The 135,194-nt window shown below is 58.3% G+C and overlaps 1 protein-coding gene and 1 long non-coding RNA gene across 6 annotated transcripts; one reads left to right on the top strand and one right to left on the bottom strand.

The window, feature by feature from the left end:
• Positions 1–16,835: 16,835 nt before the first annotated feature.
• On the bottom strand, positions 16,836–18,899 carry LOC132684047 (uncharacterized). The gene is made up of 2 exons (XR_009612546.3): positions 18,806–18,899; positions 16,836–17,656 (listed from the first exon to the last, which is right to left on the bottom strand). It is a non-coding gene; the product is annotated as an uncharacterized LOC132684047 (long non-coding RNA).
• Positions 18,900–51,875: 32,976 nt separating this feature from the next.
• On the top strand, positions 51,876–133,064 carry AGPAT3 (1-acylglycerol-3-phosphate O-acyltransferase 3). Of its 5 annotated transcripts, none has more exons than XM_078452706.1 (9): positions 51,876–52,031; positions 112,722–112,948; positions 120,278–120,447; positions 122,873–123,034; positions 124,143–124,296; positions 124,872–124,974; positions 127,522–127,597; positions 132,119–132,317; positions 132,924–133,064. In XM_078452706.1, the coding sequence occupies exons 2-9, from the start codon at positions 112,771–112,773 to the stop codon at positions 133,010–133,012; spliced, it is 1,131 nt and encodes a 376-aa protein (XP_078308832.1). In that variant the 5' UTR covers positions 51,876–52,031; positions 112,722–112,770; the 3' UTR covers positions 133,013–133,064. The 5 variants fall into 5 exon arrangements, with proteins under 5 accessions (XP_078308832.1, XP_078308834.1, XP_078308835.1 ...); XM_078452708.1 differs by lacking the exon at positions 51,876–52,031 and adding an exon at positions 88,129–88,246; XM_078452709.2 differs by lacking the exon at positions 51,876–52,031 and adding an exon at positions 94,613–94,875.
• The last annotated feature ends 2,130 nt before the right edge of the window (positions 133,065–135,194 follow it).

The following is a 135,194-nucleotide window of genomic DNA, read 5'->3' as shown; positions in this document are numbered from 1 at the left end:
AGGGGGCAGGGCAGGGAAGGGCTGGTGGCCGCAAGTGGGAGGACGAGCAGAGCTGAGTCCCCCAAAGCCAGACCTGTCTCACGGGGTCCTGGCTTCTGTGTGGAAATGCAGGCCTCGGGCAGAGGGGAGGGCGCCCGTTTGCCAAAACCAGTAGCAAGAACAAAAGACGGGAGGGGGGTGGGGCAGAGCCGCCCGGGGGCCCGCCCTGCTCCCTGGGGCCTCGGGCCTGGGTGGGGGGGGTGCATGAGTGTCTGGTCTGGCCTTCCTCTCCCACCCCTGCCCCACTGGCCTTTTGGAAGCGGGCTGCCCACCTGTGCCCCCATGTTCCCTCTCCCCCTCCCGTCTCCAGGATGAGCTAGCCACCCTTCCGGAGGACACCTCGCTCCCCAGGGGCAACCTCTAAGCTCAGGCTTTTCCTTTTGTGCCTTCCTGGCCAGCACGAGCCCGACCTCCGCCTCCTGCGGGTGGGCAAATCCCGAGTCTCCTCCTCCTCGGGGCCCATGCAAGATGGTGTCCCCGAGGGCCATCCTGCGTACCTCTCCAAAGGCCCCTCCGGGGGTCGGGACCCCCACAGTCCGACTCAGACTCTGGCTTCCTCCCACCTTGCTGCCTCCTGGCCCTCCCCCGTCGGGAGTCCTCAGAAGCTCCTCTCAGGAGCCCCCTCATCCCTGCCAGGAGAGACCACTCGAGTTTGGCGTCCTTGTGTCTGTGGTGACTCCACTGACCCTGGCGCATCCTACAAGTGACTTAAGGGTGAGGCAGAGCTCAGGCCCAAGCGGGGGAGCTGCCGGAGCGGCCAGGCCCCTGAGGAGCTTTGCCACGTGGTCATGCGGGGTGGGGGTAGGGGGGGCTGGCCTGGGGGGTCCGGGGAGCCGGGCCGTCTCCCCTCCTGCCGCACAGGGATGGGCAGCGGCACCCGCCTCAGGTTGTTTGAGGATTCGATACATTAATATGAGCAAAGTGGCGAGAAGCGTGTGGGCGCAGAGCAGCTGTGGGCAGCATGATGTTGGTGGGTTGTTCCGGCCTGCTGGTGCCGAATGGAGGCCGATCTGTCCAGGCTTGGGGGGGATGTCGGCGGGTGGGCACGGAGTCAGCGAGGTCGGAGCCGAGGGGAAGGTCGGGAAAGCTTTCTAGAGCCGTGGGAGAGGGACGGCCCGCCTCCCCTGGCCACCGGTTGGCAGGGAGGAGGGTCGCGCCCGCCCTTCGGGAAATGCAGCGGAGCAGTTTATTTAAAGGAAGGTACATTTTTGGGAGAGGCCTTGAGAGCACACTCATCACTTAAGAGAAAGGAGGCAGTTTCATTGCAAACCCGCGAGAGACACGAAGCCCATTAGCAAACGTTTCAGCCCGTTGTATCCTTTAGCCTCCTGAACTTAACGGCGGTATTACAATAGTGATCTGTGTCTCTTAAATAGTCTGCTATAAATAGTGCGGCAGACTGAGCTGGAAGCAGCAAGGAGCAGTGACGGTGCCTGGAATGGCAATCAACTGGCACGGTCAGTCCCGGCAGAGGATTGATTGCCGAAAGGGACAGGAAGGGGCAGAGCCCTTCTGTCCCGAGGTCGTCCAGCCTCCCGGCTGCAGTGGCCAAACCAGTGTAGGTGGTTCCACGGGCCCCCTGTGCTCTCTAAACCCTCCCTGGCCTTGGGCCATTTCAGGGGGCCTAGTTCTGACCCCAGCCGCCCGGCCCTCCCCGCTGCCCAAGGAGCCACGTGGCTGGCATGTGGCCCTCGTCCAGCCCTGTGCCAGGGCACAGCCACCCTACGGCGTGGGAGCTTCCCGGAGACACCCCGAATGTCGTTCGCACACTGCAGCCGTGGGCAGTGTCAGGGTGTGGAGGGCTGCGCCCGTGGAGGTGACAGTCCAGGTCGGGGAGGAGACACTGTCTCTCTCTCTCTCTCTCACACACACACACACACACACACACACGGAGGTGGAGCCCCCGTGGGATCAGCGCTGTCCAGAGCAGAGGCCTGGCGTTGGGGGCGTCTCGTCGACTCCACCCCACCTGGGACTCTGGCTTCTGCCAGTTCCTGCCCCCGTGGCTTTGACCTGGATTCAGAAATCCGCTGTGGCCGAGTGAGGGCCTCTCCCCGTGCTGCCGTGCGCTGTGACGGCAAGCGGGGAGCTCCCAGGAAGCTGCTGCTGGGTGCACCCGCGTGCGTGTGTGCACGTGTCGGGGGATGTCCGCAGCAAATGGCCGTAAGTATCCAGGGAAAGGCCCTGCCACACGGGTGACAGGAGGGCCTCACCCGCTGCAGAGGTGGGGGGGCCCTGGCCCATCCTCCACCCTTGCTCCGGGGATCAAGCTGCTGTTCACCTTGAAAACAAAACTGTCCAGTCTTACAACGATGGGTTTCTTTGGGAATAGTAGGGGATCACAACCCAGAACGAGCAGGTCATGGCAAAACCCTAGTCCGGTCGGAGAACAAGGCCAAGGAGGCTCTTCTGCAGAGGAAAGTGGGGCCGTGAGGGCTGTTGTCAACGCAAAGTCCCCTGGAGAAAACTGGGGGCCGGAAGCAGAGTGGCCTCTCACTGGCTGTGTTGGGACAGTCTCTCACTGGCTTGGCTACGACTATCTCTCACTGGCTGGGCTGTGAGTGTCCCTCATTGGCTGGGCTGTGACTGCCTCTCACTGGCTGGGCTGCTGCTAGGGGAAGAGAAAACCTTCCCTCTTTCTTAAAAAAAATTTTTTTTAAATGTTTATTTATTTTTGAGAGAGAGAGAGAGAGAGAGAGAGAGAGGCAGAACATGAGCCAGGGAGGGGCAGAGAGAGAGGGAGACACAGAACAAGAAGCAGGCTCCAGGCTCCGAGCTGTCAGCACAGGGCCCGACGCGGGCTCGAACTCACAGACTGCGAGATCACGACCTGAGCCGAAGCCACATGCTCAACCGACTGAGCCACCCAGGCGCCCCCCAAACCTTCCCTCTTTCTGCTGGGGTGATGCAGTAGCTAAAACAGTAGCTGCCTTTGTCGTCAGGTGCGCCGATAAAGAGAGCGGTGGGATGTGCGAGCACCCCCGTGGCCCCCAGACTCCATTCGAAATGCGGTTTCCCCATATTGATGGTGATGGTGCCCAGGACAAGGACCAGGGTGGGGCGAGTGAGAAGAGACAGCCAGGCCAGTGCCTTTATTTAAAATTTTGTTATTTTTGTTTATCGTTTTTTTTGACATCTATTCGATTCACTAAAGTATCGAAATAAAGTTATTATTCATCTAAACCGCTGAGTTTTTGGCACCACCTTAAATTTTTCGTTCAAGTGAGAAAGGCCCTCCCGCACAGCCGTGCCCTGCCTGCAGGGTTCCCCCGGGTTCCCCAGGCCAGCCCGCCCTGGATACGGCAGGGCCCGTGGGCTTTGGGGGGGTGGGAGAGGCAGAAGAGGGGGCCCTCCAGCGGGACCCCAGCCCTGCGGGCATGGGGAGCAGCCTGGACAGGCAGGCAGGGGAGGCCTGCAGTCACCCCAGCCCCAGGGAGCGGCCTAGAGCCTGCCCTCAGATACCTGTCCCGGCGTTTGAAGAAATCATAGCCGTGCCTCTTTCGCACACCCCAAAATCCTAGCAGCTGCAGAGACGACCCACGAAATCTTTTGTGTTCAACCCTTTCCTCCCTTTGGTTTGCCAGTGTTTTGTGTTGGCTTCAACTGGACTTTGAGCATGTTTGCAAAGGGGGGGGGGGGCACGTGGCTCTGAGACGATAGCAGGACGGGGGAGTGGTGCTGGAGGGGAGCACGTCCCCTTCCTGACCTTGGCCGTGGACCTGGTGTCCCGCTACCTGGCTTGCGTCGGGGGCTGCTCTCTGGGCCCCCTCCTGTGTCCTCACCTGCAGCCCCGTGGTGTCCGGCAAATACCATCAGAGCAACCACGCGTCTCCTGGTTTATGTGTCACTTTATGGACTCAGCATCGGAGCAGACCGTCCCAAGTGCAGATCAAGTTCCAGAGTAATATGCTCTGCATTTTCATTTTGGAATTAGCTGATGTGAGAAAGGCGTGGAGCCAGAGGCTCATGGGGGTCCACGTGCAGCAGGTGCAGGGCACGGGGGGTCACCGGGGTCCACGCACAGCAGGTGCAGGGCTTGGGGGGGGTCACCGGGGTCCACGCACAGCAGGTGCAGGGCATGGGGGGGTCACCAGGGTCTACGCACAGCAGGTGCAGGGCATGGGGGGGTCACCGGGGTCTACGCACAGCAGGTGCAGGGCATGGGGGGGTCACCGGGGTCTACGCACAGCAGGTGCAGGGCATGGGGGGGTCACCAGGGTCTACGCACAGCAGGTGCAGGGCTCGGGGGGTCACCGGGGTCCACACACAGCAGGTGCAGGGCTCGGGGTGGTCACTGGGGACCACACACGGCAGGTGCAAGGCACCAGGGGTCACCGGGACCATGCACAGCAGGTGCAGAGCACAGAGAGTTTTAGCCATGGTGTTGGCAGAATGAAAGAAATACCAACAAAGCAAATCCCCTCATCTGATTTCTCCTGGTGGCTCATGGCTTAATGTGTTCATTTCTCCCCATTTATTTTCTTCTATTTATAAGTTGCTAGCGCTGTGTAATTTTATCTGGTTGCAGTCACAGAGAAGAAATGAGAATTTGATTTTAGGACCATCAGTAGAACGAGAATTGCTGTCATCTGACCTGTCTCCTCCCTGAGTGTGGGGCTGAGCTCATGGGGCAGGAACCTTCTCTGCACTCATGGAGGCCTTCCATGCCGCAAGAAGCCCTACTTAACCCCACAAGGCTCCCTGTTTTGTTTCAGCTCTGTGTGTGTGTATCTTGGGGAGGAAAGGGTTACAAAGGGTGAAGAATATAGGTTTTAGAATCAAAAGTCCAGGGGCACCTGGGTGGCTCAGTCGAGTGTCCACTCTTGATTTTAATTCAGGTCATAATTCCAAGGTTGTGGGATAGAGCCCCAAGTCGGGCTCTGCTCTGAGTGTGGAGTCGGCTTGGGATTCTTTCTCTCCCTTTCCCACTCTCTCCTGCTTGTGCTCGCTCTCAAAAAACCAAACAAGTCGAATGCGTGGCTCTAGAACTTACCTGCTGTTTAAACTTGGGCCTCCCAAACTCAGGGTCACATCATGTCACAAAATGGCTACTCGAGCTCCAGCAATCACAACCATATTCTAGTCAGGAACAAGGAGGATGAAGGGGGGAAGAGAGGAAAATAACTCATTTCTCAGCGGAGGCAGCCCTCTTGAAGGAACTTTCCTAGAAGTCCCAGCCCATCATTTATATTTCATTGGCAAACTCCTGCTGCAAGAGGGAGCTGACGAACATTTTTAGGGCTGCACAGCCAATACTGCGGTTGTGTTAAAAGGGAGGGGAGGGAGAGTGGGTGTTGAACAGGTGGTTAGTGGTCTTCCTCGGGCACCTGCTGAAGGAGGCTCCCCTGCTCGGTCTGCTTATCTCAGCCCCTCTTTATATGTCCATGGCACTAACCACAGTTTGTAACTCTGGGTTTTGTCTGTGTCCCGATGAGAATACAAGCTCCGTGAGTGTAGGGGCTGGGCTGATCCATCGCCCCCTCCCCGCCCCCCTTGCCCCCGGCCACTGGTCCACAGAGGAGCACAGCGTGGGTGTTTGCTGGAGGGGGTCTGAGCCCTGCCTCTCTGGGCAGGTGAATGAACCCCACCGGCTTCAAGTCCATACATGCTCCCTCCAACTGGGGTCTCATTCATTCATTCATTCATTCATTCATTTTTTAACGTTTATTTATTTTTGAGACAGATCCAGAGCATGAACGGGGGAAGGTCAGAGAGAGGGGGAGACACAGAACCTGAAACAGGCTCCAGGCTCCAAGCTGTCAGCACAGAGCCCGACACAGGGCTCGATTTCACAAACCACGAGATCATGACCTGAGCCTAAGTCGGACGTTTAACCGACGGGGCCACCCAGGCACCCCTATTTATTTTTCGAGAGAGCGTCCGTGAGTACAAGGGGGAGAGGGGCAGAGAGACAGGGAGACAGAATCCCAAGCAGGCTCACATGGTCAGTGGACTCCCCCCACCCCATGGGGACCTTTCTGTTCTTTGGTTGTTTTGGGGGAATGAACTCTTGTTTTCTGGAAAGCAGACCCTTGCTGTCCTAACTGTATGGGTTTAAGCTGTTAGGACCCCAGAGGGAGGTCCAGGGCCTCAGCCTCCAACCCGAAGCATCAGGTGTGACCGCCCCTGACCCAGGACCTTGGTCTCAGACAGCGTGTTGCTGTCGGTCTCTCAGAATCCTCCCAAGTTCCTGTTTCTGACGTCTTTCGTGCAGGTGAGGAAGTAGCCCAGAGAGATGTGCCCAACCGTCCGAGGTCACTCAGGTCACCGGGGACAGGCCAGTCCCCTCCCTCCCGCAGCTGTTGGGGGGGCGGGTGTTCCCCATTGACACCAGCCGGATCTGCCACCCACAAGGGGCCCCAGTGGGTCCACTGCCCCCTGGGGACTCCTGACTCTGTGTCTATCCCCAGGTGACCTTGGCCCCCTGCTTCACCTTGGGTGACATGCTGGCATCGGCTGGGAGGCCTTCAGAGAGTCCTGCAAGGGGTGCATCCCCGCCTGAGCCCCGCAGAGCCCTCAAAAATGCCATCCTTCGCCATAAGGGACCCTTTCCCAATCCTGTCCTGAGACTCGGGACAAAACTGGCTCCAAGTGGCTGAGTGGAAGGCACTGGCTCAGGACTGCACCCCTTCTCCCTGCAGCACCCCCCCCCCCCCAGGATCCCCACCATCCCTACGGCTCCCTCCCCACCCTTCCTGAGCCTCAGGCCCTGAGGGTTTTTCCTCTCCATCCGTGGTGCGCTTTGCAAAGGAGCCCAGAATATCTGTTTCTGGAAGTGTTGGCCTTCAAGAGCTGCAGATGACTCACGTCTCAGCCGGTGTCTCCCTCCGTGGCGCCCACACCGCTGGGCCTGTTTCTAGCCAGCTGGGTGGCAAGCGGTGTTCGAACACCCGCGTAAGCCGCCGTCACCTTCTTAACGGCGGTCCATCTCCCCGTTTGTTGGTCCTGAGTCCAAAGTGGGCTGGGTGCAGCCCTGTCCCTGACAGCCGATGTGCCTTCTGGGTGATCGAGATTCTCAGGTGATTGGAGTTTGGAGGTAATAACAGCAACGTGTCACGTTCGGGCACTGTTTCCGGGTGTGCGCGCTTTGTCTCTGGCACCTTCACAGGGAGACCACGGTGGCTGTCGTCGTCCCTGCCCCAAAGATGAGGACACTGAGGGTCCGAGTGGTCACCTGGCTTAGAGAGTAGGGGTCTCCCAGCTCTTCCGTTCAGAGGGCTCCAATTTTCTCAGCCGCGAGGCAAAGAGGATGACACCTGCAAGAAATATAGCTTATCTCTGGGGATTGTTTTGAAGGGGTTATTGTGAAGGTAACTCCTTGAGCACACACAGCAGGGTGGCCCTCCTTGCACCTGTGGGTGTCTCCAGGGCGCCCTCCCTGCTGTTCCCTCTGCTGGGACTGTGGCTCCACTGCTCTGGCCGCTGGGGCCCCGGAACGTCCCTCGGGGCCCAGCTCCTCCCGGCTCGGTGGCGGGGCGAGTGCCCTCAGTATCTGAGCGCCGTAAACTAGCTAAGGGTCTGTTAACGAGACCTGCTCTGTCCTCCCACCTGACACATTTCTGCCGAGACCCAGCCAGGTCAGACCTTGGAAACTGGCGCTCTGAGGTGGTTCTGGAAGGTGGTGATGTGGGGAGCACTGACCCTGTTCCCTGCTGCCCCTCCTCCTGGCCTCCTCACCCCTCAGCAAGCAGCCCCTTGGGCCGGGGGTGGCCCTCCCTCGTAGGATGTGGACCCCAGAGGCGGGCTGGGGGGTCGCCGGGCAAGAGATCCAGGTCCTGGAGAGCTGGGATGGGGCCTGGAAGGCCAGGGTGGGATCCAGTTACCCCCCCCCACCCCCCTTGGCCCTGCAGATGCCTTGCCCTCTGGGGTGGGGCTCAGCCTCTAACTGGAGGGGCCTCCCTGCCCGGTCTGGGGGGTCGTGACCTCATGTGCCCTTTCAGAGACTCTTGGCTTTGCTGTCTCTGGACCTTTGTCCACTCTCTCCCTGCCCTCCGGTGGCCACACAGAGACTGGCTCTGCACCAGCAGCCCCCCTGCCTGTCCCTCCGCTCCAGAGGCCAAGGAGGGGGTCCCAGAGGCCTCCAGAGCACGTGGCCCAGGGGTCAGGGCAGAACTTTATCATCTGGAGGTGGCAGTCAGAGGTCACAGACCCCGCCCAGGGGCCCCGGTCAGCCTCCTGGTGCAGGGGCTGCAGGCTCAGGCTCAGGGGGGTGCAGTGTGGGGTCACTAAGAACCCACTACATTCTATAGTGTCCCCACCCACGGTGAGCGCTCTGTCCTTAGCGTCCGCGGCTGCTGCGACCCACGGCCCGCTGTATCACAGAATTGATGGCACGAGACCACGCATCCGAACACTGGTGTCCCAGGCCCTTCAGGGCAGAGGGCCTTATGGTGGGAGGACGCGCTCAGGAAACTGCCCACGTGTGAAGGTCTGTGCTCGGGAAGACCCAGGGCTGGCAGTGGGGGCACCGAGGCCCTGCCTCCGGGGGTGCCTGACGGCCCAGAGGGAAGGAAAGCTGGCGCATGGAATACGGTGGCCCAAGACGATTACTGAGCAACGATGGGGGGATTCAGTGGGGACCCCAGAGGGCACAGACCTGTGCACCTGGTTAACCCTCCCCAGAGGACGGGGAGGGCGGGGAGGGTGGAGGGGGGTGCTGGGCCCGAGTGGGGAGTCTGTGGGAGGGGTGGCCTCCGTGAGCTCTGCCTCCCAGTGGTCCCTCTGGGGCCCTGGTCCCGTGAGAACAGACTAGATGGATGAGACCTGACCGTTCATGAGGTGCGGTCGGGTCGGGTGTGTGGTCTGCAGAGCCTTGTTCACTAAGCGGAAAGGAGTCGGGGGCAGGGATAGCAGAGCGGCGGCGTGTGGGGGGGCCGCCCCCTTTTCTTCTGGGCCTGTGGCTGCCAGCTCTTTGGTCAAACGGCGCTGGCCGTCCTAACAGCGGGCTCTGTGGTCGTGCTATCCGGTGGTAACTTTTCTGTCCCCCGGGGTTCTGTTGCCCTTAGGCGGGTGCCGCATCCTCCCTGCGATCTCGTTCAGGTCCCTCACTTGTGGAGCATGGAACCGGCCAGCAGGGCCACCAGCCTGCCCGCCCGTGGCTCACAGTGGGCCCTCCCCGGCCATCTGCCTCGTGCCCCTTCCCAGCCTCACCCCCGGCTTGGCGCTGCCCTGGACAGAGGCCAGAGGAGCGGGTAGCCCTGTTGGAGGGGCTCCCAGGGCTGTGGGCGCACCTGGCCCTCCCCGATGCACTTGGCCATCAGGATGCCAGGGGCTGTGAGGAGTGGGGATTAAGGAGGGAGCCGGTGCAGGTAAAGGAAGTGCCCTGCCTGCAGGACGCCTTGCCCTTCCCCTGCACCCCCCACCCGCACCTGGTCACCCTCACTAGGCCACAGTGCCCTTGCGTGGCCGGCCCCAGGGCCGGGCTTCCTGGATTCTGGAGGAAGCAGACAGCCTTGCCTCTGTAGAATGTCGTGACCCGATTTCAAAACCTAATGCCCTTGTTGTCGGCCCGGGGTGTGCGGCCTGGGTCGGGACTGGCCTTGGGTGACCCACCCCCTCTGGGTGTTTTTGCGACTCGAGGAGACTCCCCTGCCCTCAGGGGCTGAGCGCATCCTCTCCCTACACCCGAAATGCACGCTTACCTGCATGTTCCTCTGCCTGCTCCCCACAGCCAAGCCCCCCGAACGGTCCTGATCACGCCCACCAGAAGGGGTTCTGCTTACAGAAAGGAAATGCACACTCTGATCTGCCCCTTGGGCCTCCTAAGACTTCTGAGCCTGCTGGACACTGGCTGAGGGGCTCCGGGAGGTCCCCCCCACGATGGGCCACCTTGGAAGGTGCTCTGTCCCTGGGCAGGATGGTCCCTCCTAGCCTGTCTTGTCACCTGGCACAGTGCTGTCCTGGTCCTGTGGTTCCAGGGGTGGCCGGCCCTTCCAGACAGCACTGCCCCTTTCTTTCTTTAGATGAAGACACCAGCCTTTGTCCCCATCACGGCCCTGTCAGTGAGCTGTTGTTCGTGGGTGCTGTGGCAGGTGCCGAGTGGGAAGGCCATCCGCCCCTTTCGGGTCATAAAACACATTTCATGTGAAAAAAGTGAAAACTCAAGGGCGCCTGGGGGGCTCAGTCAGTTAAGTGTCCGACTTTGGCTCAGGTCATGATCTCACAGTTCGTGAGTTCAAGCCCCGCATCGGGCTCTGTGCTGACAGCTCAGAGCCTACTTCAGATCCTCAGTTTCCCTCTCTCTCTGCCCCGCCCCCCCAAATAAACTTAAATCATTCTTGAAAAAAAAAAAAAACACAGAAAGCCATTTTCGCTGTAGCATTTAAACCATTCGGGCAATTTATATCCATTAAAATTGTTTTCTGACTGAATCTCCCCGTGGCTCTGTTCATCTTCTGGTGAATGAGGGGCAGCACAGAGGCCAGTGGGGCTGACCAGGCACCAGAAAGTCAGAAAATCTAGTAAGACAGACCAGTGCCACCAACACCTGACTCTTTAATGTTTATTATTTATTTTTGAGACAGACAGGGCACAAGCGGAGAAGGGACAGAGAGAGACAGAGAGGACAGAGAGAACCTGAAGCAGGCTCCAGGCTCCGAGCTGTCAGCACAGAGCCTGATGTGGGGCTCGAACCCACGAACCGTGAGATCGCGACCTGAGCTGAAGCCAGCTGCCTAACCGACTGACTGAGCCACCCAGGTGCCCCAACACCTCACTCTTTAAAAACCAGTCAAGAACAAAAATGACAATCCTTCAGCAAGAATGACCAAGGGAAAAAGCCCCCAAGTTTTGAACAAACGATATGAACCAAAAAAGGGATCTACTTAGAGGGCAAACCTCACAGGAGAACTTCACGAATGACTTCATACCCATATATTAAAAAACGCGGACAAAAGACCCATTCCTAAAAAACCCAAACCAGTTTTTTGCTAGAATTGGTACAAAAGGAAGAACTCTGGAAACACAGAGAACCATCGAGAGAGGCCTCCGTGGTTTACGAGCGAGTGAGCGAGGCATCATGAGAGCGGTAAGCAGACGGGGAGGCAAGGGGGCGCCTGGCCCAGGCTCAGCTGGCTCCACAGGCGGGCCTGTCCCACTTCGGGGCGGGGACAGGTGCACACACGGGAGGGGGGGGCAGCTCTGAGTGTAACGGGGGCCGAAGTCAGGAGCGGTCACGTAGTGGTGTTGACTGTTGCACAGCAGTGAAAAGACACGAGGCAGATTCACGGGTGTCAGTGTGGATACCGAGGCGGGGCACGCGGGACAGGACTGCATCGCAATTCAAAGCTTATTTTTTATTTTTTTATTTTTTTAAAAAAGTGTATTTACTTTGAGAGAGAACGAGAGCAGGGGAGGCAGAGGGAGAGGGAGTCAGAGTATCTCGAGCAGGCTCCACACCAGCGTGTAGCCAGGTACAGGGTGTGACATGACCTGAGCAGAGACCAAGAGTCCGGCGCTCCACCGACTGAGCCACCCAGGCGCCCCTAAAGCATAGTTTTGAAAAGAAAAGAACGGGAAGGAAATCACCGGATTGGCAGTGTGTCCGAGTTCCAGTCTCCCCTGAATGGCCCTGAGCTGGAAGGAATAGGGATCACCACACTTTGTATGCAGTGGGCGCTTGATGTCGGCTCACTGGAATTCTCAAAGGAATTAAATTTGGAACAGTGAGTGGAAGTTTGTGGCAAACACGACCTCGCGGGCACGAGGCCGCGTTGAGCTCCTTCGAGGGGGCCGCGGGCACCGTGTGTCCCATCCTTTCTCCTCCTCCCGGGGGAAGCGGGCAGGGGTGCCCGTCTGGATGGACACTCGGGAGGAAGTGTCATCTACGCGGCCCCCGCCAGCACGCCGCGCGGGCCTGCTGCGCAAGGAAACCTGCAGGTGAGCTCGTGGGCAACTTTGTAAAGACGTCTGGTTCTTGTCCGATCCAGCATGCGGTGGAGCGAACCTTTCTCTTAAATTTGTGGCTGGGGCGCCTGGCTGGCTCCGTGGGTTGAGTGGCCGCCTCCGGATTTCAGCTCAAGCCAGGAGCTTCCAGTTGGTGAGAGCGAGCCCTGTGTCGGGCTCTGCACTGTCAGTGGGCTTCTCTCTCCCTCTCTCCCTGCCCCTCCCCTGCTCTCACACTCGTTCTCAAAATAAGTAAGCATTTAAAAAATAACGACTTTATGGCTGGTTTTAAACATCCAGCACCACCCCCCCTCCCCAGCTTCAGCTTCGTCCCCAGGCTTGTCCAGGGAGCGGCTTCCCGCAGCTATACCAAGTCCGCTCGGACCGTCCTGGGCCAGCAGTCTGTGTGCACGCTCTGCAGGGTTGGGGAAGCTGGTTGACTGACTGAAAAATCTGTTAATATGGTGGACGCTTGAAGAAAGTGGTGTTTGTGTAAGAGATTTTCCTGTTGAGAAACTTTTATGAGAGCCCTTGATGTGCAGACGAGAGCGGAAAGTAACCGTTACTTTCCTGTGGCTCCTGTAATGACTGACCGCACATTTGTCCTCACGGTTCTGGACGTCGGGAGTCCTGACTTGAAGGCTTTGACGAGGCAGGTGTCCTGGTGGCTCCACAGGAAGTCACTTCCTCGCCCCTTCCCCGTGCCAGCAGGTCACCGGCACACCTCCGTCCCTCTGCCCTCGGCCCCTGCCACCACACCACACGTCCTCCTCCTCCTCCCTCTCGCAAGGACCTTGCGGTCACACCCAGTCCACACAGCCTGCCCAGGACATCTCCCCACCTTCAACCTAATCCCGCCTCCAGAGTGCCCTTTGCCCTATAAAGTGACAGATTCCCAGGTTCCGGGGAGTACTGTGTGGGGGTCGCTGCTCTCTACCATGGGAACCACCAAAAGGTGAAGTGACACCCTCAGGCCGAGCTCTTCCAGGGTGAGGTCAATGCCGAGAGACTCCAGCTGGTGGGATTCTTTGGATACCAAGATAAAAGGCTCGTTTTTCATAACCTGTTATTCATTAAACCACATTTCCGACTTAGACACGCTTGTTCACCTTATTACATTTTCTCAGCCAAATGAAAAAAACACTTGAAAACGAAAAAGCAATTTGTTCTCAAACCTGGCCCTCAGTGAAGTGTTCTTGAGTCGCTCCAAATATAGGACAGACCCGGCTCATGGCCCAGAAACTTGTCTTTGTGGGCACTGCTGCTCCCCTGAGTGGGTGTCCGCATCAGCCGCCTTGATAGAAAAGCACAGCTACTCGCCACACGAGACACGTGGAAGGACCCCACGAAAGTCAGTCATGTGCCTGTTTTCTTCCCAAATGGGAAGAATTTTTTTTCCTGAACTGGAAAAAAAAAATCACGCAGATTTTGTTTTCCCACTACAGAAACGAAGAGTACATGCTAATTCCTCTTGGAAAATATGGGCCACTTAGCATATGATAAGATGTATCCTACTGGAAGGACTCTAAATTGGTTTAATTCTTTCAGAAGAGCATTTTGGCAGCGTGAATTCAGAGCCTTAAAGAAATTCCTGTTCTGGGAAATGATCCTGCGGAAATTTACTCCAGATACGAAAAACGCATCATGCAGAACTCTGGTCTTCATGGCACTTCTGTGAGAGTAAAAAGCTCACCAGAAAGAGAGAGGGGTTGAGAAAACAATAGTGAATATATTGGATGGAATATCATGCAGGGAATCAAACTGGTGTTTCCAAAGAATTATGGTAAGGGGATGGGGGAATGTGTCTCAGCGTGGGTTCCCGCCAAACCCAACTCAAGGCACGGAGGTGATGGATCCCCTTGGGGTGCGAGATGGAGAGGGAGAGAGGGAGAAGAGTGAGCAGGGAGCCAGGTGGGAACCCAGAGAGGCTGTGAGCAGCCCAGGGAAACTCTCCCACAAAGGAGCCAGGCAGCCGAGCTCTGTGGTTGACGGTCGCTCCTGTGACACGAACTCCCCAGTGCTTCTGGAAGCTCCATGTGTCACCCACGTGGGCCCCACGGCCGGAGCCCCCCCTTGGGCCGAGATGCAAGAAACAGGTGTTGGAATCACCTTTGGAGAGGACTGAGGGCACATGGGCCAGGCACCACGTTTGGTACAACATGCTCAAGTCATAAACGTGAAGGTACGCAATTTTATACACACCGTCAGCATAGCTCTGTAAAACACAAGAACTATGCATGAAAAAGGGGCCGGAAGAAAGTGCACCGAGGTGTCAGCAGTGATGCTCCCTGAGTGGTGGGGGACGCTGTGGAGTTCTTTTTCCTTTTCTGCTTATTATATCTACTTTTCTCCATTTTCCAGCTTTTTGCAATAACGTTTTATTATTTTAGTAATGAATAAGCCACACACGTTAAAAAAAAAAATGACATGGCGAGGTAAATTAACGAAGACCCGAATAATTGGAGGGGTATACCATATTCAGTGTTTTGGAAGACTCAGGATTACCAAAAAAATCAACTCTTCCCAAATCAGTCTAGTGATTTAAGGAAAAATCCCAGCCATAATCCCAGCAAACTTTTGTTGGAGAGATTGACAAACTGGCTGTAAAATTTGTATGGGAATTCAAAGGACCTAGAATGTCCAAAGCTGCTTGACAAAGAACAGTTGGAAGACACACTGGCAGATTTCAAGTATCACTATACAACTACAGTATAGGGGCGCCTGGGTGGCTCAGTCCGTTGAGCGTCCGACTCCGGCTCAGGTTACGATCTCGCAGTTTGTGAGTTGGAGCCCCGCGTCGGGCTCTGTGCTGACAGCTCAGAGCCTGGAGCCTGCTTCAGATTCTGTGTCCCCCTCTCTCTCTGCCCCTTCCCCACTCATGCTCTGTCTCTGTCTCTCAAAAATGAACCGTTAAAAAAATTTTTTAAACTACAGTATACACAGTATAATATTGGCAAAGAAAGTCAAATGCATCGATAGTTGGGCAGAATAGAGAGTCCAAAAATAGTCCCCTATTCATGCTATCATTCGCTTCAACAAAGACACTAAAGCTATCTAATGGGGGAAAGAAAGTCTTTTCAATAAATAGTTTGGAAGCTAGATATTCACATGGAAAGTAATGAACCTTGATCCCTACCTCACACTATACTCACGAATTAAACTGAGTTGGGTCCCAGACCTGAATGTAAAAGCTGACGCGAGAAACCTTTTAGAAGTATACATAGGGAATGTCTTTCTGACTTGAGGGTTGGCAAAGACGACTTAGAAAGCACACAGTATTGGATTTCATCAAAATTAGAAGGCTCTGTTCATCAAAAGACATCATTAAGAAATAGGACAGCCATAGGGGCACCTGGGTGGCTCAGTCGGTTAAGCGGCCGACTTCGGCTCAGGTCACGATCTCGCGGTCTGTGAGTTCGAGCCCCGCGTCGGGCTCTGGGCTGATGGCTCAGAGCCTGGAGCCTGCTTCCGATTCTGTGTCTCCCTCTCTCTCTGCCCCTCCCCTGCTCATGCTGTGTCTCTCTTTGTCTCAAAAATAAATAAACGTTTAAAAAAAAAAAAAAAGAAATAGGACAGCCACAGACTGGGAGAAAATATTTGTAAAACACATATCTGTCAAAGGACTAGAGTCTAGTGTATGTAAAGAACTCCTACAGCTCAACGATAAGACAAACAGCTCATTTAAGAAACAGGCAGGGGCGCCTGGGTGGTGCAGTCGGTTGGGCGTCCGACTTCAGCCAGGTCACGATCTCGCGGTCCGTGAGTTCGAGCCCCGCGTCAGGCTCTGGGCTGATGGCTCAGAGCCTGGAGCCTGTTTCCGATTCTGTGTCTCCCTCTCTCTGCCCCTCCCCCGTTCATGCTCTGTCTGTCTCTCTCTGTCCCCAAAAAAATAAATAAAAAAAAAAAAAAAAAAAAAAGAAACAGGCAAATGATTTGGGCAGACACCTCACAAAAGAAGACCTGCAAATGGCCGATAAGCACATGAAGAAGTGTTCCACGTTGTTAGACACCAGAGAACTGAAAGTAGGAACCACGGTGAGCTCCCACTGTGACACTCGTCAGAATGGCTAAGATTAAGGAGATGGTGTGTTGGGGGTGGGGTGGGGGGGGCGCCCGGGTGGCTCAGGCGGTCAGGTGTCCGACTTTGGCTCAGGTCATGGTCTCGCGGTTTATGAGTTCGAGCCCCGTGTCGGGCTCTGTGCTGACAGCTCGGAGCCTGGAGCCTGCTTCGGATTCTGTGTCTCCCTCTCTCTCTGCCCCTCCCCAACTTGCGCTCTCTCTGAAAAATAAATATTAAAAAAAAAAAAAAGAAGAAGAAGATGGTGTGTTTAGCACTGACATGAGGCCACCAGAAGTCCTAGCACTGCTGAGGGGCGTGTGAAATGGCACAACCCTTTGGAGACAGATCTGGTAGTTTTGTTTGTTGTTGTTTTTGATTTTCTAGAGATAACACGCACCAGCAGGGGAGAGGGGCAGAGAGGGGGAGAGAGAGAGTCCCAGGCAAGCTCCGTGCTCAGCACGGAGCCCAACGCAGGGCTTGATCCCACGGCCCTGGAATCCTGACCTGAGCGGAAGTCTAGAGTCGGATGCTCACCTGACCGAGCCCCCAGTCTCCCCACTGCAAAGAGACGTTTACAAGAATCTGTGTAGCCACTTGTCTGGGCTCGGGCTGCTGTCGCCAAGCACCGCAGGCCGGCTGGCGGATCAATACTGCTGTTTACTTCTCTCTGCTCTGGAGTCTGGGAGTCCGAGCTCGGCCGGGGGCCGTGAGGGCTTCTTCCCGGCTGCCAGCTTCTCGCCGCGCACTCACCTCCAGGACAGAGAGCCAGCGAGCTCTCCGGCCTCTTCCAACAAACTCATTTCACATTAGCATACATAACACATTCTCATGAAAAACGGACAACAGCAACAAGGACCCCAACAAACTCTGTATGTTCCCGAAGACAGAAAATTGAACAAGAAGCACTTTCTTGGCTTATGATTTTTGCAGATGTCTTTAACTTCTGGCCTAATTGCGGACAGCCGGATCCTCGGCCTGCCTTTGTGATCTACTTGTTGTCACACGTGGTGGCACAGAATCCGCCTCCCACGGATACGGAGTCGGAAAAACGAGTGTCTTGAAAACTTCTGGCATACTGGTGGCAGTGGCTAACACTGGCCGTGTCGGATCTGTGTGTTTCTTCAAGGAGATTCACAGTAATTGTGCATTAATTACAATAATGCAAGATCCAGGCCCGCCTCAGGCGTCCCTGCTGTGCTCGTGGGTCATGTGGGGGTGTGTGGTCGGGGCCCGTGGCCCCCGTGGAAGACAGTTTGGGGTCGCAGGCTCATGCGGAAGGCCCACGGTTTGGGTTTGGGGGGTTGATTCCTCAGAGGACACCCCCTGCCGCCATCCTCCGTCTCCAGCGCTGCCTGCAAGTGGAAAGTTCCATGTAAAGCACGGGGGCCAGACATTAGGAGTCACAGCGTGGCTGACTTCGGACAAACATCTGGCACCTCTTTGTGGGATGTGCTCTGAGCAGGAAACTGTAGCCGCACCGCTGTGCCCGTGACTGTGACGCGCGGTGTGAGATCACAGATCTGTGCGTGTCACCGCAGGGCTGTTGCTGATATCCCGGGTGTCACTCCTGCTTCTCAAGACGAATAACCGCCACTGTGCCCTGTCTGAATCACCCGCGTCATCAGAGGTCCCGAGCTGACTGCTTTCCCACATTTCTTAGCCGTTCCCCATCACCTGGAAAAGCGCGAGAGAAAGGATGACTGTTCCCTTTAAGTGCCAGTCTGCGGGGTGAGGAATCCACATGTCACCTCCCGGTGACAGGTGACGCTTGCCTCCCTCTCTCCCCCCCACCCCCCATGCCAACCCCACGCCCCCTGCGAGTTTCCTCGCTCTCTGGCCTGACCAGGGGCCCCAGGCCCACCTGGTCTCTGCCTGCCCCTGGCCTAGAACCGGCCTCTTCTCTGAGGAGAGGGCGCCCAGCCCCCTCTCTCCTGCCCAGACACTAGCCCCTCTCTAGTTCAGCGGATCCCCATGTCCCCTTGTGCCGGGCTGGGCATATATTGGTGACATTCCCCCGCTGGGGTCCCACACTGTGCTCTGTGCTGCCACTCTGCCACCCTCCTCCCTCTCGCCAGTCCTTCCAGGCACAGAATCTTCTGGGCTCTCAGGGGTCATGTGCTTTTTGTTTTTGAGGTTTTTTTTTTTTTACAACTGTGTCATAGGACGTGGCTCCTGGGGCGCCTGAAGCTGAGCCAAGGGTTTCCAACGTGGTGTGATCTTTTGGACTTTTGGAACTGCGCTAGATTTTGCCTTCGGTATTTGTGCTGAAACACCAGGTTCCTCTCTTCTCCTCGCCCTCTGCCCCCACACATTGGCGTGTCGTGCTAGCCCCTTCTGGGAGGAAGACACTTCCGGAAATGTCCCGTGGAGGCGGGCCACTGTGAGTGCCCCGGGGCAGAGCAGGGCCACAGATAGTCCCTAGTGTAGCTGGGCCCCCTGAGGCCACTCCAGGCCATGCCGCCACTCTGGGAGAGCAGGCCTGGAGGGCGCCTCCTTCCTACTTCACTGGCCTGCGTGCCTCCTTTGGTGTCTCCGTGGCACCCACCTCCCCCAGCCCCCCAACACTGGCCTGGCTGAGTGTCTCCCCTGCTCCAGAACGCAGTGTGCCTGCCTCCTCCACACAGACCTCTGCCTCCATGCTGCAGACGAACAAACAGCGGTAACCCCAAAAGCAGCCGCCAAGAGGTCCAGGGAGCGATCCACATGTGGGAGGGTCCTTGCTCAGGGAACAACTCTCCTGAGAACCCCTGCACGTGGCAGTGCAGTGATGAGGTGCCTCGCAGCGCCCCCCATGCTCTGGTGGACACCTGGGGGCACACCTACCTCACCAGTGGGAATGCATGCGGGTAACCTCGCCTCCAGGGTCAGCTCTCAGGAAGGTAGGTTGCGTTCTGTAGAAAGATCTCTCCCCGTGCAGGGCCTTCTGTTTACAAATCCGCTGACCTCGTTCAGCAACCCTTTCCGTGCCGTGTTTCCCCTTCTGTCACTGTGCCGCATGTGACAGCTGTGTCGGGACCTCATTCCTTTCGTGGGGAGCGATGGTCCGCTGTACGATACGCAAGATTTTGTTGATCTGTTCGTCAGCTGGTGGGCATTGTCTGTTTTGGCTACTATGTCTGTTACGAATAATGCTGCTAAGAACATTCATGCACGGTATTTTGTGCATTTGTTTCCGCGTCATTTGGGTATCTACCCACGAGTGGAACTGGGTCACATGGGAACTCTAAGCTTGATCTGTGAAATTGTCAATCTGTTTTCCAAAGTGGTTGTACCGTTTTACATTCCCAGCAGCAATGAAGGAGACTTCCAATTTTTCTCCATCCTTGCCAGCACTTGTTAGTATCTGTCTTTTTTATTACAGCCACCCTAGTGGATGTGGCTCGTTGTCAAATGATACCTTGGCTTTTGTCAGATGATACCTCGTTGCGGTTTTGATTTGCATTTCCCTTTGACTAGTGACGTTGAACATATTTTCATGGGATTCTTGGCCATTTGTGTGTCTTCTTTGGAGAAATGTATATTTCTATTCTTTGCCCATTTTTTATGGGGTTGTTACTTTATTATTGACTTGTGCATTCTGGATACAAGTCCTTTATGAGATCTATGACCTGAAAATACTTTTTCCTCATTCTGTAGGTTTTGGGTTTTTTTTTACTTTTTTGGATGGTGTCCTTTGAAGGACAAGTTTTTAATAAAGTCCAATTAATTTTTGTATTTGATTGCTTGTGCTTTTGATGTCCTATCTAAAAAAAATTACATACTTCAAGTTATAAAGATTTGCACCTATGTTTCCTTCTTATAGTTTACTTATAGTTTAAAATTTTTTAAATGTTTATTTATTTTTGACACAGAGAGAGAGAGACAGAGTGCAAGCAGGGGAGGGCAGAGAGATCCTTCTTACAGTTTTATACTTTTAGCTCTTACAGTTAGGTCTTTGGTCCCTATTGAGTAAAGTTTTGTATATAGTATGGGGTAGGGATCTAACTTTATCCTTTTGCATGTGGATATTAAGTTGTCTCAGCACCATTTATTGAAAAGACTATTCTAATTGGATGGACTTGGAACCCTTTTTGAAAATCAACTGACTGTAAATGTGTTTATTTCTGTACTTTCAATTCTATTCTGTTGGTTTATCTGTCTATCCTTATGCCCAAATATACTATTTTGTTTATTGTAGCCTAGTATAAGTTTTGAAATTGAGAAATATGAGGCCCCTAACTTTCTTTTTCTTTTTCAATATTGTTTGGCTATTCTGGGTCCTTTGTATTTCCATTTAATTTTAGTATCAGCTTGTTAATTTATGCAAAAAAAGACAATTGGGATTTTGATAGAGATTGAGTTGAATATGTAATCAATTTGGGGAGTACTGTCATCTTAATGATGCTAAGTTTTTTGGTCCATAAACGTGGATATCTTTCCATTTATTTAAGTCTCCTTTGATTTCTTTCAATGATATTTCATAGTCTTCAGTGCATATGTCTTGCACGTCTTTTGTCAAATTTATTCCTATTTTATTCTTTTCTATCCTATTACAAAGGGATTGTACCCTTAATTTTGGTTTTTGATTCTTCATTGCTAGTGTACAATCGGTTTTTGTATATTGATCTTGTATCTTGCAACTCTGCTGAACTTGTTTATTAGTGATAATAGGGTTTTGTTTTGCTTTTTAGCTATAGTAGTTTTTTTTTGTGGATTCCTTAGGATTTTCAATATGCAAGATCATGTCATCTGCCAATCAATGCCTTTTATTTCTTTTCTTACCTAACTACTCTGGTAGAATCTCTGGTGTAGTATTGAATGGAATTGGTGAGCATGGGCATCCTTGTCCTAATTCCTCATCTTAGGGAGAAAGCAGTCAGTCTTTCATCATTACATGTGATTTTGGCTGTGAGTTTTCACAGATGTCCATTGTCATCCTGAGGAGGTTTTATTCCTGGTGTTTTAAAGTTTTTGTCATGAATGAGTGTTGAATTTAGTCAAATATTTTTCCTCCATTTATTGAGAAGAGCATATTTTCTACTTATACAGTGTCTTACACTGATTGATGTTCATGTTTTGAACTGAACATGCATTCCTGGAATAAACTCCACTTGGTCATGGTATATAATTCTTTTCTTTAAAGCTTATTTATTATTTATTTTGAGAATGAGAGAGCAAGCGGGGGGTCGGGGAGAGAGAGAGAGAGAGAGAGAGAGAGAGAGAGAGAGAGAGAGAGAGAGAATGAATCCCAAGCAGGCTCCACACTGTCAGTGCAGAGCCCAACATGGGGCTTTGACCCATGAACCGTGAGACTCATGACCCGAGTCGAAATCAAGAGTTGGATGCTTAATTGACTGAGCCACCCAGGAACCCCTATAATTTTTTATATACTGTTGGATTTGGTGTGCTAGTATTTTGTTGAGGACTTTTGTATATATATTCATAGGGGATATTAGTCTGTAGTTTGCTTTGATTGTGATGTCTTTGCCTGGCTTGGCATCAGGGTAAAACTGACTTCATAGAATAAGTTGGGAAGTATTTACTTTTATTCCTTGGAAATGTTTGTAAAGGATTGATTATTCCTTAAATGTTTTTTTTTTCATCATTCAGAGAACACTTGATTAGTTTCTGTAATCAAACCCATGTAGATAAGACCTTCCTTACACATTTAATATAGCACATTACCCCTGTACAAATAGAAAAACACATTTGTGTTTCATATTTCTAGACCAATATGACTGTTAATTTCTGTACAATGTCAGCCCATCATGGTACACACACACACACACACACACACACACACTCATAAAAGACCAGTAGGAGTATGTTATGCATCAGCAGCAACAACAGCGTTTCCAGGTTCTGTGGTCATCTGCACAAATTGATAGACACATCCAGCGCACTCCATTAATAAAAAAAGATTTAAAAAAGATAAAAAAAAACAAGCCCCAGAAAACAGCAAAGTTATGTTACTGCTGTGGTACCCAGTGCCATTTTTTTATTAGCTTCTCAATCATCATCTGGAAAGAAAACATTCTAGAATAACGTCATTAAAAATAGCTCTGAGAAAGCCCAGTCACTACTGGGTATCATAAAGCAGGAACAAGATATTTTACATTCACAGAGGTATGATACGGTACCGTTCCACAACTATGACACTAGAGGATACAACTCAAAGGGCTTGATGCTCCGTTTCCAGCAGAGGGCCCGAAGGATGGTGTGACACAGCTCTGGTAAAGAAACGCACCTTCTCAGGTAGGATTTCCTGTCATTAAGGGCACAGGTCTAGGTCTTGAACATCAGCTGAAAACCACTAAGAAACCAAAACCCAACAAACCTCATTGGATTCATACAAAGATGATGGAGTGGAGGCAAGCCAGACTCAACCTAACTAGTATTCTACCCAATCTGTCGTGTTTGAATGGTAAGAACTCCATGGAAGAAAGGAGGCACCAAGTAGCACTTCAAAGCTTTGGGCCACAGCCAAAACACAGCGTCATTTTCAAACAGAAGCAGTTAGCCAAACTCTGCCCACTTGGGGATGTCCAAGGGTGTGGATGTCAATATTTCATCATCAGTTACTGTACTTTGTGTTCAACTCAATCACAAGGTTACAAAAATAGCAAGCTGCCGTAATAAAAACTAAGGCTCCCTTGCCCAGCAGCAGTTACCTTCCATTCTTGACCACCAGGCCTGGTGCTGGGTAGAGGAGCCTTATTCTTTAAATGTCTGATAGAATGTGCTAGTGTAGGGGCACATGGGTGGCTCAGTCGGTTGAGCGTCCAACTTCGGGTCAGGTCATCATCTCACAGTTGTGAGTTTGAGCCCCGTGCTGGGCTCTCTGCTATCAGCACAGAGCCTGCTTCAGATTATCTGCCCCCTCACTCTCTGCCCCTCCCCCACTCACTCACACACTCTGTCTCAAAAATAAATAAACATTTATAAAAAACTTAATGTAGTAATCTTGGCCTAGTTTGTTTTTTTTTTTAAAATATATTTGTTTATCCTAAGATAGAGAGAGTGTGAACAGGATGGGGAAGGGGGAGTAGAGAGAGAGAATCCCACACAGGCTCTGTGCTGACAGAGTGGGGCCAGAACTCAGGAACTGTGAGATCGTGATGAGCTGAAATCAACAGTTAGATGCTCAACTGACTGAGCCACCAGGTGCCCCTGCCTGTTTTTGTGTATGTGTGTGGGTAGTTTTTAACTTAATTTTTTAAATGTTTATTTATTTTTGAGAGAGAGAGAGCATGTGTGAGAGTGGGGATAGGAGCAGAGAGAAAAGGGGACAGAGGATCCAAAGCGGGCTCTGCACTGACAGCAGACAGCCCAATGAGGGGCTCGAACTTGCAAACTGTGAGATCATGACCTGAGCTGAAGTCTGATGTTTAACCGACTAAGCCACCCAGGCATCCCTGAGGGCAGTTTTATAAAAAGTTACCAATTTAATATCTTTACTTGTTATAGATCTATTAAGATCTTCTTTCTTCTTCTTCTTCTTTTTTAATTTGTTTTTAATGTTTATTTATTTTTGAGAGTGAAAGAGACATAGGGCACAGGCAAGGAAGAGGCAGAGAGAGAGGGAGGCACAGAATCCGAAGCAGGCTCCAGGCTCCGAGCTGTCAGCACAGAGCCCTACATGGGACTCAAACTCGTGAACCGTGAGATCATGACCTGAGCCCAAGTTGGAGGCTTAACCGACTGAGCCACCCAGGCGCCCCAAGATTTTCTTTCTTCTTGAATCAGATTTAGTAGTTTGTCTTTTTAAGAATTTGTTCATTTCATGTAGGTTACTTAACTCTTTAGCATGCAATTATTCATAGTTTCCTTATAATGCTTTCATTTCTAGAAGGCCAGTAGGAATGTCTCCTCTTTCATTTCTAATTCTAGTAATCTGAGTCTTCTGGTTTTTTTTCCTTGATCAGTCTAACTAAAAGTTTATTTTGTTGATCGTTTCAGGGGCTAACTTTTGGTTTCACTAATTTTCTATGTTATTTTACTATTCTGTATTTTACTTATTTATGCTCTAATATTATCTCCTTCCTTTTGCTTGCTTTGGGTTTAGTTTTGCTCTTTTTTTTTTTTTTTTCCTTATTTCTTATGGTGGAAGTTTAGGTTACTGATTTGAGATCTTTCTTTTTTAACATTAGGTATTTACAGTTACGAATTTCCTTCCAAGCATTGCTTCACTACATCTTATTCATTTTGGTGTGTTGTATTTTCATTTCCATTTATCTTAAAGTATCTTCTAATTTATCTTGCGATTTCTTCTTTGACTCATTGGTGATTTAGGAGTGAGCTGTTTAATTTTGACATATTTGTGAGTTTCCCAAATTTCTTTCTATGAATGATTTCTAATTTCCAGATTCCCAGGAGAGTGTGAGGGCCTTTCAAGGTCTCCTGTGGACATCTCATTCCTCAACTTTTCCTTTTAAGTTTTTGTTCAAGTTGTTCACCTCAATTTTGGTAAAGCTGCTTTAGGCAGCTGTGATGTTAAACAGTTGCCACTGATTGTTCTTAACAATCATCCTAAGAAAAAAGCTGTTCACCAAGAAGTAAGGGTTGAGTCAGGTCAAATAAAGATAAGCCCTGCTTGTCTTTGTTTCTGGGGTTTCCAGGGAGCTACCAGACAGGCCAAATAATGACAGTTATCAGGAGATGGGGCTTTGGGCAAGTCCCAAAACCATTCTGACCCTTCCAGTGGGTGTTAGGCTGCTGGTGTTTATGGTTACTGGGATTGTGAAGCTGTTAGTTTTCAAGACCACTGCAGAGAGGAGGAGGTGGATGGGAGTGGGGCAGCCGAAAGGCCCTCAAAGCTCATTGTTCTTTCTGAGATTTAGCTGTTTTTCTTGAATGTCTTGAGTTTCTCAGGTTGTTGCAAGCAATTCTAGAGTTCTGTGAACTTCCAGAGTTCTGAAAAGGTTAATTATAATAAATGTTTGCCAATGATCTCATTGCTTTTATGGAGGAACGGAGTTTTGGAAGTCTTGTTCTGAAAGTGGCTATCCCTGAAGCCTTTTCTTTTTAAACATCAAATACAGTGTTAAATTCTGTCTGAGGTATTCTCGCTCTCTAATTTTGCTGCATGGCTGGCTCTCCCTGTCAGGAGTCCAGCTCTGGTGAACCCTCAGCTCCAGGAAAGAAAATGGTCCATGGATGAACTGTGTGTGTCTAGAGGCCATAGGTTCTTCTGGCACCTCCTGGCCATGTCATCTAGTCAGCTGGTGAAAGGTGGTCATGCAGGAGCCTACAGGAATGTGGTTGGGCCAGGCTCTAATTGTGTGAGTTGGAAAAAAATTGGGAATGGAGCAAGAAAATTTGGGCTGAGCCGGGTGGGACCCTTCCCGCCCAACTAGGAGAGCCTGGAGCTGGCCGTGGTGCTGAAGCCCTGAGCTCTGGCGGTTAAGGCCGCCAAAGGGGAGCAGAGTGTAGGGACACCTGCAGCAGGACTGGGCTACACTGGGGCCAGACCAGGCCAGGGGACCGAGGAGGCATTTTGGATGTGTTCAGCCCTGAGGAAGCAGTCAATACATGAGACCTCGTCTTACCTCCCCTGACATCCTGTTACATGTTTACTTACATCACAAGCGCTGCCACCAAATCGCACTACAGGAAAACTCACAAGCTGAGAAACAATTAAATCTAACAGCAGCTGTCTAATAGCAGGTACTGTTCACAGCTGCTTCTTTCAGATAAGGACAAAATTTAGACTTTGGATTTAAGTAGCACCTTCCCAGCTTCCCTTCAAGGAGCTCAGAGCATCACATGCAATTAACTAAACTAGTTAAACTTTTCTGAGTTACACAGTAATTTGGGGAACAGCTCAGAAGCACCCCCAGGTTCCTGACACCTGATTTTCCAAGCCTGCCTAATTAAAAAGGATACAATAAAGAGGAAGATACAGTTTAAAGCAGCCATGAAATCTATTCTGTCATTCAGAATCATTTCTTCTGTGCCTTGAGCCTCAGGAGGGGGTTTGCAGACCCCTTGCCTGCTCCTATGGGGTCTGCCAGGATTGAGAGCAGTGCCTTTTGGTCAGTCTTGTCCTGGGTCCACTGGGAGGGGGCCAGGCTGGGACTTTGACTCAGGGCCAGGACCACATTTGAGGGAGAGGTGGATGTCACAGTATGTCTGAGGAGCATGGATTTTTTAACTCTGCAGCTTTGATCATTAAAATGTGCCCCAACTTTTAAAAAGATGGCTTTGTTGGCGTATAATTCATGTACCATAATATCATCAGTTTAATGTGTGTAATTCAGTGGGTTCTCATATATTTACAAATATGTGTAAACATCCCCACACTCAATTTTTTAAAAAAATTTTAAGTTATTGATTTATTTAGAGAGAGATAGAGACAGCGTGAATGGGGGAGGAGCAGTGAGCAAGGGAGAGAGAGAATCCCAGTCTCCATGCTGTCAGGGCAGAGCCCAATGTGGGGCTCAAACTCATGAAACTGTGAGATTGCTACCTGAGCCAAAACCAAGAGTCAGATGCTTAACCAACTGAGCCACCCAGGTGCCCCCCCCACACACACTCAATTTTAGAATATTTTCATCACCCCCAAAACAAACCTCTTCCATGGACACAACAAAGAGACGTTTTCGGCATCAGACTAATGTTTGAAAAGGCTTAAATGTATAAAGATCCTGTATTTTTCGATAGTACTAAAAATACCCTCATATTTGGAGAATAATAAAGGAACAAATTAGCATAGTGAACAAGGGGAAATAAAGAGGGACACTTTTCAAGGGAAGAAAAAGAAAGCTTGCACCCTTTGGCTATCGACCTTCTTATCCCCCCCCCAACCCCCACCCCAGGAAACCCCAGATCTATTTTATGTTTCTATGGCTGTCCCTGTTCTAGACACTTGACATAAATGAGTCATGCAACATGTGTGGCCTTTTGTGACTGGCTTCCTTCGGTCCACTGGCCAACAACCTTTAAAATGGGAAAAGGATACTCATGATGGGGACCGACTTAGGGGAGCCTCATCCTGGGACACGCTTCTTCAGATATTTAACCCGTAGCCCTCAGCCGCTCGGAACCTTCAGTAGCTCCTGGCCCTCTCGGGGTAAATGCCAGAAGCTCTTCCTGACCCATGAGGCCCTGCACATCTGCGAGCTTGCCCGGACGAGCCATGCTAGCCTCCTTGCTGCCCCCCAAATTCACCAGGGGCGCTCCCCACCTCCCCAGCTCACGCTCCTTTGAAAAGCTTACCACAGGCTGATGTCCTGTGTATTTTATCTACGTATCTATTTGTCAGCTCTCCTTCCCCCGGAAGAGGGTCAGCTCCACCGGCAGGGGCTCAGGCTCTGCACTCTCTTCATTCACTGCCAAACCCCGGTGCCGGCTCAGACGCTCAGCCGGCATTTGTTGAGTGGATCAGTTCATGCGAAGGTCTTTAGACAACCATGTTCGGCCCTGGAAAAGTTTGTCCTGACCATGGCTGTCCCCTTCTCCTGCCCACATCCCTACCCGCACCCTTCTCGTTCCTGCAGCCGATAGGGTCCTGTTGGAAAAGCTGGCGTGGAGGGCTCGTGCTGACGTCTTAACCTGGAAATGCTGCATTCCTCACGTGGAACCTGTCTTTAGTGGGGAGGCCGCTCTACGGTTCCCATGTGCACTGCTTCCCTCAGCGGGGAGAGCAGGTGTGGTCAGACTTTGCTGCGTACTTGTGCAAAAAATGTCTGGCTGATGTTGGCTGGGTTAGCAGGTTCGGCTTTCAGCTCTAGTTCATTCTAGACCCCGGCTGAGGAGCCGTGGCTCCCTGGGGCATCTCCTCGCCTTCCGGGTGTGTGTGTGTGGGGCGGGGGGGACTTGGCTGCCTCAGCTCAGAGCCCGCTCGCTGGCTCTTCCCCCCCCCCCCCCCCCGTTCTGTCCGCAGGCCTCGTGGTGGAGCCCAGGCCCACAGGGAGGCCCTGGCAAGGCCGGGAGGGGAGGGTCTGGGGACAGATGGTACAACCCACCAGCACAGGCTTCAAGGATGAAAAAGGAGGGACCCACCCCCTCCCTGTTCAGAGTGCGTGAGGTCAGCTGGCAACGCTCCGAGGGTCTGGAGTGGAAGGGGGGCAGGAGGAAGGAGCATCCAAGTGTTTCGTGCCCTGTTGACAGCCAACACCTGGACCCCAGACTCCTATCTCGTCGGAGTCGGATTGGACCTTAGCACCTGGGGGTCCACACCCATCCCCACCCTGGGAGAAGTACAATGACGAGCCAGGGGCCCGGTGTGTCAGGGGGAGCAGCTGGGACAGAGACGGGGCGCCGGGGCCTGGCGGTGCTAGGGACTGTGTCTGGGTCTTTAATCACGTGGCCCGTCTGAGAAAGCGCTGTCGGGCCAGAGTGAAGGAGCGACCGTGCCGAGCATCCGTGTGGGCCCCTGGCTGAGCCCTTCACCGGTGTCAACTTGTTTGCTCCTGACAACAACCTTCGGAGGCAGGTGCCGTTCTGTCCCATTCTACAGAGGAGGAAACTGAGGCCTAGAGAGGGCGAGCCATGGTGTGGGTGCCCCTGGCCCGCCTGCCCCCGGAGTACGGGTCTCTAACCTCCAGGCGGCCCCCGTGGCACGCACGGCTGGTCCCCAGCAGGCTCAGCTCCCACGGCCACACGGAGCCACCTCCTGCTCCCTGGGAACCAACTCTTGCTTCCGGCTGGACCCTCTGCCCTCCTACTCCAAAGAGGGACATAGGAGAGAGTGACGGCGTCTGCCCTGCCCCATGGACTCAGGTGGCAGATAGACGAGATAAACAGGACAGGCCGCCTCAGCTGGCCCGCCGCCCGGCCACTGTGGCTGAGGGCTGGCAGGCGTTGTGGGCTCAGGGCTGGGATGGGGGTGTTGGTGGCAGCTCTGACCTGTCCTCCTTATGGTCTCTGACTGATGGACTAGATTTAGGGTCTACAGTGTCAGGAAGCCACCCCAGGTGAAAAAGAAGCAGATAGAGGTTTTGAGCCCCAAACCCTCTGGTTTAGAGTACTCTCACAGCCCTGCACGGCCACAGCACCGGGGCCCGGGGGCTTCTCCCACCCGCCCTGGCTTTGGGGGGCGGCCTGGACAGCAGCTCAAAGGTGCTTCCAACTCTAAGGCCTGCTGCATGGTGGGGCCTGCCTCCCAGTGCTGGCCCGGCTGGAGTACTTTCCAGATGGCACAGCTCAGCACGCCTGCTGGGAATGCCAGCTCAGAGCCTGGAGCCTGCTTCAGATCTGTGTCTCCCTCTCTCTCTGGCCCTCTCCCACTCACGCTCTGTCTCTCTCTCTCTCTCTCTCAAAAATAAATAAACATTAAAAGAATTTTTTTTAATAAAAAAAAAAAAAAAGAACAGGGGCACCTGGGTGGCTCAGTTGGTTACCTGTCCGACTTCGGCTCAGGTTCGTGATCTTGTGGTTCGTGAGTTCAAGCCCCACATAGGGCTCTGTGCTGACAGCTCCGAGCTCTCTTTGGATCCTCTGTCCCCCTCTCTCTGCCCCTCCCCTGCTTGTGAGTGAGCTCTCTCTCAAAAATAAACATTTTTCAAAAATTTAATAAGAGAAGAACAGAACAGACAGCAGGAAGTGAGTTGTTAGGCCTGAAAGAAGGGAAGAGAGCCCCTCCGCCAGACCCTGTGGCAGGATCCTGTGCCCTCTGCCACGACCCCCCACCCCCACCCCGTGGCAGCCCCAAGACCTGCCGGCAGTGGCTCCTGGCTGCATCAGGGAGTCCACGTGTGGTCTGCCCACTGCGGGCTTCCACGCAGAGCTTTGAACCACCACAAGCCCCCACCCCGGAGTGGAGACCCTCTCCCCACCCCAGCCACCAATGGCGGAGCCCTCAGCCTCAGCCCCTTCCCACCCTCCAGCTGCACACAGCCCTCCAGGAGCCCTCTGCTCGCCCCTGAAAGCCCCACCATGTGAGGAACAACCTTCCCGTCCCCTCTCGGTGCAAGTGTGACCTCACCAGCCTCCGCATCAGAACCGAATTTGGGTGGGGGTCCTTCTGGCCTCGGAGGGGTACCAGCCGGAGGGCCCGTCGACAGATGAAGTGAGAAAGGAGGTGTGGTCTGTTTGGACAACGGAGTATCGCAGAAGGGAAGTCTGGCCTGGAGGCCGTGGTGCTCAGCGACGCGAGCCAGTCACAGAAGGACGAGCCCTGGGTGGCCCACTCACGGGGCTCCCGGGGAGAGGAGCAGGGCCAGCGTTTCGTGGGGACGGGGTCTCAGTGTGGGAAGGTGGGACAGTCTGGGGACGTCTGCACAACAGCGTGGACGAGCTAATGCCACCGAGCTGTATGCACTTGGAGGTGGTTGCGACCGTTGGTGTGACCTGTGTTTTGCCACAAAAACGGAGGAAAACCAGAAAATGAATCAGCACGTATGTGGGTTTATTCAGCTCCGCCTGCCGCATGCAGGGAGGCCTTGGGGCTAGCCCCTGCCCCCTCAGTCCAGCAAAGGTGACCTGGTCAGTCTCTGGGTGCCGGCTGTCCCCGGAGGAGGCCCGAGTCTGAGCTTCCCTGCTCCCAAGGATCTCAGTGTCCAGCGGATGGAATTTACCTGGAACCTCACAGAACTGGCTTCTTCAGACTCGGCTCCAGCCTAGAGAGAACGTGCCTTCCTCGAGGTCCCTGCGAGGGCTTCGCTGATTTGAATCCATTTGGATTAACACGGAGGCATGGGGACCGAATCCCGTGCCGCACGGGCTGGGGCAGCCGAGCCCCTGAAATCCGGGTGCCAGCTGGTGGCGTTCTCGTCCCAGGTCGGGTCTCCCTCCGGCTGTGCTGGTGGTCGGCACAGTTCAGTTCCCTGCCCCGACCGCAGAATATTCCAGATGGTACAGCTCAGCATGCCCTCCACAGGCCTCCCCCCTTCAAAGCCAGCCACAAAGTTGTCCCCTCCTCTCCAGGTCTCTGCTTTCTCTGCTCTGGCTCCAGACTCACGTGAAAAGGGCGCTGTGCTTGGGCCAGGCCGCTGCGGTCATCTCCCCAGCCAGAGGTCAGTGGTTCGGGGCCTTGATGACACCCGCAGCACCGACACGAAGGGTTTCGGGACCCGTGGGGGGAGCGGGTGTGCACCCCAGGGCGGGACTCTTGGGTCCATCTCAGAATTGTGCCTCCCACACCCTGTATACATTGGGCGCTTCATGGATGCTCGTGAGACAGGCGAGAAGGTGGGAGATCGCCACGAGATCGAGAACCGTTGGGTTCTCCTGTCGTGTTTATGTTCCGTGGACACAGACGGAGCGCACATACACAGACACGTTAGAGAGACCGGGAAGCTTTCACAAACGTGGGCCCGCGCGGGGACGCCCCGAGAGGGGAGGGCTAGGCTTGTGCGTCTCCGGGACCTGAAGGCCGTCCCCTTGCACGGAGCCCTGGGACGGAGTGGAATCCTGGCTAGTGGACGCTCGCCGCCCTGCCCCCCGCCCCCTCCTTTGGGAGAAACGCTGCCGTGGCCTCTGGGCAAAGCCGGGGGCTCAGCTCTTCCAAATTGCATCCCTACCGCAGATCAGGGACACAATTCATCTCCCCCAGTAGGAGTAACTCGTGTCGGCTTTGCTCGTCTCTGGCAGGATTTTAGTTTTTTACCATCTGGTGTTATTCTCATCAATAACAAAATATTTCCGTGTTGGAAATTAGTGCTTTATCCTTCACGGGTTCAAAAGTCAGGGCTTGTGTGGAGTCCAGTGGGCAAATGTGAGCAACGCTGCAGGAGTGACCGGGAGCTTCTGTCGCTGGGACCAGCGCGGCCCCCGCAGCGTGCAGCCCCCCGGCCGGGGTGCATCAGGACCCCAACGCGGGCAGCAGCGGGGAAGGGGACAGGCTGGCCCTGCCGTGAACCGCGTGCTTTGGGGTGATTCAAGTGGCAAATGTTGTATGCATTGCGCGCAATAAGCATTCTCCCTGGGGTGGACGGTATTCTGGCCCCGGGGTTAGAATAGTCTGCCCCCCACCCCCCATGGAGCACAGCATTTATTTGCTGCGTCCCCCACTCTGGGCGGGGAGGCAGGGAGGGGACAGGCCTGCTCTGCTGTCACACCTGGACCGGCGAGGGTGACCGGGCACGGGGTGCCTCCCCATGGGGCAGAAACCCCCCTTGCACCTGCCCCAGCGGCCACACCCTCTCCCTGTTGGTGTGGGTTTGCTCCTTCGGGATTCTTCCTGTGGTTGCAGCTGGGGCCCCCTGGAGCAAGCCCCTCAGTCTTTGTCCTCCCATTTGGGTGCGAGAGGCTCCCTCCACCCACAGGATGCTGGTGGCCGGTGTGGACCCGAGTCCCTGAGCAGTGCTGGAGAATCGAGGTGGCCCCGGTGTAGACAGCTGCCGTGTGGCCTGGAGCAGCGCCCCAGGCAGCGCCACACGGCGTGTGCAGGTGTACTCGTGGGAGACAGATCGCCAGGGAAACCTCCCGAGTGCTGGGCTCAAGGGATCCCGGTCTCTCCACTCACGCGAGTGAGATTTCAGGCGAGTTACATCAACTCTCCGAGCCGTGGTTTCCTCAAGCATAAAACGAGAGTGTGTTAGTAATGACCTGGGAATATCTGCTAGAGTTTCTGCGGGAGGTGTGCGCTCCCGCCGTCTACACGGACCCGTCATGTGACACAGACACGGACGTGTGTCGCTGCTGGCCGTGTCCACGCCTCAGTGGCCCCGTGCCCTGTAGAGCTTCTCCTGAGCCTCCAGCGGTCCTGGCATCCGGGCGCCCGAGGGAGCAGCCGGCCAGGGTCACCGCGGGGTGTCCTCGGCTTCCGGGCGGGGCCGAGACCTGCAGCTGGCTCCGTCTTTCCCCAGGGCCAACCTCGGATTCTCGCCGGTTTGGTTCCAGAAGAAAAGCATTTTCTCCTCTTTAGATGGAACCACGTGGTTAGAACCAGAACCCGTGCCGCCCGAGACACCGTCGGTGTCTCTACCTTAGCTGCCAGAAAGCACAGATTCGTGCCGGCTCATGTCGACTCCCGTTCCTCGTGCTTCTCTAACCGAAACGCGCTCTGCGTGCTTGCCTTGCACCTTTTCTTCTCGGTTCTGTGCTTGTTGGTTTATCGTGCTCTGGGAGATGCTGTGGCTTTAAAACAAAACCAAAAAATAAAAATTTTTAATTGCCCAAGTGGTACAGAAATGTATTCTTGTAACAGTTGAAAAACGAGGGGCACCTGGGTGGCTCTGTTGCTTGAGCGTCTGACTTCAGCTCAAGATCTCGAGGTTGGAGAGTTCAAGCCCCGCCTTTTCCGCCCCCTCCCAGGCCCGCTCCCTCTGCGCTTGGGGAGGGGGGCGGGGGGCTGCGTCTTTCCAGGTCTCCTCGGATGTGCCCACAGAGCGCGTCCAGAGCTCTGCAGGTTGGGTTCCCGTAAGTGGCACTGTATACCAACATCACGTAGGCGTTTGTCCTCGTATTCAACCCTGTGCCTTGGAGATCTTTCCAGATGTCAAATATCATACTTGAAGTCATGCCAACAGACTTAATCCAGAGTCACTGACCCCTCCTGCCCGCCCCCTGCTGTCCCCTTGTCTGCTAACGTGTGTGCAGGGGTCCCTGGTGGGGCGGTGATGTAATCCAGCCAAGGTTTCTATTTTGCCTGTTGCCCTCTGTGTGTGTTCCTGTGGGATCGTGCTCTATGGGGACCAGGATGCTGGCTAAATCCAGTAGCTTTCCTTGAATCTGGAAGAAGTGTTCGATCATAGCAGGAGCAAGCTGACACTTACTGAGAAATTCGGGGTTGACCTTGAAGGGCCTCTCTGACCGCCTGACCCATCCAGTGGCCAGCGTGCCCCTCCCGGGCTCCGAATCGTGGGCCACAGGGCGAGCACCCGCTGGCTGTCTCTGCTCACTAACCCACGTCTGATGATGATCAGGGTGTCCAGGTTTGGGAGCCGCGAGCAGACTGAGGTTCCCTGAGAGTTGACATTCAGCAAGGCAGAGACCTGGGGCTGAGGAGGGCCTCGAGAGTGGCAGCTGCAGGCTGGGGGGCGGGACCAGGAGGGACAGGGGGACCGCTCAGCCCAGTGGCATGGTGCCAGCATCCCACACTGAGGAAGGATGGGAAGCACAAGAACAGATCATCCTGAGTCCGAGGGCCTGTGCAACTTGTCACTGGGCGTGTGTTCAGGGGTGAGGCGTTCATGCGTCCATCTGATGGACTGGGTCCCGTTCAGCCCCTCCCCCAGGCTGAGAACTGCACCAGCTGCTTGGCCCTGAGACCTAGACAGGCCCCAAACCCCGGGACTTCCTGTTTGTCGCCACCCACAGAGACTGCACCTGGCTCATGACGCCCAGGCCAGGATGAGGCCTGAGTCCTGCCGAGTCTAGATTTGTTGGGTGTTGTGGGTTGGGTGGTGTCCCCCAAAGAGATGCGTCCGAGTCCTGAGCTCTGTACCTGTGACTGTGACCTCAGCTAGAACCTGGGTCACTGCAGGTGTGATTAGTTAAGAAGATTTCACACTGGGGCGGGGTGGGCCCTAATCCAGTGGCTCGGGTGGAGGCCGAGTGATGACCCAGAAACAGGGAGAAGCCACGCGATGATGGAGGCAGAGCAGGGTGACGTGACACAAGCCAGGGGGCCCTGGGGCCACCAGAGCTGGACGAGGCAGGACGGATCCTCCCGGAGCCTTCAGAAGGGGCCCCGCCCCCGCGATGCCTTGATCCCTGGACTTCCAGCCTCCGGAATGTGAGAGAATAAATCCACGTTGTTCTAAGCTGCCCCTTTGAGTGCGTGTAGCGGCCCCAGGTAATTTCTCTCGAGGAAATGACTTTTCTGGCATATCCTGACCCGTCCCCATCCCCCAAACATTCCTGGGAATGGAGAGGCACCGGATGAGTGTATCCGTAAAGCCTCCTCCCCCAAGGCCACTGGGATGTACACAGAGTGCCCTGGAAGCAGCTAAGGAAATAGGAAGCCGGAGGTGTGGACGGCAGTGTGGGTATAAACACAGTTCCAACAGGCTCTCTTCCTGGCTTTGGCAACACAGCTCCCGCTCGGTGACCTTCTTGAGCCTCCGATAGGTCGGACCCCACAGACTCCTCTGTGCGCCTCTTCACGAAGCTCCTTGAAGCCTGGTGCCCCCACCTCCCGGCTCTGATGGAAGGGACACATCGGAGTTCCCTGTCTCCACGGCTTCACCTTTGTCCACACCTGTCTCTCCCTCTGGGTCCCCGGGCACCCCATCCAAGCCGCTGACCTGAGCCCTGGGTCTCCTTTGGCTGGTTGGCCCCGCCGGCACAAAGCCGAGGCCCAGCTGGGTCACGTTTGTCCTGTCAGGGCGATTTCCTTGGCCTTGAGGTGAACGTGGGGCATGCCTGCGGGTGGGCCAGGCCTCTCGGAGCCCCCCCAGTGCAGGGCCAGGGCTCCAGTCCCTCGGGGGCCCTGGGAGGGAGCCCGGGGCCAAGTGGCCCGCAGGCGTGGGGAAGGGAGGCAGAGTCAACCTGGAGCGGGGATGGGGTGCCTCTGCCCTCGCTAAGGGGCTCCCTCCCCCCGAGGCTCCCAGGAGCCTGCGAACACGGGCCTCTCCCCTTCCGAAACAGACCCTCGGGTGGAGCACGCACCTCAGCGCCCCCATGGGCTTTGGCGGGACCTGAGGGCCGTGACCCTGACCCGGTCCCAGGACAGCCGGGCAGCGCTGACGTCCAGCAGACATCAGGGACCGCCAACCGCAAGACAGGAGCACCACTCACCTTCAGAAGCCAGTCCTTCTCACGTCCACAGACACACGTCAGGGAGAGCAAAGGCCTTTTCACTTTATCGGAACATTTTGTCATCGAACCCGGACGTAGTGCCACCATTAGAAAGGGCACACTAGTTCCTTCTGTACCAGATTCCCTCTCTGGTTGTACAAGTGGCGTTAATCACTTCACAGATAATGACGTTTGGGGCGCCTGGGGGGCTCAGTCGGTTGAGCATCCGACTTGGCTCAGGTCATGATCTCGCGGTTGTGAGTTCAAGCCCCGCGCGGGCTCTGTGCTGACTGCTCGGAGCCTGGAGCCTGCTTCGGATTCTGTGTCTCTCTCGCTCTCTGCCCCTCCCCTGCTCACGCTCTGTCTCTCTCAAAAGTAAACATTAAAACAAAAGGTGGTGTTTTCAAGAGCAAATGTGATTTTGCTGTAATTTCATTTTTCTAAAGGCAGTTTGCAAATTGTCTGGGTTCTAAGTTCTGAGAAACAAATTCCACTTTCATATCAAATTCCACAATAAAACGAGATGCGTGCTCCCACAGGGACAACACCCTCACTGTGGGCTTCGTGAAAGTCTGGAACAGGAGCTGGTGGCAGACGAGCCCTGAGTCCGGAAACAGCCCCACAAGGCAGGTGGAGCTGGTGCCAGAGCAGGCCGTGGGGCCACTGCTTCAGCCCTCGCCTCCCATGGTGGCCGCACCCAGGATGGGCGCCTATGGCCAGAGTGCACCTTGCAGGGAGGCCCAGGCAGTCATTATGGAAGCCAGGTTGGAGTGACAGCATCCAGGTGGGGACACGGGTGGTGATGGCCACCGGGCAGGGGCACGGGTGGTGATGGCCGCTGGGCGGGGACACAGGGGTGGTGATGGCTGCCGGTTGGGGACACAGGGGTGGTGATGGCTGCCGGGTGGGGACATGGGTGGTGATGGCCGCTGGGCGGGGACACAGGGGTAGTGACGGCTGCCGGGCGGGGACACAGGGGTGGTGATGGCTGCTGGGTGGGGACACAGGGGTGGTGATGGCCGCTGGGCGGGGACACAGAGGTGGTGATGGCCGCCGGGCGGGGACACAGAGGTGGTGACGGCTGCCGGGTGGGGACACAGGGGTGGTGACGGCTGCCGGGTGGGGACACAGGGGTGGTGACGGCCGCCGGGCGGGGACACAGGGGTGGTGATGGCCGCCGGGCAGGGACACAGGGGTGGTGATGGCTGCTGGGCGGGGACACAGGGGTGGTGATGGCTGCTGGGTGGGGACACGGGTGGTGATGGCCGCCGGGCGGGGACACAGGGGTGGTGATGGCCACCGGGCAGGGACACAGGAATAGTGGTGGCCACCGGATGGGGACACAGGGGTGGTGATGGCTGCCAGGTGGGGACACGGGTGGTGATGGCTGCCGGGCGGGGACACAGAGGTGGTGATGGCCGCCGGGCGGGGACACAGGGGTACTGATGGCTGCCGGGTGGGGACACAGGGGTGGTGATGGCCGCCGGTTGGGGACACAGGGGTGGTAACGGCCGCTGGTTGGGGACACAGAGGTGGTGACGGCCGCCGGGTGGGGACACAGGGGTGGTGATGGCTGCTGGGTGGGGACACAAGGGTGGTGATGGCCGCCGGGCGGGGACACAGGAATAGTGGTGGCCGCCGGGTGGGGACACAGGGGTGGTGATGGCTGCTGGGCGGGGACACAGGGGTGGTGATGGCTGCTGGGTGGGGACACGGGTGGTGATGGCCGCCGGGCGGGGACACAGGGGTGGTGATGGCCACCGGGCAGGGACACAGGAATAGTGGTGGCCACCGGATGGGGACACAGGGGTGGTGATGGCTGCCAGGTGGGGACACGGGTGGTGATGGCCGCCGGGCGGGGACACAGAGGTGGTGATGGCCGCCGGGCGGGGACACAGGGGTACTGATGGCTGCCGGGTGGGGACACAGGGGTGGTGATGGCCGCCGGTTGGGGACACAGGGGTGGTAACGGCCGCCGGTTGGGGACATAGAGGTTGTGATGGCCGCTGGGCGGGGACACAGAGGTGGTGATGGCCGCCGGGCGGGGACACAGGGGTGGTGACGGCCGCCGGGTGGGGACACAGGGGTGGTGACGGCCGCCGGGTGGGGACACAGGGGTGGTGACGGCCGCCGGGTGGGGACACAGGGGTGGTGACGGCTGCCGGGTGGGGACACAGGGGTGGTGACGGCTGCCGGGTGGGGACACAGGGGTGGTGATGGCTGCCGGGTGGGGACACAGGGGTGGTGATGGCCGCCGGGTGGGGACACAGGGGTGGTGACGGCCGCCGGGTGGGGACACAGGGGTGGTGACGGCCGCTGGGCGGGGACACGGGTAGTGATGGCCGCCGGGCAGGACACAGGGGCAGGTGGGAGGTGCCAGGTGCAGTGCATGGAGCTGCCATGTGACTTGTCATCTGAAGTGGAGCAGAGGGCCTGCATTTAACCCTGGTGGGTTTGGAGTTGGAGTACTGGACCCTTCCTGCCCACTTCCTCTGTGGCCGCCACAGACAGTGTGGCACCTGTGGTGTGTCCAGAGGGCACGATCAGTCAGTGAGAACTTACCTACCTTTCGGTAAAGTCCACGGAGATGAAACTACTCGGGATGCCTCCCCGGTGACAGGGGAGATTTTAACCCGAGGTCTGACCACGTGCGGGGGACAGGGCTCTGAGCAGCTGTCGCATTTGACCGAAAAGGCGGAGGGAAGGGGACCTTGGAGCCACGTCAGCCACCGCCACGTCCTCAGGAGATACAGCCTTCCCCATCCCGTGCTCCTGAAGTGCTCCCCGTGGTCTAGACGCAGACCCAACATTCCCCAGACCGCGGTCGCCCAGAGAACGCTCGCTGTGGCCGCAGGGGCCGTGGGCCCGGTGGGCTCACGAAGCCTGCGATGCTGGGTGGCCGCGTGGACAGCAGGGGGCGGGGGCATCGGGAGGGTTCCCTTCCTTCCCACGGCCCCTTGTCCGCAGGTGCTTCCCCGGCGGCTGGTGACACGAGAGGGAGGGAGGGAGATGGCTGCCCCACGCAGAGGGTCCGGGGTCTGGGACGCACGTGGCCCCACACGGGGCGGCCACCGCCTATGTGAGTGCTCTGAGTGGCAGAGACACGTCTGTAGAGACGGGAGGTGGATTTGAGGTTGCCTGGGGGCGGTGTCGGGGGCCGGCAGGATTACTGGTGCGCGGGCGAGGGGGATCTGTGGGGGCCACGGAGATGGCCCGCGGCTCGGGGAGTTAGTTACAGACCACGGGCCGTGTCCTTGAAGGGGGCCGGTGAGCGCTCTGTAACGCAGCCCTCGACTGAGGGATAAATACCGATCTTCCATGGAGCCTACGGGCTTCAGTCCCCAACTCTCAGCCCAGATGGCGTGACGCGGAGGGAGAGCATTCCGTGCGCTTTTACGGCCCTTCTACGTCAGATGGCGTCACCTTCAGACGAGGCCCTGGTCCGGTCCTTGGTTGTGAGGACAGGACGTGCTTGTCTACCCTTCTCACCTGTGACGTGGGGCGGCCTCGCCACCTCGCGGGCTCGGGGGACAAGGGAGACGGCAGGCGGGGCCTGGCCGGGAACCGGCGTCACCTGCCCCGCTGGAGAGCAGCCACGGCTGCGGTTGGGATTTCGGTGAGGCTGCGGGGCCCCACTTAGGTCAGGGCCGGACGGGGCCGTGGCTTTGGCTCCAGGAGTGTTTCTTGCACCTTCTGCAGGAGGAGTGTGTGCGTGTGTGCATGTGTGTGTGTACACACTGGCCCGCGTCTGCTGGCCTCTCCTGACACTCTGGCCTCTCCAGCAAGTCGGGGCCTTGCTCCCTGGGTGCGACCCGGCTGTGTGGTGGCACTCCGCCTCCGTTGTGACACTTCTCACACTGGTCGGTGAGGCAGGCGCTCCGGGTGGTGCTAGGCCACTGAGGGGGCAGGTGTCACGTTGAGTTGCCCTCGTTTCCCCAGTCCCCACTTGCCACTGTGCCCTGTGCAGACACACAAGACCTCCAGGCATGAGCTCTGTTCTTACCACAGCACACACACACACAGCACACACACACAAAGCACACACACACACAGTGCACACACACAGCACACACAAAGCACACACACATACAGCACACACAAAGCACACACACACAAAGCACACACACACAGCACACACAGCACACACACAGCACACACACGGCACACACACACACAGCACACACACAGTGCACACACATACAGCACACACAGCACACACACACAGCACATACAAGGCACACACAGCACACACACACAGCACATACAAAGCACACACACACAGTGCACACAGCACACACACACAGCACACACACACCACACAGCACACACACACACACAAAAAGCACACACACACAGCACACACACAGTGCACACACATACAGCACACACAAAGCACACACACACAGCACACACAGCACACACACAGCACACACACGGCACACACACACACAGCACACACACAGTGCACACACATACAGTACACACAGCACACACACACAGCACATACAAAGCACACACACACAGTGCACACAGCACACACACACAGCACACAGACACCACACAGCACACACACACACACAAAAAGCACACACACACAGCGCACACAGCACACACACACAAAGCACACACACAGCACACACAGCACACACACAGCACAGACACGGCGCACACACACGGCACACACACACAGTGCACACACATACAGCACACACAGCACACACACACAGCACATACAAAGCACACACACACAGTGCACACAGCACACACACAGCACACAGACACCACACAGCACACACACACACACAAAAAGCACACACACACAACGCACACAGCACACACACACAAAGCACACACACAGCACACACAGCACACACACACAGCGCACACACAGTGCACACACACACAGCACACACCACACACACAGCACACACACGCAGCACACACACACAGTGCACACACATACAGCACACACAGCACACACACACAGTGCACACACATACAGCACACACAAAGCACACACCGCACACACAGCACACACACAGCACACACAGCACACACACAGCACACACAAAGCACACACACAGTGCACACACACATGGTACACACACACACACACACACACAGCACACACAGCACGAATGACAAAGCGTGCTTCTTCCTTCCCGGATACACGTGTTCGTGAGTCTCCCACCCTGAGGTCGGAAGGAGAATGTGTGGAGACCCCTCCCAGTGTGACCTGGTGGAGAGCGGGTACTCAGTGTGTGGCAGACAAAACCGAGGGGCAGAGAATAACCACGTGTTTGGCCCGTGGTTCTGTGGCTGGCAGTGAGGCCGGGCTCGGCTGGGCGGTTCTTCTCTGGCTCTGGCAGGGTCACCAGCCTCTGCACCCAGCTGGCGGTCAGCGGCCTCGCTTTCCTGACGGTGGTTGACAGGGATGATGGGGCTCTATTGTATTTATGTATTTTTTTTAATGTTTATTTATTTTGACACAGAGAGAGACAGAGCATGAACGGGGGAGGGTCAGAGAGAGGGAGACACAGAATCCGAAACAGGCTCCAGGCTCTGAGCCGTCAGCACAGAGCCCGACGCGGGGCTCGAACTCACGGACCACGAGATCGTGACCTGAGCCGAAGTCGGACACTTAACTGACTGAGCCACCCAGGCGCCCCAAAGCGACTTCTTTTTTAAACAACGGATTGATTTATTTTTAATCATGGTCAAATACACATAACATAAAACGGATCATTCTAGCCATTTTTAAGTGGCATTTAAGTTAGCGTCTCATTTTTTTTTGTTTTTGTTTTTTTTTTAATTTTTTTTTTTTAACGTTTATTTATTTTTGAGACAGAGAGAGACAGAGCATGAACAGGGGAGGGTCAGAGAGAGGGAGACACAGAGGCTCTGAGCTGTCAGCACAGAGCCCGACGTGGGGCTCGAACTCACGGACAGTGAGATCATGACCCAAGCCGAAGTCGGACGCTTAACCGACCGAGCCACCCAGGCGCCCCAGTTAGCGTCTCATTTTGTACTACCTTTGCCGTCGTCCCGTTGGCCAAAGCAAATTGCAAGAGCAGCCCAGGATCCCCCTCTGGGTGGAGGAGAGCAACGTTCCTGGGGCTCTTTGTGCCACGGGCTTGGCGGGGCCGGGGAGCCAGCTGTCAGGGGCTGGGTGCGCCCGGGGCCTGAAGGCCACCACTGGGGAAATGTGGCCCAGGGTGGCCCTCCCGGTGTTGCTTGGCACAGCGAAGATGTCTGATGGGACAGGACAACAGGGGCCCTGGTGCGTCGCAGGCAGAGGGCAGGCACGTGGATGCAGGTGCTTTAGCCAGTGCTGGAGGTGGGGACGCCGCTCCAGTGTCCTGGCGAATGGGCCCAGCAGCAGGGGGCCTGGGACTTGGAGGGGGGAACCTGGGACTGGGAGGGGGGGGGCCTGTGACTTGGAGGGGGGGCCCCGAGGACTGGCGGGGGACGGGGACCGGGAGAGGGGGCCTGGGACTGGAAGGCGGGGCCGGGACCGGGAGGGGGAGCCTGGGACGAGGAGGGAAGGCCTGGGACTGGAAGGCGGGGCCGGGACCGGGAGGTGGGGCCGGGACTGGGATGGGGGACCTGGGACTTGGCGGGGGGAACCTGGGACTGGGAGGGACGGCCTGTGACTTGGAGGGGGGGCCCGAGGGCTGGCGGGGGACAGGGACCGGGAGGGGAGGCCTGGGACCGGGAGACGGGGCCGGGACTGGGAGGGGGAGCCTGGGACAAGGAGGGGAGGCCTGGGACTGGAAGGCGGGGCCGGGACCGGGAGGCGGGGCCGGGACTGGGATGGGGGACCTGGGACTTGGCGGGGGGAACCTGGGACTGGGAGGGGCGGCCTGTGACTTGGAGGGGGGGCCCGAGGACTGGCGGGGGACGGGGACCGGGAGGGGAGGCCTGGGACCGGGAGGCGGGGCCGGGACCGGGAGGCGGGGCCGGGACCGGGGGGGGGGGGGGGGCCGGGACCGGGAGGCGGGGCCGGGACTGGGAGGGGGGGCCTGGGACCGGGAGGCGGGGCCGGGACCGGGAGGCGGGGCCGGGACTGGGAGGGGAGGCCTGGGACCGGGAGGCGGGGCTGGGACCGGGAGGCGGGGCCGGGACCGGGAAGGGGGGGCCTGGGACTTGAGGGGGCTCCCCAGCCTGTCTGGGAGCAGGCGGTTCACAGGCATCGCAACGCAGCCCTGCTTGTTGTTGTTGTTGCTTAGGTTATTGAAGTGTAATCGACAAACAGCGGTCTGCTGGTTTCAGGTGCGCGACACACTGATGGGCAATTGTACACGCGGAGCGTCGCTCCTCTTGATAAGTGTGGTCACTGCCCCACGTTATCACAATATTATCGACTCTGTGCCCCACGCTGTGCTTTTCTTCCCCATGGCTCGTTCATTCTAGAACTGGAAGTCGCTGCCTCTTCCTTCCGCCACCATTTCACCTGCCCCCCGACCCCCTCCCTTCTGGGAACCACCAGTTTGCGCTCTGGATTCGTGAATCTGTTACTGTTTTTGTCTCTTCTTTTGTTTTTCGGATTCCACATGTAAATGAAATCATATGGCATTTGTCTTCCTCCGACTTTGCTCAGCGTGGTGAACTCTCATTCCATACACGAGATTTCATTCTTTCTGATGGCTGAGTAGTATTCCATTGTGAGCATATATCACTCCACGGACATTTCAGCTCTTTCCATAATTTGGCTCTGGTAGAGGATGCTGCTATAAACACAGGGGTGCACATGTCTTCAAATTAGTGTTTTCATTCTTTTTCTTTTCTTAGTATTTCTTTATTTTCGAGTTAGTTAACATACAATGTAGTCTTCGCTTCAGGAGTAGAGCCCAGTTGCTCGTCCCAACAGTGTTTTCATTTTCTTTGGGTAAAAACCCAATAGTGGAATTGTTGGATAGTAGGGTAGTTCTATTTTTAAAAAATGTTTATTTATTTTGAGAGAGAGAGAGAGAGAGAGAGAGAATGAATGAGCAGGGGAGGGGCATAGAGAGAAGGAGAGAGAAAATCCCAAGCAGGCTCTGCACTCTCAGCACAGAGCCCAACATGGGGCTTGATCCCACAACCCTGAGATCATGACCTAGGCCGAAATCAAGAGTCGGATGCTTAACCAACTGAAACACGCAGGCTCCCCTATTTTTTCAATGTTTATTTATTTTTGAGAGAGAGAGAGAGAGAGAGCCGGTAGGGTAGGGACAGAGTGAGGGGACAGAGGGTCCGAAGCGGGCTCTGTGCTGACAGCAAGCCCAGTGTGGGGCCCAAACCCACGAACCGTGAGACCATGACCTGGGCTGGTCAGACGCTCAACTGACTGAACCACCCAGGTGCCCCCAGGTGACCCTATTTTTAATTTTTGAGGAACCTCCACACTGTTCTCCAGAGTGGCTGCACCAGTTTGCGTTCCCACCAGCAGTGCATGAGGGTTCCCCTTTCTCCGCATCCTGGCCAACACTTGTTACTTCTTGGTTGTTTTTTGTTTTTGTTTTTGTTTTTGTTTGTTTTTAATGTTAGCAATTCTGACAGGTGGGAGGTGGTGTCTCACTGTGGTTTTGATTTGCATTTCCCTGATGCTGAGTGATGTGGAGCATCTTTTCATGTGTCGGTTGGCCATCTGGGTGTCTTCTTTGGAAGAGTGTCTATTCAGCCCATGGTTTCTCGAATAATGACAGTCAAAGCCGAGCACAAAAGCACAGGCAGGTGCTGGGTTAATGGGAGGAGACGGGCAGAAGGCAGCCAGTGAGAAGATCCCGCCTGGGAGTCCAGGCAGGGGTCAGAGTGGGGGATGGGGGGGGTCTCCATGGAGATAAGGGTCCTACCCTGGGTAGGCTCCACGTTCCTGGTCCACAGGCAGGTATTACAGATTGAAACCCAATCTTCATCAGGGCAAAAGTGTCCTTGGGACCACAATGCTGCCATGACACAGGTCATCGGATCAATTGTGGGTTGGCTATAAGAGGGGCCCCGCTCTCAGCCATCCACCTGCCATCTGATTAGCGGGACTTTGGTTGTAGATTGTCTGGTGTCGGAGTGGTCCGCACCTGGTGGCAGTGGTAGGAGCCTGGGGCTGCTGGATCCCCAGGAGGGAGCTTCCGTCCCTTGTTGGGAGCCCCGAGGGACTTGCAGGGGGAGGGGTCGGCGGGGGCGGGCGCTGTGAGCCCCGGGCTCTTGGCAGCGACAGTGGTGGGTGCTTCCCGTTAGCCTCTCATCTCACGTGCAAGAAAATTTTGCACCAGGAATTTGGGTCCCCATGTTGCTCCAGAGGTCAAACACGCCGAGGTCATAAGCTGTGAGGTTGGGAGTTGGCAGGGATCTGGCCGCTGTGGGAGGGGCTGCAGAAGGAGCCAGAAGCATGTGTGTCCCCAGGAGAGGGGGTCAGAAACGGGTCTGGACTGTATCCCAAGTAGGAATCCCATCGATGCGCTAGGAATGAGCCTGACCAGCAGCCACCTTGCCTTGAAACTCCCAGGCTGTGTGACCTCAAGCCAACTACTTAGCCTCTCTGTACTTCGGTTTCCTCCCCTAGAGATGGGATGACAGTCCCTGCCTCATAGTGTTGTTAGAACAGCAGGGCATGTGGAGGACATACGGCAGGTGCTGGCTGTTGTCACCACCATCCTCAACCCTGTGACCCCCGTATCATTATTCTGACCCTGCTGTCACTGTATCATTATTCTTTTTAAAAATTTTTTTTAACGTTTGTTTATTTTTGAGAGAGAGAGAGAGAGAGAGAGAGACAGAGCACAAGCAGGGGAGGGGCAGAGAGAGAGGGAGACACAGAATCTGAAACAGGCTCCAGGCTCCGAGCCGTCAGCACAGAGCCCGACGCGGGGCTCGAACTCACGAACCCCGAGATCATGACCTGAGCTGAAGTCGGACGCTCAACCGACTGAGCCACCCAGGGGCCCCCGCCGTATCATTATTCTGACCCTGCGATCGCCGCATCATTCTTCTGATTCACTGGGTCAGCAGGTGCTGACTCTCTACTGACAACGATCCCAGGACAGTGGGAGCAGATAGTTGTTACTTTTGATCTTGTTTCTTTCTCCTGCCAGATTCTAAGCTCCCTTTAGGTCCCGTTCCTCAAAGGTGGCAGCCCCCGCCGAGCCCCAGCGGAGGTGGGTGTCGCAGAGCAGGGCCGCTCACCGACCCGGCCAGCCAGCACCCCGCTTCTCCACGCGAGCCCGCTTCCGCTTTCACGGATGGCGTGCCCCTTACGGCTCCCCTGCCCCGGCATCCTGGGATTTGTGAGGCGCAGGTGAATTTAGAATGCCTTCCAGCGTTGTATAAGAACCACATGTTTGTGGCACAGAGTGAAAATGAGAGAGAGCGCACACATTGGCTGTGGGGGGGGGGGGGCGACACCCCCAAGTGCATACGTCAAGTCTCGTACCCAACGTGTGTTGAATGTGACTGTGTTTGGAGACGGGGTCATCAAAGAGGCCACTCACTGGTGTCTTACAAGAAGAGATGACATACACAGGGGACGACCACGGGAGGGCAAGGGGAGAGGCGGCATCTACAGGTCAGGGAAAGAGGCCTCAGAAGGAGCCTGCCGACCCCGTGACCTTGGACGTCCAGCCTCCAGACCATGAGAGGGTGGACTCTGTCATCTGGGCCGTCCCCGCCGACTAATACGGCAAGTGGGGCTCAGACAGTGGCCATCCCTGCGGGCCCCTCCAGCGGTCTCCGGGGATGTGCCCGGCCTCAGAGACCTCCACCTGTGAAAGCACATTTGCGGCCTTTTGTGCACACAGGATACAGGGGCTGGGGCGCAGCGGGGCCGGGTGGGGCGCTGTTCTCACGACGCACCCCTGCCCGGCCCGGTGGGGTTCCAGGGCAGAAACAAGCCGGCTAAGTCACACAGTGACAGGAGCCAAGAGGACATTGAAGGGTGCTGCCGGAGAGCCTGGGGGGGCAGCGCCCCATAAAGGGGGCGGTGGGGCAGGGAAAGCCCCCTGGGAGGAGGCCTGGCGGAGGAGACACCAGGGGAGGGATTTCAGAGAAACTGCGAGCGCGGCTTTCCCTGTGTGCCTTCACCGGGTCCTCCCAGAGACCTCACGGGGCGGTGGGCAGGGCGGGGCAGGGGGGCACCGGTACTCCTCATGGACCGTGCCGGGAACTGAGGCCCCGCTTCAGCAAGATCCGCTCAGCCAGGCGAGAACCCTGTCCCCCCCATTGAGCCACGCCCGCGACAGCGCATTCACGGGTCCTGTCCGGGACGACCACTCCCGTCCCCACGCCCCCACACCCGTCCCCGGGTCCAGACGCGGAGGGGGCTTGCAAGATAGAAGTCGCTGCATCTAACAGGGTGGAGGGCACCTGAGAACCCGGCCCCCACCCCCACGCCCTAGCTAGCCCTGAGGAAAAGGAGGAACACACACGGATTCATTTTGTGACTACACAGGGCACGTCCACGGCCCGTCCCCGTGCTAAAGGATGCATTTATTTTATGTGTCATGACGTCTTGGCTAAGCGTTTCCAGGAAGTGACATTGAGCTCGCTTTTAACGCCCTGGATGGTGTGCAGGCCCGTTCTTTCTCCGTGGCCAGGGGCACTTACCCGTGCCTCTCTTCTTCCAGAAACAACTCTTCTTCTGTTACTCTGAGTACTGGGGTGTTTAGAATATTTTATTCCCCATCAAATCATGTCATGATCTGTGTCTCTGCCTGAGGCATGTCATACCCTCCCCCCTTCATACTGACACGCTGGGGTGTTTCTTCTGGAAGGATTTCATTGAGCCCATCAACAACAGTCCTGGGTACCTCCTTCTCCTACTTGTCAGGAATTAGACGACACAGTAGGTCTGTGAGCTGGGTTCAGGCTCGCCTACGTCCATTAGAAATACCAGAACTGAACAGGTGAACTTTAGAAATAGTATTCACTTGTTTTTATTCATTTACTTTTTTGAACTCTAGAGAGCAATCTGGAAACTGATTTCTTGCCAAGAAAAAAATTAAGGTGTTTGTGTGTCTGGGTGGGGGTGCCGGGGGAGGGAGGGAGAGCTTCCTTTGAGAGGTCACGCTTCCGCGCGTCTCCTGCCCGCCCACCCCGTGCACAGAGCCTCCCACCTTTACGAGGAGCCTGGATCACTTTACTGACTTGGCGACCCGCGGGCCTCCAGGTCAGGACGTGGACGCGTGCGACGCCCGCCTTTGCCTGCAGAGTTGGGTGCAGCCCCGGGGAGCGCCCTGGTCAGGCAGCATTTCTAAGGGGCGAGGGCGAGGTCTCTTGCAGGTGCCTGTGTCAGGTGGGGCCCCCAGGCAGAACACAGCGAGCGGGGGTTAGGGCACGAGGGGCTTGAGGGGTGTTGTGATGCCTGCACGAGACGAAGGGGGGCAGGACCGGGCAGGCGGGTCTCAGACCTCGCTGATGCTGACCGAGGCCTGGAGCACAGATGGCCCGTTAGGGGCGTGGGGCCACGAACGGACGTGCCTCGGCCCCGCACCCGCTCCGCGGGCTGGGGCTGCGCAGGGAGGGGGCCTCAGGCTGCACCTCACGGCCTGGTTCTGGTGTCCCCGTCTGTGCGCCCCACTCCACCCTCTGGCACAGCTCGGCCACCGCACCCGGAAGTTACTATCGTCCCCACGTGGCAAACTGAGGCACCCACCCTCAGAGCCGGTGCGAGGCTGGATCCAAACCCAGGGCTTCAGCCCTGCACGGAGGGCTTCCCCGCGTGCTGGACGTCGGCCCAAGGTTGGTCCTTGGCTAGGCACTGGCTTCACCCGCTCTTGTGACCTTGACTTTGAGCTCCAGGCTGATCAGGCCAGGCTTCTCTCCAGTGCCCCGACTTGTATTCTCTAGTGACACTCGACGTCTGGAGGATGGACGTCAACCGTCTTGTCTGACTCAGGACGTCCAGACTGGACAGTTTCTCAACAACCACCTCAGAACAGGGGCTTAGCGCACCCCAGGACTTCCAGTCTCTCTGCCAGGAAAAATCCCTTGTAGGGTTTTTGCCCTGTAGAAGCCCTTTTTTTAAAAGTTAGGTTTATTTATTTTTGACAGAGAGAGAGGGTGTGTGAGTGGGGGAGGGGCAGAGAGCGAGGGAGAGAGAATCCCAAGCAGGCTCCGAGCTGTCGGCACAGAGCTCGACATGGGGCTTGAACCCATGAACCGTGAGATCGTGACCTGAGCTGAAATCAAGTGTCAGACGCTTAACCGACTGAGCCACCCCAGCTGCCCCTGCCGTAGGCTTTTGAAAAATGCCTGAGTTGGCCCCAGCTTGGTCCTCTTGGCACACCCTTGGGAACAGGGAAGTCCGGGGTGGGAACCTCTTTGTTTCACAGGAAATGGAACTAAGACCCAAGTGTGTTGTGTCCTTGTCCGAGGTCACAGGCTAGCTCTGAGCCTTGGCCCTCGGTTCCCCCGGCAGTGGCAACAACCTGACGCCCGTGCCCAGGAAGCTGGTCCAGGAAGCCTTCCTCGGTCTGGAGTCACCTGGACCCACACTGCCACCCAGGCTTGGGTAGGCCTCGGGCAGGGCTTGACGGGGGCGGTTCGCCAACAAGAGAGAATCTCCCAGCTGGAAAGACTGCTTCTAGGCTGGGGGGTAGGCAGCTGTCCGCCATTTGGTCTTAGGATCGCCTCCTGGGCTCTGGTTTACTTACCTGTGAAATGGGATCAAGCACGCTGGTTCTGAGATTTACAGCAAATAATGAGTGTGGAGTCCCTCTCCCAGGACGCACCTCCCACAGGGTGGGTACTCACGTTCCACTTCCCTTCTTTTCGTTCGTGCAGGGAGCCCCTCTCCCTGCACATTTGTGCCAACTCTATTCCTCTAGGTAAGACTTTTCCTTTCCCATGTTAATTTGGGCAGCTGGGGACCCGAGTCTGTCTCCCAACACAGAAGCCGTCATTTGTGGGGTCAGGAGGAGCACGGGCCCTGAGGCTGGGTCAGGGTCTGGAGCCAGGCTGCCGCATCCTGGCGGACGAGACGCGGAGTTCTGCTGTGCCAGCTCAGGGCTTTGTTTGGAGAAGCGGGTGAAATAACGCACACGGATGGGACACTCGTAAATCCTAGTGGTGACCGCATTGCCTGTCAGTCTGAGCACGTGCTCTGTGTAGGGCCCAGGAAGCCTTTAGGGGCTGGCTGGCTGACTTCCAAGTTCCGTTTAAATGTTTACTCTGCTCGTCCGTTCAGCTGAGCTTTTCCAGATGCAAGTTCCTTCTAGCTAAGGTCTGTATGATCACAGATTCTATCCGAATATAGATTATATTGATGGTGCTTTCTTCTGTCGAGACAAATACAGTATCTTTGAGCTGATCTAAAAGTTCAAAGTAACAGTTAAGTGGCCATCAAGTGTCTAAGTGATGAGGTACATATTTTAATTAGTTTTTAAAAAGTACTTATAAAATGTGTGTACCTGATTAATTAATTAATTAATTATTTTTTTTAACATATGAAATTTATTGTCAAGTTGGTTTCCATACAACATACATGATTAATTTAAAGATTACCACCCATCAATGATAAAGTTTACTTAATCCCTGCGCAGCAGGTAACAGTCTCATGTTTACCCTTCCAGGAGTGTTCTGGATGTATATATGCATATATTGCTTTTTAATACAGGAAATGGATCGTTGTAAAACCATTGCCCTGAAACTTCACTCCCATTTAAAAAAAATTTTTTTTTAAAGTTTATTTATTTCAAGAGAGAGAGTGAGCGGAGGAGGGACAGAGAGAGAGAGACAGAATCTCAACCGGGCTCTGGGCTGTCAGCACAGAGCCCCCCCACAGGGGGCTCGATCCCATGGTCCTGGGATCATGACCTGAGCCACGATCAGGACTCAGATGTTTAAGAGACTGAGCCACCCAGGCGCCCCATCTCTCTCTCTCTTCACTTTACAAATGTTGGAAATTGTGTAACATTAGCATATACAGAATTACCATATACATTTGTCAATGTTCTAAGAAGTATTAAATGAGTATGCTGGAGTTTATTTAACCAGGTGTCCGTGAGTTGCTTTCAGATTTCTCTAATTCTGTGCTGTGCGTCAGAACGTGCTTGTGTCCACATCTGGGAGTCCCTGTGGGAATTCACCTGTAGGACAAGAGGACGACTCCAAGGGGCGGTGTGGGCTCCCGGGTTTCACAAGTATTACATTTCCACCAACACCGCAAACCAGAACTCTTTTTCAAGGATAAGGGAACTGTGAGTAGAGCAGGTGCACGTGTGTTTATTTTATTTTATTTTTAGTCCAAGTGTTTTCTGAAATAATTGAAGGAAGTTTAAAATAAGGCACAGCTGACGTCCGCGGCGCCTGGGATCTTCGATAGTTTTCCAATGAAACTGGTCCAAGTTAGGGAGGTCCAGAGGGACCTGAGGACCTCCACAGGCGGCAAGTCACAGCGAGGTACCACGTAGAGAAAGCAGAGTGGAGATGATCCCCGCCCCACCCCCCCCCCCCCCCAACCCAGGCCGTTTCCAGGCTCAGACATCAGCAGGTGCTCCGTGAGGGGCTCGCTCGGGTGCTTTGGAGCCAAGAGGGCAGAGCCTTCGGCGACCGGGCCTGGAGGTGTGGCTATCTAGGCAGGTCACAGCCAGGCTCCCCCAACCAGTTCCGGGAAGTTTCCTCCCGGGTCAAATGCGGATACAGTGTTGCCAGCCTGGTGCCAACTATAAATAAGTCAAAGGGCGCTGCACGTGGGTCTGAAATGTATCCTCGCGCGGAGCTGGAGCCCCGGCTCCCAGGATGGTCCCCACGTTGACGCGGGCCATCCAACCCCATGGGGCGGCGAACCCCACACGGACCGGACCAGGGGAGGAGCTCCCGCCCGGAAACAACCCCAGTGCCCCGGGGGAGGGGGGCACCCCCAGGGAGCCGGGGAAACGAGGGGGGTGGTCTCCTGACCTGAGGTGCCTTCTCCCTGCCCCCCATCATACTGTGCCGCCCGGTCCCCTCCCTGCGTCAGTCCTGCCCCCCTGCCCCACCTCGCTGGTCCTGCACCCCACGTGCACCGCCGGCTCCCATCTCTGCCTCGGATTCACGGGCGTCCGTTACCGACCTCTGCCAGAGTCCCCCCCCAACCCCCCTCCCCGGTGTCCCGTGTCCCCCACGTGTCCCCCGTCCCCCACGTGACCCAGCGTGTACCCCGGGCCCCCCCCGCGCCTTCATCCGAGTCCCCCCCCGCGTGCCCCCCCCGCGTGTCCCCGCGTGTCACCCCCCCCGCGTGTCCCCCCTCCCCGCGCGCCGGCGGAACTGTGGGATCGCCGCGCACAGGAAGTGGCGGGGCGGCGCGGCCGAGGGCGGAGGGCGGCGGGCCGGGCGGGGCGGGATGGGGGCCGGGGGCGGCGGGCGCCGCACTAGCTGAGGCCCGACGCAGGGCCGGGCGCGCCCAGGGCCGGAGCGCAGCGGCCGGAGGGGCCGCGGAGGCGACGCCGAGGCCGCGCGCGCGCGCGCGACGAGCAGGTGGCGGCGGCTGCAGGTGAGCGGCGCGGCCCCTGCCGAGGTCGGGCCCCCCCCTCCCGCCGCCCGCGGTCGCCCCCACCCCACTCCCCGCCGCCCGAGGTCGTCGCCCGCCCGAGGTCGCCCCCCGCACCGCCCCCCCCTCCGCCCGAGGTCGGCCCCTGGCCCCGCGCCGGGCGGAGCGCAGCCGGCCCTCTGCGGCGTGGGGCCTGCGGGAGGACGGGGTGGCGGGGCGGGGGGTGGTCCGCGGGCCCGGGTCCTCCCCGCACCGCCGGGCTCCCGGCGCCTGGTCCGGCCGAGGCCCAGGACACCTCCCCGTCCGCCCCCCACTCAGGCCGCTGCAGCCCGGGGTGGGGGGGCACGCGGGGCCTGGCGGGGGTGGGGGGCGCTGGGGGACGGGGCGCCCCGGGAGGGGACGGGCGGCCCAGGGCTCTGGGACGGCGCGACCCCCTGTCCCTTGTTCCCTGTCTCCCCGCGGACTCTGCTCCCCTCCGCTCCCCCCTCCCTGCCGACGCGAGGCGGCCCCTGCCGGGCTGGTGGGGGGTGGGGTGGGGGCACAGGGGACCTGGGACCCCACGGGGCGCCCGCGACCCCGCTCGCCCGTGGCCACGGCTTAGTTTCACTCTTTGCTCAGTCAGAGGGCGGGCTGCAGGTGGGGTGGCGGGTGCTGAGTTTTCCGATTTGACTTTGGCGTTTGGACCAAGGCCGACTGTGAATTTCCACCGTTCAGTGATGGGGTCAGTCAGTAATGCCAGAGCCATTCGGGGCAAGAGCCGCCTCCACCCCCACGGCCACCCAGAGGACCCCGGAACGTTGGACGCCAAGGTTGTCGGGAAAGGAGGTTTATTAGCAGTTGAAGCTACCTTGAAAAATTGTGCAGTTTTTTTTTTTTTTTTTAACTTTGAGAGAAGTTCAGTTGCAGTAGGGAAGACGCCTTCCTAAATGGCTTCCGTGGCCTTTTTTTTTTTTTTTTTTTTTTTTTTAAAGCACAATACTAACAGTCTTGTCTAAGGGAGTACTTGAGCAGGCAGGTTCCTTTTTGTAGGAAATACAGTCACATGAGAAGGAAAAATGAGGGCTGTTGGCCTTGAGAGGCCGGTTTGGGAAGTAGCTGGCCATGTGGGAAGTGATGATTATCCCAGAGAACCCCAGTCCACCACGGGGTGCTGGTGCTGGTGGGGCCCCGGGGTGCTGGTGGGGCTCGGGGTGGCGGGGCTAAACCCAGAGATCCCCTCCTTGCTTCCCGTTCCTGCTCCGCAGCCTGATTGTACTCATGTAGGGATTACTCATCAGTGTTTCGTCTGTTTAAAAGTTTCAGGAGGGGTCTTGGGCTGATTCTGAACATTCTTTAATATGCTCCCTTCCTTGCTGCTCCCTCCCCCTGTTCTAGACCATCGTGACCACATCCCCCCGGCCGCCCTCAAAGTTTCAGAATTAGCCTGTTACCGCTCATTTCTAAGTTTCAGAATTAGCCTGTTACGGCCCCTTTCTGAACCACGCTTAGGGGTCTTGATTACGCTGTTTAAAAGAGAAGTTACATGGCATTGACGTGCAGAGCGGGAAGGGCCTCTCGGCCCTGGAAGGTGCAGTTGCCTTAATGTTTTGAACCCGATGTGTGCACCCATAGTGGCCGTGCTTGGTGGGAGTTCGAAGCTCACCCCACGTGGGTGGGGCCCCACCTGGGGGATCTCTACCTAAGGTCTGTGTCCTGACAATGGCCTGGAGCACGCGGGAGAGCAGGTGAAAGTCCGTGTTGTAGGATGGACGGTCAGGGAAGGTGCCGGAGGGGTGCTTCAGTTGGCGGAGTGGGGATTCTCGCAGCGCCTCCGGAGAGGGTGCCCTTGCCCCTGGACTGGCCCATGTGGCCGGCTCCGCTCCTGCACGAATGCTTCCGGGCCTGTGTGAAGGTCTGTGGGCCAGCACTGGGGAAACAAAGGAGTCGTTTTGTTTTGAAAGGTAGAAAAAAGTGCATCCACGGAAGTGATCTGGTCTGTCCGTGTTTACTCCGGCTTCCCATGTTAATTAGGGTTGACCCTGATACACGGGGTTAGCCCTCCGGACGTGTGACCTCGGATCACACTTCAACCTTGGAAAAGAGTAGTCTGAGAAAACAGAGTCCTTGCTGCCTGCTGAAGGGTAGGTCGCAGATCAGCATGGCCAGAGTTAAACCAAGATCCCCAGGCTCCCATGTTCTGAGACCCCACCATCTGCTAAAAGTCCATATGTGTTTACCTGTGGTCAAATCAGAGGTAGAAGGGAAATACGGGGATGCCTATAAACCGGAAAAATGTAGAGTAGAAGTTGTGTTTGAGAAGAGCCAAATTTACTGGATTTTTGGAGGGGGAGGGTCTGGTTCCCTTGCCCAATCACGTTTTGCCCCTGAAATGCACACTTGGCTGTTGACTTGCAGACTGACTGAACATGGGAGACACGAGAGGGACACGTGGTGTAGACCAGGTGCCCTCACTGTTAGCAGTGAGCCCCTATCACCGTCAAAACACACTTCTGGCAAAAGCAGTGGTTTCTCACCACCCCCCCACCCCACCCCCCGCCTTATCAAAACTGCTAGTTTATTGGTACAACTTGCGGCTCATTGATATTTATAGAGCAAAGCGTCGGTCGTGAGCGGCTACATTTGCCCGTTTCCTTTTTCATGATGTGTATAAGGTAAGATCTTTAGTTACTCAGCCTTATTGAGAAATTGACTTACAGTAAGGGTGGACTGAATTTTGTAAAGCAGTTGTTCAGAAACTTCGTGCATTTTACTTTTGGTTAACCAAAGAATGTTTGAGGCTTCAAATGAGTTATCTCAAGCTGTAAAGCGAAACGTCTTTCACTTAATCTGCTCTTTCTAAAACTACCTCGTAATCATCTTAACATTAATCACAAATTCCCAATCTCAGAATGCTGCATTTTAGGCAAACGCATCAGTGGTTTATCTTTGGACAGACTGCCTTTCAGATATTGGAAGAATTCCCCGTGTTTTGATTATCTTTGTTGAGCAAAGTGTGAGAGCTGGTAATCTTGGGAGGGCATCTGGGTGCTTGGGAGGGGGGCCCAGGCTCTCAGAGACTGGCCTGGAGGCTGTGGTCCGGGGTGTCCGGAAGGGTCGCAGGTAGGATGCGTCTTAGATGTGGTCTGAGCAGATCTGTATGTGACAGGCCACAGAGTGCTTTTGCATCACACAGGACTCGGGACTGAGGCCTGGCGCAGGGGTGGGAATAGCAAGCCAGCAGCTGGCCGAGAGGCCTGTCCCCAGGCGACTCGGGAGGCCATGCATTATTAATGTGGATCTTCTCGATTCCTTTCTGAAAGTGGGTGGGGAGTGAAATCGGTAACAAAGAACGATAGTAACGAATTCTACTTGGAGCGGTAATAAAAAGCTGTGTGCTGCGACCAAATACCTTTCTCCAGGTTTGTCGCTCAGCGGTGACTTGTATGTCCCGAGAGTTGCAAACCTGGGCGGGGAGCTGAGTCCTAGAGTTCCAGAGAGGGCGGCTCTTCTCCTGTCATCGGCGACCTGAAGTCCGTATGAGCATACGCTGACTTTAAAAGTGTCCCCTGCCTTGTCACTTGGGCTGTGCATCTTGCTCTGTAACGGCAGCTATAATTACTGTGAGGTGTCGTATGTGCAGATTATATTGTTAGATTCTTGAAACAGCTGTGTAGGGACCGTGGCAGGTCCCTGTTCGCAGATGGAGAAAACTGAGTCGGGTAGCATGGCTGGGGTTGCTCAGCCAGCAAGCGATGAATCTAGATTTCAAACAAAGGTCTTACTGCATCCAAGGCAGCTTGATGCTCGGAAAACTCAATGTATGAAAAACAAATCGACATATTGAAACTAAGCGGTCGGCTTCACGGAAGTAGTCCTTTGACAACTTTTCGCTTACAGAAGGCTACGCTGGGTGGGCCGGGGATCAGAGATCCCCATCTAAGGTGACAGAAACGGATACACGCTGGATATGGTGTTGCACCGGGGAAGAATTCAGTGCATCAAGTTCATGTGTGCTCGGAGGCATTATGCACGCGGCGGGAGTAGAATGAGGCACTGAGGACGGACGTATCGAATGGGCGGTGGTTGGGTCGGGCTTCTACAGACTGACTTCTCCTTTAGACACCGTCCAAGTCTAACTGGAGCGGTTGGATGATCGTGCCGTTTATCAGGATACACATATGCCCGTGTTCAGACAGGAATCAGTCCATTGGTCTACCTTGCAAAATAAGGTTTAGTTGTGGCGAGTTTTGCCCAAATAAGAAGCGTTAAACGAGGGCTGCAACCGTTTGGGTTATGCAGGAAGCAGATGTGAAAACAGCAGCGCAGAGGTGTGCTGGGAGAGATGCCCGTGGGGGCCGAGGGTCGTGGGGTGCATCAGTGCGGGGGCGGGGGGGACCCTGGGGCCACCGTGCTGGTCTGACGCGGTGAGCGGAGACAGGGATGGGCTGGGGAGGAAGGACCTTGACGCAGCCCTGAGCAAGTCTCGGCCTGGGGTCCTGGGGGAGGGACCCCCGTCCCTCAGGTCCCGCTGGCCTGTGGAAGGCACGCTCCTGCTGTGTGGCAGGTTCTCTCTCGGGGGCGTCGAAGCTGCACGGCTGCCTCTCAGACGACGTTCAGTGACTTGGTCATCAGCAGAAGTAGAATGGCCTGGTAAAAATAATTGCGCGGCACGGGTAGCATCGTGGTTTTGTTTCAGGAGGAGCCGAGTGGCCGCGGCAGGCGTCCTGAGGCTGGTCCGTGGCTGCTTCCCTGTACCTGCGCGTGAGCAGAGTATCCTAGTGGGGACCACCAGGCGCTTCCGGACGGGCAGTGGTTAGAGCACACGCGTCAGCACGCGGTGGCGCGTTCCCCGTTTTGAGGCGGGGTGCACACCACGGTTACTTGAGCCCCAGAAACTGCTGGAAGATGCGTTACGGCCTGCCGTTCTCTCTTGCTGTGGCCAGCGCGGCATGTTCCTGGGGCCCCAGCTGCGTTGCACCCTTTACTTTCCTTTATGTGTTAGGGGGTTACTGGGCGTGAGCATTTCTGTTTTCGTAAACGAAACTGTCCATAAAAAGTTGCGAACACCGGTTCTGACGGGGCCAGGCAGGAAGGGGGCCAGTGGAAACGTAGGCGTGAGGCACTGGGGGTGGCTCTGTGGACAGGAGTGATGGCCGAGTGCCTCTTCCTCCAGCCTGCTCGCCGGACCTCCCCCACCGGCTGCCAGCACTACCCCAGCGGGCATGGCCCCAGCATGGACTCCCAGCACCTCACCTCCAGCACGGAGCACTTAGCCCCAGCACTGAACACTCAGCTCCAGCACTGAGCCCCCAGCACTGAGCACTCAGCCCCAGCACTGAGCCCCTAGCACTGAGCACAGAGCCCCTAGCACTGAGCACTCAGCTCTAGCACTGAGCACGCAGCTCCAGCACTGAGCACTCAGCCCCAGCACTGAACCCCTAGCACTGAGCACTCAGCTCCAGCACTGAGCCCCTAGCACTGAGCACAGAGCCCCTAGCACTGAACACTCAGCTCCAGCACTGAGCACGCAGCTCCAGCACTGAGCACTCAGCCCCAGCACTGAACCCCTAGCACTGAGCACTCAGCTCCAGCACTGAGCCCCTAGCACTGAGCACAGAGCCCCTAGCACTGAACACTCAGCTCCAGCACTGAGCACGCAGCTCCAGCACTGAGCACTCAGCCCCAGCACTGAACCCCTAGCACTGAGCACTCAGCTCCAGCACTGAGCACGCAGCTCCAGCACTGAGCACTCAGCCCCAGCACTGAACCCCTAGCACTGAGCACTGAGCCCCAGCACTGAGCCCCTAGCACTGAGCACTCAGCTCCAGCACTGAGCAGACAGCCCCCAGCACTGAGCACTGAGCCCCAGCACTGAGCCCCTAGCACTGAGCACTCAGCTCCAGCACTGAGCCCCTAACACTGAGCACTCAGCTCCAGCACTGAGCACGCAGCTCCAGCACTGAGCCCTCACCACTGAGCACTCAGCCCCAGCACTGAGCACTCAGCTCCAGCACTGAGCACTCAGCTCCAGCACTGAGCCCCCAGCACTGAGCACTCAGTCCCTAGCACTGAGCACTGAGCCCCTAGCACTGAGCCCCTAGCACTGAGCACTCAGCCCCAGCACTGAACACTCAGCTCCAGCACTGAGCACTCAGCTCCAGCACTGAGCCCCTAGCACTGAGCACTCAGCTCCAGCACTGAGCACTCAGCTCCAGCACTGAGCCCTCACCACTGAGCACTCAGCCCCAGCACTGAGCCCCTAGCACTGAGCACTCAGCTCCAGCACTGAGCACTCAGCTCCAGCACTGACCCCTAGCACTGAGCACTCAGCTCCAGCACTGAGCACTCAGCTCCAGCACTGAGCCCTCACCACCGAGCACTCAGCTCCAGCACTGAGCACTCAGCCCCAGCACTGAGCCCCTAGCACTGAGCACTCAGCTCCAGCACTGAGCCCCTAGCACTGAGCACTCAGCTCCAGCACTGAGCCCTCACCACTGAGCACTCAGCCCCAGCACTGAGCACTCAGCTCCAGCACTGAGCAGACAGCCCCCAGCACTGAGCACTCAGCCCCAGCACTGAGCCCCTAGCACTGAGCACTCAGCTCCAGCACTGAGCAGACAGCCCCCAGCACTGAGCACTCAGCCCCAGCACTGAGCCCCTAGCACTGAGCACTCAGCTCCAGCACTGAGCCCCTAACACTGAGCACTCAGCTCCAGCACTGAGCACGCAGCTCCAGCACTGAGCACTCAGCCCCAGCACTGAACCCCTAGCACTGAGCCTGAGCCCCAGCACTGAGCCCCTAGCACTGAGCGCTGAGCCCCTAGCACTGAGCACTCAGCCCTAGCACTGAGCCCCAGCACCCAGCACTCAGCTCCAGCACTGAACCCCCAGCCAGTGTGTCCCCCAGCACGGATCCCCGGCCAACATGGCCAGGTAGGCACAGGACTAGAGGGACTAGATCTTTGGTCTGCCAGGACAAGCCAGAAATCTGGATTTTCTTTTTTTAGCAATCTGGAATTTTATATACAATTATTTATTTTTAACACACTGCAGACCAAATAAAAAATGTTGCTGCCTGAATTCAGCCTGTAGAGAAGTTGAGGTGGTAATTTTTACAGCCCCTGGTCTGAAATGTTTGTTTGATTTCTGAACTGGAGTAAACTGGGCTAGTGAGGTGACACCACGGGGCATTCCTGAATGCACGTGAGAGAGGCAAAAACACAGGTAACAGGTGCCCAAGACTTCATGTGCAGGTGGAGACCAAAAGGATGGTCCGTCCCTCTCAAGCAGGGCTGCTGGAAGCGGGTGGGGTTGTCTGATGGCGCGGGCAGGACGAGAGAAGATGGCACAAGAGAGCCGGTGTCCTGTGGGAAACGGGAACCCTGTCCGTCCCTGAATGCACCGGGAGGCCCTCCTCGGGTCTACACGGAGATGAGGTCTGAGAACTGACCCTGACCCGCGCCAGCCGCGCGCGCTTGCGTCCGCAGGTGGGGGCGCCCGGTGGCGGGGCTCGGGCACGCGGGCCTGCGCGGTGGTCCTGGGCCGTGGCTCACACCCGCCCCGCACCGCACGCCCACCAGCAGCCGGCGGGTGGATCCCATTCGTGCAGAGAATGGATGGACGCAAGAGCCTCTGGCGGTGGCCTTGACGTGCCTCTGCAGTCCTGCCTCGTACTGATGGTCCCGCGTGTTTCCCTGAGCTCCTTCACCCGGTTTCCCGCTCGGCGCCTCACCTGTAGGTCTGTGCCATCCCTGTTCTCCATCTTTCCTTTTATGGGCCATGCCTCCTGCGTGGCGCTAAGGGTCCCCGGGGGCACTCACGCTCTAGCCTGTGTTTTCTCGTGGGAGTTCTCAAGTTTGCCCCACCGAAGTGCCCATCCCTCCGGAGCGGTCAGTCTGTGGGGAGAAGTAGGGGGCCCGGGGCCCTGGCGTCCCCACGTGGAATCCCGGTTGTCCCACGTGCGGGCCCCTCTCCCTGCTGACGTCGTGCCGCCGTGGCCCTGTCTGTCTGGTCCTCTGTCCCCCTGTCCCTCAGCCGCCCGCTCCCTGCACGTCCTTCCTGCTCTTTGCTCCGTGGTGCACGTTCAAGTCGGCTTCTGAGTCTCATGAAAAACTGTTGGGGTTTTGACCGCAGTGGCACTGACTCTCTAGGTCACCTGTTGCACTGACGCTGTCCTCCTGCTGTAGAGCTGGCCTTGCCTCCGTCTGTGGCGACAGTCGTGGCTTTCAGTGAGGCTCCGGCATGTCCCACGGCCTGTCTCACGCTCTGCGGTCAAATTTATTCCCAGGCGCCCTTATTGCTTCTATTGCTTTTGTAAGTGGCACGTTTAAACTTTGTTTTTTATTAAAAGTTTTTTCAAACTCCGTGTTGGCGTTGAGCAGGCACACATTTGATCTGGGGTGTTGCCTGGACAGCCAGCCGCCTTCCCGGTCTGTTCTGTCATCCGTACGTAAATATTCAGGAGTTTCTGCGTGGACGTCCCTGCCGTCTCGGGGTGGCGAGGGCTTTGTTTCCTCCTCATGCCCTCCTGCCCTGTGGCCGGGCCGGGGCCTTCTGGATGGTGCCGAATGGAAGCGCGACAGGGCGTCCTTGCCTTGTTGCAGATTTGAGGGGAGCCCCGTGACCGCTTCCCCTCCCGGCACCGGTGCAACAGTGACACGACTCCGAATCCTGGATCCGAATCCTCCCCTGCTCCCCCTGGGATCACAGGTGGCAAGACAAAGAGAAGCAGACGGAGGCGAGAGACCGCCCCACCGTGGTCATCAGGGGGCGCGGGGAGGGAGCCCCGGTCAGGCCCTGGCCCGCGCACCAGGGGCCACGGCCAGAAAAGGTGCAGAGACCAAGCACTGGGGCCGGCGTGGAGCGGACGGAGCCCCACCGTGGGTGCGAAGGGGCGCCCGCGGTGCAGACCGTGTGGCGGGACCTGCCGGGGAGGCGGCCTCACTCCTGGGCACGCACCAGCGAGCGCCCGGCAGGGCCCGTGCGCTCAGTGTCCCGGCCGCTGTGGTCCTGACGCTCAAACCCCGGGATCGCTCTACCTGCCCGTCTCCAAAGAGAACGAAGAGGTAGCTTCTGGAATATTCACGCGGTGGGAGAGAGAAGGAGGCAGTTACAGGTGCAGGCACGTGTGTGCGTCTTGTGGGTCAGCCGAGCAGAGGGAGGGAGGGAGGCCCGGAGGGCGGCCGAGCCCTGATTCGGTCCACACGGAGCCAGCGAGGCAGCCCGCGCTGCTGGGCGTGGGGAGGGGGCTTCCCGGGAGGGCAGGGGCGTGCAGCCGCTCCGGGGGGCACGGCGACATCCCCTCCCTAGAGCCACGTGTGGGTCACACGGGCGTGTGTGGCTTGTAGAAGTCTGAGCGGCGCACCTGCGGTGTGAGCCCTTTTCTACACGTGCAGTAGGTTTAAATTAAAAGTTCGGAAAAGGTGGAAGAGAGAGCTGTCGATACAGAAGACGGGCCAGGGAACCCAGCACACGTGTCGTCCGCAGCCCAGAGCCCGGTGATGAAGCCGGGACGGCAGCCCACGGCCGCGCTCGTGAGCGGGGCTCTAGCACGAGAGCCGCCCGGACCCTGACCCGGACCCCGACGGGGCCGAGAGAGACCCTCCCGGCAGATGTCCCACTTACACGTGCTGCGTGCAGCCGCCCGGTCGCCTGGCCGGGAGACAAGAGCGGGCAGCCTGGACTCTCCCACGGGACAACCCACGACGGGCCAGGGGCGCCGCGGGAGAGAGCACGGGGGCGGCAGACTCGCCCGGCCGCGCTGGACTTCAGGGCGGTCGGCTCCGCCACGCGCCCACGGTGGCGGCGGGAGGGTGGCCCACGGCTCTGACCGAGAGGCTCGGGGCGGCGACGGGGCTCCTCAGGGTCCTACGCGACCACGCTCCCGGGACGCGTGCTCCAGGTCAGGTGACTTGGCAGGTGTGAGGTGGCCCGGGCGGGGCCGTGCACCGGCACCCACCGGGGGCCCGAGTCTGGGGGCCGGTTGGCTGAGCCGGGAGAGGCCCCCAGGCCCGCACGCCGCACAGCCGAGAAACGGGGACAGCCTTCCTTTCCCCCAGGAAGGCTCCCCGGGTTTGGAAGAACGCATGTGGGGTGGGGGAGGGGTGGGAGCCCTCTTCAAGCTTTCTTGTGTCCGACGATGACGATGATGACGTCCCAGGAGGGACTCCAGCGGAACGCAGTTCCTTCCCACGTGGGGTGGGGCAGTGCGGCGGGGGTGCCGACGTTGACACGCCTCCTCGGACGACGTCAGCCGTTCGACAGTGAAATTACGGAAACAGAGAATGCTTATTTTTCCGCACAGATGCCCCCTTTCGGGGTAGAAGTTCGCGTTCATACCCAGAAGTGTATTTTGCTGGAACTGTCTTACAAAGAGCCTCTCTGAGAGCGTCGAGCGGATCACATAAGATTTTTCCATCCATCCGTTAATTTGGTGAAGCAACGAGGAGCTTCTTTGCCTTCCTGGACACCCCGTCTGGGCTGTGGTTCGCTGTTTTCTGCTCCGTCGCTGTGTTTGGTCGGTCCGTGACGTTTCGTTTGGTGTTGTCTGCGCCCGTGCGCCAGAGTGAGTCTGGCTGGCGATTGTCCCGTATCACACCGTCCTCGTCCGGCCCGGCGTCTGGATTGTGCCGGTCTCCTAACCGGAGTCGGGCACCGTTGCCCCTTTCTGTGCTGTGTAAGACACGTCACGTAAGCTCGAGACTGTGTGTGTCTTACGTGGATTCTTGGTCTGCGTAGATCCTAGTTCACGCCCTGGTTCGGCTGCAGATCTGTTCGGGTTTCCCGACCCTTTTTCTGGGGAGGAATGTGCGTGTGTAACAGGCGGCCCCAGCGCTTGCTGGCTTTAAACAGCAGCACATGTCATCTCCCTGTTTCTGTGGTCCAGGAGCCCAGGCACAGCCTGGCCGGGTCCTCAGGCTCCGCACTCGCACCAGCCGCCGTCATCCCTGAAGGCTCGGCGGGAGGACCCGGTGCCAAGTTCGCTCCCGCGTGGCGGTCAGGATTCAGTTCCTTGCCGGTCGTTCTGAGGGCCTCCCGACACGCCGCTTGCGTGGAAGCGAGGGGCAGAACGTGCCGGCGGGACGAAAGCCACGGGCGGTGAAGCCTCATCCCAGACGCGGCCCATCTTCGCTTTTGTTGCACTGTTTTTGTTAGAAGCCCGTGGTGAGGAGCAGCCTGCCGTCGGGGGAGGGGATCACACGGGGGTGCGAACGGGGGGGACCGTCTTCAGGCCGCCCACCACGCCGCCCGCGTCATTAGCCTTCTCGGTTCCTTGGTGCGAAGGTCGGAACATTTTGTTTTTACGTCCCTGCCGTACCCGACGTGAAGTTGCCTTGTTCCCTGCTACGGTTGCTGCTGCCCTTCTTTATTCTTGACTCATCCTAGCAGAGGCTTCTCTCCGATACCTTAGTGCTCACAGGGAGCCGGCGTTCCGTCCTGTGGCTCACTTGTGCTGTTTCTTTGCTTCTCCGCGTCATCGTTTCTGGCCGTGCTCCCCGGGCTGATTCTGGTGTTCTCTTTCCAGGTTACCGAGTTGACTCATTACCGCTGTTTATTCTTTATTATTTTTCCTAAGCGTTGCTTCTTAACTTTCAGGCTTTATTTCTAGCCTGAGACTGTCGGGCTGTAACTTTCTTCTCGGCTCAGCTCTGCTGTCCTCTGCGGTTGGTTTGCGATGCTCTCACCGTTCGGTGTCAGCACTTTAAATTAATTCCCGTTCTTCCACAACCCGTGGGTGATGCAGAAGCACTTTTGTTTCCTCATTGCAAGGGGGTTTTAGGTTGTGTTTTTATGACTGACTTCGGCTCAGAAGCCCTGCGTTCAGAGGACACGGTCCGTGTGGCCTGACTCTGCCCAGTTTTTGAGATTTGGGTTGCGTCACGGCCCTGTGCTCTGGCCGCCGCGGTGGCCGCCCTGGCATCGGCGGTGGGGCCAGCTGGCCTTCCTGTGCCCGTCTCCGGTTTTCTCGGGGCCGTTCTCCTCCCCCCTCCCTCTGGCGGCCTTCAGCCTCACTGTGGCACTGCTGGGGCGGGGTGGGGGCGGGGGTGGGGAGGCTTGCTTCTCACTTATCCTGCTGTGGATTCCGTGTGCTTCCTGCAGATAAAGTGTTGCGCCTTTTAGTAATTCTGGAGAAATTCTGGCCACGACTTTGTTGAACTCCGCGTCTACCTCACGCTTGACTTCGTGGCGCGTCCTGTGGCCTCTTGTTGGAGCTGCTTGCGTTTCGGTCATTTTGTGCTGCCCCCGGGGCGGTTCCCCAGGCCTCCAGCCCTGCCACCTGCTCCGTGTCGTCTCGTTTGCCGGTCAGCCAGCCCGTTAAACTTTTCCTCCCACTGATCATAGCTCTTGCTTTTAAAAGTTCTCTTTGGTCCCTTCCCAAGCTGCCCCTTTTCTGACTTGGTATTTTCTTCCTTGCATATTCCGACCTCCACTGCGACGTGCAAACGCTGTATGTGGCAGCTAATAGCAGAATACTAACCATCATGGTGGTCCTAACACCCGACTCGACGCGTCTCGGGGTTCAGTCCCACCGCTGGTGCTGCTGCCTCTTGCCTCCGGTTTCTGGAGTGCTCGGTAACACAGGCTTCTGTCCCCGTGAGCTCCACGGGGAGGCTCTGCTCCTGCTGGGCACCCCGGAGCGGCACTGACCCGGGACCGGTTTAGGTTAATTTTCTGCACTCACGAAGGGACTTCTAACGACGCCACTGACCAATCGGAAGAAGAGTGATGCCAACACGGGATTCTGACCGCAGGGGAAGGGACAAGACTGGTGTGGACGCAGGTCGCTCGGGGAGAGACCGGTGTGCCGTCGGGGAGTTGGAAGCTGAGAAGATGTCCTCGTCGAGTGCCTCAGCGAGGTTGGGACACCGGGCTTTGTCCTCAGCGGCCCCTGCTTTCCATCAGCGTCTCTGCATCCAGGCGAGGTGACTCCTGCTGCTTCGGAGTCACGTTTCGACAGCTGTTATTATTCGAGTGAGGCCTGCTCGGTCGCAGGAGAGCCACACGGGGAGCTCGCCAGGCCTGGCCCGAGAGCGGGACCCCTTCCATCTGAGCAGGTGACAGGTCACGGACGTAGGCGTCGGAGCCAGAAAATAAATGGAAAGACCGTTCGGCATCTAGAACGAGGTGACTCTCGGGGCTTGTCTGAGGCTGTCTTCGTGCTGTGCGGTGACCAGCCCCCCCCAGTGCGGGTCCCCAGGCCTCCACGTCCTGTGGCACACGGCCGTCACCTCTCAGGGGGGCCTCCCCGTCTCAGTGGGTGCCTTTCTGTCCATTCTGCCGCCACCCTTCCTGTGTCTCCCCGGGTCCTGCCCGGGATCCCCTTCCTCCCCGTCCCTTCACACACCTTCCTCAACAGCACTCTTGCCTTCCTTGCCCGGTGAATTCTTTTTCTTTTCAAAAAAATTTTTTTTTTTAATTTCAGAGGGGGCGCACATGGGTGGGAGAGGGGCAGAGGAGGGAGACAGACAATCCCAAGTAGACTCCCTGCTCAGCGCGGAGCCGGATGCCGGGATCGTGACCTGGGCCGAAGTCAAGAGTCGGGCGCTCGACCAACTGAGCCGCCAGGCGCCCGCTTCCTGGTGAGTTCTTACGCACCCTCAACTCGGCTGTCGCTTTGCTGGGGAAGCCGCCCCCGTCACTAGTCCGAGTGAAGACACGCGCACACGCACGCACACTCCCAGCACACGGCGCCGCCTTGTTACCGTCTTTGCGGCCCGGCTTCTCCGGCTCACGCTGCGCTTCTGCCCTTGGCGTCGGGGGAAGAAGGCCCTGAAGGCCGGTCTCCACTGCGCTCTGTGCAGCCGGGCTGCCCCGTGACGGCATTGGTGCAGGGTGCGCGGGAGGCGACGTCGCACGCGGCCGCACGCGGGGGGTCGTGGCCGGGCCAGAGCACCCCGAGGAGGGTGCTGCGGACCGGCGGGCACCCCACCCAGGAGGGAGAGCGAGGAGAGAAGCGAGGGCTGAGCTCTGCGCGGGCTCGTCCCCAACGGGCCGCGTGGCAGGGGTCCCCGCGTGTTTGTCCTCTGGCGCTGGCTTCGCCCTGCCTTTCCCCTTGGGGCGGAGCCGAAGGGCAGGGTGACCGTTGTCCGTGTCTGTTGCCATCTATGCCCGAGGAAGCGTGGTGGCATCACGGCGGAGCGGCTCGCCGTGTCCTGCCGTGTTTCTGGAACGCGGCAGAGGCCGGGGTGCTGACGCTGGCCAGTCCGCCAGCCCGCACCAACTCCGGGTTCTCCTTATTGCTGAGTCATTTCGCGGCTCAGCACGTCTGACGGGAGCGTCCCCTTCTCCCTAAAGCCACCGGGCACTGCTCGCTGCCAAGTTCCCGTGTGGCGGTCGCGTGGCTGTTTGCAGGGGACGCGGAGGGCCCCGGCCACCTGCTCTTGTGTTGACGGGATGCCGCCTGCCTCCCCGGTGTGCGAGCTGAGGGCCACGAGGACCCGAGTGTCTGGTGCTGTGCACGGCCTCAGGCTCCCGGGGCGGCCGGTTTGCCGTGTGGACGGCTTCTCCTGGGCTCGGTGGGGATATTTCCCTTCTTCGGCAAGTTTGTTTGTTGCCGTTCGCGGCTGTGGACGGGTCACGTTTGTGCCTGTGGCCTTTTGACAACAAGCCTCCACATTCGCAGACACACGGAGGTAGGCCAGCTTTATTGAACGGCGGTGAGTTTTTCCAATCCCCCCTTTTCTGCCCACTCCCGTGCCTCCACCAGGGAACGGAAGTAGCCTGCGGTAGAGAGAGGCACCCGACCCCCCGTGTGCAGACGGCGGTCACCTGCAGGCTTCAGGGGCGCCTTGTCTGACACTGGGACGCCGGTGACAGCAGCCTGCTGCCTGTGCGTAGCTGGGAAGCCGGGTTACAGGGCTGGAAACGACAGAGTTCGCTCTCCTGACATGGCGGGGGGGTGGGAGGGGGTGGGGGAAGGGGGCAGGGAGAGGCACGGGGAGAACATAACTAAGAGAGAGGCTACTTATAAATAAGATTTTCTTAAGGGTGGGAGCATTCGTTTGTTAAGAGCGGCCAGCACAAAGTGCCACGGACCGAGTGGCTTAAGGAACAAATGTTGTGTCACAGTTCTGGGGACTGGACGTCCCAAGTCAAGACGTCTGTGGGGTTGATTTCCTCTGGGGGCCGGGGGGAGGGGGGGACGCGTCCGGGCAGACGACCGCCTTCTCCCTGTCTCCCCACGTGGGGCCCTTCCTTTGTGTGTGTTTCTGTGTCCTTTTTAAATAAGGACGCCCGTCCTTCAAGTAGGGCCACCTGGTGACTTCATTCTCACAGGTTACATCTGCCGGGCCCCTGCTTCCGGAGGTGGCCCCCCGCTGAGGTCCCGGGGGCCAGGACATCAGTGTGTGAGTTGGGGGGGAACGTGACTCCCCCCGCCGGTAGCGAGCTACCCGGGTGCCGGCGCCCTCGCAAAGTCCTGATTATCGGCGGGTTGGGGCGGATTAAGAGGTGACCATTCGGCCTCGTGTTGCCAAGTGCGTTCGAGCTGAGGCGTGTGGTGCCCCGCGCAGACTTGTGGGCGGCCCCGCAGCCTTCCGGCTCGCATGGACGCCGATCCAGGCGAGTGTCTGTGTTTCCCTTTCCCCGAGCAGCGGCGTCCGTGTGGGATCCTGCCCCTCTGTTCCCTTCCTGCCGTCCTGCCGCCAAACGAAGTCGCCACGGAGAAGCTTCGTGCCGGACAGCGACCCTGGCGCCACTGGGATTCGGCCCCTGGGCGGCGGAGGGACGGCGGCCTAGCGCGCACCCTGCCTGGCAGGTGTCCAGCGGCCGAGGGCCGGGCCTCAAAAAGAACGGTGTTAGGAAAACAGGAAAATTAAAAAGGAAGTGATGATAACTACTCATTATTTATTCTCAGCCATTTATTGTGTATTTATTTCTAGAGAGATTAGTTTCTTCCTCTTCTTCCAACCTTTATAGAAGACAAAGGAAACTGGGAGTACTGGATAATTTTATCATACTTTTTATTTTGTAACTTGTGATTATATTGGATTTCCCAGAATGAGTCAGCTTTTTTTAAGATTAGGAACTACTGTAGTAAATGAAGACACGTAAAATATTCAACCCCCCTGTACCTACCATCCGGTGGAGGAATTGATCATTATAGACAACATTTGAAGCGAGAGAATCAGTGAAATTAAAAGCTTCTAAAAACCACGTAAATGGAAAAGGAAAATGGGAAGAAAACAATCCTGAAAGTGTCCTCTCTGAGCTTGTGCTGCCTGATGCAGTGCCTAAGGCCACATGTCACAGGGCCACGGCTCACGGGGGCCACGGCTCCCAGGGCCATGTCTCACGAGGCCATGGCTTCCAGGGGCTGTGTCTCGTGGGGAGCCTCGTCTCACGGGGGCCATGTCTCACGGGGCCACGGCTCCCAGGGCCACGGCTCACGGGGGCCACGCTTGAGGTGTGCCTGTCCTGAATTCAGGTGTGTTCTCACTGTGAAAGGCGCGTCTTTTTAAAGACGTAATATGAAAAAAAGAATGTAAAATACCTCAATGTTCTTTTGTAGTGATTAGGAGTTGAAATGATAATGTTTTGGATTTATTGGGTTAAATAAAATATTACCACATCATTTTGCCTGGTTTTTGTTGCTTTCTAATGCGGCAGCTAGAAAACACAAAACTGAAGATGGGGCTTGCTCTGCGACGTGGAAACGTCACGTCTCCACTGCGCGGTGCTGGTCGCGATCCAGGTCGCTTCGCGGGATGGGGCGGGGGCAGCGTGTGGCCCTGGGCGAGCGCCTCATCTCTGGATCCTGCAGCCCCGAGAGTGAGTGAGGCGGGTCTCGCGTTGTAAGTCTCTACCCGTCGGACCCGATGCCGCCTCTGTGGAGAGTGGTTGCCACACGTAAAGTGCTCAGGACAGAGTCTGGGAACACCAGCCACCAAGCGTGTTTGATATCATCACCAATAAATTGTCCTGTAATAGCTCTTTTACCGGGTGGAAATGCATTTCGTCGACGGTCCACACCCAGCGTTTTGAAAGGATTTGTACTCCAACGTGGAATTGCTTGGGCATGTCTACACTGGCAGAGCGGGCCGGCCCACAAGTAGTGCCCTTCTTGTCCCAGGTGCGGCCGAGGGAGGCAGGTGGGTCGGAGGCCCATCCCTCCCGGGTGTTGTGTTGGGCTCCCAAGGCGGAGTACGTCTTCCCGGGCGTGTCTCGTGGGTGGCCGCATTCCCGGAACATTCCGTGTGTGTGGAAACCAGACTTCGCGGTGTTTGCGTCCAAGTGGAGTCAGGCTCAGAACTCTGGAGCGGACGTCTGGGCGGAAGGAGCACTGCAGGGCCAGCCCCTTAAACACCTGCTGTGCTTCCCGCCGCTGTGACCACGGGCACCCCTATTTCTGCAGGGGTCCCTGGGGAGCGCGCGGTAACGTCCCGAGGTCCCCGGGCCAGAGGGCCACAGGTCTGCCGTGGTGCAGGCCGCCTCTGAGGCGTGCCCTGGCTGGGACAGCCCATCCTGTCCCCTCTGTCCCTGGGGCCCTGGGCCCGGCAGGCCTGCACGCAGGCTCTCCGTTGTGTGCATGTGCCACAGGAGCAAACACCCAGTGGCGAGGGACCGCGCCCCCACGGAGGCCCTGGAGGCGCGAGGAGCGAGCCTGCCTGCCTTTATTGTGACGTTTTCGCACGTGGGCCTCTCAGGGGGAAGCGCCGAGTTGCTCTTTTCTGGGAAGCGGTGACTTACAGGAGGTTGTATCTTGTTCCGTCCCGGCTGGTGACTCCGGGCGGCACTCAGGGCAGCACTGTTGGCGCTCACAGGCGCCTGGGCCTCTGAAGGACGAGGCCCACAATAGGTGGCTCCGGGTTCCCACCTCCCCACTCCTGCCAGTGCTGGGACCCTGCAGTCAGGGGTGTCCCCGGGCCAGGGACCACGCGCTTGTGGCCCGAGGGCGCAGGCGGTCAGTTGGTGCCCGTCACTCCCCTGGCCTGGTTCTTGAGTCCGCCTACCGTGTCCTCTGCTAAGCAGCCTCCCGCAGGGACAGTGAGTCCTCGGCACTTTCTCCCCATCAGCCCTTAGATCTGTCCACCGTGGGTGCAGGTATGTGTCTCCTGAAAGGGGCCCCTCTGACCGCTTGGTCACCACCGTCACCAGGCCTCTGTCACCCTGTGTCACCCTGTGTCAGAGCCTCCTTGAGCGTCTCAGAATAGTCTCCAGGGCTGGGGGCCGGGTCCCGGTGCAGCCGGGGGGCTCCTCCCTCCCTCCCTCCCTCCTCCGCCCCCCACTCTCTCCTTCCCCCTCTCCTGTGTCACGGAGACATCTGAGCTCGGGTGCTATAGGTAACACCTTTCTCGATAAATGCGCTTTTCATGGCCACCTCGCTGGTTCCAGGCGGAGAACGTGCAGTAACGAGTGACCGTGGCCCCTCCGTGGCCCCTGTTCATTCTCGCTGCCCCTTCTGTGGTTCCTGCAGAGCACACGCGCTTCCCCGTGGCAGCAAGCGTGGCCACCGCCTGCTCCTGTGTCACTGCGTGGCCGGTGTGGTCACTGCGGCCGCTGGCTGGGGACGGTGAGCCGGGCAGTGCGGGCCCAAGGATCTGGCCGCGAGTGCGGGCCCCAGGCGGTGTGGACGGTGCGTGTTCTGCCTCCCCTGTGACCCTCAACACGCAGGTCACAGCCCCGCTCTGTCCTTAGGCCGTGTGGCAGGGGCCCCACCACAGGTTTGGTGCCACGGCAGCATGGGCCCCTGAAGCGAGGGCGCGCTCGGGCCCAGTGACCAGGGCGGCGGTGGCGCCCCTGGAGCAGAGGCCCCGAGCACCGGCTGCCGGCAGAGCCCCTCCGGCTCCCGGGCTCCCGGCTGCTTCCCGAGTAACCGACTCCCAGGTCTGTGATCCTCTCCACTCGCACTTGTCGCCCACGTCCGATTCCGAGGCCACAGCATCATCCTGTCCGGTGGCCTGGCCGCGGGCAGAGGGCGTGCCCCCAGGGTGCGGGGTCTCAGGTGCACAGGGACTCCTGCTTCAGTTATTTGGGTTTTCTGCATCTTCTGAAGCGTATTTTTGTCCTTTTAGCTGCATTTGAAGTTTACTGCTAGAAAACTGTACAGAAGCTCCTCTTGGCTTTAGAACCGCAGCATCGGGTTGTTTTCCCAGCGTTGTTCACGTCGCCTCTCCCTTTACCTTGACTCTCTCGTCCAAGCCGTCGGTTCGTTCCGTCCTTTCAAAGAACCAACTTTCTGGCTTTCTGTACAGGTTTTACTTCATTAACTTCTGCTTTTTAAATTATTTCCTTCCTCCCTTCCTTTTTGATTCTCTTTTTGCTTTTCTAACTTCTTGAGTTGTGTTTAATGTCATTTGTTTTCAGCCTTTTAAAATTTTCCGCTGCACCCTGAGGGGTGACCTTCAATCCCTGGACTGTTTTGGCCACAGCCTTTGTAGGCTGTGAGAGGAGATACTTTTCTTACTATTCTATTCAGTGCGTTTTTAAACGTGTAATTGTCTTTTGTTGTTATTGTTGGTAACTCGTTTGGATTTGTAAGCGGTGAGCTGATTTTGCCAAGTATCTTTTTTGTTGCCTTTTTAAGTTAGTGTTATTTGTTAGTTTATTTGTGGTCGGAGCCTGTGCTCTGACTGGTGCCTGTTTTTGGAAACTTGTTCCTGCTTGCTTTGTTGCCCAGCATATGGTCACATTCAGAAGGGTTGTGCGTGTCTCTGGAAAGATTGTGTTCTGCGGTTGGTGGGGACAGTGTTCTGTGTAGGTTCATACACTTTAGGAATCCTATTGTCCAAACCTTCCCTATCAGGCCGGCAAACCACAGCCTGTGGGGCAATTCTGGCTTGCCACCTGTTTCTGTAAATACAATGCTGTGGGATCCCAGCCATACCCCTTCGTGTCTCTGTCGCCTGTGGCTGGTTTGTACCAGGACAGGGTTGAGTAGTTGTAGAGACCATTTGGCCTAAAAGACTCCACTGTTGACTCTCCGGCCCTTTCCAGAAAGGTGTGCCGACTCCCACATCCTTGTTGATTTCTTAGATCTGTGGTTCTGTCGGTTACCGGAGGGTCTGTTAGAATCTCCAGTCACCGTTGCCGATCTGTCTAATCTTCCACTTGCACTTCATGTATTTGGGGGATATGTTACTGGTGATACGGTTTCTGTCCTTGTGGATGGAGTGTCTGCCCCTGTGATGTGATCTCGCCTCCTACAGTGCTCCCCACCTCTGCTTTGAAGCTCGCACGCACAACTGGCTACGTGGGTTGTCCTGCTCTTAACCTTTCTGTCCCTCTGTGTCTTAGAGGTGCCTCAGAGGTAGCGTCTGATTAAAGTTTTTTTTTTTAATTGAAATTTGACAGTCCTTTTTTTTAAAGTCTGACAATTAAAATTTTTTTTTAATTTTTTAATGTTTATTTATTTTTGAGAGACAGAGACAGAGTGTGAGCGGGGGAGAGGCAGAGAGAGAAAGAGAGAGGGAGACACAGAATCCGAAGCAGGCTCCAGGCTCCGCGCTGTCAGCACAGAGCCCACCGTGGGGCTCGAACCCACGAACCGTGAGATCATGACCTGAGCGGAAGTCGGACGCTTAACCGACTGAGCCCCCCAGGCGCCCTGACAATTAAAATGTTTTTAACTGGAGCCTTTAGCTGATTTCCTTAAAGGTGATAATTATCAATGGATTGGAGTTTAAATCTGCCATCGTGTATTTTGCCGACCGCTTTATCTGTCTCCTCTTCCTCATCCTTCCTTGCTTATGTTTTAGATGATTACTGATCCTGTCTTTTTTTTCTCTCCCCGCCCACCCCCCCCCCCCCCCCCACTGGCTTGGAAGTTATAGACTCCTCTTTTGATGATTTTCCCAGAAATTGCAACATTCTTACTTGTCACTTAGCTAAAGTTAACAAGTGCTTTACTCTTGGGGAGGTCCACCCCCCCCCCCCCCCCCCCCCCCCCCCCCCCCCCCGGCGGGCACCCCAGAGTCCCTTCCCAGCGCATGTGTTGCGGTGTGTTTAAACTTTGCAAACCTCACCAGACATTGTTGCTGTATTGTTAGCATTACTCTTTTGTTTCAAATTTGTAGACACATTTGCCACTGTCTTTGGTTTTTATGCTGTTTTGCGTCTGGGATTTTCCAGGTGAGAACACTTCCTGCTTGAAGGGTGCGTCGGAGGTTGCTTTGTTACATTCTGCGGTGGGCGGCCAGCCCTTCCCGTGTCTGTCTGTCTGTCTGTCTGTCTGGGAGAGTGGTGACTTTCCCTGCCCCTCAGGGATGCACTGCCCGTGGTGGGATTGTCGGCCGGCGGGCGGGTCCTTCCAGCACGTAGGTGATAAATGCAGGGGCCTTCGACGCCCTCCACACGCTGAGAAACCATGGCCCGGCTGTCTCTTCTGCGAAGGTAACCTGTCCTTTCTGTGGCTGCTTTTAGATCAAAATTAAAAAACCTTTGTGCTTCAAAGGACACCATCAAGGAAGCAAAAAAGACAACCCACAGAATGGAAGAGAATATTTTCAAATCGCGTACTTGACCGGGGTCTTGCGGCCAGAATAGAAGGAGGGCTGTCATGAGGGTGGGCTGGGCTCTTGGCCTTACTGGGGACCTCGAGGGACGAGGAGGGGGTGGGAGGCCCTGCTGCCTGCAGTGTAGGCTCCGGCCACGGGGGCGAAACCCGGTGGCGCCCCGAGCCCTGAGGCACACCTTCCTGTGGCTGTGCCCCCCCCGCCCCCCACGGTGTGGAGCAGAGCCCCATCCACTCTGCGTGCCGGAGAATCAGCCGCTGTTCTGGAGGCTTCTCAGGGGCCGCCTCGTCTCTAGCTTCTCCTGCCTCAGCTCCGGCTCGGGTTCGGAGAAAAGGGTGACTTCAGGCGGCGAGCTGCTCGTGACACATGTCAGTGATGCCGTTGACCTCGCTGAATAAATTGGGAAGTGGTTGTTGACGGAGAAGAAGGGCTGCGAGTGTCTCAATGTGCTCTGGGCACGTGGTTACCCTTGGGCACTGGCTCGTCTGTTTGCTAATTAGCCTCGGGCTTGCTGTTCTGGAACACGGGCGGCCAAGCACTCCCAGCGCTCCTTTCTAAGAGAGCGAACGTGCTCTTGATGAGATGCTTCCATCGAGAGTGAGGGATCCGAGAACAGAAAAAGGTAAACGCCTTTGTTCTTTTCAAGAGACGGGTTTACGCGAGCTGCGTGGCAGTGAGGCCTTTCCTGGGGACGGAGCCCCTGCCTTCGATTACAGCCCGGTGCTTCTCACGTGAGCTGTGTCGTCCAAACCCGTTAGACACATGCACTTCGGGTTAGAGGACAATTGAATTAAAAATACAAGGGCGGGGGGCTTCTGGGGGGCTCAGTGGGTTAAGTGTCCGACTCCTGATTTCTGCTCAGGTCGTGATCCCACGGTTCCTGAGACCGAGCCCCGCGTCGGGCTCTGTGCTGACAACGTGGAGCCTGCTTGGGATGCTCTCTCTCTCCCTCTCGCTCCCTGCCCCTCCCCTGCTCATGCGCACACGTGCCCACGCACACTCTCCCTCTTTCAAAATAAACTTAAAAGAAATACGAGGATCTAACCCCCACTTGTAGCCACGTGAGGGGTGACAGGAACTAGATTTCACATCCCGCCTGAAGCAGCTGGGAAGCACCCAAAGTGTGCGGCTGCAGGTTGCGATGCTGCACGGCAGGGCACAGGACAGTCGTCCCTGTGAATGGAGCCCCTGGCCTCCCAGCCTGCTGCCCACGGTGTCCCGCCGAGCCCGGGGGGAGGGAGCCCAGGGCCAGGTGGAGACAGTGTGGAATTAGGGGATGGTGTGGAATGGCAGCACGGCTGGAACTCGTGGGGGAGAACGCTGGGGGTGAGGGCACTGTGTAAGAGAGGGCTCTAGAGAGCTCAGGAGGGGTCCTCGTGGTTGTCGGTTGAGCACTGATCTGGGCACAGACCATCAAGGCGAGGAGAGGAGGTGCTGGAGAGGAGTGGGCAGGACCACTCCTGCGGTCCACACAGGGTGGGGAAGGAAGTTTGTGTTCTCACCAGACAGGCGGGAAGACCTCACAGTTCAAAGGGCCTGGGGTAGAGTCCGCGGAAGGTCACTGCCTCAGCCCTGCACGCAGCTGGCTCAGGACTTCCCCAGCAGGGCTCGCGGCAAGCCTTGAGGGCATCAGGCTGGTTCTAAGTCAGTTAGCCGCGTCCCCGCGTAGAGCTCACTGTCCTGAAGGGACTGTGGCAAGCGCAGCCTCAACGGCATCGAGCCCAGAGTCCGGCACCAGTCTGCAGGTAGGGGGAAGTTGAAACCCAGGAGAGGAGGGAAATCAGCAGCTGGAAACAGACCCGGGCGGAACGGCATCGGTCCCGATGTAGGACTAGCGGACAAGGGGGTCACGGTGTCAGTTACAAACGCGCTCCGTGTGTTCAATGACAATGACTGTGAGCAAGGAGAAGGTGGAAGATGTTGGAAAGGACCAAACAAGTCTTCTGGAAAACGCGCTGGCTGGCGTTCCGAGCAGGTCAGACTTTTCGGAGACCAGCTTGGTGCGCGAGAGGACGAGCCTGAGAAGCACCGAGAACAGCTGGCGGAGGAGAGGGACAGAACATCGGTGGGACCGTGTCCAGTGGCATCACGAATGGAATTGAATTCCGAGAGGAGGTGTGCGCGGTGGGAGACGCTTGAAGAAAACGATGGCTAGAATTTTTCCAAGTCTGACGAAAACTCACTTCTGGCTCCACAAACCCCGAGCAGAGGAAACGCGAAGAAAACCACCCCAGGGCACATCGTAACCAAATTTCTGGAAATTTTAAAAGCAGAAAACCTTAAAAGCAGCCAGAGGCAAAAACCTACCATGCACAGAGGAGCAAAGATGAAATTAGGGCTCACATCTCCGGAGAGGCTGTGCGTGCCCGGTGGTGGGGGAACACCTTCCGAACCGAAGGAGATCTTTGACTGCAGTTGTGTGGACGGCAGATCGTCTGTCCAAAGTGAAGGCCGAATAAACTTTGCGGAATTCAAGAGCTGAGAGAACTGGCCCCTGCCCACCTTCCCCCAGGAGCCTCGGAGGAGCCCCCTCAGGGAGGAGGGAGGTGGCACGAGGGAGGGATGTGGGTCTGAAGGAATGAGAAGCAGCCGAAATGCAGGTAAATGTAAAAAAAAAAAAAAAAGACTGTGTCCCCTTGTGTTAAACAAGCCCTTTGATCAGGGGTGGCTGGGTGACTCAGTTCAGCATCTGACTTCGGCTCAGGTCATGGTTTGTGAGTTCGAGCCCCACACCGGGCTCTGTGCTGGTGGCTCAGAGCCTGGAGCCTGCTTCGGATTCTGTGTGTGTGTGTGTGTGTCTCTCTCTCTCTGATCAGTCCCCTGCTCACGCTCTGTATGTGTCTCTCTCAAAAATAAATACACATTAAAAAAAAAAAAGCCCTTTGACTGAAGATTTACTGTTTAAAGTGAAAATGGTAACGATGTCTTGTAGAGTTGGTGATGTAATTAGATGTGAAAGGTCTGCAACAATGTAGCATGAAGTGTAGGAGAAGCGAATGGAAACTCTTGTAAAGTTGTTAAAATACACACCAAGTGTTAAAATGTTGGAAGGTGGGCAGCGGTGTAGTAAAGATCTGTTGTAAACCCTACCGGGCAGCCACTAAAAACAGCAACGAGGTACACCTGACAAGCCGGAGGAAGAAGAAAATGGAATCATCTGAAAACTCCTGAGTCTGGATGAAGACAGAAAAAAGGACAAAATGAAGCCAAGAAACTCAGGACAATAGAGGATGGAGGTAAACCCAACAGTATGGACAAGCCCGTCGAATGTGGACGGCTTGAAGACTAGATAAGAGACGTTTTGTCGGAGGTTGCCAGACCAGATGAAGCAGAGTAAAGTGCCATTCGCAGTAAATATAAAGCGTGGACAGGTTCAAGGAAAAGGTTGGAAAAAGAGGTACCGTGCAGATGTGAACCCGAAATGTCTGGGTCGGTAAGTTCGATTTCAGGACCAGAAGTGTTTCCCAGAATAAGAACGATGTGTCGCAGCGGTAAAAGGGGTCAGCTCGTCAAGAACACATAACGTATTGAATGTGTGTGCCCTTGATAACCGCCTCCAGATTCAAGTAGCAAACTGTGATGTCTTCGAAGGGACACACTCCAACCGCAGTTTCGGTTGGAGACGCCGTACTCCTGTGCCAGCAACCGGTGGACGAGTAGATGTGAAATGAGTGCAGACGCAGAAGGCGTGGACAGTGCCGTCAGGCAGCGTGACTCACCTGGTGCTCATGGACCAGTGCCCCGCCCAGCAGCAGGACAGGTGCCCTTCTCAGGCGCGCGTGGGACACTCACCAAGCCCACGTTCTGGATGATAAAACCAGTCTCCGTAAATGGAGAAGGAGTCAGCCATACAAAGCATTTTCTCTGCCAGAGACTTAACTAGGAATCAGTCATTGAAAGCTATCTGGAAAATCCCCAAATATTTGGAAACAAAATTACCCTTCTCAAGTAGCCCCTGGTTCCAAGAGGAAGGTAGACGACATTTTGAAATTAGTGAAAGCTGACGTATAACGTGTCACAGTTTGTGGAATGCAGGGAAAACGGTGCTTAGGGAAAGATTTGTAAGCATTAAATGAGGGCATAAAAACTGTTCTCAAATCAATGATTTAAGCTTCAGCCTTAAAAAGCGAGCAAAGGAAATAAATAACAGAGCAGAAATCAATGAAATAGAAAACAATAGAAAGAAACTCCCCAAAAGTTGGTTCTTTGAAAGGATCGTTATAATTGATAAACCCCTCGTGAGACTGATCAGAAAAGAGAAAGAGAGAAGAGCGACCAAAATCAGAAATGAGAGATGAGAATTCACTACATGTCCTAGAGGTGTTAGAATGACGACAAGGGAATATTATGAAAAACTTTATGCTGGAAAGTTTAGAACACGGATGAAATGAACAAGTTCCTGGAAAGATGCAAATCACTAAAACTTACGGAAGTCAAAATAGCCCAAATAATCCTGTATCTGTTGGAAAACTGAATTTATTTATTTACTTATTATTTTTAGAGAGAGTGTGAGCCAGGGAGGGGCAGAGGGAGAGAGAGAATCCCAAGCAGTCTCCATGCTCAGTGTGGAGCCCCACACAGGACTCGATCCCATGACCCTGGGATCATGACCTGAGCCAACATCAAGAGTCGGACACTCAACCGACTGAGCCACAGGGTGCCCCTGAAAAATGAACTTCCACGTAAACACTTTTCAACGGAGAAAACCCTTGGTCCAGGGGACTACGTTGATGAACTCTACCGGACATCTAAGGAAGAAATAATCCGAATTCTACACAAGGTCCTCTTGTCATTGGAAGAGGAGTAAATATTTCTCATCCCATTCCATGACGCCAGCGTTACCCTCATACCAAACCAGACAAGGACTGCGGACCAGTGTCCCTCATGAGCAAAATCCTTCATGAATTCGGAAATTTTAGCAAATCAAATCCAACGGTTTGTAAATAGGACGCCGTATCACAACCAAGGGGATTTACCCCAGGAATGCAAGGTTGGTGTAACATTTGAAATCAATCACTGTCATTCACTATATTAACAGACAAAAAGGAAAACCATATAACTATCCTAATAGTGCAAAAAAAGAGCATTTGACAAACTTTAAAACTCGTTTATGCTAAAAAACCCACCAAGTCTCAGCAGTCTAGAAGTGCGCGTCCTCAGAGCATCTATGAAAACCGATAGCCAGCACCATACTTAACGGTGGAAGACGGAGGGCTTTCCTCCTGAGATTGGGAACAAGGTCTCTCTGACCACTTCTGCTCAACATTATACTAGAAAAGGCAAGAAATAAAGGACGTACAGAATGGAAAAGACGTAAAGTTGTCTTTATTCACAGGTGGCATAATGGTTTCTGTGGAAAATCCTAAGAGAGCTACAAAACAGCCACTAGAATAAATCGGTGGGTTTCGTGAATTTATGGGAGGTGAGGGTCACTCTAACAAAATTAATTTTATTTCTCTATACCATTTAGCACTGAACAATTAAAAGCCCTGATAAAACAACATGTACAAGAGCTTCAAAAATATGAAATTCTTAGAGATAAATACAAGCAAAAAATGTGCTGAGAAATTTAAAAACTAAAATGGGCCAGAAGACCCAATGTTATTGAAATGTTAATTCTACCAAAGTTGATCTACAGATTCAGTGCAGTTACAATCAAAATCCTGGGAAGGGTTTTTTTTAGAAACTTATAAGTTTATTCTAAAATTTACTTGGAATTCCAATGCCCTAGAACAGCCACAATAATTAAAAAAAAAACTTTTAATGTTTATTTCTTTTGGAAAGATAGAGAAATGGAGCACGAGCCGGGGAGGGGCGGAGGTGGGGGGGGGGGGGTGTGGACACAGAATCCGAAGCAGGTTCCAGGCTCCGAGCTGTCAGTGCAGAGCCCATCGCGGGGCTGGAACTCACAGACTGTGAGATCATGACCTGAGCCGAAGTCGGACGCTCAATCGACTGAGCCACCCAGGCGCCCCAAGCCACAATAATTTTGAAGAGACAAAGAAAAGCCCACCTGGTTTTAAGACTTTCTCCATTGCTGTAGCAACAGAGACATTGTGGAACTGGGAAAAAAGGTATACGTGAAGATCTGTGGGAAAGAATAGATTCCGGAAATAACCCCCCACACTTATAGTCCGTTGATTTTCCACAAAAGTGCTGATGTAATTCAATGGGGGAAATAATAGTATTTTCAACAAATGGTGTCAGGACTTTGGACCCCCGCATGCAAAAACAATGAACCTTTGCCCTCCTTCATCGCCTATTAAAAAATTAACTCAAAATGGATCACAGACCTAAGTGTGAAAGGTAAAACTGTTAAGATTTACAGAAGAAAAAGTGTGGGACATTCATGCGGTGGAATGCTATTCAGCCTCAAAAACGAAGTTCTGACCCACGCCACAGCGTGGATGTACCTTGAGGACATCACGCTCAGGGAACTAACCCAGAGACGGAAGGACAGATCCCGTAACGCGTCCGCTTACGTGGGGTCCCGGGGGGGCAGTCAGGCACATAGAGAAGGCAGGACGGGGGGTGCCAGGGCTGGGGCGGGGCTGGGGAGTCGGTGTTTCGTGGGGACAGAGTTCCTGTTCCGGAAGATGAAGGGTCCCGGGGACGGAGGGAGGGGACGGCTGCACAACTTAGCACCACGGAGGTCAGTGGTGCCCACTTAAAATGGTTAAGGTGGTAACTTTTTGTTTGTGTGACCACCCTTTAAAACAAGCAAAAACAAGGGCCACACTTAGCCAGTGAGCCTGGGCTTTCGCTTTGTGGCTGCCGGGCTGACGGGGTGCGGGTGAGGGGACTGCCCTGGAGAGGAGCCCAGCGCCCGCCCGGTCGGCGGGGGGCCGTGAGCGGGCTCTGAGCACACCGGCCGATGCGGAACCTGTGCGTCCAGAGGGGCCAGAGGCTGGCGGCCGTTCTCCACCTCCCGGGGTCAGCACCCCTCCCCTGTCAGCTGTCCCTGAGTCTGTAGGGGACAGGGACGTTGCTTTGGTCTTTCCTAGGTGTGACCTCTGGGTCCCTCCGGGTCTGTTCATTAATGAGCCATCTGTTGGGCCTCCTTGCCCGGCAGCAGGGAGGGAGGACGGCACATGGAAGGGCCCCGGGGTAGGCTGTGTCCACGGGTAGGCTGCCTGCCTGGGTAGGCTGTGTCCCCAGCCCTCAGCTTCTCTGGGGCGGCTCCTTTTGATTGGGAGCTCGGCTCGCGCTCTGGCCAGTGCGTGGGTTTCCAGTCCCGCAGAAGAACAGCGCACCTGTGTCTCTCACGTTTAGACCCTCAACTTGGAGACCCTGAGGACAGCTGCCCTGCTGGCTCTGCCGACCTTGTCCCTTTTGGTGACTCAGGAGATGGAGGCCCGGGTGTGCGCGTGCGTGCATGGGTGTGCATGCGTGTGCACGTGTGTGTGTGTGTGTGTGTGTGTGTGTGTGGTTATTTCTGTTTCCCCGAACAGCCCTGAAGCGGGCCCGCCCCAGCCGTCTGGACATGCCGCTTGCTGGCTGCTGTGGGAGCCCAGCCACGAGTGCCACGGTTGGTGGTCCAGCCTCGTGGGGACCGAAGGAACCACGTGGGGCACGGTCAGGCCTCACTGTGTGGTCGATTAATTTTCTTAAGGAGGCATGTACTTTATGGTTTTCCAAAAGGGCATTTATTATACTCAGTCCCTGTTTGTCCAAAATCCAAACGGTGAAGTTCTGGTAACGTGCCTTCCCTTCTGCTCTTTCCTGGGAGGGATGAGCTGAGCTGAGGAGCGGCCGAACTGAAGACGCCGTGCGGTCCAGGAGCTTCCGTGGGTGCAGCTGTGGGCGTCACCCAGGGGAGCTGCATCTGGGTTTCACTAGCACACCTGGAGTCCAGGAGTCCTTGTCAGGACACAGACCGGAGGCCCCCAGCTTAGACGCCCAGGGGTGGACATGTGACCTGGAGGTCAGCGTGCACGTTTGCCGTGAAGAGAGCCCGTGTTTGTGTCGGGTGGTCTCCCCCTGCGCCACCCCCCCCCCCCGTGCCCCCCAGGAATCCCAGGGATAACCGGCAGCTTTGGTGGAGGGCACTCGTCCATCCGGGCCTGAGGACAGAGCTGGTGCCACAGGGTGGCCTCCAGTGACCCTGGCCTCTCTCCCGTCCCTCTGTGTCCAACTCCCAGTGGTCGGGGACCTTCCTTTCGGGTTCCTTTCTGCGTCTGCACGCACTCCTGGGTGATTGAGTGACAGGTTCCTTTTACATCAGTGGAGCCACGACCAGACAGCACCCCCCGCCCCCCCGCCTTCTCTGCGCCTGGGAGACGGCTGTCCTGGCGGGTGCTTTCTGCACAGATGAGTCCAGCCGCCGCGGGAAGGCAGTTTAACCTCCCAAGTGGTGATCTCAAGTGTGCCGACAGCTACCACGGGGTGAAAACAAACCACTTTTAGGGTATGAGCGGGGTTGATGGAGACCCACGCCAGCCCCAGACGTTCTGCACTTGGCGTCACGGCTTGCGTAAAATAACGTTGTCGCTGAAATACGCCGGCCCGGCCGCACCTCTTCAGTTTTCAGACTTCAGCCACTTCGTGGACTGTCTCCTTGGAGTGGAGTCTTTCATCATGAGGGCTGATTTGCTAAGTGGTGATAGAAATGTGATGTGCACGCTGACCGCTGCTCCGAGAGGCTCAGCTCCAGCATTCTGAATCCCCAAAAGGTCGTTTGCTTTTCTTCGCTCTTTATCGATTTATTGCCGCACTCGTGGTCTCCACTGTGAAACCGTCGCAAGCTGCCGTCTGCGGAAGAAAATCAGACCTGGCTGAGGCCCAACGCGGGGCGCGGCGTGTTCCTTTGCTTTGACTATCGTCTGGCGGTGGCTGTACTTCTCTCAGGCCTGGGACCCCCTCTCCCTCATGGGCGCTCCGGCCGGCAGGGCTGGACCCAGCGTGCGGCCCGTGCATGGCAGCGGGAGCCCTTTGATCTGCGAAGCGTATTGCACTGTGCACACGGCAGGCCTGTGTCCCCGATGACGGTCTGTTTCCGGGGGAGAGAGGCCAAGGGTCACTAGCCCTCAGCAAGACCTCTCCCGGAAAGATGGGCTTTGGGGAGGTCGCAGATGGAAATCACCTTGATCTCCCTCATTTCTGGGGACGGGGACCACGAGAAACAATGAGGGCTGGCAGGAAGAAAGGGGGGAGGGCGGCAAATCGGAAGCATTGTGTTTTTAGGACTGTGATAGCGGAGACAGTCCCCGGGTCGGGTTTATAAACCAGGTGTCAGCCAGACCGAGATTAACTCAGCATTCACAAACAAAACAGCCGTCAGGGGCGTGGTGCACATATGCGTATCTGTGCATATACGCGTGTGTGTATGTGTGTGTGTGTATGCACACGTATGTGTATGTGTTCACGTACACACACACGCACACACAGCGTACCCCTTTGAAGGGGTGGGAAAGGTACAGCAAAACCAAACACAGCACAGGCGATGTGCTCCAGCGACGGCCAGCCACAGAGCTAACCAGCATCAACATCGAAATAAAGCAGACTTGACTTCACCCTCTCAAAAGACGTCCAAGTACCTGATAGACACACGCGAGTGGGTATGCAACTCAGTCATCGGAGGACGGAAGATGAAACCCCACCGGTGTGGTGTCCGTGCAGTGCCGTGCTTGACAAGGGGGTGCAGCCGTGCGGTGCTCGCCCATCGCGGTATGTGAGGTGCGCCCCAGAGAGAGTGGAGGGTGCCTCAGACCTGCCGTGGCCCATGTGTACTGTGAGCCCATCCAAGGCCCTAACGTGGGGAGGTGACTTCCTAGGGCAAGGGAGGTGGAAGACCAGGGTGCCTGCGCTCTAGGTGAGTGGGCTCCAGGTGTGCGAGGCTCCGGGTGCAGGGGCTCCAGCCGCGGTTCCCTCTGCTGGGTGAGGAGGAATTCTCTCTACCCTGAAGGTGATAGCAGGGGGCCAAGCAAAGGGCTCAGACTTTGGCCACGTTGTGTCTAGAGGAGGCAGATAGCAGGCAAGCTCTGCTCTTTTCCTGAAAAAACCAGATCTTATCAGCGTCCAGGGTAATGAGTTAGACTGTTGTTACCACCACAGAGGCAAAAGGTTGGAGCCTGATGAGCAAGCAACGTCGCTTTTCCTTTAGCCTCTAAATTCTAATTGTGAAAGTAGTACGTGCTTGGAAAAGACGAACACAGAACCAAATCTAACACAGAACGAAATCATTCTTTACTCCACCCAGGGTCCCACTCTTTTCCCTGGCTTGTGGTTGACCCTTCCGCCACCTGTAACCGTTCTTGCAAAAACACGCACACGCAGTTTCCGCAGACAGGTTTACACGTAAACCAATGGAAGTCTTAGCCTACACAGCTGCACTTTGTTTAGAAAACTTCCTTTTTATGTGTGTTCTGGGCGTGTGTGCATATACATACGTGCGCATGCGCCCACGCGTTGTAGAAAACGTCTGTGTGATGGTTTCAGAGCACAGTGACCCCGTTACCAGCTTATTAGGACCAGAGGGTGCTTTTGAGCCTTGAAGTGTGTGTGTGTGTGTGTGTGTGTGTGTGTGTGTGTGTGTGTGTGTGGCTCAGAAGGTGTGGCAGACCTGGTGTACCGAGGGGCTGGCTGGGGGTCAGGTGACAGCGGAGACAGAGTCCGTGAAGGGTGACGACGGGCCTCGGCGCTCCGCAGTGTCTGAGCCCCGCATGGCCCCTTGCCTGGCGCCCTGGAGAGTGGACTTTGTCCCCTCCTGCCGTGAGCGGGCTTTCCATTTCTGTCCGTGGCTGGTGCCGTTTGTGAGTCGGCAGAGTTGGGCAGGCAGGCTGTAGATGGACAGAGACTCTGCCGAGCAGTGCCTGTTTTCTGGAACATTCCACACCTTGTTCCTCCTGTTGAAACGCACAGAAGGGAAGGTGTGCAGGTTCACGTGCATTTGTTGACTGGGTCACAGCGTTTGTTCGCTGAGCTGCCTCCCTTCCCGTGCAGCAGACGCGGAAATGGGGCTGTCGGCCATGAGGCCACCGTGTTGGGACACCTGGCCTGCTGGGCCACCCCTGTCCCTTAGTGAATAGAACTAAACACTCAGAGCACCTCGTGAGCTGCTGTGGGAGGGAGCAGCAGCTGTTTGGCTTTACCCCAAGGGCTTCTGGTTGAGACAGAAGGAATGAGGCCGGGGCTGCCGGGAGGAGCGGAGGCTGTGGCCTCGAAACGGCCTGGCTCCCAGCATCGCCCGAGGGTGTCTCCCACTCACCTCCACATGAATCCTCGGACGCGGCGGGATGGAGGCGGGTGGCCGGGCTCACCTCTCCAGCCCCAGATGCTGAAGCGCGTCCCAGCGAGCAGATGGCATGCACGTGAGGCCGCCCCTCGTCTCGAGCGTGCTTTGCTGTCCTCCTGGGCCCTCGGGAAGGAAGGTGGACAGCCCTCAGGGAGGCGCGTGGGCCGCGGAGCAGAGCCGGGGAGGAGGGGAGACGTTGCACCTCCGGCAGCGGCCCCGGGGCCTTGTCGGCTCGTCCAGTCGACGCTCCTGTCATCTTGGACAACGGAAGCCACTTCCCTCTTTCTGGGTACGGCCCTTGTTGTTTACTGGTGTGAAGAGGCAGCTGAGGTGAGTCCTCTGGGGGTCGGAGCCTCGATGGCGGGTGTCCTTAAGCAACGGCGAGCGCTGCTGACCTTCATCACCTGCTTCTCCTGAACCTCATGCAATTATCACGTGGTTTTCTTCCTTGCCCTCTATTGTCAACTGTTAGGTCAACTGATTTTCCATAGTAAACCGTTCCTGAGTCCTGGTATTCACAAATTTGGTCAAGATGTTTTTCTGTGTGCTTTTGTGACGCCACGGCAGGAACTGCTTTGCTGACGTGTGTCTAGGGAGCACCCCACCTGTGTTCATGCGCTCAGCCTGTTGGGTGACGGCATTTTGCCTCGTTCCTGGTTGGCTGGACCGTCTCTAAGCGTTTCTCCATGGACCACAGTGCTGGGTTGGGGGCTGAGACATGATCACCTTGCAGGGAAGCATATAATGGGTATGTAGGATTTTTTAAAAACGTATTTTGAGAGAGAGAGAGACAAAGCGTGAGTGGGGGAGGGGCAGAGAGAGAGAGGGAGACCCAGAATCGGAAGCAGGCTCCAGGCCCTGAGCTGTCAGCACAGAGCCCGACGTGGGGCTCGAACCCACGAACCGCGAGTTCATGACCTGAGCTGAAGTTGGACTCTCAACCGGCTGAGCCACCCAGGCGCCCCTGTATGTAGGATATTTTAAATTGACTCATACTTTATTGGGTATTTTTGTCAGCAGTGAGGTTGAATTTTGTTAAATTACCCCCCCCCCCCCGGCATTCTTGTTAAGGACCTATAAAGAATTTTATGAATAGATTTCGTAAGATCAAACCACCCTTGCATTCATGGAACAAATCCCACTGGGTCATGACATATTTTTAATGTGCTAGAGTTGGTTTGCTGATAGCTTTTCCCAAATTCTGTATTCACAACCAGGCTTGCCGTGGTTTCAGAGGGTGCACGTGTGCATGTGTGACCGCGTGTGTCGTGCATGTGGGAGGCGTGCGTGCCGCACAGTGCACGCTTGCGTGTGCAGAGGGAACCGGGACGGGCCTCTCTGGGCTCTGCAGGGAAGTCAGAGGGGCGGGTCTGCGGGTGCGGGGGCCTTTAGGCCCCAGCGGGCGTGCCGCCCCCAGGCCGCCCGGCACAGCACCCTAGAGAGGTTCTAGAGAGCCGGCCAGGGGCACGTCCGGTGGCGGGAGGATGGGTTGCAGAGGGAGAGGGGGGAGGAGCAGGTGCGGGAGGCCAAGGGTGAAGGGCCCAGTGGGCGGCTGGGCAGCGTGGGAGCCTGGCGGAGACTCGGCCACGATCCCCGGGGGCGACGGTGGGCGGCCCCGCTGGTGTGCCCGGATTCACTTGTTCCCGTGGCGCTGTCGGGGTGAAGGGGGCGTTCAGGCTCAACCCTTCCCATAGCGCAGCGAGGACAGCCTCACGCCGGGGCTGGGCGCATGGTGGGAGGCACAGACAACAGGCACGTGCACCCTCGAGCTGGGGCCAGTCAGGGGCCGGGTGACGTGCGGCCGAAGGCAGGAGGCTGGGCCGGAGCCCCCTTTTCTGTGCACAGACGGACGCGTGTGGTGGCCCCCGCTGAGAGCTGTCAGCAGGGCCGTGCAAGGGTCCTGAGCTCCAGGGAGGAGTCCGGGAGGAGCCAGATGGGCTGTGATGCCGACCTCTTGTGTGTCCTAGATGTGACGTGTACATGCCGCACGCACGCCTGCAGACACAAGTACACACGGCCGTATACGCGTCACAGAGCGCACTATACACAACACCCAGAGCTTGAACAGAGATCTGAAACCATTCGGCGGAGGTTTCCTCTCAGTGGCGGCTGCATGGGCATGTGAGACGTTGCATTTCCGCGTCTGACTTTCCGGAATGGAAAACATGTGCGCGTGCCGCTAGAGGGGAGCTTCACTGAGGGCTCCGGTCCTGGGGGCGGAGCCCTCTGCGTGGTCGAGGGGCTCCTGGGGGTTCTGGCCCAAAGCCAGCCCGGCGCCCGGTGCCAGCGGACCTTGGGTGCGGTGGCTTCTCGCACGACCAGCAGGGGGTTGCTGGGGGGCCGTGTGTGGAGGAGCCTGTCCCTTGTCGGCGTGACCTGGGCCCCAGGGCACCCTGAGGGTGGGGGGAGCCTCTGCCTGCGTGCCTATGTGCTCCCGAGAGAGCCACTTCCTGGCGGTGTTACCTGGTGGGAGAGGAGGGGGCAGGGGAGCAGGGGTGCATTGGAGGAGGGAAGGGGTCCACTGTCCCTGGGGGCCGTGCTGGGCACAGCCTCCTTGGCTGTCTGTGGACAGGAGCTCAGACCCAGGATCTGTTCCAGTGTGGACCTCGTCCTTCTGGAAAGGACCTGGGGTTCTGAGCGTCTCCATGTTCACGAAAGGGGGGATTCCCACACAGCTCAGGGTTGTCCTCACTGATGATGCAGCACGCGTGTGCCGTCTGTTAGGCACACGTTCAGTCTGCGTGCAAGTGTGGTAACAGATCCACGCAGGTCAGCTTTTCTCCCGTTAATAGCGAGCCCGGGGCCAGGCAGGCTCCCTCTGACCTCACTCGCAGCCTGCAGCCTCTGTGCTGCTGGTCATGGCTTGCTGGCCCCCCGGGGGCTGCTTCCTCCTGGCCATTTCATCTGCATTCCAGCAGGAAGGAGCAGAAGGGCACACCTGGGCCCTTATTGCCTTTTGAAAGCTCTCCCCAGGCTCCACCTAGTGGCCTCCCTGTCCCCTGTCCCAGGGGACTGGGACCTTCCCTCCTTGGCCGCTGGTGACCTGCCTGGGCAGTCCTGTTGGTACAGAGGCGAGGGACAGTGGATGGGGGAGGGGCAGCCCACTCCTTCCCGCCTCTTGCCTCGTGGTCAGTATTCCAGAACCTTTGACGCGGTTTGATAGGAAGGGGCATCCCGGCCCTTCCCTCCTCGCCGTGCTCCGCACCCAGTTCCGGTTTTCAGCGTGGGGGTTGCTTCTCAGGTCCCGGCTTTCAGTGTCTCTGAAAATAAGAATAAGGAGAAGGGCACAGCCACCGTCTGGAGCAGGACTGTTCCCCGATTGGTGCAGGTCCGGCTGGACGTGGGCAGCGGCAGCCCCGGGCCACCCTGCTGGCTGTGTCTGCCTTCCTGGTTACAGAGTGTAGGTCATGGGTGAAAAGGACATCCCTGGAGACCCCGCCTCCCGGAGGCTCCTGATGGGGAGGGGCTGCAGGCAGGATAAAAGCCGTTGGCTCCGTGCACACCCGCCGCTTTCCAGGGACTGCTCTGCACGTCCGCCAGCCCGCAGGTCACAGGTAAGGGTGCGGCGCCCTGCTCTCTGGTTGGAAGGAGGTGCCGCGGCTGCCGGGGACCAGCCGGTGTTTGGGCTGCACCTCAGACCCCTCCATCTCCGCGTCTGCACCCCGCGGGCTCCCCGAAGAGCGGGGCGGGGCGTGGTTATTTCCCCGGGGAGCCCCCGCCTTGGCCCTTCCTGCAGGAGAGCTGGCCGCCAAGTTCTGGCCCTGAGCTGCAGGGGAGGGCAGACAGATGTTCTGATGCGACCTGTCGTCCGGCCCCCGCCGGTGCCTGAGACTCGACGCTGGGATCGGTCAGGCCGCGAGGCGGGGGGATCTCTGAGCCGGTGCTGTCTTCCCCGGTGAGGTGGCCAGAGGCTCTTATCTGCCACAGATGTCGCTGAAGTAACAAACAGCAGAGCGCGACGGTCCAATGTCCGATGCCATGGCTCGCACGTGGCCGCTGAGCCCACAGAGCCAGGGGCTGAACTGAGAGGCGCTGCGAGCCGGCACACGGACTCTGGAGGCCGGCAGGGCAGGGGCGATATCGCGGGTGGAGAGGGGGGTGTTTTGGCCGCGTTGGGTTAAGTCACACCATTACGTTAACTTCACCTTCTCCTGTCACTTTTTTCAGTGTTTGTTTATTTTTGAGAGAGAGAAGGAGGGCGAGCAGGGTAGGGGCAGAGAGAAAGGGGGACACGGCATCCTAAGGGCTCGGAGCTGTCAGCACAGAGCCTGACGCGGGGCCCAAACTCCTGAACCACGAGATCATGACCTGAGCTGAAGTCGGACGTGTAACCGACTGAGCCACCCAGGCGCCCCTGTCCTGTCACTTTCTAACGCAGCTCCGAGAGCGTTTAAACAACCTGCACAGCTCACTGTTGCCCCCGGGGCGCCGAGGAGGGTGACCTGTAAACTTGGCCCGAATTGCACTGCCTCTTTGCTCTGATCGCCAGTGGTTGTGAAATCTGGAGAATTCTTAAGTAACATGCTCACCGAGAGACGAGGGGGTAATTAACTGTCACTTCTGCTTTCGTCAGTCGAGCAGGCTGCTGCCTTAACCGACAGGCTTGTGCACACACGGCCGGAGCCAGTGGCTCCGGGGGGGGGGGGGGGGGGCGCTGGAGCTCGGGGCAGGACCCGAGGTAGCATCTTGTTTGGGATACCTGCGGGTGGGCTCCGGTCTGGCCGAGAGCAGACACCCACACAGGGAGGGTGTGTGCACGGGGACCCACGTGGGCCGGAAGTTCTCATTCGTGGAGAAGAGCGGTCGTGGTCCTCCTGGGGTCAGTTTCTGGGAGCCGAAGTCCGTCGGAAGCAGGGGCGGGTGGTGCAGAGGCAGAGCCGGTATCTGGCCAGGGGCCCCGGGTGGCGCGGGGTGGGGGCTGGACGGCCCGGCCAGGGGTCCGGGGCTTTGACGCCGGCCTCACCCTCACCAGGCCTCGCCCCAGGCGTAGGAGGCAGGAAGTGAAAACATTTGCTCACGAATTAAGTTGCCTGCCCCCTTACATCGATCTGTTTATTTTGTCACCAGACGTCGATTACCATCGCTGCTGCCTGGGGTGGGAAGGGGGTGCGGGGACTGTAGGATGCGGGCCGCCGCGCTGGTCCAGAAGCGGCTGTGGCCAGTGGGCCGCACGAGCTCCCACGACAGCACGTGGGAGACCAGGCGTGGGCCCAGTAGAGCAGGGGCCTGGGGGTGCTGGGGTCGGCCCTGGCGGTCAGCGCGCGCCTGCCCTGGGGCCCCCTCGCTGGAGGGGGTCGCCGGCCCCGGGCTGTCGTCTGCGTCACCCACGGCACGCACAGCCGGGGGCACGGCATCGGTGACCCCAGCTCTGGCTTCTTCACGGAGAGCGAGCGTTCACGCTCCCTGGGACTCGGTGTGCTTGTTCTCTCTCTTCTCACGTGTTCCTTCCCTTATGTGACATAACCACCGGCCCCTTGTCTTTACAAGTGTTGGCGGAGGACTCAGCCCGACGCTAACAGGAATGACGGCCTCTCCTTCCCTGTTTTGCACAGATATCTGCATAGCTCTGCACGGTTTAGTAAGTCTGTGCAGCTACAGGGGCAGCTCCCCGGAGTGAGTCTGGGCCCAAAGAGCCAGCTGTCCCTGAACTTGTCACTGCAGGTGGGGAGACGGGGGGGTGGGGGGGGGGGGGCGTGCCTGGGCCGGGCTCTCCCGGGGCAGGGGGCCGCGGGAAGGGTTTCTGCTGCCTGCGGGAAGCACGTGGGGCCCATCGGTGAAGACACAGGCCACCCAGAGGCTCTGCTGCGGCAGGTAATGTGAGAGCACGTGTCCCCCCCCCCCCCCACTCCCCCCCCCAACCAGCAACAGACGAGCTCAGACCAAGGTGGCTGCCCCGGCCCAGGAATGGCACTGAAGGACACACCCCAGGGAGGGAAGTGCCCCGCGGTAGACGGAGACACGCGTGGCCGGCTTGTGCTGGGAACCCGGGGCTGGCGCGGGGTGTCCTGCTGAGGAGAGGAACCGGGCGGGCAGGAAGGACACAGCCCCTCGACCTTGCGGGACGAGCCTGGCTGTCGGCTGGCCCTCTGAGCTGTGCGTTCCCGACATCACAACACAGCGAGGGCCTCAAGTCTTTTGTCCCTGTTCTAGAGCGAGGGCCCCAGACGGCCAGACAGGTGCAGCTGCACGGAGGCAGAGAAGGCTCACGGTCAGGGTGACGAGAGAAGGCGGGGTGGCCTGCAGCCGGAGCTGGGCTTCCCTCCAGATGAAGCTTGTTTGGGGAAGCACTTTGGAGGGACCCCGTGAGGGCGTGGCTGCTTCGGATGCTCACCTGCTAAGACAAGACGGGACCTGGACGCAGCCCCGGCTGTGAGCTAGTGACGCTGTCTGGGGGGAGGGGGTGGGGGGGGGGAGCTGAATTCAATGCTAGGAGATGAGGTGAAAAGCCAGTTTGTCACCGACCTTCTGCAGAGTATGGCTTCAGTGTCCCAATGCTTCTTGATCCCAAACCCCAGAGTCAGACGGGGCGGGCGTTCCTTCCGGCGGGGGCAGCCGCGGACCCCAGCACACGCTGGGGGAGGCTCAGAGGGTGGTGGTGAACGGCAGCCCTGGGAGGTGACAGGAGGGCCAGATGCCAGCCCCCGGGTGTCCGAGGATGCGCGTCCACCCACACGGGTGCCGTGGCCGGTCCCTCAGACCAGCAGGCAGCAGGGAGGGCCGGGGACACCCACAATCAGAAGTCTGCAGAGGGGGCTGGAGGCTTTGCATCTTGGCCCCAGAGATAGGGGTGAGTCAGCTGTCTGTGGGGCGTTTACAGTGGGTGCAAAGACCTCTTTTGAGCAAAGGTGGGCAGGAATGTGCTTGAGAGAAGGTCCCTGGTCACCTGGCGTCCTGGGAAGGTGGCGGAGGTGAGCCGCCTCCAGCGGCTGCTCCTGACAAAGGTGGCACGGGAGGGGTGTCCGCGGTCGAGCGTGGCGTCGGGCGAGACTGCCAGTCTCTGTGCTCACAGCTGGTCTGTTCGGGTCCAGCGGGATTTGTGGGCGCGGTTTGTGTCGGTCCAGACTCGTGGCACAAGGACAAGGTGCCGGGTGCTGCCGGGCTCGGCAGACCAGGCAGGGCCGTGAGAGTAATCTCTTTTGAAGATACCATCTCTCATAAAACTTACAAAAATCAACTCATTTTCCAAAATAAAGTTTAGACTTCTTTCCCCGGTTCCCTGCTGCAACCCGACATCCGAGGCCCGGGCAGCTGGAACAGGGAAGGGCCACAGGGGCACTTGCGGGGGCTACGGGAGGTGGGGTGCCCAGCGGGGTCTCTGAGAACCCCTGCAGCTGGGAACCTGGGCAGCCGTGAGTCCCTGCCTCGTGCCGGCTGTCACACCATCGTCCCTGCCGTCACCTGCCACACAGCCGGCGGTACCTTCCGCTGGAGGCCGCTCGAATAGAATCCCGCGGCCCAGGCGGCTTGTGAGCCACAGACATTTCTTTCTCACGCTTCTGAAAGCGAGATCAAGGTGCCGGCAGGTTCCGTGTCTGGGGAGGCCCCTTCCTGCTTCACAGCCGGCAGCTTCTCTGTATCTTCGTGTGGGGAGGGGCAGGGGAGCTCTTGGGGTCTCCTTGAGAAGGGCACTGACCCCACCACGGGGGCTCCCCTCTCGTGACCTGATCACGAGGCCCGAAGGCCCCACCTCCCCGCGCCGTCACCTCGGTGGTCAGGTTCCAGCCCGTGCACTTGCCAGGGCGCAAACCCTCAGTCCCTAGCAGGTGGCGCCGGGCGGGAAAACCGGGGTGGGGCCACCGTGTCAAGTGCGAGCCAGAGTTGGGAAAGTACAGACATCAGAAGACCAGCCGCCGGCCCCGGGCCTGGCGTGGGACGAAGGCTGATCTCCCTTTCACGCCCTGCCTCTGCCTGGTTTCACATTTTACAGCAAGAATGTCCTACTCCCTGCCAACTTACAGAATCTCCTTAGGGCTCCAGAGCGGGGGTGTTGTGACTTCACACGTCTCATTCGCAGGCCTGGCTGTAGAATCCCGCCAGGGAGCGCCCCTCCCGCGGCCGGTCTCCCTGCGGGGCCCTCCGCTGCCCTCCTCGTGAGCCGTGGCAGGCGCCGCTCCTGCCTCGAGCCCGTGTTCTCAGCCGTGGGGGAGACCGGCCTCTCGGTGGGTGCGATGGGAGAATGGGCGTTTCCGGTTGGCTTGGCGTCCCGGTTGTTGACGACACAGTTCCTGCTCGTGGAAGCGGTGCTTTGACGGGTACTCGGCCTGCGTTAGAATCCTGATTCTGCTACGTGCTCGCCGCGTGACTCTGGGCAGGTGGCTTAGCGTTTCTGTACCTCAGTTTCCTCATCTGCGAAATGACTCTCATGAGAGCTCACCTCCTGAGGGTGCCGCGAAGACTGAACGAGCAGACAGACACGGGGGCATCGGGACGCCCCGTGACGGTGACGGTTCTAGACGGCTGTCACCCTGCACGGGACTGTGCGCTCCAGCTGGCGTTAGAGCATCTCGACTGCAGTTCCGGAACTCGGGCTCCTGCTCGGGGCAGCTGGGCGTGGCAGTTTCCCTGAGGAGAGAGTCAAGCCGTCTGCGGGGAGGGGCAGGGAGGGTCGGGGGCTCAGACCCGGGTGCTCGCGGGTGCTCTGGCCACCTCCCCCCACCCCCCCCCCCGGCTCCGTGCTCCTGAGAGGGACATGGGACAGCAGGAAAGCACACCTCTCTGGAATATGTGTGGGGAAACGGGAAGGACACCCAGGAGCCAGCTCAGGAGAGCAGCCTTCCTGCCACCCGGCAGAGCAGCCTGGGGCCCTTCCCCCTGGGCCCTCGGCCTGCCCCACAGCGTCCAGCCCCCGGCTGGCCCAGAGAGGTAGGAGGCCGGGGTCCAGCCCAGCTTCTCTCGTCCCCTTGAGCCCCCCCCCCCCACCGGCTATGGTACCCCTGGGAACGACAGGCACCTTCGATGCAACCGTGTCCTTATTGCCACCATCGCCTGGGACAGCGGGGCTCTGCAAACCGGCTCCCGTGCTCGCCGCGTGTCAGAGAGACCAGGCTGGCACGTCGGGCCCACAGACGGAGCCCCTGGGCACTCCCCGCGCGGGCGCTTCCCGGTTCTGTGCGCTGACGCCCGTGTCCGCGGTGTGCGGAGGGGACGCGGGGCCAGCCGCTCCTTGGTGCCAGCCGGGGTGTTGTTGCTCGTTGACCAGACCCCTTGTCCTGGCAGGTGCATCAGTGCCGTGTGCACATCTCTCCGCCCGTCACCCGCCCCTGGCCTGTAGCTGCATCTCAGAGGCTGCGGTTACGAGCACAGCTTGGCAACCAGTCCCAAGCGCAGTCTTGAAACGATGAGTGCACTCTCGTCATCCCGATGCCCGGTGCCCGAGGTGGCCCAGGGCCAGCGAGCCGGGTCACGTGTCCTCGGGAGGCTGAGCAGGGCGACCCCCGTGTCTCAGTCCGGCTGGTCCCCTCCGGGCCCGCCCTTCACGAGCGAGGCGCTCCCCAAGAGTGAGGCGCTGCCCCGGGACACCCGCTGCCGGACGCCCCCGTGCGTGTTCACCCCGACCCGCCCGTGTCCACACCGCGCGGTGACCACAAGCCGCACAGCGTCTGGCACAAGAGTTTCCGAATGTGCTTCAAAGCACTTGAGATTTGGCCGCTGGCTTCCCTGTGTGCACACCTCAGGCTGTTTACCCGTGTTTGGTTTGCATGGCAACCCGTGCTCCCCACGCGTCCCGGTGTGGGTTGGAAGGACACTGTCAGCCTCCCGGGGAGCACCAGCCTCACTCCTGGAAGCGCCACCGCCGGCTCCTTGACCCCAGGGTGAGTCGAAGCAAAGAGGCTTGTCGCGAGTGGGCCTTGATGTCTGCTCCCCCCCCCCCCCGACTTGTTCGTGTATTTAAAGCTGCGGGAGGCAGACCAGGTTGAACACAGCACCGCCGGCCTCCCTCAGGCGCCCGCGACCAGGTCCCCGTGGAGCAGCAGGCATCCGTCGGTCGTGTCCTGCGAGGGACTGGAGGGCACTTGGCTGGCTGGTGCTGGGGCCACAGCGCGGCCTCCTCCTGCGTCGTGCCGGGACCAACAGAGAAAGCTCAAGGAACTCAGAGCCTTTCCGAAGAAGGGCTGCGGAAAGCGGCGGGAGCCCGTGCCCAAGCGGTCAGCGGGAGGGACGACGCCCCGGGCATGAGAACGGGGTCGGGGTCGCGACTCTGCCAGCAGGAGGGGGCCCGGTGAGGCCTTGTGGGGAGTCTTAAGTGAGGGCCTCTGGCAGCTTCTCTCCCTGTTGCTCTAGAGTGTTTGTGTAGCTGGCATCCAGAGGCTTCTTCCCGGGTCTGAGGCCGAGGGAGATCTGGAAGGCAGGCCGGTGAGGTGGTGCGTTCCCCGAGCACCTCGTTAACCTAACACGCGGACGACGGTGTATGGGGGGGAGGGGGAGTCTCACTGTCGGGGCCGGCGTGTCTGTGAGGCAGGGCCCGCAGCACAGTGCTTGGTCCCCAGCATCTTTCCTTCCGGAAGCTCCACGTTGTGGCTGCTCTACTGGGTGTGGAGGCAGCACGGCCTGAGGATCAGCAGTGTCTCTGGTGACGCGTGGGAAATAGCGATCAGCCGTGATTTAGCTCGCGTCGAGGCGTGGACACATCAGGACAAGCGCCAGGATGTGCCGTCCCGCCCCTGGGAGCGGCCGGATTCACTCCTGGGGGCCTGGGGTGGAACTGGCCACGCTGGGGGCAGCGGGGCGCTCAGAGGGCCGCGTTTCGGACCCCAGGCTGCCAGCTCTTTGGGGATTTGGGGCAGAGGGACTCAGAGCTGCAGTCGTGCAGAGGGCAGAGCCGTCGGGATCGCCGCATGGTTGGTCTGTGGTAGCATCTGTGGCTTGGCGTGGCCTCGGCATGTATGTGGGTGTGGCTTCATGCACGTGGGCGGGGCCCCCCGTGGCCCCTCAGCAGCGTGTCTGGGCGTGGCCCGTGTGGCCTCTCTCACACGACACTGTTAGCAAGCACCCGATTCCGGCAGGTTCCACATGGGGTCCCCCCCTGAGGGCCAGGACTGCAGGAGCTGGTGGCAGGGGCTCCCGGTTTCTGTGTGGGGTCAGGGTGGGCCGGGGACGGCCAGAGCTCTGCTGGCGGTGAGCACAGAGAACAGGACGGGGAGGCTGACGGGGAGCGGGGAGCCCAGGGCCGGCTGTGCCACAACCCCCCCCGCCCCTCCCCTGCAAGGATGGGGGGATCATGGGTCAGTCCCAGAGGGTGGAGGGAGGCACTGCCCTCGGTGCGCCCCGGCTTGCCCGCCACTTGCCCTCCCTGTGGCTGCGCTTGGCGAACTTTCTGGCGGTCGTCTCTCTGATCTCCTTTCTGTCTGGGCTGCGGTTGGTGGGTTCCTCGTTTGCAGGAGCCCAGCAGGTACCAGACGGAGGAGCGTCTGGCTGTCGCCGGGGGCTCCGCGGGGCCCCTCCGGCTGTCTGGCCCCCTCCTCACTGGGCCCCTGCTGGCCCCAGGGTCGGCGGGGGTAGCAGAGAACCTGCTCTGGGACCACTCGATAACAATCACAACATGCTTGCGCGTGGCCCCGCCCGACGGGTGTGGTCACCACCAGTCAAGCAGGGGGACTGGAGTGTGCCGACTGACTGCACGGGGAGAAACTGTTTCCTCTGAGGAAGTGTTGCAGAGTTTTAAAGGATACTTTTTCCCCGTGGCTGCTCTCAGCGCCAAGAACTCCTGCCAGCACATGCTCTTTCACCCTTTTGGCGGGAATCACTAACGTTCAGGGGCAGGGAAATAATCCGGAGACTACGTTCCCATGACGCTTTCTTGTGCAATATGTTCAAATTAGCTTTGTTCTCCTCAACCTAACGAGGAGGTGTGGAGAACGAGAGCCTCGAGGGAGGGCGGTGGCGGGGGTGAGGGTGGGGAGAGGGTGCGGGGAGGGGGGCTGGGGGGCGGCTCCCGGGCCTGGACGGCGCGGCCCCCGGTCTCAGGGGCTGGAGTTTGGGAGGTGTGTCTGGGGGGCTGCGGGGGCAGCCGGGAGGGGTCTGTGACCCACTTTCCACTCGACGAGTCATCGCGGCCATGCCCCAGAGGTCAGGCCGGAGCGCCCAACGGAAGCCTTTCCCAAGGAGGGCAGGGCCCGTCTGGCCTCAGAAGGTCCTCACGGGACGAGTCAGGGCCACCTGCCACCCTGCACGGAGACCTTGGCTGGGGGGTGGGCCTCATGGTCCCCCAGGCCCGTGTCCTCATGCGTCACACACCGAGGTCCCCCACGGGCTGGTTCTGCGGACGCACGTCCTGAACGGCACTCTGGGAGAGGAGGGCTTTCTTTTTGTGACCCATTGGAGAGGCAGTGGTCCGGGCACCTGGCAGGGAGCGGCACCTCCAGGGCCCCGCCGTCCCGGGAGGACAGGCACGGCTACGTTAGAGCCAGTCCGCCAAGGCCGCCAGCACCCGGGATTAAGGACTTGGAAAAGCCTTAGCCAGCAAGACGGTGCTCAGGACAATCCTCTGAAGCCCCTTCCAGTGGACGGAGTGCAGGGTAGTGACCCGCCTTCTCTCCTGAGACGTGTCAGGCCAGAAGCTAGATGACAGATGCTTCTAGAAGGAGCCTTGCAGTGACCCGTCCAGAAGCCCCAGAACCTGCCGCCTCAGGGTCCCACGGGAGTTCCTGTGCTGCAGATTCACTGTGGTGCCCGGGGGGGGGGGGGGGGGGGACGGGGGAGGTGCAGGATGGGAGCACTGGCCCAGTCTCCTGTGTAGGAGAGTGACAGTAGTGACTTCATTTCCCCCTGGGACCGCGCCCTAGCCCCGAGGAAGGTTCTCCGGCCAGAAGAATCCTCAAGACGCCCTCATGATCAAATACCCCCCCACCCCACCCCCCACCCCGCTTCCTCAGGTGTCTGCTGAGGCCTTCTTCACTGGGAGCGGGTTTTGTGGGGTGACGCTTCTGTCCTTGGGTCACCTGATCTCGCCTCAGCCCCGTCACAGATCCCAAGTCTCAAGGAGACGGGGGAGAGGCACACCCCCCCCCACCTTCCCTCAGTTCCTCCAACACAGACTCCCCAAGAGTAAGACGTGTGGCTTTCCCCCCAGGAGCCCTCCTCTGTCGGCAGCTGTGGGCTGGGACCCGGCCCCGAGTACAGGACGGCTGTCCATCACCTGGTGGCCCAAGCATGGGCTCCCTGTCACTAGCTGACCCCACGGCCCCCCCCCACCAGGCCGCGCTGTGTTGGGGTCATGCCATTGTGGCTTCGGAGAGGTGGGGGAGAGACGGTGTGGGCTTGTGGGCCGCTGACCTGCGTCCCGGCCCAGCCCCGTGACACCAGCAGCTCACGGTGGCTCCCGGCAAAGCTGCTTATTGGATTAGTGGCCCCGCGGGCCCCTGCAGCAGGTGGGGGGAGGCTGGCATTTAGGGGGTCCTGTTTTCGTCTGGGCTGCTCTGTGAGGCCTGCAGGGGCCTGGGGCGGGGGGAAGGCGGCGCCTGGAAGTGTGTGTTCCCCTTGGGGCTGAGCAGATGGTCCTGGTGGCCCCGGCCCGTCGGACACGGGCGCCATAGTCTGGACGTAATCCCTCTTCCTTATCCGCCGGCCAGGGGCTGACGCTGCTCAGGCCGCCGGTCTCCTTCTGTCGGACTTTCGCGGGCACAGTGTTCCGGGGGTCCGAAGATGCTGTCCAGCTACTCAGCCTGCCTTTTCTCGGGCGTGTGCACCGCCCTGGTCGCCGTGGCCCTGGCCTATTACTTCTACTGGTGAGTACGGCCTGGCGGGCTCTGGGCCGTCCCTGCGCAGGGGCCCCAGGCCTCGCTTTTCTTCCGCTTCCCCTCCTGTTCTCCATGTGTCACAAACTTCCCGCTTGGGAAGGGGCCCTCGTGGTCGGCAGGGAAGTCAGTGTCAGTCCTGCCGGTTGTGTCCGGGGCTCGGCCCAGGGAGATCCCACCTCGCCCCGCCGCGAACGTGTCTCCGGGACGTTCTGGGACGTTCCTGGAGAAGGTTCCGGGGCCGGGCGCCTGGCGCCAGGAGCAGCTCCGTCAGCTTCCTGGTGCTCCCCGACCTCTTACCCCGCCGTGGGCGCGGGGGGCTCACAGGGTGGTCCGTCGATGAAGTGGAAAGTGGTAGTTTCCATCACGGAGAGGCCACCCTGCTGTACCCAGGCAGGCTGAGCTGCTTTGCGGTGAGTCACTCGCAACCCTTTCTGGCTGTCGTGACCCGCACGCACACTGGTTCTTGCTGGGAGGTGGGGAGTCCGAGAGGTGGTGCTGACCCCACCGGCCTGGGGTTCCCGAGACTCGGGTCCAGCCCGACCCCACACCAGGCCGCGATGGTGAATGGGGCGCGTGTGCTCCAGGCCACCTGTTTCCATCTGTAGAATGGGAAACCGTGTGCCCTGTCTGCACGTGACCGTCTGTAGCCAGGGCACGGGGATGGGAGCCATCGGGTGGAGCCGGCCCCCGCCCGGTGCTGGATGTCGTCAAGGTGGCCGGTGGGGAGACCCGAAACCCCAGGTCTGTGGCTGACTTCATTTTTTAGGGCCAGAAAATGGGGTTATTTCCGGTGAAGAGACATTGAGACGTTGGCTCTTGTGAAGGTTCTGACCCAGATTAGTTTTGTTTTCTTCAGCACACGGTCTGGCTGGGAATTCTGTTTGCCCGAGGCTTTCCCTTCTGTTGATCCGATTATCACTTCTGTTCTGACGGTGCGGAGGGCGCTGCACATGGTGTGTTCGGGGGCTCCGTGCCTACGCGGCCCCTGCCCTGCCGTCCAGGACACGAAGGCCCTTTCCTGCCCGCTGGGAGTTGGGAGCTGGGAGCCCCTTCCTCCCCAACTCCGTATCACTTACCATGCAGAATAAATTTATGCCCAGGAGTTATTTGCATTTTAGATCTTACGTGAAAACGATTGATAGAATTTACAAAGAGTTACACGGGACCACAGAAAGGTAACAGGGGTGAATCAGGGGAAGAATTGGCCCAGGTGAGGGAAGGAAGGACTTTTGTCCCCTATTGAAGGAGCTCCGGGTCTTGGCCAGGTGGTTCCCCAGACCCCGCTGGGGCCCCCAGGGGACGAGTGATCACTTACTTTCATGGTAAACTTCCAGATGCTCTCGGCCAGGGGAGGGGTCCACCAGCCCAGGGGTGTGTCGCAGCAAAGGTGCCCCCCTGCCCCCCACCCCTGTCCTGGTAATCGATGGCGTGTGGAGGCCAGGAGAGGAGAGGCAGCTCGTGTGGCTCTGAAGGCTGGCCAGCTGCGGTGTGCTGGCGAGGGCACGGGCTCGCCGGGTCCCCTCGGTCCTGACGCTTGCCCCAGCCACTCAGTCGTCACTCCATCCACACGTGGACAGAAACCCAGATGGAAGAATGTTTTTGCAGCTTCTTGTGATCTGGCTGGCAGAGTCGAGCAGCCCCAGCTGTGCCCCCGTCCCTCCGCCCCCATCCCTGTCCTTGTCCCCCACGCTCAGAACTGGGAGAAAACATTGAGGTTTTCTTGCCCTGGGTCTACAGAACGTTCTCCTCCCCAGTTTGTGCCGGGCTTAAGTGCTGCCTTTTCAGCCGCCAGTCTCCCCGGGCCCGGAGTCCCACCCAGACTGGCGTGCGCTCAGCCAGCCTGGGCTTCTGGAGCGCTGTGACCGGCACCGAGGGGGAGCCCCTCCCCGGAAGGTGCTGGAGAGGAGTGCTCTGTTCTGGTCAAGATGCCCCCGGCTGTGCGAGTTTGTGAGCACTTCCAGGAGAAGCTCAGGGTCAGGGAATAGAACTCTGGGCTCCAAGATGCCATCAGAGACCCACTTCTTTCCGAGGCTCTGCCGTGTGGCCCGGCCCTGCTCAGACGGCTACGGCTGTCCTCTGCAGACGTCACGGCATCCAGGAGAGAGACCTTCTCGTCCGCTGCCCTCTTGCCGGCGAGGACCGTCTCCGTGGTGGGCTTCTCCACGTGCCCGGAGGTGAGCCCTTCGCTAGCAAGAGGCCGGACGCGGCCAGAGCGTGGCCCCGGCCCCGTGCCGGAGCGCCGCTTTCGGAAGCGTCCCCCCTCCTCCCCCCTGCAGGTCTGTCAGCAGAGTGACGTTGGGGCGCAGCAGCCAGGGAGGCGACCGTGCTTCTCTGAGAAAGCCTGGCTTCGCTTCTGGGTGTAAGACCCCCAGGACCCACCTGTGAGACAGACATAGGGAGGCGTGAGTTCCCCCAAGCGCACACTCACCGCCTCTGGTCGCCCACCGTTACTTCTCTTCGGCAACGTCGCCAGCACGTACCCCCTTTCAGACGTCACGCTCACCGTGAAATGCACACGGACCTCGTCTGTGCTTCTTTAAATTGTTGAATAACATCAGGGCCGGAGCCCCGCCTCCCCGCCCGTCACCCGGCGCGACCTGGGGGCCCGGCCGTGGCTGACCTCGTGCCCTCTGAGGAGACCTTAGGAAGAGCTGGGCCGCCCTCCCTCTGTATCTCAAATGTTTAACAAGTTCACTGGCCTAAGTGGCATTTCATATGTTGGTTTAGGGATCTTCCTCGTTTTAAGGAGCGCAGATTCCTGCCGCTAAGAACAGCTGCACAGGGAAAGATGTTTTACATCTTTACGAGGGACAGAGACGTTTAGGGGAGGCCTGGGGCGCCCTCACTTCCAGCGCTGCCCACACACCCCCGCGGGTCCCGTCCCTGCAAGCTCGTCGTTGGCGTAGGCAGCGCCCCGGTCAGCGGCTCCCCCACGCTGCTTTGTTGATAAGTTTCCCTGTTATCGCAGCCGAAGTATGGCTCTGGGTTCTCTGGGCTCTTTCTGGAAAGACACACTGGCACCAAAGCCCTTACTTGAAGTTACAACAGCAGCTACTTTTAAAAGTTAGTGACTTACAACCATGTCCGATAGAGGTTTCTACCATGGCCTTCAAGGTGTGTGTGTGTGTAAAGAATCAAAATCTCAGGGTGCCCGGGTGGTCAGTCAGTTGAGCATCCAACTCTTGACCTCAGCTCAGGTCATGATCTCGCGGTTCATGAGATCGAGCCCCACATCGAGCTCTGACTCGATGACAGCTTGGAGCTTGCTTGGGATTTTCTCTCTCCCTCTCTCTCTCTTTCTCTCTCTCTTTCTTTCTCTCTCTTTCCTCCCACCCCCCCTCTCAAAATAAATAAATAAACCTTAAAAAAAAAAGAATTAGGGGCACCTGGGTGGCTCAGTCGGTTAAGCGTCTGATTCTTGATTTTGGTTCAGGTCACGATCTCCCAGTTCGTGGGTTCGGGCCCCACATAGGGCTCTGCCCTGACAATGTGGAGCCTGCTTGAGATTCTCTCTCTCTCTCTCTCTCTCTCTCTCTCTCTCTCTCTCTCTCCCCCTCTCTCTGCCCTTCCCCACTCACACTGTCTTTCTTGCTCTCAAAATAAATAAACTTAAAAAAGAATGAATTTAGAAAGAATTAAAATCTCACTGATGTCGGCTGCCTGAGGGAAAGCGGGTCCGAATCACAGAAGCTTCAGAGCCTCACTGACAAAGCGTCGGGTCAGACCGCGGCTTCAGCGTGGCTCTCCTGGGTGTGCATCAGGCCTCCTCAGCGTGGGGTGCGCCGTGCAGTTTCCCCAACGAATGTGACCGTGAGGCCCTCTCGTAGCGGGTCGGTTCCCGGCGTCAGTGTCTCAGTTACGGAGTTTTACCAATGCTCGCGATGACTTAAATATCTGTCACTGGTACGGAAAGCGGCACTTTTACGAAGGCTCTTTCAGAACCCGGTGTGCTTATGAAACCCTGACGAGTTTTCAGGAACGCTCCTACCTGCCCTTATTTCATCCTTGGAGCCAGCCCGTGGTTCTGGTAGGAAAGGTCCTCTTACCCTCACTTTCAAGTCAGAAACCGAAATTCAGAACGATCACGTCACGCGCTGAGGCCACAGACACGGGACAAGAACCGTTGGCCGAGCCCTGGGCCCAGTGCACACCTGCCCCCGTTCCTCGGTGGAGAAACCCACGGTGGGCGTGGGGGCCCCTCGAACGAGTCCGCTGAGCTGAGACCTGCAGGTCATTTTCCCTTGACCGAGTTACACGAGGACTCTTTTCACCTTTAAAGGTGTTATTTCGCGGTCGGCATTAACCCAGACCTTAAATCGCTTTATATTTGCATTTCTCTGAGTTGGCAGCCTGCCCGGTTTAAAGGAAAGTGAGCTCCCACCCGTCCCTTCCTCACTCTGGTTCTCAGGGTCGTGGCTCCAAAGCCGTCCGGCCGCTGATTCCCGACCGTTTGCTGATGCTCCCTTCCGTGACTCACTAACCCACCCAGTTCTCTCGCCGATATTTACCAAGTGTCCATCCACCGCGTGCCAGGCGCGGCTCTAGACTTTTGCTTCTCTGCGAGTGTGACAGGCACCTGTCACTCCTCACCGCCCCCGAGTTTGCTGGGTTAGCATTATTTTTAGTTATTTTGCTCTTCCCCTAATACTTCAGTATACTTGAACTCTTACTTTGGGTTGAATCAACTGGAACAAAGCCCTCCTGACCTGCTCTGTGTAAAATAACTTGGGTTTACGACATTCGTATCTGTGCGGTCGTTATAATTGAGTTCTCCACGCTTCTTTTGTAGGTCGATTTCAAATATTGAAAGTCCAGAAACAGCATTCACAATAAAACTTTTAATGAATCAGTCCCTGCCGATGCCACAGAGAAGGCATGAGAATCCCGTCATTAAGTCTGTGCTGCTTGGAGGAGGAAGTCGCTCGTGAAGCCAACCGTAGAAACCCACGCCCCATGTTAGTGCGATCTCTGTCGGCACCACAGTTTCCTGGCAGGGTTTTTTTTGGTTACTTGAAAATGTTAATTGCTTCGTTTATATTTTTGAGAAAAGAAACCTATTTCTCCTTCAATACCAAAATCTTCTAGCTCCTTAATCGTATTCTTTGTGGAACAAATTCTTTGTTCTTGAAAGATCTCTGGTTCTAGTTTGGAGCAGTTTCTTTCCGGGCCACCTACGGGTGTTTATCCCGGCGTTTCCTTCCATTGCGTAATGGGGTGAGTTCTTTGTCTTAAATCCCATGTCTTTCTCTTTCCTTCCTGTTTCGCTGGACTACACCCTCAAGTAATCTTTTCACAAAGGATCAGCAGAAGTTCCATTTTCTGAAACCTGGTCTATCTCAGGACTGCCGTGATTTCTGTCTTCATTCTTTGTGTCTCTCTGGTCCTGATAGAGGGGAAATGGTATTCAGAGGGAGGAGGCTTTACTACAGGAGCTACTTACAAAGGAGCCAGCAGGGATTGGGGAGCGGTGAGAAGGGGAAAACCCTGGAGTCGGCACGTCCTTACTGACAACGTACTCCGTTCCAGCCAGAGCCGCGCGGGGAAGGAAGGGCAGGGCCCACGGAAAAGTCGGAGGATCGTGGAGTCCAAGTTGACTTCTCTTGGTCCCGGGGTCGAAATTCTGTGAAATTTGTAAAGTGGCCACATTTCGGAGTGTGCCGGAGCATGAGGTTCTGGGGGACATCTGTGGCGCTCCGCCGCTCTTGACCCAAGGGTTCCGGCCTGGATGCTCCTGGGGACTGGGTGACGCTTGTCACGGTGCACGTGCGGTAAACACGCATCATGCACTCAGCAGGCTTTGATGGAGTGCCTGGGTATGACACCCAGACCCGCGTGCTGGTGTCCCAGAAACGGTGGCTTAGATGCGTGCGACTGGTCCTCTCTGCCTGCGAGGTCTCGGCCTCGCAGGACCCGCGTCTTCCACACTCTGGGCCTTTAGGCCTCATATGTGTTGCTTCATGCTGACCTTGAGCCACCCTTCCTCACTCGGGGCAGAAGGGCAGAGGGCGTCCCAGAGGGATTTGTCTCTTGTCCTAAAACAGACGCCTTCTTGCAAGTACCTATGGACGTCTCCCCTGTCCCCCCCGCCCCCCGTGTCCCCCTGCCTGGAACTGGGCCTCACGGCCCACACCAGTCACTCCAAGAGGGGATGGGGTTCCTTTATGGCTTATATCTGGGGCCTTAGATCCCATCTTGGGATTCGATTCTCACCAGGAGCGGTGTGGCGGGAGGGAGCCCACGGTGGCTGCACGGGACTCGTGGGCCCGGAGGGGAGGTTGGCCTGTTGTTTAATGGCCTCTTTTCACCCACTGGTTGAGGAGATATGTGATGCTAAAAGAGCCTCCTGATTCCCGTAATGGTTTTAAGTTAATTTTGTATTCTATTTATTGAAACGTATTAAACACAGTAGAGAGGCGCCTGGGTGGCTCAGTCGGTTGGGTGTCCGACTTCAGCTCAGGTCATGATCTCGTGGTTTGTGAGTTCGAGCCCCGCGTTGGGCTCTGTGCTGACAGCTCGGAGCCTGGAGCCCGCTTCGGATTCTGTGTCTCCCTCTCTCTCTCTCTCTCTCTCTCTGCCCCTCCCCCACTTGTGCTCTGTCTCTGCCTATCAAAAATAAATAAATGTAAAAAAATAAGAAATTTTAAACACAGTAGAAATACACACGTGCCTCAATACAAATACAGCAGAAAGTCGACACGTGTCTGAGGCGTGGTGTTTGCTAAGCCAGTAGCCACACTCGGCGTGTCCAGCAGGGGTGCACCTGCTCGGGCGTGAGGGCCCGCGGGCCGTCAGCTCCGGTCCAGCTCACTGGTCTGCTTGTCTGTCCGCGCGGGCCGGGGCTCGCTCGAGGCTTTGTCGTAGTTGTGACATCTTGTGGGCCGTTCCCTGGTCCCGTGCGTGGTCTTCTCGGCTTCTCTTTCTTGTTTGGTTCTCCACACGAGCTGTAGCACCCGCCTGTCTAGTTCCCGGTGAAGCTGAGGGACCGGTTGGTGTTTTAATTAGGATTCAAGTGCATCTGTAACTTAGAACGGTTTGCGTGTCAATCGCGTGTCACCATCTAACACACGCCCTCACAGTGTGGCGCTTGTGGCCACCACCGGCTTCTGCGGGTCAGCAGCCCGGGCCGGGCCCAGCAGGAAGGGGCGTCAGTGTGGCTGCAGCGGGCTGGCACCCGCCTGGGGCTGTGGGTCCACCGTGCTCCGCGGGGCCCGCCCCCCACAGGCCGCCCCGGGACCCCCGCCCGGTGGCGCGGGGCACAGGGGAGGCGGCAAGGCCCTGAGGGCCGAGCTGCGGTTGAAGGACCACGTGTTCTCCGCGTGCAGAGCCCTGAAGCCAGCGGGGCCCCAGCGCCAGAGAGGGGACCCCACGTCCCGACGCCTGCCTTGCCAGGGGCGGGGCACAGGGAGGGCAGCGTTGTTCCCTTTGCTAGGCCTGCTTATTGTCTTTCAGGATGTCCTGCCGTGTCCTCGTGCGGGCTCCGCCGTCAGATCGTTTCGTTGCAGACACACGTGGGGTCTTGTCTTCCGTGTGCCTCCTGCATCTGCGTGTCCGCGTGCAGGCGTGCCCACTGGACGGCGGTCCCCGGGCTTATCTTCCTGCCTTAAGTGCTTGGACCGTGAGCCCGCTTCCCACTTGCTTTAGGAGAAACCCCTGGTCCTGGACGTGCAGTTTTTCTGTTTCTGCTGCTAGAAAGACAGTGGAGCGACCCGGGAGCCGCCAGCGGCTGGGGCCCCAGATGATCGGGGGGTGGGGGCAGAGCCGCCAGCGGCCGGGAGCTCCCCATCTTCCGTGCATGGCTTCCGGGGTTGCTCTATGGTCCCGGATGACCACCTGAGGCCAGTGTCCTGGGGCTGTTGGGTAGAAATGACTAAACTTCTCTGCTGTCTTGGTCCCTTCTGATGACTTCGGTCAGAGCGAGTTACTGAACGTTCTGAGAATGTCGATCTCTGTACATTGTGTTAACTGCCTGCGGCACTCTGTCATCTGTTGTGTATAGTGGCACTTTGGCCACAGTGGATTCTCTTGGGTCTGCGGGATACACACCTGTCATTTGCAGATAGGGATGATTTTCTTCCTCCTCCTAGACTTTTCGGTTTCTCGGTGGTTCTGGGAATCTGACGAGGCGACAGACGATTGTTAGCAAAGAAACGTGTCCTACTTCTTGGCCCGTAGAAGGATAAGATGGTCCCTGCCAGTGAATTTACCCAAGAACGAAAGGTGGTCCCTCAAAGACTCAGAAATAGGATCGTGTTTGACGTACAATTTTAGTTGGCCTCATAAAAATACCCTTTCCGCTTCCTGGCCCTGTCAATAACATGATGATGGGATACAGCCTTTCTCTCAGTGTCGTGGTCAGGTCAGCGTGGACAACAGTGGCCATTGTGCTCTCATTCGTGATGTCATCGATGGGCGCAGGGTCACCCTCTGAGGCGGTGCCCCCCGGGCCGCCGGCCGGCGCCTGCCCCTCCGTGTCATTGTCAGAAGGATGTCTGCCACCAGCGCCCCTCCCGCCCCGCTCACACCAGGTGGGTGGTGGGCCAGGAAGCCACCCAGTCCCTCTTGCCCCTGCCACATTTACAGCCAGAGGGAGGAGCAGCCGGTCAGGGACCGGTCAAGGGGCTAGACGGTCCCGCTCTGAGTGATGTGGATTTGCTCCCGTGCGGCCCGGGCTGGCCGCTCGGGGAGCGCGCGCTTTACTCCTGGCTCTGGGCTGCGTTTTGGGCAGTTGACGTTGCATCTACGTGTCTCGGGGTAGCTCGAGAATATTCGAGACGGTGTTCGCTCTCGACTCTCCCCTGTTCATGGGTTTTGTCCTCCGGTGTCTCCTGACTCAGAAACAACAGAACGGCCCGCGCGCAAACCAAACACCCAGGCTCGCTCCTGGGGTGTCCTCTGTGCGGCCAGCCGGCAAGGCCTTTCTGTGGTGCCTCCGGGGGACTGTGCGTGCCTCACGCATAGGCCTTCATGGGTGGGACGGGACAGAGGGAAGGAGGGAAGGTAACGGTTCTGCTTTTCTGCTTCATCGCGGGCTTTGAATTCGGATGACTGAAATCCGCATGAAACTCAGCGGCTCTTTCTGTCCTGTAATGCAGACCACGTATCTAGAACATCAGAAACGCTGCCCTCTGGCGTGTTTGAATGTCTTCTCCCATTGCCAGCCGCTGTCGGCTCACAGAGAGCACTCGGGGCCAGCTGAGGCCACGGCTCGGAGGGGCAGCGGTCCCAGAGGGGTGGTCCCACGGCTGCACCTTCCTCTGGTCCCCGGGGTCGGGCCGCAGGTCACCGGGAGAGGCAGCCAGAGCAGAGCAGGAGACACGGCCGAAGGGGCACCCGGTGCCGTCGGAGGACGACGGTATTGGTTCGGGTCCCGTGCCGCGTCCCCGCTGTGTGATGGGGACACCCTGGGCGGAGGCACGCGAGGCACGTGGGTGGAGGGACTGGCACCGAGTCTGAGTTGGTCCCCATGCGGTGCTTCCCTGCACGGAGCCCGTGTGATGGAGATGCCCGGTGCCGCCCTGCCAGCCTCGATTTCTTTCCCACGCAAAGGCTTTGTCAGAAACGTGGGAGTTTCCACAAAGACGGGGGACGGGGCGCCTGGGAGGATATCTGAAGGTCAGACCACCTGACTGGCTAGTTCATGAACAAGAGGGACCCAGGGACCAGTGCCGGGAAAGAGGGGCCCTGGGAGTCTGGGGACGGGCCCTGAGGCAGGTGCAGGGGACGAAGCGCTCTGCCCTTGAGCGGTGAGGCGGGGCCAGGCTTCCCAGCAGGACGTGGGAGGGGCCTGGGGTCTGGGGACGAGGCCGGAGTATTTGTGGCAGGGGTGTCACTCCACTAGGGCGGCCAGGACAGAGCGCCGCGGGCCGGGCAGCTTCGGCGGGCAGTTCTGGAGGCTGGCTGTCTGAGATCCAGGGGTGGGCGGGACTGGATCCCCGTGGGGGCTGTGGGGGAGGGATCTGTTTATAGACAGCGTCACCCCCGCCGTGTGTGTCTTCCCACATGGTCCCCCTCTGCGGGAGACCGTGTCCGAATCTCTCCCTACGAGGACACCAGGCAGGGTGCTTTACGGCCCACCCCAGTGACCTCATTTAACGCGATCACCTCTTCAGAGACCCCGTCTCCAAATACAGCCATATTCTGAGGTGCTGGCAGTTAGGACCCCAGCATGTCTTTTGGGGGACACCGTTCGCCCATAACGGGAGGTGCCCCAGTGGGCTCTGAGAGCAGCCAGGGGCCTCACGTGACGGCGGTGAGGTGTCGCAGTGCTGCAAGGTGCTTCCTCCCTTCCCCTCGTGGCCCTAAGCCACAGACAGCTCGGCCGTGGGCACCACAGGCTTGTAGCAGCAAAAGCACCGGGAGGGACAGGGTGTCAGACCCACCAGGGGTCCCCCTTCTTCGGGGGCGGGGCGCTAGAGCTGGGAGGAGGGTCTGGTTTGGGCTCCCAGTCCTTCCTGCCACGCTGGAGGGAAGGCTGGCTGGCGTCCCCAGACGCCCCGGGTCGGCGTCTGTGGTGGCCGGCGGCCCCTGAGTTCCGTGTGAGGCCGCGTTTAGCTCAGTCGCCTGGCTTACTGCCCTCCCGACAGGCCGGCGGTCTGTCCTTGCCTTCCAGCCCCGAGGGGGTGACTCCACCCCACACCCCCACCTTGAGGAGGGGTGCGAACTCAGGAGGCAGCCACCTCACCGTCAGGATCAAGTTGTGCAGATGCGGGCTTCCGGAACGATCTAGACCTATTATCTAGTGAAGGGGCTTAGAGACAGGCCCAGGCTTCCTTGCTCTGTCGGTGATGGCGTCTGAGCATTAGTGAGGGGGTACCAGGTACGCAGGCCAGGGCGGCCGCCTGCCACAGGCCCCAGGGGCCGCTCCTGAGAAGCAGGTGGCCTCTTCTGAGGCCCGGGCGCGGGGGGCTCACCCAGGTGTGCTGTGGTCACGGTCACGGACGGGTGAAGGGCCGAGTTCTGGGCCTTTCCTCGTCTTCCTTTGTTGGACGCACAAATCGGGGAGCAGCTTTATGGCCGAGGCCCGGGCCCTGGCCTCCCCCGTCGTCCTGAGCTGCAGGCCTTGAAGCCGCTTGGGCCCTTCTGGTCCTCAGTTTCCAGCGGGCACCAACAGTGGCCACAGGGGCGCCTGGTGGCGCTGTGGCCGTAGCCAAGACGAGAAGTGTTTAGGACGGAGTGTCTTCAAGTAACCCATCCAGGAGGAACTGTTTGGCTTAAAGCCTCGCGCGTAAGAAATGTAAACTTGTTCGGGAATGCTGGGTCGGGTGGCTGTCGAGAGACTTCATGATGTATTTCGTCACAGCGAGGTCGCGTGAGGCGGCACGGGAGATGCAAACCCGGCGGGGAAGACGGGAGGGAGTACGCTCCCTGGCCTCCCAGAGGAGGGTGGTGCCCCGCGTTTTGAGGGGGGACGGTGACAGAGGCTGTTGAGCAGTGAGGCGTTAGACCCCCTTGGCTGCCTCTAAAAGAACGAAGTCGTATTTAGAAAGTAGAAACTTCACAATGTGCCAGAGTGCGTAGCGCTCGCGTATTTAAAGTCGGGTTTAAAAACGTAGAGACTCGCTTAAACTCGTCCGGTGAGAAGGTAAGCCGGTTTTGTCGGGCGCACAAGCCAGCGGTCTTGGCAGCCTGCGTCGAGGGCTCCCCCGGCCGTGCTCCTGCCCCTCCAGTGGGAGGCCGAGGCCGGGGAGAGGCTGGGAGCGTGTGGGCCCAGTGGGAACGGGGCGTCGCCCCACCCCCACCCTTCTGCAGGGGACCCCTGCCGCCTGTCCCCGAAGGCCTGTGATGCCGGTGTCGGCGGCGTGTGGCTGGGGCGCCAGCGTCCAAGCAGACAGTCGGCACGGCGTACTCTCGCGGGGTGGGAGGGAGGACCCCTGACCGCAGCGGGTGACGTTCCTGAGGGTGGAGTCTGGCCCCCAGGTGAAGTCGTGCATTTTGACCCCACTTCTCGGGTACCCGGGCCAGATCCTGACAGCCCGGCTGACCAGCAGCAGGGGAACATGCCGGAAGACGGCCAGCCTCAGCAGAGCCCCGGGACAGGCTCACTTTCTGGTGCCCGAGAGCCCGGCACACAGCACCTAGGACCCACCTAGGGTGGCTGCAGCAGGGACCGGTGGTGGCCGAGGCTCACAAAGAAGGGCAGTCATCGGAACGAGGCCCCAGGACCACTACCAGCCCCACGCCACGTCCATCAGCCCTTGTCAGGTCCCCCACTTAGCCCCGGGGATCAGCCCTTGTCAGGTCCCCCACTTAGCCCTGGGGACACGGCCGGGAGGCCAGCTGGACCCAGACAGGAGGGTGTGGTGCTGGCGATGGGGCCAAGGGGTGGGTGCAGCTCTCCGGGGGGTTCTGCAGATGGACTTTTAGACCAGAGCCTCGGGGGCAGACCAGGGACTGGCTACTTACCTTCACAGCCACGGGGGCTGTTGTGAAACAGGTGCAGGGGTGGAGTGGGGCCCCCGCTGCTCACAGCCCGAGGCCCGCCGGCAGGTGCAGGGGCGGAGCGGGGCCCCCACTCCGTGGAAGGAGCTGTGGTGCACACTGAGCCACCAGGCATGTCCCGTGTGGGTCTCCTCGCGTGAGCCCTCGGGAAAGGAGGCCGGGTTCACGGTGCCGGGCGTGGAGCGGTGCTGCTGGGGCAGGGGCGAGGGGAGGCTCCCAGACTCGACCACGGCAGTGGCTTTCCAGGCCGTCCCGCCGCACAGCAGTGAGCGCGTCTGAGCTGTCGTGAGTTGTACCTCGATAAGGTTGACTTTAACATCAGATTCTCATACCTCGCGCCCTAGTGATGGAAACAGCAGGTCGGCCACAGAACCTAGGAATCTGCCTCAAAAAGCATGACGGCTGAGGTGCCGATCTCTGAGCTGGCTTCCGGGGACCCTGGTTATTCTGGCCCACGAGGCCCGAATCCGAGATGGTGGGGGTGCGGGCAGAGCCGGGCCTGCTGGAGCGGTGGGGTGCAGAGAGCCTGCCACGGGCCGGCCTCGGTGCCGGAGGACGGACAGCAATGCCAGGTCTGGCCAAAGCCATTGCCTCCAGGGCAAGGAAGAAGCTTGTGGTCAGGCCCGGCCGGTATGTCTGAGACTGCTTTACCGAAGGGCCCCTGCCCGTGGGAGGAGCGTGGACCCGGCCTCACTGCCTACTCTGGAATTGGTCCTGATCCTTCTCTCGCTGTGACCCTGAGCCAGGCACTGAGCCTGTCTTTGCTTCTGTTTGCTCAGAGGGGGGTTTGCAGTGACCCCTAGGAGGCAGTAAGACGCTTCTCAGGGTGGGCACTTCAGACACAATGGGCTGGGTCGGTCGGGATTGCTCGTGGGGCTGCGGGCATCCGAAGGTCTGGCTGGAGCTGGACAGTCAGCCTCCGCGTCCAGAACCTGCCGCTCACATGTCCTCCTGGCAGGGCAGCCAGGTCCCCCAGAGCCAGCTATGTAAGGACCGGGGGCCGGGCAGAGTTGTGCTTTTATGACTCGGCCTTAAAAGTCACTGCACTTTATTTCTGGCCCAGTCGGTTTATTCTCTGGGGGTGGCCGGTTCCCGTGTGCCCGCAGGTGTGGTCAGCTTGTAAAGTGACGCGGGGCCTGCCCTGGAGGGTCGGGGAGCCCGGTGTGTGGCTCAGAGCCCCCTCCGCGCCCCACCCCCAAAGAGGGTGCGGGCGCCTTTCCCACGGACCAGGTCTGCGGGTGCCCCGGCCGCGGGCAGCCCTGAGTTTGGGTCACGACTTCCTGCTTGGTTCTCTGCCCACAAGGGGGTCACGGGGCAGCTCACGGGACAAGTTCAACCAAGAATTGTGAGCTTCTGGCTTCACCGTTGAAAATAAGAAATGCATGTGAAAAGGGGACAAAAACTGGTCAGGTTCCTGGGTGAGTCACCGCCTTTGTGTTAGAGCCAAAACAAAGGCTTTTAGCTTAAAAAGTGCACCACTGTTTGGGAATTAGGAGGCATTAGTTACGGTATCGTGGATCTGTTTTCCTGGAGAGTTCGTGTGCAGTTTGACGACGGTGAATGCGTGGTAAAAAGTCTAAAATAAAAACTGTCTGTCATGCCGTTTCCTAGAGGGAATCACTGGTAATGCTCGGGGACATTGGTTCTAGTCTTTTCTGCCTCTCTTGTGTGCCCGGGGGTGTCCGCGTGTGGGCCTGTGGGGTGCGGGGTGGGGTCGCGGGGTGCGGCCCCCGTGAGCTGCCGGGGGTCGGGCCCCAGGTCGGGGCCGTGCCGTGAGCGCCGCGGACGCGTCCCCGGGGCCTGCGGCCGCCGGGGCCCCCGCACCCTCCTGACCGCTGCCCCCTGTCCTTTGCAGGACGGCCGTTCTCGCTGAAGGACCCTGCACTCGCTACTGAGCGGCGACCATGGGCCCGCTCGCCTACCTGAAGACGCAGTTCGCGGTGCACCTCCTCATCGGGTTCGTGTTCGTGGTGAGCGGGCTGCTCATCAACTCCGTCCAGCTGTGCACGCTGGTCCTCTGGCCCCTGAGCAAGCAGCTGTACCGCCGGCTGAACTGCCGCCTCGCCTACTCCCTGTGGAGCCGTGAGTGTGGCCCGCGCCGCACGGCTGGGGGGGGGGGTGTGACGGTGGGGGGGGGGGGTTCTTTCTGCCGGATGAACCCCACACACGCCGCGCCGTAACGGGCAGGGGCCCCCGGGGGTGGCGAAGGCTTCCGATGACGTGACCGGGAGGCGGGGGCCTGGCTGGCGACCCCCGGGCTGGGAATTGGGGGGTGGGGGGGGGGGGTGCTCCAGGGTGCTCAGGGCTGGCTCCTGGCCAGGACACGAGCAGAAAGACGCTCCCCCCCTCAGACTCTTGGTCTGGCTGACCCAGGTGACGTTGCCGCACTCGACCGCTCGGACCCGCAGAGACCAGTTTCCTGAGGTTTAACGTGGGGTTTTGGATATTTGAGAACAAATGCAACTCAGCTCAGCACCCCCCAGCCCCGTCCCTGCCAGCTCACGGGCCGGGGTCGGCTCCCGTGTGCTCTGCCAGCCCGTCACCAGAGCGTCGTGAGGCAACCCTCGGGTGGCCTGTCCTCTGGTACCTATCTGAGCGTCTCTCTGTGGAAGAGAAGGGCTCCTGCCTGCGTCCTGGTTAAACAGCTGCGTGTGGACGTGTGTGTCTGAGGCCTGTATGCATGTGTGCGTGTTCAGACCTCGACGACAAAGCCCACCGTTGACAGAGGTGAACGCCGCACGGGGGCCTGGGGTGGGGGGGAGCCAGGCACACGTCAGGAGGGCAGCTCGCCAGCGGGCGTCCACAGCTCGAACAGCAGCAACTTCTGACGATTAACCCACAAAATAAGGATGTACCTGGAGGGATATCTGCAGAAGTACATACATACAGACATTCTCGTCGTGTCATTTCTATATTAGCATAAAAGTGGCGGCAGCCACAGTGCCCACAAGTGGAGGCCGGCTACGGTGAGTCCGCCTGGCACAGCCGTTACCGACCGGGGACCGTCTCTCGACTTGATAGAGGACCATCTTCAACGTCCTTTTTTCCTAAAGTCTACTCATTTATTTTGAGAGAGAGAGAGAGAGAGCATGCGCAAGGGGAGGGGTAGGCGGGGAGAGAGAGACAGAATCCCAAGCCGGCTCCACACCGTCAGCGCGGAGCCCGACGCGGGGCTCGAACTCATGAACTGTGAGATCGTGACCTGAGCCGACACCAAGAGTGGGACGTTCGACCGACCGAGCCACCCTGGCGCTGCTTAAGACACGCTTTTAAGCGCAAAGGGAAGGTCTCCCGCAAAGTACGTGGCATGCTGGTTTTTTTGAACACCGTGTGTGTGAGGTGTGTGCACGTCTACACGGCCGTTCGTGCCCAGAGGGTCTCAAGGGGTCAACGGGAGACTGAGTGTCAGGGAGTGCAGGGAGGAGGGCCTTCTACTTTTTTCCTTTTTTGTTTTACTTCTTTGCTGTTTATTTTGCCTTTTATTTTTTTTAGGGTTTACGTTTATTTATTTACACGTCTGACTTCGTGCCGTTTACATTTTTTCGCATAAGACCCTGTTTCTTTTCCACTAAAGAGAGAGTAATAGCCACCGCGTGCCTGCTGTGTGGGGAAAGGTGGGTCTCCATTCGCCTCCCGGTTCCGGGGCAGAGAAGGGAGCCCCGTCGAGGAGGCCGTGACCTCCCGCTGCCTCTGCCGAGGCCAGCACGCTGGCCTGTGGCTTTCTCTTGCCTTACACACGTAGCAGCTTCAGTGCCCAGGGTTTGGTTTCTTTTCTGGATGAGACACGATTTGTGTGTGGGGGTGGAGTGGGGGGAGAACCAGAATTCCTCTGACGTGAAAAATACAATGAGTTGTTGATGAGCGTAAGACGTGATGTGAGCACACACCCAAAGGGCAAATGCTAATCGATAAAAACAAAATTGTAGACTCTGCCTCCAGCAGGATGGTGAGGAGCTCAGTCCCGGAGAAAGCCGGCTGGCTTCACAGGAAGTAAGGGAACCTCTCAGCCCCGCCCCCTCCACCCAGCAGAAAGCGGGGTGCTCACTGAATCTCGAGGTTGCCTTCCCGGGGCCCCAGCTGGGCCCGCTGCAGGGGAGGGGGGACGCTGGATCTACACCAGGACACGGAGCCGTGGCCGGCGGGGACGGGGAGCAGGTTCGAGGCACCTCTTGGGATCAGTAGCTCCGAGTTAGGCCTGAGGAATCTGTCAAGACAGATAAGATGGGAATTCACGGTTGTCCGAGGAGAACAAAAGACTGACAGACAGCGACAGGTGTGACAAAGAATCAAATAGAACTTCTATAAATAAAAACCGTAATTGTAGTTTTTAAAGTGAACGCTTAGAAGACGCGTGTTCCGTCACGTTGGACCCTGCTCACGAGGGACGGGCACGCGGGGCGCACACGTGCGGCGGAGCCCCGCCAGGGAAGTATGACACGGGAGCGACGAGAAGGAAGGAGGGACGCGCAGGTCTGTGGGGGGACACGGGGAGGCAGCGCCGGGGGAGGTGATGGCCGAGGACGCCCCCGGATGGATGGAGACGTGGTTCTGTGGCTCTAGGGGGACAGCGCATGCCCAGCAGGGAAAGAAACAGAATCCACACGTGGACCTGCCCCAGGGAAGTCACAGCCCACGGAGACAAAGGGCAGGCTGTACAAATACCCAGACAGGAAAGCCGGGCACCTGCCGGCTGGACAGATGGGCCTGGTCTCGGCCCAGCGGGGTCGAGTCAGGGGCTGGGAGGCCTTGACCCCGAGGGAGCCTCACCACCCTGGCCCAGCTGCCTGCACAAGTCAGGAACAGCCAGAGGCCAACGCACAGTGGCAGCCCTCACAGCCCACGGACAAGCACCTGAAAACTCTCTCTGGTGAGAATAAAGCTGACAGCACGACAGGGGCTGAGCTGCAAGAAAGAAGGAAGTCAGAGAAAACGGCAAGTAGGTACCTCTGAACGATCCTATTACATAGTGATGCCCGGTTTGTGAGGCTGAAACAGGGGTCCGGGTGGGGATGGGGGGGCCGCAGTGTTCCGGTGCCCCACCCCCACCAGCCCTCCATTCTCATATTTGCCAGGAAGAGAGCGGCCATGTCACCATTGGACTTGGCTAAGGGAGGGCAGGGTGGGAAACAGACATCAGACCAACCTCAGAGCTATTAGAACAAGGTGGATTAAACGAGCAACGACAAATCCTTTTTTGCAAAACAGACAAAGTAGCGGAAAGCGTGGAGAGGAGAAAACGTGCTGGAGGGGTGAAGGGGGCTGGGTAGCAGCCCGGCCTTCTGCTGCTGAGTGCCAGGCCACGGGAGCCCCCAGGGCACCTGCTGAATTTGGGGGTGTTCTCCACGTTACCCTGAAATACAGGGGCAAGTCCTCCTCATGTTAGGGCCGCATGGGAGGCTCCCCTACATTCCGGGGGCGCACGGCGAGCCCTGGAATCTCAGTGCCCCCGAACCTGCCTTCTGTTCAACTGGATGTGTGGTCCTGTCCCCGCCCCGTCAGGCCTGGCGCCCTCCCGCTGACCGCCGCGTTCCCAGCATGACTGTTGTCTGGCCACAGAGCTTAGGGTCACACGTGTGGAGCCACATGGCCTGTTCTCGGCCGACCCGGCCAAGACTGAAGCTTCCCGGCTGCAAAGGAGAAAACCGCCAGCCTCACAGCAGAAGTTGATGCAGGGAGCACGTGTGCAGCGATGTTCCTTGCGGGGCTGGGGTAAGCAGGGAACGCTCGCTCGCCGTGGAAGGGCAAGCATGTACCTGAACGGAGGGAACCGCAAAAAAATTAGTGAGGGCTCAGGAGCCAACCAGCAAACTGCTAATTCCAGATGCTCCCCAGCTCGGCCGGGACCACAGGCAGGGACCCTCCGCCCACCGACGGCTGGCAGGAAAGAGCGGCCTTCCATCAGGCGACCCTCTGATAGGGCCCATCTCCAGGACAGCGACAGGGGGCGGCCGGTGTCCGTCCGTCCGGTCACTCCCGGGTCAGACCTCTCACTCCATCAGAAAGGCGGAGGTCCCCGGTGCTGGCCACGGCGAGGGGCTGCGTTAGGAGGGGGAAGCCTGCCCGCCAGCGCACATCTGCTTGTGGGACGCCACCCGTGTCCTTGCGCGCAAACGCGGGTGCCACGTGCCCAGCCGCCCCCCACAGGGCTCTTCTGTGCATCCGGGCTGCTGCCCTGTGCTTCCCCTCGGCGGTCGTGGGGACCCGGAGAAGCCTTACGTGCGGTGGTGATGTGCTCGCGTCCCTCCGTTCTGATGCAGCGCGCCTGCATTTGTGGCCGCCTTGAGATCCAAAGCATGGTGGGACGTGGTCATCCTCTGCCTGCCTGCAGAGTGCGGCCGGGCCGGGCCTCAGTGTCCTCACCGCTGTCACCGGCCAGCACGAAGGGCCGGTGGCTGTTCTGAGCCCGCGTCGTGGTTTCCAACGGTGTGCTATCCAGGCCCGTCCTGGGAAGTGGTCGTGGCCACAAGGGGTGTGTAGGCATAGTTATAAGGGCCAGCGTGAGTGAGGCACGTGTCGTCAAGCCTAAGTGAAGACACGGCCTTGAAAAAGATCCTTTTTAGAAAATTCCGCGTCCTGCGTCAGTCTTAGATGAGCACTGTTTCGCTCTGTTCCGGATGCCTCCGTGAAACGCAGCGATGGCTGGGAAAGCCGGCATTCGCGGGACGTTGACCACGTGGGGGACCCCACAGCTGGCGCACTGCCCTCGCTGCCCTTGGCGTTTCTCAGTCTGGAGGTTGAGGCATCAGTGGCCCCTCTCAAGCTAACGATGAGGAAGCGTTGCAGAGTCTGCCCGCGCTCCCAGCGGCGTCGTCCACGGGAGTCGACAGCGGGACACCTTCAGTGTCCATCGAGGGATAAGCGGATGGAGCAAATGTGGTCCGTGTACAGTGGAAAACAGAGGAGGAACTCCTGCCACGTGTGACCACGCGCAGGCAAGTGCTGGACCTCGTGCTGAGTGAAATAAGCCGGTCACGGAAGAAGCACCACCCGGCTCTGCTCATACGAGGGACCCAAGGTCGGCAAACCCTACAGGCGCACAGGGGCGTAGACTCTTGTCGTGCGAGGTGAGAAGGTCCGAGAGGTCCGTGGCCACCAGCACCGTGCCCACGCGTAACGATGCTGGCTCGTGCGCTGAAGGTCTGTTAAGAGGGCAGACCCCAAGTCTTCTTACTAGAGTAATGGGAAACCGCTTCCTGGTGCCCTAGCCGATCACTTTCGGAGCCACGGTCCCATCCACGGTCTCTCGTGGACCAGCGTGCACCTGGAACTTTGCCCAGGCCCTGCCAGACTGCTGCCATCGGCTAAATGACAATCGGCCGGAGAGGGAGGGGCAGGAGCAAGGCTCGTCACCTGGTGTGGGCGTCTGTGGGGTGCGGCTCTCCGGGGGTGGGGGGGCCAGGGGAGCCCGGTCCACAGGGGATGGGCTTTCAGATGCACCAGTGGCCTTGTGGCCTCCCTTCTTTCTTTCCTTTTCTTGTCAACAGCTTTACTGAGATAAAATTCACCCACTTAAAGTATACCGCCCAGTGGTTTTGGGGTTCGGCCCAGAAAGGAACCCCGGCCCACCGACGGTCATTCCCCTCGTCGCTGCGGCCAGTACGCTAGTTTCTGTCCATGGATTTGCCCATTCTGGACATTCCTGCAGCAGGTTGTCCTTGAAGACAGACTCACCATGAGCACGATGCTTTCAAGACCCGTCCACGGTGCAGCTGGACGACATCACCTGGTGCGGACAGACATCGTGTCCCATCCGTCCAGCAGTCTGGGCGCTCGGGTAGTTTCTGCCTTCTGGCTGTCACGAACGATGCGGCTGTGGGCGTGCGTGCACAGGCTTTTGCGTGCACATCTGCGTTCGTGTCCCCCGGGCAGATCCCCCCGGGTGGGGTCGTTGGGTCTCCCCACCTGTCTGTTCCGAGATCGCGCCCAGTACTGTTCCAACCACGGCAGCTGCACCGTTTTTGCGTCCCCACCGGCGCCGTACGGGGCTCCAGTGTCTCCTGCCCTCGCCCACACTTGCCCCCGTCTGTGTATGACCATGGCCGTCCCGATGAGCGGGAAGGGATGTCTCACTGTGGCCCGGGTGTGCGTTTTCCTGATGACTGATGATTCTGAGCGTCTCCTTGTGTGCTCGTTGGCCACTTGTGAGTAACCTTTGGAGAAGTGTGTGTTCGGATCCTTTGTCGTTCCACGCCCCTGCCTTTCTCCAGTGCAGTCTAATGTGGGATAGACGTGGCCACGACTGGCGGGTTCCCGGGTGCTGAGTCAGCCTCTGACAGGTGGCCTCTTCTGTTGACCCCGCCTTGGGTGGCAGGGACTTCGGCTGGTGAGTTCAGGTATCATCCGAGGGGCATACTTCTCATCCAGCTCCCATCACGGAGGAAGGTGAGACCCCAGAGGCTGCACGATCGGGAGCGTGCCGGGGGCCGAACTTTTGAAGCCCCCACTTTAGGCCGGGCTGATGGGGACGCCCATCAGAAGGAGAAACCAGCCGCGGTTCTCTGCTTCTTGCGTGTTAACGTCACAAGCTGTAGCCCGTTGGGTCCTCCAGAGGCCCCTGTGAGGAAGCTACTGCCTTCTCCTGTCTGTAAATGGGGACACCGAGGCCTGGGAAGTCAGGCTTGGAGCCCAGTCTCCAGGCCCTGCCCTCCATCCTCGAGGGACGGTCCCCTCAGAAGACGGATGGGCTGGTACCGAGAAAGAACGGGGCTGCCCCGTGGAGACCCTGAGCCTGCGAGTCGGGCTTCCTGGTCTGCGAGGCCACCTTTTTCGGGACGCCTGGCCCGATCGGTGGGCCCACGCTGGCTGGCAGTGGCTCAGCACGGCCACCCTGCTGACCACAGCAGTCCCGCAGCTGACTGTGCGCGTGCGCCCACCCCTCTCCCCTCCCAGTCGGCGGCTGCAATGTGACAGTTCCTCAAATCACAGCACGTGTGGGAATCACACCTGGACATTTCACAATTTTAGAAATTACTGCTTTCCTCTGCTTCTGCTTTCCAATTTGTCTTCTACCTGACTTACGTTTAAAGTTTTTTAATGTTTGCTTATTTCTGAAAGTGAGAGAGACAGAGCGTGAGCAGGGGAGGGGCAGAGAGAGGGGGAGGCACAGAATCGGGAGCAGGCTCCGGGCTCCGAGCCGTCAGCCCAGAGCCCGACGCGGGGCTCGAACCCACGAACTGTGAGACCGTGACCCGAGCCACGGTCGGACGCTTAACCGACTGAGCCGCGCGGGCGCCCCTCCCTGACTTTTGTTTGGAAAGGGTAATTATAATTTTGGAAAATCTAATTTATGAAACATAAAGCGCCAAGACTCATTTCCAGCAGGGCATCCCGCTCCGGACGGACGTTCGGTGAGCGTCCCCTGGGGCCCGGGCGCGGCCCCCTGCCCGCTCACGCCGCCCCGTGTGTCTGCAGAGCTGGTCATGCTGCTGGAGTGGTGGTCCTCCACGGAGTGCACGCTCTTCACTGACCAGGCCACGGTGGACCGTTTCGGCAAGGAGCACGTGGTGGTCATCCTCAACCACAACTTCGAAATCGACTTCCTCTGCGGGTGGACCATGTGCGAGCGGTTCGGCGTGCTGGGGGTGAGCCGCACGGGGGCCCCGGGGAGGTGCTGGGGGTGAGGGGTGGGGGGGGGTTCCGGGGAGGTGCGGGGGGTGACGGATGGGGGGGTTCCGGGGAGGTGCGGGGGGTGACGGATGGGGGGGTTCCGGGGAGGTGCGGGGGGTGACGGGTGGGGGGGTTCCGGGGAGGTGCGGGGGGTGAGGGGTGGGGGATCCAGGGAGGTGCTGGGGGTGAGCCGCACGGGGGTCCCGGGCAGGTGCTGGGGGTGAAGGATGGGGGGGGTCCAGGGAGGTGCTCGGGGTGAGGGGTGGGGGGTCCGGGGAGGTGCTGGGGGTGAGGGGTGGGGAGTCCCGGGGAGGTGCTGGGGGTGAGGGGTGGGGGGTCCAGGGAGGTGCTGGGGGTGAGGGGTGGGGGGGTCTGGGGAGGTGCTGGGTATGAGGGGTGGGGGATCCTGGGAGGTCTGGAGGTGAGGGGTGGGGGGTCCAGGGAGGTTCTGGGGGTGAGGTGTGGAGGGTCCAGGGAGGTGCTGGGGGTGAGGGGTGGGGAGTCCCGGGGAGGTGCTGGGGGTGAAGGATGGGGGGGTCCAGGGAGGTGCTGGGGGTGAGGGATAGGGGGTCCTAAGAGGTGCTGGGGGTGAGGGGTGGGGGGTCCTGGGAGGTGCTGGGGGTGAGCCACACGGGGGTCCCTGGCAGGTGCTGGGGGTGAAGGATGGGGGGGGGTCCAGGGAGGTGCTGGGGGTGAGGGATGGAGGGTCCAGGGAGGTGATGGCGGTGAGGGGTGGGGGGGTCTGGGGAGGTGCTGGGGGTGAGGGGTGGGGGGTCCAGGGAGGTGCTGGGGTTGAGGGGTGGGGGGTCCAGGGAGGTGCTGGGGGTGAGGGGTGGGGGGGTCCGGGGAGGTGCTGGGTATGAGGGGTGAGGGATCCTGGGAAGTCTGGAGGTGAGGGGTGGGGGGTCCAGGGAGGTGCTGGGGGTGAGGGGTGGGGGGTCCAGGGAGGTGCTGGGGGTGAAGGATGGGGGGGTCCAGGGAGGTGCTGGGGGTGAGGGATAGGGGGTCCTAAGAGGTGCTGGGGGTGAGGGGTGGGGGGTCCTGGGAGGTGCTGGGGGTGAGGGGTGCGGGGTCCTGGGAGGGGGGTGAGCCACACAGGGGTCCCGGGCAGGTGCTGGGGGTGAGGGGTGGGGGGGTTCCGGGGAGGTGCTGGGGGTGAGGGGTGGGGGGTCCAGGGAGGTGCTGGGGGTGAGGGGTGCTGGGTATGAGGGGTGGGGGATCCTGGGAGGTCTGGAGGTGAGGGGTGGGGGGTCCAGGGAGGTGCTGGGGGTGAGGGGTGGGGGGTCCAGGGAGGTGCTGGGGGTGAGGGGTGGGGAGTCCCGGGGAGGTGCTGGGGGTGAAGGATGGGGGGGTCCAGGGAGGTGCTGGGGGTGAGGGATAGGGGGTCCTAAGAGGTGCTGGGGGTGAGGGGTGGGGGGTCCTGGGAGGTGCTGGGGGTGAGCCACACGGGGGTCCCTGGCAGGTGCTGGGGGTGAAGGATGGGGGGGGGGGTCCAGGGAGGTGCTGGGGGTGAGGGATGGAGGGTCCAGGGAGGTGCTGGGGCTGAGGGGTGGGGGTCCCAGGGAGGTGCTGGGGGTGAGGGGTGGGGGGGTCCTGGGAGGTGCTGGGGGTGAGGGGTGCGGGGTCCTGGGAGGGGGGTGAGCCACACAGGGGTCCCGGGCAGGTGCTGGGGGTGAAGGATGGGGGGTCCAGGGAGGTGCTGGGGGTGAGGTGTGGGGGGTCCTGGGAGGTGCTGAGGGTGAGCCACACGGGGGTCCCAGGGAGGTGCTGGGGGTGAAGGATGGGGGGTCCGGGGAGGTGCTGGGGGTGAAGGATGGGGGGTCCGGGGAGGTGCTGGGGGTGAGGGATAGGGGGTCCTAGGAGGTGTTGGGGGTTAGGGATGGGGGGTCCTGGGAGGTGCTGGGGGTGAGCCATGCGGGGGTCCCTGGTATCTGGGTTTTCCTTCCCAGGAAAGGAAGGCCCCTGGTCCCTCTGCTCCCAGAGTCTGGGGTCCAGGCACCCACAGCTCCCCGGGGCTTGTCTTGAGCTCAGGTTTCTGACATTTCCTCTGGGGAAGGCTTACCCAGAGTCCCTGCCAGCTGAGCTGTGTCAGGTAAGGGCCCCGCGAGGCAGGCCGAGGAGCACGATGCAGAGAAAGCCTCTGTGCCTGGAGGCCCCGGGTCTCCCTCAGGCAGCCCCAGGCCCGGCGGCCACGGCGGGCGCCCTCCCTCCGCCAGGCCTGCGCCCCAGCCTCCTCGCCTGTGGGACAGCGTGCCTGCGTGCTTGGGGTCACGCTGAAACCGGCGGCCAGGCTCAGAGCCCGGCCTCCTCCCTGACGGCGAAGTCCCCAGACACCCAGCCGGTCCGGGGCGCCTGAGCGGGTTCTGACCCTCGCCACCTGCCCCACCCCCCCGCCCCCAGAGTTCCAAAGTCCTGGCGAAGAGGGAGCTGCTGTACGTCCCCCTCATCGGCTGGACGTGGTACTTCCTGGAGATCGTGTTCTGCAAGCGGAGGTGGGAGGAAGACCGGGACACCGTCATCCGGGGGCTGGAGCGCTTGGCGGACTACCCCGAGTACATGTGGGTGAGTGCCCGTCGGCCGCCCGTGCCCAGAACCCCCGCGGCCTGGGCCTGAGCCGGCCGCTGTCAGCCCACGGGCTCTCCTGCACCTGAACTTACAGGCCGGGGCGTCCCTCCAGGGCGGCCTCCTCCACCCGCTGCAGCCCAGACGGGAGCCCCTTCCTGCATCCCCAGCGGGGCTGTGGGACCAGAGCTGCCCTGAGGGCCCCTCAGGAGACTTCTCTGCGGGGAGCAGCTTCGGGGCGGGGGGCGCCAGGTTGCGGAGCAAACCCCAGGGACCCCATGGTTCTGGGGGATACGTTTGTACCTCGGCCCCAAGAAGATCTACCCTGCTGTTCACAACACCCACCCTTCAGGCACCTGGGTTTGGTGGGATGGCCATCTGAAATTACAGAAATTACAGTCGGTTTGAAGATGGTTTCTTTCTTTTTATTTTTTAAGTTTGTTTGTTTTTGAGAGAGAGAGCACCCGTGCGCACCTGTGTGAGTGCGCGTGTACTCTGAGCGGGGCAGGGAGAGAGAGAGAGCACGCGTGTGAGCAGGGGAAGGGCACAGAGAGAGAGAGAGAGAGAGAGAATCCCAAGTAGGCTCTTGCATTGTCGGCACAGAGCCCGACGTGGGGCCGCAAACTCCTGAACCGTGAGATCATGACCTAAGCTGAGAACGAGAGCCGGACGCTCGACCAACTGGGCCCCCAGGCGCCCGAACGGCGTTTCTCTTTCTAGTCTTTCTTTCCGGTCCCTGGCAGAGTAGTTCTTTGAGAAGCGGCTCCCCTCTCAGCATCTCTGACCCTCACGTTAAGGCAAAGGGATGAAAGCCTGTTTTCCGCTCAGGGGGGCAGAAGGCTGCAGGGACACCTTCCTGCTTCCGGGAAGTTGCGTTCTGCATTCTTTGAGAACGAGCGACACGCCGTTAGCCGTTGGGTGAGGGACTTTGTGTGGCTGGAGCGTGGATCGCAGCCCGGAACAGGACGGCGTTTTCAGCGATGCCACGTGCTGGTCACTAGAGTGTTCCGTCAGTTTGACAGATTCAGTGACGCGCGCTTTGTGGGTGGGAACGTTCCCCGGGGCCTGTCGCCGGGGTAACCTCCGTCCCCGTGCTCTCGTGTCCTAGTTCCTCCTGTACTGCGAGGGCACGCGTTTCACGGAGAAGAAGCACCGCGTCAGCATGGAGGTGGCCGCCTCCAAGGGGCTGCCCGCCCTCAAGTACCACCTGCTGCCTCGTACCAAGGGCTTCACCACGGCGGTCCAGTGCCTCCGGGGGACAGGTAAGCGGCCGCCACCTGCCCTGGGCTCTGCGTGCAGCAGGACGGGGGAGTGACCTGCCCCGAGCCACGCAAATGACATGTGAGATACAGGCAGAGGCAAGTGGGGGGGTTAACGTGTGTGAGGCTGTCGTGTCCTTTCCGACACGACGGAACGCTAGTTAGTGGGGAATCAGCAAAGCGATGAAAAAGCGTGTAACTGGAAACCTTACGAGGGGAACCGTATGTGTTCCTGATTAATCCCAACGGAGGCAAGATCAAAGAGAGGGGACAAAGAGCAGAGCAAGTAGGAAGCAGCCAGACAGTAAATTTGGACACGAACGGTCAGTAACTGCACTCGACCCGCGTACCCACGTGGCAGGAAGGTGAGCCTGCGGTGGGGCGCAGGACTGTGCGGGGCGGGTTTGGGGTTGTGCGGGTGCTGAGCTGCGTGCGCGTGCCGTGCGGCGTGGGCACCAGCGATGCTGTGGTGCAGGGGTGGGCGCCGAGGGATGCGGGGGCGGAGTGGTGCGGCCGCAGGGGCAGGTGCGGGCGCGCTGCGGCCCTGGCCCAGGGCTCACCCCCGCCTCTCCCTACAGTCGCAGCCGTGTATGACGTCACGCTGAACTTCCGCGGAAACAAGAACCCGTCTTTGCTGGGGATCCTCTACGGGAAGAAGTACGAGGCAGACATGTGCGTGAGGTGAGCTGGGAGGGTCCCCGCCAGTGGCAGCCACCCCCCGCCCCCCGCCCACCTCCCCAGCCCCTGGCACCGGGCCCTCCCTACGCCCAGGGGAGGCAGCCTTCTCCCCAGGACTGCAGATGTGGGGACAGACACAAGCACCCCTCCTGCAGGGTGGAGGGGTGGGTGCGGGGGTAAAGGCAGAATGTTCTGGAAGCTCTGGGGGAGCAGCAGCCCCTTCTTTTTAAAAGGGGCCGAGTGAGGTTCAGCTTGGACAGTGACCAGGCTTGCTCTCGACAGAAGGGTGAGCTGTCCCAGCTCAAGGGGCCGATGCTCTTAGTGGGGACTGGGAGGCCAGCTCGGGCGTGATTCCATGCGCGCCCTCCTGCTCCGCTCTCTGTCCGAATATCCCTGGGGAGACTTGCCCGTCCCTCCGTCCCTTCAAAGGCCCGGGAGGGCAGGACCTTCCCCGGCGTGTGGGCGGGTCCCGCGGAGCCGTTAGCTCCTGTGTCTGACACCCGCCAGCACCGGCTGGGTGTCTAGCCGGTCACGCTGGCCCTCGTCAGAGGCCCCCCTCCGGTGAGTGTAGAGAACGTGAGCAGGTACATGTTTGAAACGACAACATGCTGGGGGCACCTAGTCTCCCCACCAGGAGTAACTTTGTGAATGTGAAGAGTGAGCCGGGAGGCTTTTTCCTTCTGAAGTGTGCAGCAGAGCTCGAAGTAGGTGTAAGGCCTCGCTGCATCCTGGGGTGGGGAGAGAGCCCGGGATCCTTGCCCTTAGGCCTCTAGGACCACCAGGGACTGCGTGGCTGATCTGGGGCTGACCTGACCCTGGCTGTGACTCCAACCAGAACACATGCCGTGGTCCCGGGCAGTGGCAACAGTGGCGGGCTCTGTGTCCTCCCTCACCTAGCCGGTCCCCGGGGAGTCAGGGGTGCGCCTCGGCCGCCGGGGTCCGAGCTGGCGGGTTGAAGGAGCTGGGGGAACTCTGCAGTCCAGCCCCAGGCCGGTGCCCACGGCCGCCGCACCGGTTGCCCCTCCGAGTGGACGGTGCCCCCCGCTCCCCACCAGCAGGAGGAGACCCGTTCCTTCCTCTGTTTGTCGTGCCCTTTATTGCAAAAGGCATGGAGTGACATTTTACCTAATCTCGTAATGGATATGTGCTTAGAGCTTCTAAAGGCTTCAACTTCCTGTTTTGTGATACTTGCCATTGGGGTATTTTGTATAAAAGCAGGATTCCGACGAGTGTAAAACGTGCTTATAATCCAGCCAAAGTTCTCCTGGCCCGAGGGGGCTTTCCCCTTTGACCCCACCTCCTGTCCCCTCCCGGTGAAGTTGCACTGGGGGCAAGGTCAGGGGCATTTGGTGGTGGGGGCCCGAGCTCCCGGAGTCTGTGCTGGCCCTTGGGGCAGAAGCCTTGAAGAGGCTTGAGTCGACGCCAGGAGATAGATGCCCGTCTTTATCTTTATGTTTAGCACCATTTTGAGTCCTTATTTTATACGTTTCATACTGCACGTGGCCGCCTTGTGATAGAACGTGGCTGCGGCATCCACTCTGGGATGTGGATGTACAGCCAGGGAGGGCAGTCGAGTGAGTTGGAAGCCCTTAGCAGCCCTCCCTCTGTAGACAGCCCCCTTCGGAACTTCGTGTCCTCACCTGTGGCACACCAGTTCCCAAGAACTTTGGGGGTCCACAGAGCCACCCAGGGGCTGCTTGTCGTGTGGCCCCCGCGTCACTCCCATGTCTGACGGCACATGTGCTTATAAAACTTTGCCGTTTTCCTTTCAAATACGGGGGAGATCGGGAGGTCTAATCCGCAGAAGCAAAGTTCTCCATTTTCTTAGAGATAGGGTGAGGATGCCTTCAGCCACAGAGATTCTCCCAGGGCCGCCCTTACTCTGGCCTGCTGGGTGGGCCCCGGCGCCCCCTGCTGGCGATCTCAGGTGCCGCGGCTGCCGCGGGTCCCCGTCCTTGCCCCGGTTCCCCTCCCCAGCTGGCCCCCCCGGGCTCCAGGGCCGGTAATGCGGCTGCTGATCACTTTCGTAAATAAGTTCGTGTCTTCACTGGAGTCAGCTGTCTGTGAGTGAAGACTGAAGTCCTGAATCTCTATCGCTTGTCGTATTTGGAGCACGTAGCTTTCGTTTGTGAAATACATAATTTTCTTGGCCTAGTGGAAGACACTCTGAGTTCTGACTATTTCCAAAGAACGAACCATTAAGACCCAAACTCCTGCTGCAGCCTACAAATGCCCGCCCTCCACAGTGGGAACGGGGCACGATCTGCTCAGGAGAACCCCTCGTGAGAGTCGCTGGCTTTGCCTCGAAGGTGAATGGTCTCCCGGCCCTCCCTCCGGGGCCCCCGCGGTCCCGCAGGGCTCCAGGCGCTCCACTGTGCCCGGGTGGACGCCTTCGACGTTTGTGTGTTTTTAGGAATTGAGAGTGAGGCGTGACCAGAAAAGGCGGGGGGAGGGGGCAGAGAATAACCGAGCTGTGCCACGATTATGTCCCCTTTTCTGTGCGATGCCATCCAACAGTGAGCCACTTTGCTCTCGATCTTAACAAAACAGGAGATTCCCTCTGGAAGAGATCCCGCTGGATGAAAAGGAAGCAGCTCAGTGGCTCCACAAGCTGTACCAGGAGAAGGTAACTCAGCTTTCCTCCCCGGGGGCTCGTGAAGAGGTCTGGACGGGGCGGCTCGCAGGGCAGGTGGGACCTTCTGGAGACGGGGGCGGGGCGTCTGCAGTCCTCGAACACTTCTACCCTCTTTATTCTTTCCATTTTCTTGTGAGAAATCAACACGCTGGAGACGAGTGTAGAGGATAACACGGTGCTTCTACAACCGCGGCTGGTTAACGTTCTGTCACATTTGTTTCCTTTTTTCGTGTAAAAGAAGGTATAGATCTGTAGCCTCCACATATATATATGGCGTGTGTGTGTGTGTGTGTGTGCGCGCACGCACGTGTGCATGCCACAGGTGACATGAGGTTATCCTTATGCCACCCACCCCGGTCCTTCCCTCTCCATTCCCCGGTAGCACGCCCTGCCCTGAACGCCCTGCCAGCTTGGTTTCCGTACGTGGGCAGGACGTTAGATCTTCATCTTCAGCATCGTGGGAGGCTTAGAGAATGAGAAAGTCCTTTCTGCATTCAACAAGTACCCTTTTAAAGGCACTGACGAGCTCTTAAGAAAATCTGGGAAATCTCTAAGGGTCCAAAAAGGAGGTTGAGCTGAAAAGCAGGTGGCGAGCCTGTGACCCGGGAATGCCATGCTCCGCCAGCGGGTTTTGTGAGTCCCCTCAACCTGGAGTCTTGATTTTTAGCGCCTACCCGGAACAGAAGATCAGGGTTTGATCTCATGCCAGGTCCCTGAGATCCTGAGATCCAGGCCTCAGGACCCTCCGAGAGTTTTCCCCCGCACGGTGAACTGAAAGAAACCTACTTTCCAGCGCAGGGAAATGGCTCTGACGCTCCCCCTTCTCCTCTCGGTCTGGACAAGGGCTCCCTGATAACACGTAACCACGGGTCTGCCCTCGAACGGCTATGCTAGCGACACAGCTCAAGGAGAATAGAACCAAAATATCAACACAAGTGGTCCTAGGCAAATCACTAGAGTTCCTGAGAGAAGCCCACGCAGGACCGGAGGGACGTTCCTCCAAACCTCAGCTGCTCACGATTTCCACCGGGAAAATTCCGTCGGGGAGGAGCTCATAACCAGACCGCACGGGCAGGGCGCACAAAGAACCGAAGAGATAAACTCTCCAAAAACTGTAGCCAGTGGAACTGTCAGAGACTAAAATCAGTGCGTCCGAAGCGATGGGGCACAAAGAAGGAACTGAAAAGAGAAGGGAAGGATCTGCAGAAAAAAAGGCAGATTTAAGAAAAACCGAGTCGAATTTACAGGCAGGAAAAATCTAGCTGTGGACAGTAAAATCTTAATTAATAGATTAAACAGCAGATTTGATACAGCTGAAGACACAATTAGTAAAGTGGAAGATGGAGAAGAAATTCCTGGGAAGGTAGCAGGAGGGAGTGGAAACATAAAAGGAAGTACAGAAAACACGGAGGGCAAAGTGAGAGGTCCAGAAAAGAACTGCTGGTGGGTCTGGAAAGAGGCAGGAGTGGCGAGGAGCAGGGGTCAGAAGGCCGCCGTCAAGCTCCTAGCACTCGTCAGGTTCAAGAGCCACAAGTCTGGAACAGGGTAAGTGAAAAGATACCCACTCCCCAGTTATCACTGAAATTGCAGAACACCAAAGACGACCAGGAGCTCTTAGAACAACCAGAGAGACAAGACCGATTCCCTGGGAGGGAACGACCGTCACGTTGACATTAGACACACGTCTTACTATGTATCAGAACCTCTTCTAAATGTCTTACGCGTGTTTTGTCCTCACAGTAACCGCACACAGCACTCTGGCACGTGCATACATTATACGTGAATACACGTAGAAAAACAGAGAGCACACACAAAATAGAACGAAGAAAATAATAAAAACAGCATACGTCATAGTGACGGAAAGCAAAGCCACAGGAGTGGATCAGCTGTACCGCATGCTCTTCCTGTGAAAATATTAATGATCTAGAAATCCCCGGGCAAGACCGACCAGTTAGAAGCGTAATTGCATCAGTAGAGACAGAAAGGTGAGCTGACCAGAGAGCAGAGGACAATGGTGAGAGTAGCATCTCTAGCTTAATGCCCGTACGTTTGAAAACTTAGACGGAACGCGGGATCTCCAAGAACACAGCTCTCTCCCGAAGAGAAACGCAGCCTGCGTGCAGAATCCGTACGGCGTGTGTGTCTCGGGTCGGTGGAAAGGCAGACCCGGCACCCGCCAGCCGGAAGCGGGGAACGCGTCCCTGAATCTAGGTCCGCGTCAAAGAGTTTGAAACTCTTGCCGCAGACCTTTGTGAGCAACGGCATCTGCGCGGCACGAGATGAGCCGTGACCTGGTGGCGCGTTACTGGGAAATAGGGAGCCGGTGTGTGTGCTTCCGTTCGCTGCGAATCCATCCGCGTGAACGAACTGCGGACCATCAACACGGCTACGCCTTGGGGATGTGGTGTACCGAGAGAGCCGGCCGCTGTGTGTTGGGGACGTATGACGCCCCTCACGGGAGGCTGCCAGCGCATCTCGCACGCGTGCCCGTTGAGCGTGTGTGTGATCGGCGTGGGGGGAGCATGGTGACCCCGGAGGGGACGGAGCGGGGGCCTCATCTCCGGCTCCCAGGTGTACCTCCCCAGATCACCTGGTGCAAATGCACCAAGCGACAAGTTTTGACATCCGCGACTTTTTGGGGTATTTTTATATTATCTGCCATGTTTTTCTCGAGTATCGAGACATATACTAATACGGTAGGCTCGGCTGTCCTTCCTGTCACATGTATTTTACAGTAAGGACCGCATACCGTGTGCTGTCTGTTTTTTCTTTCTCCGGTCACCATCGTTTTTATGTCTGTCAGCGTTGACGTACGTAGATTTAATTCACTCCTTTTCTTTTAGAAGATCTTTAAAAAAAATTTTTTTTTTAATTTAATAAATCCCACCCCCGACATGGGGCTCGAACTCACGACCCCAAGATCAGGAGTCCCGCTCCAATGACCGGGCCAGCCGGGCACCCCAGTTCACTCCGCTTAAATGCCCTCTTCTGGCCTTGCGCCACGGGTGACGGCCTGTTGTCCTCTCTGCGAACAGTCAGGTCGTGTCCCGCTCTGTGCTGCGCGTTTCTTGGAGACACGGACTCGTGCCGTCACCGTTGGCGTAGCCTACTCACTTTGCGAAATGTTTCTAAGCTGTGCTTCGAGGAGACGCCCAGTTCACGCTGAGCGTGAGAGGCCCCTTGCCCCCCGGGTCGTGTGAGTAGAGGGTCCGGCTGGCCCCCTGCAGGGACCGGGCTCGGCACTTGGATCCCGAAGCCACAAACAGCCTCCGAGACACGTTGACACCTTACACGGCTACCTCCGGTCATAACCTAGGAACGGACCCCGCTCTCGCCAGCGGAGTACAGAGGTCGTGCCCGCGGCTTCCCCATTCTGCAGATGTGGAGACGGGGCTGCGGGTGGCCTCCCGGCCTCCTGCCCTCGCGCCGTCTGCGCGCCTGCTGCACGGTCAGGAAGTGGTACCCCGAGGCCAGCGCTCCTGCCTCCTGGCCACTCGAGCCCTCCTAGAATGTGCGCTCTGGGCCCGTGGCCCCGGGGCCCCTCCGCCGCCAGGCTTCGGGGGGATGGGGTCAGGGGTCTGCAGGCGTCGGCGGGTGGGATCCTCGCCAGCGCCAGCATGTTGAGCGGAGGTTTGCAAGGAAGGGAGCAGGCGGGGCAGGGGAGGGTCGGGAGGAGAGGGCGGGAGCTCCAAGAGCCAGCTCCAAGAGGCTGCCTCGGCGGGTCGGGCCCAGCGTTTCGTCTCAGTGAGACAGCCCCAATGTGACCGAGTCTGAATGCTCCCGTGTGCCGTGGGTGAGTGCCGTTCCCCCTGAAATGCGGGCCAGGGCCACACGCCCAGTGCATGTGCACACTGGCACACGCTTCCCGCCGGGGGGCCCCGTTCAGAACGGTGCAGAGCCGCCTCCGCCCGGGAGGAGCGGGTGTGTACGTGCCGCGGTGGCCACGAGCACCAGGCTTTTGTACAGGTCCTCCCTCAGGACGGCAGGCGGGCTTGGCCGCCTCCCTCCCCCTCCCCCACCCCTGCAAGCAGGATCCTGGCTCCCGGGTGGGTGTCGACAGGGGGTGGGCCTGAGCCCTCCCGGTTAGACAGGGCAGTGGGCGGGACCAGCAGCCCCGAGAGGAGCCACGCCCCCTCCCTGGGAAGCAGACAGGTGCCTGCAGGAAAGGATGTCCTGGACGGGAGGAGCCCCTCCCCTGGGAGACCTGGGGGCAGGGGGATGCGTTGTGGCAGGTGCACGACTGGGCTCCAGGCAGGTCAAGGCCGTGCCCCACCCGCCCCGCCTTCAGAAGGTAGCAGGAGGCGATGAGGTCAAGGCGGAGGTGGCTGCCTGTGCCTGGCTGGCTTTCAGCTTTGACACAAGCAGCCCAGGGGCTCCGCAAAGGACACACCGTCCCGCATCTGCCGCGCACTCACGGCTCGCCGCTTTCTTTACGCGGAACTGTGGTAGACTGAGTCCGTTTCCGTGGTCAGTACTGGTCAGTACAGCGGCCACTGTCGTTGACTCTTTCAGGACGCGTTGCAGGAGATGTATAACCAGAAGGGCGTGTTTCCAGGAGAGCAGTTCAAACCTGCCAGAAGGCCGTGGACGCTTCTGAATTTCCTCTTCTGGGCCACGGTCCTGCTGTCTCCTCTTTTCAGCTGTGTCTTCGGCGTCTTTGCGAGTGGTTCCCCCCTCCTGATCCTGACGTTCCTGGGGTTTGTGGGGGCAGGTAACGCACGCGAATGATAGCACAGCTCAGGGTCGGGGATCTTCTGAGCGCCAGCCGCAGAGCTCCGCAGGGAGCTGGGTGCGCCTGGAGCCCTTTTGGCCTCAGAGAGCGGGCTCTGTCCACTAAGCCACAGGGTCGTGGAGACCACAGCCAGGTCCCAGGGCCACGTGCTCTCGTGGCATCCTGTGCTGAACTGGGCAGGCGCCTGTGGGGAGTCCCTGAGCTACTCTGTCTGCGTTCGGGTTTGGGGGGTTTGGGGGGGGGGCTTGATGGTCTGAGGGTCTCTGAGGACATGGTCATTACTGTCCCGAACAGAATCGTGGGCGCTCGGGACCGCCCAGGTATCCTTGTCGGAGGGACGGGCACCCAGTCTGTCCCTGGGCACCTCACAGGGCAGTGCAGCCCCCACCAGGCCCGCACCCACCTCCTGTCGCTGGAGGAGCGGAGGCCATCACTCCCCCCCAGACGGACTGAGCACGGCAGTGGGAGGGGCCGGGGGAGGGGAGAGGGCTGGCCTGCCATCCCCCTGGGACCCTGCCCAGTAGCGAGTTCCCTCACGGGACGGCCAAGCCATCAGTCTGACCTTGCCTCTTTCCTATTTCAAAGCTTCCTTTGGAGTCCGCCGGCTAATAGGAGTGACTGAAATAGAAAAAGGCTCTAGCTACGGAAACCAAGAATTTAAGAAAAAGGAGTGATTCCTGGCTGTGGTGGCGCACACGTAACCCGACGGCGGTGTCCAGTTAGCTCGATTAAAAACAGAACCACGCACCCAGATCGGAGGAAAAGACACTTAGAAACTATTTTTCGTATTAACTGGTGACTAATATCAACCAATAAACCTTGAGCCAAGAGTAAAGCCGTCGGAAGGCCTGCGGACGATGACGCCAGCGGCACCCCGGGCGGGGTCCCAGTGTCCCACGAGCCAGGCTCCGAGGGCGCCGTGCGTGCGGGCCCACCGCTGCCCGGGGGCCGGGTCCCACCCCACCGCGACCTCGCGAGAGTTCTGCCTGCCAGAGGGAGCCTTCGGCTGCTTTCTCTTCTTAAACTTAGATCCATTTTTGGTTTTTACCAGTTATTTTGGGAACTCCCCCTGCCCCCCCCCCCCCCCCCCCGCCTCCTCCCCTGACCCCAGCAAACCCTCCCCGTCCCTCCCGGGAACGAGGACATGTCAGCCCCCAGGCCCACAAAGCACCTGCCCGTCCTGTCTTCACACTTCCCGCCGCGTGTTCTTGGGTGACCAGGGCGGGCCGAGCACCAGGTGGCCGGGCAGGTGCCCCTGAGCTGGCGGTGGGGAAGCCCCACCCCGGCTGCCTGGCTCCTCCCTGAGCCTGTGTGGAAGCACTTTACATCCATTTCTAAAGTGATCCGCCCCCTGAGACCTCTGTCCCTCTTTTTCCCTGCTCAGTCGTCAGCCCCTCTACTGGGCCGCACCCCTGCCGCCAGCCCCGGGGACAGCTGCCCTGCAGCCCACGGGCCTCTTGGATGGATGTTGGTTTCAAAGAATGTCCCCACCAGACCTCCTCTCTTCCGGAGGCGGTTGGAGACTGTTCCCTGGGAGCTCGTCGGCTCCTAGGGGTTTTATTTTTACTGTCGGTCTGTTCATGGCTCTCGTCTCCCTGAGAGGTAGAGGTGGTGGCCCCCCCCTCCCTTCCCCGAGCAGGTGCCCGGGTGCCCGGGGCGGGGGTGGGCACCTCCTTGCGCAGGCTTCACCTGGGAGCCTGGGAGCACTGCCCCGCCTCAGCTCCCCCTGCTGTGGGGTGTCTGCCAGGGTCCCGACTTCGCCGCAGCCCTGGGCGTGGGGCTCCCCAGCAGGCCTCTCCCCAGGCTCGGCTCAAGCATCCCGCTGTCCACCCGCTTGCATCAGACTTCTTCCTTAAGCCTCCCGCGTGCTGTTTTTAAGTCACACCCCCCTCGCCTTTTTTTTTTTTTTGTTCCCTCTTTTTAGCAAAGGAAGGAAAAGTAACGGGTGTTAGTTAGCCCTGGTGCACTGGAGCCAGCGTGCCGAATAGAGGCAGGTTGGATTTTCTAGGAGAAAAGGTGGGGGAAAGAGGCATGGAGAAAATATAGACTAAATTGGACAAGTGCCTCTGCATCAGCCCTAAGTGTGTATTCTGGGAGGCTCTCTGGGGACAGCACGCGGTCTCTAGGACGAGGACGCTGCTGGGTTCCGTGTGAGAGCACCCCGCCCTCCCCCCGCTGCAGGGGGGGCCACCTCGGGTTAGTCTGCTCTCCTGTGGCATGCGGCTCCCGGCTTCCGTGTTCGTGTCCTGTGCTAACTCACTAACACCTGAAGCATCTTGAGAACGGTGGGAGGGCACTCCTGTGTGCATGCGGTCCCTAGAAGGCCCAGGTTGAGGTCTTGCACCTTGTAACTCATGGTTCTCCTTGGCCAGAGAAGTTCTCTCCCCCTGAAATGACTACGTACCGGGCACCCTCCTCCCGGAGCCACTGGAGGGGCCGTGCGGGGTCCGGGTACGTTGGGGGCTGAGGGCGGGCGTAGGTCTTAAGTCTCGGTGATTCCCTTCTGATCTAACACAGATGAGCCCGTGCATTTGGTGCCCAGACCTTGAGAGCAACCAAACCTCACCATGGACGTTTGGGGGGGGTTGTTTTTTGTTTTTCTGTTTTTTGTTTCTTTTTGGAGGGGGATGGATTTTGCTTTTCGTCCGCTTTAGAAGGAGACGGAGAGGGGGCTCCTTTAATTTTCAAAATTAATAAATCGCAGAATAGTGCTTTCCTTCTTTTCTTTTCCTTCACGCCCACAACTCAACATCGTTGGTGGCTGACGTCACGTCCACGTGGAGGCCGAGTGTTTGGACGGCGCCGGCCGGCCTCGGCGGGGGTGGCTCAGGGCCCGGACTCTGGCGCCCTCCACGC

Source organism: Panthera onca, chromosome C2 (assembly GCF_046562875.1).
Source record: "Panthera onca isolate mPanOnc1 chromosome C2, mPanOnc1 haplotype 2, whole genome shotgun sequence".
In the NCBI taxonomy this organism is placed as follows: domain Eukaryota; kingdom Metazoa; phylum Chordata; class Mammalia; order Carnivora; family Felidae; genus Panthera; species Panthera onca.
The sequence above is the reverse complement of the archived record's forward strand: the minus strand, read 5'-3'. Positions and strand labels throughout refer to the sequence as shown.

Coding starts and splice junctions, on each gene's coding strand:
- AGPAT3 (XM_078452706.1), top strand. CDS start 112,771: ATGGGCCCGCTCGCCTACCTGAAGACGCAGTTCGCGGTGCACCTCCTC. Junction 120,448..122,872: donor AGCGGTTCGGCGTGCTGGGG/GTGAGCCGCACG, acceptor CCCCGCCCCCAG/AGTTCCAAAGTCCTGGCGAA. Junction 127,598..132,118: donor ACAAGCTGTACCAGGAGAAG/GTAACTCAGCTT, acceptor TGACTCTTTCAG/GACGCGTTGCAGGAGATGTA.